We start from the raw sequence: 144,179 nt of genomic DNA, 5'->3' as shown, positions 1-144,179 counted from the left end.
GAAGGGGAGACAAGTGGAAGATGGTGGACAGGCACCATCTAGTCATATAAGATTCATAGGAAACCACCAAGCTAGCTGGAATTTCCCTTTCAAAGGTGAGAAACAAACCCTATATCTTTTGTTTGTGCACCTCAGCCATTATATCAACCTTAAACAGTTTCACAAACATTACACACCAGTGGCAAGTGATAAAACATGCTCAGTTCTTCCTCTGTTTGAAAGCCTCACTGCCCCAGTGAGTGGCACTAGTTAAAATAATAAGTAGGGAGCCAAATGATTACTGTAACAAGAAAGGACAGTGTCACAGTGGCATTGAGTGAACAGCCCATCTAGTGTAGGAATCTGAAATCATTAAAAAGTAGGTGCATGCTCAAATAATCCACTTATGAAAACTAGAAGAACAAACTTATTCCCTTTGCACTATAAGCTTCAACAGGCTTATTATGTTGGCAAATTGCCTGTTGTACCAGAATGAAGCACATCTCAAAGTGACCCTGATTTTCATGGATGCTCTTGATTTTTGCTCAAAATGTTTTGTTCAAAAGGGAAAAAAAAAACAGAAAAAAATGTTGCTCTGTCTCTCCTAAACTTGGTGACCTTCAAGAGGAATGGTGATGTGTTGCGGTCAATCAATATCAACAATCAGTATAATTGCAATTCACATGTCCCTGTTCAGTAAACATTCTAATTTATAGCACAAGTATTTAAAATGCATCCCTGACTTAGAGTCATTGACCCTGATTATTTTTGACTTTTTATTCCTGATTTTGCAGGTAAGAGGTTGGGAGCTATGCACTGCAGCAAACTGCAGTTAAATTATGACATATTGCTTTACAATGTAAACTTTAAGTTCATAGTACACTTGTTCTGCAAAACCATGATTACCTAAGCAGTGTAATAGAACTGTAGACAATTGAGAGAATCAATGTTTGACAGGGCTGGTTGAAATGTAGCAAGTTTACTTTGAATGAGTTCAGAATTGTTCCTGTTAACACAATACCTAGTTGATGATGTTGGTTCAGGAGTACAATCTGACTGGAACTTCTGGAGGATGCCTTTAATTGTGTATACAAAAGTGGGTAGAACTGATCAGTTTTCAGGTCAGGAGAGAGGCAGAGATACAGAAAGAGATGAGAGTCCCCCTGAATCACTTACACATACAATGAGCATAGTTGAAACTTTAATGCATGTGGATGGGAAAATGTTGTGTACGGATATGATGAAACAGGAATACATGAAGCCTTATTAATTATTGCATAATTCAGCCTATAATAACTACTTGTTTACAGAAGTTGAAGCAAGTGAAATAGGTTCATAGGGTCATAGGTACATACTAGGCAATCAATCTGCAGGCAATTGCAACCCTAGCAAAAAAAAAACTTATATTTAAAAGTTCACTCCAGCCTCAAGAGGGCAAAACAAGATAGACCAGGGTAAATGTAAGGTTAACTATCAAATTATGTAGGTTTACCATGAAGGTGGCAAGGGTGTTTTACATGTAGGAGAAGTTTGTTCCAGGTGTGGAAGATACTTTGGAATATGAATGTATCATACCAGCATGTTTTATATATCTTTTGATGATGGTTTAGCTCATTTAATAGGGTATTTGAGATACGATTTGTTCTGCAAGGAAATAGGAGGTCAAAGACACTTACACCTTTCATGACTTGAGAACCTGGGCACAGGATTCCAGACAGGAGTCTACAAAAGAATACAAAAATAGGAGTGCCAGATTGTCCTGGTAGTTAAGATTTTTGAGGCCACTAATCTTCTTAGCTATTAACCATAGAGGTCTCTTAAGTTGTGTGATATGTTTAGACTAATGTGCACCAAAAGGTGCATTATATTCAACAATGGGTCTGATGAGATACAAGTAAAGGGCAATTAATACTTCTTTGGATCTGGAGGAAATGACTATGGAAGTTAGATGAGTCAGAAAGAGGTTTTGGAATTACTGCGGAGACATGATGGTCAAATCATCATCAACAACAGTACCTACATCTCTTAAAATAGGGTCTAATTGGAGGGGAATATCAACTATGTGACATGTGAAAATGTTTTGCATACCAAAATCAATCTATATTACATTTTATTTGCATTCACATTGATACCATCCAGCTAATTAGTGGGAGAAGCTGAGAAATAGCATTCATCATTTAACTAGAAATATTTAGAGCCATCTTTATTTAGCTGTAGTGTTTGTTTTACTTGCTGTTCTCTGCCTGACTATTGTGGATCTCTGTCAGCATTTGATTTTTCCCACAACTCTCCCTTCTGTTGTAATGCTTTTAAACTTGGTAGATTTTGAGCTGGCCACTCAGTCCCATCTCATCAGCTCATTCTACTGAGCACTGAGAGATAAGCTGGGAAGGCCCACCTCCTTAGTCTCTTAAACTTGAATTATTTTCTATTTCCTCACTTCCCACTTACTTAAAAATTGCACTTTATACAGCTACTTTTACTGTATCTGTGCTTCATCCTACTTTATTTAACCTTTAGCTGCATGTTTTTAAAGTGTTCAGTTGTATTTTATCTGTTGTATTTATTACTGCTTGTTAGTAGCCTGATTAAATTGTAACTATTATTCTAAGCTTCTTAGTTTTGATTTAAGCACTTGGGCTTTAAACTACTTCTCTTACATAAGGAAGATTTGTGGTCTACACTCTTGTGGCAGGAGAGGTAGCTTACACCCTTCTAATTTGTGAACTGCAGATTGAAGGCTTATTGTGTCTGCTATTCTAAAAGAGTCTTAGTTCTGGCTTAAGCACTTGGATTTCAGGCCAGTTATTTTACACTAAGAAGGATTGTGGTCTACATTGTTGTAGGATGAGAGGTTAGGCTCCGCTCTTCTGAGCTGGGAATTGCTGGTGAAGGCTTATTGCGTCTCTTATTCTAAGTATTTTTGTTCTGATTTATGCACTTGGGCTCCAAACCAGTTATTTACATCAAGAAGGTTTGTGGTCTACACTCTAGTGGGAGGAGAGGGTAGCCTCCACCCTTCTGAGCTGGGAATTGCTGGTAAAAGCGTGTTGTGCTTGTTATTCTAAAAATGTTTTAGTTCTGGTTTAAGCACTTGTGCTCTAAACCAGTTATTTTGCATTATGAAGGTTTGTGGTCTACACTCTTGTGGGAGGAGAGGGTAGCCTCCTCCTTTCTGAGCTGGGAATTGCTGATGAAGGCTTATTGTGCCTGTTTTTCTAAGTGTCTTTGTTCTGGTCTGTGATCTGCACTCTTGTGGCATTACTGTCTAGACATATTTTTTTAACTACTAGAGCATTTAATTTACTCAGAGCTTAGCATTGTTCATTAAGTTGTTTGCCTTATTGACTTGTTCAATATTTAAGTTTCCCTAACTCCTCCCTAGTAGATTAGTGGCCATGGATATGCACTTCCTGACGTTCTGTGGCCAGTCTGGTTGAGATGGGTATTCTGAGGCATTGTAGCAACTGCCTCATGTACACTGACAGCCCACTTGTGCTTAATAAAACAGATAGTATGCGTGAGAGGTGTAAATACTCTTTAATGCTTGAGGCAAACTCTCTCATACAACCAAAACTAATCATATAGAGGTTATTAGTGACACTTGTACCATGCCTACTGCACAGGGTAAAAACCCTACATAGAAAATGACTTATGTTAAGGCACTTACAGGTAACCTCCCTAAAACACTAAGACCTCCTGCATAGTACAATCAAAGATAGGGTCCTGAGCCATCACTTAAACACTCCATTAAAACACCATCAACAGCTACACATGGTAACACTATATCCAATGTTACCCACATTTCCTGGCCATTGGTGATTCTATAGTGAGGCACACCAATGTCCCCTTACCAAACTGAGTAAAAGAGATAGTCACAGTTAGCTGCCTTTCCAGGCTAGGATCCATCAAGTCACACAGGTAATCAGGTCATTGAACAACAGGTACCTGTATGACTCTGTCATAGTTCATTTGGGTGTTAATAAACTGAGCTGTACCTCCCTTGATTATATGAAGCTAGACATGATCGAGCTTACTGATTATGTGTCTCAGGCAGGTATGACCCTAGCACTGAGCATTATACTACCTTCTCCAAGGATAATGCCACATTGCCAAAAGAAAATGACTGATTTTAACAACTGGCTTAGCTTCTGATGTCAATCAAGGAGGGTGCAATATTTAACAGCCTGGGATGACATGGTTGACAGACCATGCTGCTTTGCTAGGGATGGTCTGCACTTATCCCCTCTAGGCTTTTGAATAGTGGCAAAGACCTTTTCCCCCCATAGTGCCTTTTTTAGGCAATGCCAAACTGATAAACCTATCAACTTAACGGAGTCTATGAAGACATATCTGAACGTGGTACTGCTCAATGCTAGACGTTGTAACAAGAAATTCCACTCCCTACAAGCCTTCCTCTCTCTGAAGGGTGTAGACATCTGTGTAGTAAAAGAGACATGGCTTAAAGTTGCTGAGGGTACCCCAGTAATGCAAGGTTATAATGCCTTTCACACATTAGACCAGTTACTGCACAGGAGGGAACTAAAGATGGAAGACTGTCAGTCTATAATAAGACCAATCTCACATCCAAGCTAGTTAATGTGTAAGATTCATTGGAACGCATACATGTGCAACTCACTATAAACAGGATGTTGTACCATATCTTTGCAACATATAGATGCCCTTCCATGTCCCAGGAAACCCAAACTGCCTATCTCAGTGTACTAGAGTCCCTCACCATTCAACACAATATGATATTCATGGGGGATCTCAACTATGCTTCCATTGATTGAGAATCCTAAACCACTTGTAATGCACAGACCCAGTGATTCCCAAACTTTGTTCATACCAACATCCCGGAACAGTTGGTCCTTCTCCTACCATGGGTACAAACATCCTTGACATTGTACTCACAAATAAAGGGGGGGGGGGTGAATGTTCTTCAGCCAATGTAATATCTTTGTTTGTCATATATGACCATTCCTCAGCCAATGTAATATCTTTGCTCATCAGATCTGAACATAAGGCAGTATTACTTGAAATAAAAATTAAATCTGGGGATCCAGTGAAACCAAAGAACTTTAGCAACTATTCCAAGGCCAACTTCTCTCTACTAAGCAACTCCTTGACAAAATTCCAAGCACCCCCAAACCCAGTAAGCACCACAGTATACACTGAGCTATTTACAAAATCTCTGTATAGCTATATTGATAGTTGTATAGAGTGAGCTGTGCTCACTCATATTAAGAATAAGACAGACTCAAAAGACAAACCACACTAGTGGAATCACAATATCAATTGGTTATACAACAAAAGAAAAACAACATTGGCCAAAAGTAGGAGGAACAAAGCCATAAGTGCTAAAAGCCCCCTAACCAATCTAAACAGGCAGCTAAGAGGGTAATTAATAATTTAAAGGCTAAATTTGAAGAAAAAAAATGCTTCTCAGGCAAAGAACAACCGCAAAGCTTACTACAGCTATGTCCATAACCTTAGAGGAAATACAAAACAATGTGCAGCACTTATTGTAAATGGCATCACCCACACTGACCTGAAGGCCATTGCCAACCCTTTAGCTGACAGGTTCAGCTCAAATTACTCCACCCCACCGATAGTCCAAAGTAAAAAGACCACATAACATAATCTCCCCAACCGTTACTGGGCCTGCTCCATTTTTGTATATATTTCTCTGAAATGGAAGCAAATGCTGGAGGTTTATGGCTGACTAAGTTTGCAGATGATTGCAAGTAGGGGGTTATCATTGACTCCCCTGCAAACACTAGCATTCTTCAAGAAGGTGTCTGACTAACCAGCGGTGCCAAAGCCATAGACTTAAACTCAATGCTAAGAAATGTATAATTATACCCTTTGGGAAAACAACCATTCCAGCTCATTACCATGTTGATAATTCGCCCCTAAGAGTTAATCCAGTGGTTAGGGGTCTATGTACGCACATAGACAGCAGCCTTATCTTCGACCACCACTTGTCCACAGTGGTGAGGAAATCTTTTTATGTTGCACAACTTATAAGTAAGATCATGGCATCTAGGTCCAAACAGATCATTATCCCACTGTACTCAGCCCTTACCAGACCAATCATAGAGTACAGTGCTCCCTTTGTTATGTACATGACCAGGGATATGCAGCAACTAGAGCAACCTCAAAAGTTCTTTACAAAATGAATATAAGGTGTAACAAACCTGCCTCATGCAGAGTGCCTTAAAGCCCTTTCCCTTTACTCAGTGTCCGATAGATTGCTGAGGGGTGATCTATGCCTGGCTTACAAGATATCCCAAACCCCACATTTATGAATCTCATTCATATTTGTAAGTCAAAGAGTACCAGAAATACATAGTCTAGGGACCTGAATTTTGTCTGTGACTTAAACAGAACATGCTGGAGAGACAGATATGTGCCCCAGAGACTGCCCCTCTTATAGAACACGCTTCACATCCATGTGAAGCTGAGTTCATCTATCACCCAGTTTAAGCACAACTTAGACAAGTGGATGAGGGATAGCAACTTTACACTGGGCCTAGCACACATGTCCCTTATGGACAGATGCGGCTTATAAATGCCTGGCCCTCAATATCTTATTTTGGTACAGGACATTATTATTCCTTCGGGAAAACTTGGCTAGGTTAAAGTTTAGAACCCCCCCCCAGTTCATTAGGCTAGTAATAGTCTATGACTATGAATCTAAGTGAAGGATTTGGTGTAAAAAAATCAGCACAAATAATGTCACAGCATGATGGAACAATGAGGCCCCAAACTAAAGAGGAACAGGTTGAGTGAGATGTATCTGAAAACTTGCCACATGATGATGCTTTGAAACCTTCTGTAGGAAACTGGTACAAAAATTCAGTTTGAATTCCACAGTAAGGTAAGGTGCAGGAAACTGGCAACTCTGATGCAGGCGAAGTATTGGAGTGATGGGCCAATGAGTTCCCATATGAAGGGGCAATAAATGATGCAGGATGCATCTGAAGAGGATATGTTACAGGAAGATATTTTAGAACTTTCTGTAGAATGAGCATGAAAAACAGAGAGGAGTTAATGTGCTCTTAGTTTTGAAGAAAATGATCTAAGGGAAGAGCTGTTTGACTTAATAAAGATGGATAGACATATAAAGATCGATAAAGAAATAGATTACAGAATGTAAATAAGACTGAAAATGTTGGAAATCTGATAAAGCAAATGTACACAGTGAACAAGGCTGCTAACAGAAATTAATGTGATATAACAGAAGTAAATAGGTTATATTACTGTGCAACTAAATTAATAACAGATAAAGTCTTACTACAAAAATACAGAGCAATAACAGAAAGGAAGGGAAGAAACAAAATACCACCATGTAATTGTCACTTTCAGATGAATATAGAAATATACTCAGATTGATGGGGCAAAAGCAAAGCACAGTATCAAACCAAACCAGGATCTGTTATGCATTATTACAAATGATAAACCAAAGATATCAGTACAGGCAGAAAAACCTAACGATATGCAGATAAATATAAATTAAAAGTACAAAATAAACAATTCATTGATGACCCAAAACAGTTTTACAGAGAACTGGGAAGCAAACTCAAAGGAATAGAAATACCACCACAAAAGATGTAATAAGCACATTTAGGGGGTGGTGGTGCTGCGGTAGCATTGTCGGCTCACAGTAAGATGTTGTCCTGTTCGACTCTTAGCTAGACCGTCTTCTGTGTGGAGACATGCGTGAATGGGTGTACCTTCGTTGAAGGTTGTGTGTCAGGGCTGGCAACTCGGCACGTAAAAATCTACTTCGAATCATTAGCGGACTGGAGGTACAAGCAAGCAAAATCTGAGGGTAATGCTACTCAATGCTAGAAGTTTAATCCTTAAAATGCACTCACTCAAAGCACTCCTTAAAATGGAGAACATCAACATCTGTGCAGTGACAGAGACCTGGTTCAAGGCTCCAGAGAGCACCCCTGCATTAACAGGTTATAATTCATACAACACCTTTCAACCACCTAACCTGGACCGAAACATGGCAGAGGCATGTCCATATTCATTAAGGATATCCACACCTCCAGGCTAGTTGCTCAGCATAATGCATCGGAGATTATCCAAGTGCAACTAACACTGGGCAAGACTGCAATCCAAATTGTAGATTGCTACAGATCCACCACCATGCCCCTGGATTCCCACTCCTCATTTCTTGATACACTGGAAAATATTAGGGTACATCCCAACACCCTAATAATGGGTGATTTCAACTACCTCACCATTAACTGGGAAAACTACTCATGTACCAACTCTTTTGCTCAACGTTTTCTGGAATTCGTAAATTCCAATGCCTTGGATCAACTTATCCACACCCCCACCAGGGGAAGCAATATCCTAGACCTGGTCATTACCAACATGGGTGACCAGTGTTTCACACCAGAGGTCAACTCCTCGTTGGTCAGATCCGACCACAAGCTAATCACCCTAGACATCCACATCACTCCCCCAACCCCCATTAGGGAAACCACTGTAAAAAAATGTCTCCAAAGCCAACTTCATGCTTCTTAAGACAGAAGTGGCAAACTTCATGACACCCATGCAGACAGACAATAAAGGTACGACTGTTGAATCCTACACAAATGCGCTTTATATGCACTTACATGAGTGCATGGATCGTGCTATTCCTAACAGAACCAAGATGCTATCCTCCAAAAAAAGGAAGCCAATCTGGTGGTCCCCTGCCATAAACAAACTCTACAACAAAAGAAAGAAACTGTTGCAAAAAAAGAGTAAAATCCCATGATTGAAGGAACTCCCTCGTCAGCCTCAGTAAGAAGCTGAGATCCCTCATAAAATACTCCAAAGCTAGTTACGACAAGTGGAGTACCACAGGGTTCAGTTCTGGGTCATCTCCTGTTTCTTATCTACTTCTTTGAAATACAGGCTAACACAGAAGGTCTTTGGCTAACGATGTTTGCAGATGACTGCAAACTAGGAGCCATAATCGAAACTCCTAATGATGTGGACATCCTACAAAAGGGCCTCACTGAGACAGATGCCTGGTGTCAAAGCCATGGCCTCAAGCGCAATGCCAGAATGTGCACTGTCATCCCCTTTGGTAAAAACTCTGTACCCATGAATTACCACATAAGCGGTAGTCTACTTAACACCAAAAGTATGATAAGAGACCTTGGGACACAGGTGGACAGTAGTCTTTCCTTTGATAATCACATCACCACAGTAGTCAGAAAATCCTTCGACATGACACACCTCATCACAAAAGGTTTCTCATCCAGGAAAAAAGAGGTCATTGTTCCTCGATACTCGTCACTCATTAGACCCATTATAGAGTACAACGCCCTTTTTGGTAAGTACCTCACAAGACATCTACAACAACTGGAAAGGCCACAGAAATACCTCACAAAGAGGATTACCAGCCTCAAACATATGCCCTATGCAGACTGTCTCAAAAAACTCTAGCTTTACTCCATTGCATATTGCGTACTCAGAGGCGATCTCTGCCTAACATACAAAGCTATGTCAAACCCAGAGCTGTTGGACATGCTCCACTTAAAGAAATCCCAATCCCTCCGCGCTACATGCTCTAGGGACCTAAACCTTGTCACCACAATAAACAGAACATGCTGGAGGGATAGATTCCTGTCCCAGAGACTTCCCATACTCTAGAACAAACTATTTATCTATATCAAGCAAAGCTCCTCATTAGCACTCTTCAAGAAAAATCTTGATGATTGGATGGGAAATAGGAAATTCACCATGGGGATCATTTCTGTGGCTCTGCTCGACAGGGGCACAGGAAAATAATTTTCTTGGGTGGCGAAAGCCAGGGTACCTTTTTGGCTAGGCTTATATAGGCCCTAGGGCCAATAGCTTAGTACCTACCTATGAACCTATGAACAAACTATATACTAGAATTGATGCAGAAAGAGTTTATAAGTATAAGCATTTAGAAAATAGCTGAATCATGGCAATAAAACAAAAGGGTAACAAAAGAAAGTCATGTGGAATAAAAATCATTTCTTGCCAAATAAAGACAAACTAGAGAACTGTAAAAATGGGAAGAATCTAAGTGTGGTATGGACAGATTACAAAAGAAGTGTTTGATAGCATACCACATTCATGGATAAAGGAGTGCTTACAGATGTATAAGATACATCCTACAGTGATCAATTACATTACAGTGATCATGGAAGAGTAGCAAACCATTTTGTAGTTAAACCATGACAAATGGCTAATTATTATCCCAGGGATAAAAATACAAAGGTGGATAGTCTAGAGTGATTCATTGTCACCCCTGCTGTTTTGTCTTCCCCTTAACCCATTAAGCTGCTTACTTAATAGATTAGGCTATGGTTACAATTTGGGGTTCAGGCACCTAGGCAGCAAGACATTTCCCTGTGGTACATTTGACTGAGGACACATGGCTGAAGTGATAATCAGCTGCAGAGAAATATGGCTGTTTGCAAATTACCTGTGGGAAAAGAGAAGCAAATACTGCCATGCTCACAGCTTTAATAACCAAATGCATGGAGGCAGAAGAAGTAATGAGTGTTGTGCTCAGTGTACAGTACATGTTTATGTAACTACAATCTGTAGAAGTGTGCCACAACATGGAGAAAATACTGCAGGCTACTATAGTCACATTTATACTCCGGTATACATTTTAGGTAATGTTCCCTAGACACTGTAAAGGGGATATTGGTCCACACACACCGATTATAAAGGCACTGCCCATTGTGCATTGCAATTGTACTGCCACTGACATGCCCTCTGGCCAGCCTGCTGCTGATGCCTGCTATATTGCCTGCTGTCTCATGTTCCCTTGGGGACCATGCACATTGTTTTCCCCCTGTGCATTTGGTTCTTGAAGTTGTGGGCATGGCAGCACATTCTTCTCTTTTCTCACAGGGAATTTGCAAACAGCCATATTTCTCTGCAGCTGACTGTCACTTCAGCCACGTGTCACCAGTCAAATGTACCACAGGGAAATGTCTCACTGCCTAGGCGCCTGAACCCCAAGATGTGGGACTGTTTCCATTTCTTTTTTACAGAAGCTACATTTGTCTGTTTCTCCCACATGTTCAGTGCATTTTGTTACCCAACATGTACCTAGTCTACTATTCTGGGCTGCTATTATTAACCTTTCATCTTTTGGTTTACGTTCAAATCCCGATCAAAGTGAGGTTACTTCAGGAGATCTTAGAACTTTCCATAATATTTATGCCTTTTCCACCATACCTTCCTTCTCACCTGATCCTTCTCCATATATTCTTTGGTTTTGCTTTTAGCACATCTGCTATTTGGCTACTTCTGGTCTGATTTCCATTCTCATTTGACACCTATATGCTTCTGTTAAACTATATAGGGAAGTCATCATAGACTTCTTCTCCTCATGTTTTAAAACTTTCATTAAGCTTGGAACGTATGATTTTAACACATATGTATATGGTCCCATGAATGTAGATCAGATTTATACAGGTTATCAAGTTCAAGGAGCCCATACCACCTTCAGGACAAGGAATATATAATCTCGGTCTACACTGATTTGTATGTACCATTTGATAACCATGAAGCATTTTTCTTGTTCTTCTGTCCAACTGATCCAGTACTGTTTGGGGCCAGTCAGTCACCACAAAACTATAAGTAAGAACAGGAAGAGTAAATTGGTTTATAACTTGGACATTATTCCTAGATGTCCAGCATGTTTTCAACATTAGTTTTAGTCTTCTGAAATATTCCTTACTGAGTTTTATTATAATTTGGCCATGTTTTATTGCTGATCTTTCATCAATTCCCAAATATTTATATGCTCACGTTTCTTTATAGCACATTCCTGTCACAGACTGAATTTTTCTTGGTACAGCAACTTACCTCCTTTAAACATTGCTTTTGCACATTAATCAAGACCAAATTACATTTGTATATATCATCTGAGAAAGATTTAACCACTTGAAGTTGTGCTTTCAACTCATCTGATCCTTCATAGGTTCATAGATTAGTACTAGGCTAACTGCACTTGTGAGCTATTTTAAGCCTAGCCAGTTATGCCATGTGAGAATCAAACCCCGCACCTTGTATTTATAAGGTAAACACCTTAACCATTATGGCAACCTCCCATCAGTTCCTAAATATTTCTACACTTCCTCCTGCTCAAGTTCCTTTATAGCACATTCCTGTCCCAGATTGATATTTTCTTGGTTCTGCAACTTTGTGGCTTTAAAAGTTGCTTGTGTACATTTATCAAGACCAAATGACATTCCTATAGCATCTGAGAAAGTTTTAACTGCTTGAAATTGTGCTTTCAGCTCCTCATTTGATGAAGTGCACAGTTTTAAGGTATTCACAAAAAGTAGATGAAAATCTTTAAACAATGTTGTTTTCTAGGAGCCAAATTGTAGGGTTCAGGCACCTAGGCAGTGAGACATTTCCCTGTGGTGCATTTGACTGGTGACACGTGGCTGAAGTGACAGTCAGCTGCAGAGAAATATGGCTGTTTGCAAATTCCCTGTGAGAAAAGAGAAGAATGTGTTGCCATGCCCACAACTTCAAGAACCAAATGCACAGGGGGAAAACAATGTGCATCGTCCCCAAGGGAACATGAGACAGCAGGCAATATAGCAGGCATCAGCAGCAGGCTGGCCAGAGGGCATGTCAGTGGCAGTACAATTGCAATGCACAATGGGCAGTGCCTTTATATTCAGTGTGATTGGACCAATATCCCCTTTACAGTGTCTAGGGAACATTACCTAAAATGTATACCGGAGTATAAATGTGACTATAGTAGCCTGCAGTATTTTCTCCATGTTGTGGCACACTTCTACACATTGTAGTTACATAAACATGTACTGTACACTGAGCACAACACTCATTACATCTTCTGCCTCCATGCATTTGGTTATTAAAGCTGTGAGCATGGCAGTATTTGCTTCTGTTTTCCCACAGGTAATTTGCAAACAGCCATATTTCTCTGCAGCTGATTATCACTTCAGCCATGTGTCCCCAGTCAAATGTACCACAGGGAAATGTCTCACTGCCTAGGCGCCTGAACCCCCACATCTTGTTGCTGCATATGATGCACTCATGGCAGAAGGCCTGCATAACAAGACTGTTGCGTCGGGGATTGCTTAAACAGTACAATATTGAAGTAGTATGAGAAGCACTGGACCCATGAACCACAAAGTATTGTAGAGAATAGTAAAGGTTGTATCACATGGGATCACCCACTGCCAGCAGATCAAAAAATACATGTGAGAAAACCAGATATAGTAGTCCAGGGAAAAAGACAAACCTAGCATTGATCATTGAAATTGCTACACCCAGTGATGACAGTGTATTATGTGTAGACATACACAAAGTCATAAAATACAAGGATTTGCAGGCATAAGCAAGAGCAGTACGGAAGACAGATACCTAGACAGTTCCAGTAAGAGCTAAATCATGTTCAAATGGGGCCCTAGGCAGGGTAATCAATTAGGTCCCCACACGCAGCCCAAACAAAACAGTTGTACATTGACAACAGTCTTAGCATGAGCTTAGCAGCAGTAAACTCACAATTCCTTGAAAATGCACTGAAGCCTACAATTCTTTGAAAATGCACTGAAACTCAATTCCTTGAAAACGCACAAAACCATTATTTAATATTTTTACATTTTTAGATTGCTCATAGGCTTATACTTTTTTCATGCGTTTATTGTTTTTATTCAAGTTTAATATGGTATAGTTATTATTGTTCATTAAGGTTTGGTTGAATTGTACCAAGTGACAGGAAATCTTGATTGGAGGGTATTTCAAAGTTCAGATGTAAAAGATGTTTTATGTTCTGATGAAGTCAATAGCTGCTGAAAGCGATCAACATTTTATCATGCATTCAGTAATAAACGTGTATATACATTTCTCCTCAGTCATGGTTTCTTCAAAGTTTCGTTTATTTTTTCCACTCCCCAATATTTTTGTTCATTTTTAACAAATTAGACAAATAATTAATTTTTTTTCAATTTAAAAAAAAAATTGTGGCAGCTTCCTCCAGCCAGCATGCCCGTCCCAGTTAGCGAGGGCCCATACCAGCCAGCAGGCTCTAGGAGGCTGCCCACTTCCAATAGTAGTAATAACAACAGGTCCAATAAAAAAAGAATGTAAGGCAGTATTTAGATATGCTACCAATAAATGTAACTTTTTATGAATTACAGAAAGCGTCAATTCAGGGCACATAGCAGATGCTGTGAAGAGCACTTTTGGCTGAAATCAAAAGACTGAAACAATGCTAATTTCATGACCTTTAATTATACCCTAAACGTAAGAAAGGGGTTCATTCACATCAAAGCCTAAAGACTTGAAGAAAATAAAACTGAAAACCACAATACCCTTATGACATTGTTTGGTGTCAATTTCATGAATGACTCTAGAAGGGCCTTTATGTGTTAGAAGTGAACTGATCATTACTAAAGTGTCATCACAACTGTGCTTGCATCTTTGTCAATGTTTTGATTTTATTTCTTGTATTACAGTTTACAAGTACTGCTTACCTACTTTACTGCACTTGATTCAGAGGCTCATAGATAAGTTCTAGGCTAGTTGCTCTTGTGAGCCATTTTAACCTAATTCTTCTTTGCAAAGGTAAGAATCAGACCTTGCACCTTGTGTCACTGAAGTAGATACCATAATCATTATGCCAATCATGAACCCTATTTGTTTGTCTTTTACTTTATATAAAATAACATATTTGTTGTACAGACAGCATTAGACTGAGGCTAACACGAGTGTTAAAGCAGATATTACTTGTTTGTGTGTCCTTTTGTATCTGTCAAGACATTTGCACTATTTCCACAAACTAGTCCTCAGCAAATCAGCCATATGTGTGCAAACAGGACTCAGACTTTCATGTTGCAACAGGTGCAGGAGGGGATTTGGAGGATGCTGGAGAGGACACTAACTAGTTGCATACATAAGTAGCAGGCTAGCTGCAATTTCACTTTCAAATATGAGAATCAAACCCTGTACTTTGTGTCTGTGAGGTAAATACATTAACCATTACAGAAACCCAACTGTTTTATAAATTTCACACAACAGTGTTAAGGAAGAAAGTAAGCTCCATTTTTTATATGTTTGAAAAACCTCACTGCCACAGTGAGAGGCACAAGTCAGAACAGCAGTTAGAGAACCAAATGAACACTGTACTAATATTGTAACAAGAAAGAACTGTGTCTTGGTAGTAGTGAGTGGACAGCCTGTCTACTATGTAAAATAGCTTCAACAGGCTTATTTTGTTTGTCTCAGATTACACATTGTGGCATAACTCCCAAATGTCCCCGATTTTCAAAAATGCTCTTGATTTTTGCTCAAAATGTTGTTCTGTTCAAAAATAATTTTTGTACTATCCCTCCTAAAATTGTTTTTTATGCGGAATGTTCATGTGCTGCAGTCAATACGTAATGATAATCATTATAATTGCAATTCACATGTTCCTATTCTGTAAACTTTCTAATTTAAAGTACTAGTATTTAAAAAGTGTCCTTGGCTTGGAGTCATTGACCCTGACTATTTTTGGCTTTTTATCCCTGATTCTGCAGGTACAAGGCTGATAGCTATGTACTGTAGCCATGGGTGCCGGAACCATAGAGCCAGGATGAGGGGGAGCCCCCCCCCCACTTTTACGGTTGAAAAACCTGTCGGCAAAAATTAATGAAGTGGAGTTTCACACTAATGTGGATTCATGCAGGGAAGTTAAACTAGCTAAACTAGCTGTTCTTGTTCTCTTATTGCTCTGTGTTACAGGAGGTATGCCGCCTCTGTTCCATTAGTGCTGCCAGAGTCATGCTGGTAAGGAAAGTTTTGTTCTTTTATTTGCAGGAGTTATACTGCTCCCACATATGTGTGTGCATGTGTGTGTGTGTGTGTGTGTGTGTGTGTGTGTGTGTGTGTGTGTGTGTGTGTGTGTGTGTGTGTGTGTGTGTGTATCTGTGTGTAAAATGCCCCAGTTAGGTATACCTGGTGGTTAGTGTTACTCAGGCTCAAAAAAGAGCCTGAATTCTCTACCCATACCACCACTTGTGATTCAGGGAGTTGAGTTCATAGCTCTCCACTGTCCAGATTTTCACAGAATATCAGTGAGAACTGAATTCACTAAATAATGATAGCTCTTTAAGTTTCAGTCTTCCTATCTTTCAGGAAACACATGGTAACACAAAACATTTATTTTAGCAACTTTCTAAGATTATACAAGCAACATTTAAAATGTGTCCCTGGTTTTGGAACTTTGCCCCCTCCCCCCAAATACATTTTGGCTTTTTCCAGATTTCTTGTGCTGCGAAGTTAAGAGATTTAGTTGATTGTTAAGTGGATTTTACAAGGAGCTGAGAGCTTCAGGGGAAGAGATGTTTAATGCTACTTATGCTAAGCTGTTTGCACTGTTAGTAGCACAACAGGTAGTATACTTGCTTTTTATGCAGAAGGCTGTGGGTATTACTTCCACAGTATGCAGATGGATCGCTGACACTGTACTGTGTTGTACTTTAATGGGAGTGGATGCTGCAGTCCTATGAATGTCCTCCTTTGAAGGAGTTACTTAGTAACTATGAACCCGTTATCAGTTTGCCATCCATTCCCCATTGGAAAATTACTAGCTTATCATTTTTTAATGTAGTATAGGCAATTTATTCTTCAAGGGCAACAGGAACTTTATTTATATATGAAACAATGAAATATAAAGTTGTTTGCTAGCAGCAACCTCTTCATTAGTAACAGATCCCTTTACTGTGGAATTATTTAGATTACTTACTTCTGCAGCGATAGCATTGTTGCCTCACAGCAAGAGGTTCTTCCGTTCGATTCTCAGCTAGTTTGCAGGGAGTGCCTACTGTGTGGAGTCTGCATGTCCTCCCCGCGGGTCATGTGGCGTTCCAAAAGACATGCGTGAATGGGCATGCCATCGTTGAAGGTTGGGCATCAAACTGGCAACTCGGCACCGTGAAAATCTACTGCCAATCATTAGCAGACCGGAGTTCCGCTGTGGTGACCCCTAACCGGGAAAAGCTGAAAGACAACAACAAAAGCTTCTGCAGAGATTTTGTATATTTACTGATACTGGTGGATTGCAATGACAGAAGTTTCAGTGGCCTTTTATGGTTGAAATTTTCTGAAATGGGTAGTTTTGTCATTACCGGTTCATACATTTTGTTTCATTGCTCACTAGAAGACTGTTCCAAAGTATAAATTTAAAACACATTCTAACAAGTGGTGCTGTATTATACAAGGAATATAATTTAATACAATCAGGTTAATACAATCAGGAAGGTGAATCAAAGAAAGTATACATGTATGCATGCTCACAGAATACAAGAGATCAAAATAGGGGAAGAGACCATTCACCAATGGTGTCCCCCAGGGTTCGGTGCAGAGACTTTTTCTGTTTGCCATATACATCTCAAAAGTAAAAGGAAATACCAAAGGGCTTTGGCCAACTAAGGTTGAGATGACTGCAAGCTAAGAGCAGTTATTGTATCCCCAAATGACTTAACCATCATGCAGGAAGGTTTGTCCCAAACAATAACTGGTGCCAGAATCATGAATTGAAACTAAACTCCAAGAAATACATTATCGTATCCTTTGGGAAGTCACCTATTCCAGGGAACTGCCAAACTGACAATGCCCCCTGAGAACTGACCCACTTGTTTGGCATTTGGGAACATGTGTGTACAGTGACCTAACTTTTGACCAACATGTGCCCAGAGTCATAAGAAAGTCTTTCTATATTGCACAGCTTATAAACAAATTGATTGTGACTTGATCTAGAGATGTTATTGTCCCCTTTACAAAGCCCTCATTAGGTCAATCATTTTGTATAATGCCCTCTTTGGCATGTATCTGGGATACCCACAGAGATACCTTACTAAAAGGATACCAGTCGTAAACAGTAGGTCTTGCATGGACCACCTCAAAGATTTATCACTATACTCAGTATCCTACAGAGTGCTTAGAGGTGACATGTCTGGCATGCAAAGCATCCTCTGACCTAATACAGATGAACCTACTGAATATCAGCAAGTTAAATGGCATCAGAAATACTCAGTCCAGGTATCTAAAGTGAATGCTGTGAAGAGATGGATATATATCCAGAACAGACTATCCATTCAAGTAAAACAAAGCTCATCCCTGTCCATATAAGGATGGGTAATAGAAAATGTACTCCACGATTACCCCTCGTGCCACTAATGGATAGAGGCAGTTCCTAAATGCTGCATCCCTTACATGGGTCCTCTCAAATTATTTACAGTGTGATCACATTTATTCTCACTGGGGCTAATATACAACTATCAACCATGGGATAGGTAAGAACAATCAGGAAATGTTAATTCAAGCAACAAAATGGAAATAGGTTCACTTTGAGGACATTTTAAGCTTAGCCAATGTTGTGGCAGTAAATAGTTTTAAAAAATTGCCCTTTTTAGATCACTAAGTGCCCCTGTCACCCTTTGCCCCCTCCCCCAGTTTTCCACAGCTTCCTGTGCCTATGACTGTAGCAAACTGTTCTAAAATTATAAAATATGAGTTTATACTGTAAACTACATGTTTACAGGATACTTGTCCAGCAAAACCATGATTACCTAAGAAGCACAACAGAACTGTAGACAATTTTTAGAAAAAGTATTTAACAAGGCTTGTTGAAGCATAAAAAGTTTACTTTGACTGAGTTCAGACTTGTTCCCGTTATAACAATATCTAGGTAATGATGATGGTTCAAGAGTAACAATATCTAGGTAATGATGATGATGATGGTTCAGGAGTAACAATATCTAGGTAATGATGATGATGGTTCAGGAGTAACAATATCTAGGTAATGATGATGGTTCAGGAGTAACAATATCTAGGTAATGATGATGATGGTTCAGGAGTAACAATAGCTAGGTAATGATGGTTCAGGAGTAACAATATCTAGGTAATGATGATGATGGTTCAGGAGTAACAATATCTAGGTAATGATGATGATGGTTCAGGAGTAACAATAGATAAGTAATGATGGTTCAGGAGTAACAATATCTAGGTAATGATGATGATGGTTCAGGAGTAACAATAGCTAGGTAATGATGGTTCAGGAGTAACAATATCTAGGTAATGATGATGGTTCAAGAGTGCAATAGGACTGGGACTTCTGGCGGATGCCTTTAATAATGTAGTCACAAGTGGGTAGAACTGATCAGTTTTCAGGAGAGAGTCAGAGATACAGAAACAGATGACAGTCCTTCTGAATGACTTACACATAGAAACTGCACAGTTGAAACCTTAGTTCATGCTCATGGTGAAATATTGTTTACAGATATTATGACACAGTAGTAAATGAAGCCTTATTAATTATTGCATAATCCAGCATATAGTAACTACTTGTTTACAGAAATTGATGCAAGTGAGATAGGTTCATAGGGTCATAGGCACAAACTAGGAGGTTCACAGGGTCATAGGTGCATACTAGGCAATCAGATTGCAGACCATTACAACCCCAGCCAAAAAAACATATATTTAAAAGTTCATTCCAATCACAAGAGGGCAAGACATGATAGAACAGGGGAAGGTTAACTATCAAATTATCTAGTCTTACCATGGAGGTGGCAAGGCTGCTTCCCATGTATGGGGAAGTTTATGCCAGAGATGGAAGATACTTTGGAATATAAATCTATCACACTAGAATGTCTTATCTATCTTTTTATGAAGGTTTAAATAATTTAACAGGGTATTTCAGATACCATTTGTTCTGCAAAGGAATAAGAGGTCAAAGAGAGTTACACCTTTCATGACTCAAGAACCTGCACACAGGACTCCTGAGAAGAGCATATAAAAGACAGAATAAAGAGAGAGGGGTGCCAGATTGTCCTGGTAGTTAAGAATTCTGAGGCCACTAATCTTAGTTATTAACCTCAGAAGTCTCTTAAAGTTGACTGATATGTTTAGACAAATGCATACTAAAAAGTGCATTGTATTCAGTAATGAGTCTGATGAGATACAAGTAAAGGGGAATTAATACTTCTTTGGATCTACAGGAGATGACTTTGGAAGTTAGATGAGCCAAAAAGAAAGGTTTGTGAATTACTGCAGAGATATGGTGGTCAAATAACAAGAAATGATCAACAAGAGTACTTAAATCCTTACAGTAGAATCCAGTTGGAGTTTACTTTGACTGAGTTCAGACTTGTTCCCGTTATAACAATATCTAGGTAATGATGATGGTTCAAGAGTAACAATATCTAGGTAATGATGATGATGATGGTTCAGGAGTAACAATATCTAGGTAATGATGATGATGGTTCAGGAGTAACAATATCTAGGTAATTATGATGGTTCAGGAGTAACAATATCTAGGTAATGATGATGATGGTTCAGGAGTAACAATAGCTAGGTAATGATGGTTCAGGAGTAACAATATCTAGGTAATGATGATGATGGTTCAGGAGTAACAATATCTAGGTAATGATGATGATGGTTCAGGAGTAACAATAGATAAGTAATGATGGTTCAGGAGTAACAATATCTAGGTAATGATGATGATGGTTCAGGAGTAACAATAGCTAGGTAATGATGGTTCAGGAGTAACAATATCTAGGTAATGATGATGGTTCAAGAGTGCAATAGGACTGGGACTTCTGGCGGATGCCTTTAATAATGTAGTCACAAGTGGGTAGAACTGATCAGTTTTCAGGAGAGAGTCAGAGATACAGAAACAGATGACAGTCCTTCTGAATGACTTACACATAGAAACTGCACAGTTGAAACCTTAGTTCATGCTCATGGTGAAATATTGTTTACAGATATTATGACACAGTAGTAAATGAAGCCTTATTAATTATTGCATAATCCAGCATATAGTAACTACTTGTTTACAGAAATTGATGCAAGTGAGATAGGTTCATAGGGTCATAGGCACAAACTAGGAGGTTCACAGGGTCATAGGTGCATACTAGACAATCAGTCTGCAGACCATTACAACCCCAGCCAAAAAAGCATATATTTAAAAGTTCATTCCAATCACAAGAGGGCAAGACATGATAGAACAGGGGAAGGTTAACTATCAAATTATCTAGTCTTACCATGGAGGTGGCAAGGCTGCTTCCCATGTATGGGAAAGTTTATGCCAGAGATGGAAGATACTTTGGAATATAAATCTATCACACTAGAATGTCTTATCTATCTTTTTATGAAGGTTTAAATAATTTAACAGGGTATTTCAGATACCATTTGTTCTGCAAAGGAATAAGAGGTCAAAGAGAGTTACACCTTTCATGACTCAAGAACCTGCACACAGGACTCCTGAGAAGAGCATATAAAAGACAGAATAAAGAGAGAGGGGTGCCAGATTGTCCTGGTAGTTAAGAATTCTGAGGCCACTAATCTTAGTTATTAACCTCAGAAGTCTCTTAAAGTTGACTGATATGTTTAGACAAATGCATACTAAAAAGTGCATTGTATTCAGTAATGAGTCTGATGAGATACAAGTAAAGGGGAATTAATACTTCTTTGGATCTACAGGAGATGACTTTGGAAGTTAGATGAGCCAAAAAGAAAGGTTTGTGAATTACTGCAGAGATATGGTGGTCAAATAACAAGAAATGATCAACAAGAGTACTTAAATCCTTACAGTAGAATCCAATTGGAGGGGATGTCAACTATGTGAAAATGTTTTGTTTACCAAAATTAACTATATTATATTTTATTCATATTCACACTGATACCATTGTTTTGCATCAGTTGTTAACATGGTTTTTCCTATGTTGGAGCAATTGTAAATTCTGGAAAGGTCAAAAAATAACACCCAATTTACAGTTATCTACAAACTTAGATAACCACTGGTTGGGATTGTCGGCCTGAAGGTCTGAGAAATAGATGTCATATGGGAAGGGGCCCAGCACTGAACTCTGTGGTATACCACTGGCAACGTTTTTAGTTTTACTTTCAGATGTGGTACCTGAGACTCTAACCACATGGGTTCTGTCAGACAGATACTTAGCTATCCCTTGCACAGCATAAGGATTTGCAGTCAGATTTACAAATCTGTCAATAATGTCTCCATTACAATATACTCTACAATACATACAAAGGGTTAAATACCAGACGTCTTTCCTCCATAAGCAACAGGATCAAATGTTAAGAAAGATAAATGCTTCACAGGTAGGTAGAAAATACTGCTCTTTCATATTCAAAGCTAAAAAAACACTCTTTGCTAGACCCAGCACAAAATAGTTACACAGCCAAACATGAATATTTGCACGACTGACTTTTCAAAGCAGGAAAGGATATAATATGCCCCAATGTCTTTTCCATTTCTTTCTAGAAATAATAACTGCTGTTGGTACCCAAATTGAATATAGAGGATTATGAGTGGGTCACCAATTCTAACTGACTTATTACGTGTTTGAGACATGGATGCTAAGAAATTCACCTTGAGAGACATAAATCCTTATTTTGTGCCATAATGTACATTGCTAGCAATGTCAGGAAGAAAGTGTAACATCTTCCCTTCTCTTTACTCTCACCTTCCCATACTTCTGAACTGTTCACTTTTTTTTTTTTGCAGAATGTCCAGATTTTTGTCTCATATATTCGGTCTGTTCCTGATAAAACCTGTGGTTTTTGGACAAATCATGGAGGACTGAAGACACTAAATAATGACAAACATTTAGGTTTCAGAGTTTATCTCCACCAGAAAATGCAGGTGAACACACATGCTGTTATTGTGGTAACTTTTATGTTTATTACAGGATGCCAGGACACATTACCATTGGACAGAAAGCAGAACCAGTTATTTTATTGTGCAGCTATCCTTGGCTATTCAACACAGGCAAATTTTCCTGCTGAGCACTAGACTCAACATTAACAACATAAGGTTGGGTCTCATGCTACTCTGCTGCCTTAACTGTGCTGTCTTTTTCCAAATATCGGAGCATAATCAACTCCCTCCATGCACTACATAAAGGATAAAGATATTGTATCCAATCACAACTAACTTGCTATGTGTTCAAGACATCGATATCAAGAAATTCACATTAAAGTGTTGGATTCTGACGAGTTGTACATCTTTGAAAGCTAGTGTAGCTTCTTCTGCTTCATGTTATCACATAAATGTTTACAGCATATGTAGTATTAAACCTCCCAATATTTGGTCTTTTTCCTCAGCATACAAAAAACTGTCTTCCTCTCATATTATAATATTCACTTCTGTTCCTTCACTTTTCCTGCTTTCCATACTTCATCTCATCAGTTTCTTCATATTTTTCCCAGCTTTTACCACTCTCACCTTCCATTACCTGCTTTATGCATTGCCCTGCTTTCTCTTCCTACTTTTAACTGATATCCCCTTCTTTGCAAACTTTAAATATTTTTCTTTTCAATCATCTTGCAATTAATAACTTCTCCCATACTACCTGCATTTCAGCCACTCCAAACAGGATCAAAAACACCCCACCGTAACCTCCTTATTTACTTTGTATTGCTTTAGTTTTTGGACATTATTTTTTCACTGCCTTATATCCCTGCTACCTTTGAAATTTACATTCTTTCCCCTCATCTGCAGTATCATGTTCTCCCACTGACCCTTCTCTCCTACTCTTTTTGCAGTACTGTACCATCTATGTGATAGCCTCATGTGCTGGTCTCTCACTAACCTGGATACCTTTATACTCATTGCCATTCTCCATGCCTCACTCCACCTCTTCATCATTCTTTCGTATAGACACATAGCTAGATCAGTTGTAGCCTGGGTATCCCCCCCATGGAATGATGTCTCCTTAACCTGAAGTAAAGGACCAAATAAAAATTGTCCTCACCATGCTCTAACCTGTAGGAAAGCCTTTACACAAGCTCCTTGCTGTATGCTGCACTAGTCAGATTCACATCCGCAGCTGCAGTGTCAGCCGTGGCTGTTTAACTTAATAGCAGGACTGCATTCATACTAGATCAGCAATTCTTAACCATGGCTTGCACCCACAGCATCCATCCCCTACACTCCACCATAGTTAAAATCATGTTCACATACCCTATTTTCCTTTATATATCCCTTCCTTAATTTAGCAAAGTCAATCGCCTCTTTAACCTCTCCTAATTAAATTCACCCTAAGCATTTCTCTTTATCATCTCTTCACTTCCATTCTATACTTCTTCCTTTCTGTACATCTCTACTATCTTTACCACTCCTGTTTACACCTTACCTATCCACTGTACACCAACCAGCAGTCCCCTTCTCTCAGACCAAAGACCTGCTTTACTTGCTGGAAAAAAGCATATGCTGACTTCTCCTCCCCTTTTCTTGCATGTGCTCTATATATCATAGTTCATTTTCTTGCCAATCCTTATGTCTCTCGCTAAACACTTGCTGCTGTCATGACTCATTACATCCTTAATGCTAATTCCTAAGTTCAGTGACTGTGCCCTTGGTATTTAGGACCATACCCAGTGGTAACATTTTCTGACACTGACTATTCCCACAAAGGATAATGAACATGCTTCATAAAGCACTGAATGCGTCACCAGGCTGCTTTTAGTAAATCACAGAAAAGGCAGCACTTTCTTCATGTGTGCAGACTGTTATGCCATATTCCCAGCTCATACTTCCAGTCCACCTCTGCAAATAGCACCACTGTTTAGAGGCTGGTTTGAGGGCAGAAAAAAGCAACCAGATGGAAATATAACAGACTGTTTGACCTGTCTCCCTTCCTGAAATGTTATGGCTAGCTGGTTTCCATGGGTGTAGCAGAATAAAGCCCTGAACCATACCCATATGACCTAAGTTTGACCAGCAGTTTGAGTGCCTCTTACAACTGGAATGAGAGAGAAGGGGGATGATAAAGCTTATGTCTGCTCACCTTTCCTCAAAGAGAGAGTGGGATATGCATGTCTGAGCACATTCTCCATGGAAGAATCTGCCAGTGGATACAGAAAAACACATGGAAGTGTTGTTGACAATGGGACGGCGGGTTGATTACATTGCACATAGAGGTGTGAATATCAGTTGCAAGTCCATTGCATTTCATCCCCTTGGACACTACATGTATGCAATGGGTATTTGTCAGAAAAATATGTATTAATGTGTGTATGCTTAATGCTAATTAGAAACTAAATAAGTTAACACATTTTTCATTCTATTTTATATGCACTGTTTTATATACAGTTGAGTTTCATATGAGACTGAAAAGATGCTTTTTGAAACTGCAGTGTGCTTTCTGAAACTTGCAAGATGCCCTCTGACCTAGTAATTGCTAGCAGAGCAATATTCATGTTTAAGCCTTTTGAAAATGTACTTGAGAAGCAGGTGATCATCTGCTAGGTCAGGAAAAATGAATGAACAATGCTATATTCTGTAAATGTAATGATTTTAAACAATCAGCTCTGTTCGAAGTATGAGAACATGTGCAGCTGCAGAAGTTTAGAGATAACATAGACAAAGGACTGTTAGAGAAATGAACTGCAATCTATACTTGCTTTGTACTCGAATTAGCCATAGTACCTTGAATGGTAACATTGCATATATCTAACCGGTGGTAGCCAAGGCCACGTTCTTTTTCTTAGGAAGTTTCTCACAAAAATTGATGGTACCAGCAGAATATTGTAAAAACAATGATTGTGAAGTAATGATGACAAAACTTGTGATTCACTACGTCAGCTTGGTAGGCAATGTCTTATTAGAAAGTGTATAAAAATGACTGCATTTCCTGATTCTAGTTAGACAAACTCTGTATTAGCACGTTTTTTGTCTCCTTGCTGCAAGATTAAAGTGCCTTAACCTGAACCTACCGTGTTTTGATAATTTTTAAAGTATATTTTTCCTTTGACAGTTTTGGTCCTTCGAGCCGGAAAGTACTTCTCACTCTAGGCTCAGGTCAGAATTGGGCCCAGTGGCATGTACCCATATGGAGAAGTGGCCACATCGGCTCTTCTGTCTTGAAAGACCTCCGACTGAATTGTCGTTCGAAAGAGGCCAGCCACTGTTTCTGATCTGGGATTGGAGGACGAGTCAACGTTCCGGTGGATCAACTCACGGAGGGTCAGGTAAGGAGGAATTTACCTTTTTTCTTTTTTAGATCAGGGACTTATTACAGTATTGTTTTGTCAGGGAGATTTGCATGTGCAGATCAGGGACAAAAAGATTGCTGTCTTGTCATAGATCAGGGAAACAGAATAGGTAGGCAGTTATTCTAGATAAACTGCAAAAAGGTGTAAAATCGTGGTACCACGTGATAAGAAGGGTTACGTAACAATTTCTAACTTAGCTAAGGCAACATGGGAAATCAGTGCACGAAAAGTTCTGAGACCCGCCCCTAACCGAAGACGCGAAATATATGCAATTACAGCGTGCCGATAATGTTAAGTATTATACAAAATGGGTTGATAAATACAAATTTGATGATAATTTAGATAAACTTTCACTTATTAAACTTGTTAGACAACTTAAAAGAGACATGAAAGGTCAGCTGAAAAAGCAATGACAATTAGGAGTCCCTCAGGCACACAGGTGGCTTGAGGAAGCAAACCGCAGGGAACAAAAGATTAAAATTTCAAAAGCAATGTTCTTAGATAAAGAAGATAATAACTTGGTAATAGCAAGAGCCCCTCCTCCGCCCCCTCCACTTCCCTTACCAGAATATGAAGCGAGTGGACAAGCTGATCCACCTCCGCTATACCCAGCTGTTCCTGCAAAATCAAAACCGTTTGTCAGAGATCCTATCGAGACCAGGTCTCGAACACGCAACTTGAGAGAGGATATTAAATTATATGAAATAAATAAAAATTCACAAGCTATGAGTGAAGAAGAGATATGTCCACTCATAGAAGTACCAAATCCGCAGGCAGGACAGGCAGGACAGGATCCAACTTTTCTAGTATATAGACCGTGGACACCGGAAGACATCCGGAAAGCCACAAAGGGAATTCCCCATCCAAAAGTTAATTTTAGAAAATTCTTAGAAGACTTACAAGGCATGAGGTTATGTTACCATTTGAATGGAGAAGAAATAGAGAAAGTAGTTAGACAAATCGTAGGTCCAGATTGGCACATGATCAGTGGCAACTGGAATCCCCGTGACGCAGAGCTTTGACCACTCCCACATAGTAACGCAGAACTGGACAACAGAGTGAAAGGTCTGACAGACCGAATCTCTGAGAAATGGAAGCCTAGGGCTGATTGGACTTGCATTAATCAATGCATACAACAAGAAGGTGAAACTGTTGATAGATATTATGCCAGATTGTTAGAATGTTTTAATAACCATTGTGGAATGCAGGTACCTGAAAATCAACATGATTCCCCATATGAGCAACAGCTAAAGAATGCATTTTTAAAAGGCAGTATTGCACCCATTAGCAGCTTTATTACAAAGCACATGGTAGATCATTGTACAAGTAGATTACAGTCATTACTTGAATATGCAAGACATGCCGAAAGGCATTTTAATAGCAAAAAGAAAACTCAAGTATTATTGCCCACCTGATCATGAAGGGATTCACATCTAGATCAAGGGAAGTCATCGTCCCCCTGTACTCATCACTCATCAGGCCAATGATTGAGTACAATGCCCCATTCGGAATGTATCTGACACGACACCTGCACCAACTGGAAAGGCCCCAAAAGTTCCTCACCAAAAGGATAAAGGGTCTCAAAAATATGTCCTATGCTGCCCGACTGAAGGAACTTCAGCTCTACTCAGTCGCTTACCGTCTGTTCAGAGGTGACCTGTGCCTGACATACAAGGCCATGTCCAACCCAGAATTGATGAACATGCTTCACCTCAAAAATCTAGATCCCTCAGAACTACAAGGGCGGAGACTTAAACCTTGACATGGTTATTAATAGGACGTGCTGGAGGGACAGATTCATCACCCAGAGACTCCCTATGCTGTGGAACAAAATCCCGGTACATGTGAGGCAGAGCACCTCGCTAGCTTTGTTCAAGAGAAATCTTGACCAATGGATGGGAGATCGCAGATATACCCCAGGGATTATCTCAGTGTCACTGCTTGACAGAGGCACAGCAAAATAATGGGCATAGTATCCTCCAAACTAAAGGGGTGGCGAAAGCCACAAAACTCTGGCTAGGCTTATAAATGCCCTTGGGCAGATAGCCTAGTATGAACCTATGAACCTATGAACCTATAAGATGGATCAGAAGTCTTTGTAGTACAAACTGGGAAGAAGGGTAAGAAAAATTCCCAGGGAAACAAACAATCTGATAAACAATCAGAAGACTTTGAAGAAAGAAAGAAAAGGGGTGAATGTTTCAAATGCGGGAAAAAGGGACATTTAGCAAGGGATTGCAGGCAAAATAAGAAGGAAACCACAGAAGACAAGGAGGGTGAGGAATGACTATATGACAGTCAAGAATCACTGGATAGGAATAAACAAGAAAAGACAAATGCAAATGTGATAGAAAGGGTAGAGGATGTGACAGAAGAAATAGAGTATGTACATGAATTCATAGATAATGAAGAAAATTAGCATTATTGAGCTTAGAGCTCTGCTTGGCAGACACAAAACTGGAAGTTACACTTCTGGTAGAGGGGAGGGAAGTCAAATTCCTGTGTGACTCAGGGGCTTCACGGACCCTGATACATCCTTCCAAACTACCAGAAAATTCAGAATCACTGGACTACATATTAGTGAAAGCAGCTAATGGACAGCTGTATCGCGAGCCACTCTCCCACAACATAGCGATAATTGACCCAGTTTCAGGGATGACCCAGAAAAGCAAAATTGTTGTTTCTGCAAAATGCCCAGTGAATCTCTTGGGCAGAGACCTAATGCAGATATTTGGCATAGCCGTAGTTCCAACTATGCAGGGTATGGAAGCACAGCGACAAATGGATACTTTTGTAGTGCGACCAGAGGGTGAAACATTTTATTGGTACAGCCAGGACTTAGTTACGACTGGTCCAGGGGCAGTAACCAAAGAACTGATGAACGTAGCCATCAGTAAATCTCCCTCCCTTGACACCAATAAACAGCATTTGTTGCATTGCACTCTATATTACTGTAACAGACCAGGACCTGATAAAGAATATGAGCAAGAACTGTTCAGAAACCATGCTAATAGGTTAGTATTATGAAATTTGTACTGGGACACAGAAGGAAACAGTGTAGTAAGCTGTTCATTGCCCCAGGAATTCCTAGCACTTTACAAATCTAATCGATTACCACATGTAAGTTTAACTAAAGATAGAAATTTGAAGTGGGCAGACCTAGGAGAAAAAGTCACAAGGTGGGAAAAACAGACAGAGTTAGAACTCTCTGAACAAGGAGTACAAAAGCAGAAATTAAATTGGATAACACAGACACACCCAGCTGTGCACTCAGAGGCAAGTGAGAATAGCTGAGTAACACTCTTACTAGAGGAAGAGGAAAAAGCCTTACGAGACATACCAGAGACTCTCTGGTCAACAGGGAAATCAGATGTAGGACTTATTTGTACAGCAGGACCAGTTACTATCATGCCAAAATCAGCATTTAGAATTCAAAAGAGACAGTATCCCTTAAGAAAGGACGCAGAAATAGGAATCAAACCTATAATAGCAGCCTTACTTAAGGAAGGAGTCTTAATAGAATCTCCTGATTCAGCGTGTAATACACCCTTATTTCCTGTTAGGAAAGCAAACGGAGAATGGTGTATGGTCCAAGATTTACAAGCTGTAAATGACGCAGTTATACCCAGGGCACCTACGGTGCCAGATCCACACACTTTATTGAATGATTTGAAACCTCAACAAAAGAGCTGCAATGGCAGTGCAGGCTTCAGCCTCAGTAGTATTGCTCCACCCTCTCACATTGAGAGTGCCTCATGCAGTCGCGATTATTTTACTGCAAGAAAAAGTAGCATATCTCTCTCCTGCTAGACATCTTTCCTGTATGACTATACTGTTGAGCCAACCTCGTATGACAATTGAACGATGCACAACTTTGAATCCGTCAACCTTGCTCCCAACCCCTGCAGATGGCAAACCACACTGCTGCCTGCAGGAGGTTGAGCAAAAGACACTACCTAGAAAAGACCTTACAGATGTTCCCTTGGATGATGCCGAGGTGACATACTATGTGGACGGCTTGTGCAGGAGGGGTCCTACAGGACAGAATCTAGTGGGGTATGCAGTAGTTTCTGATACCGAGATTTTAGAAGCAAAATCTTTACCCCACAACTTATCTGCACAAGCAGCAGAATTGATTGCCTTGACAAGGGCATGTACCTTAGCAAAAGGTAAGAAAGTAAACATTTTTACTGACAGTCAGTATGCTTTTTCTACTGTACATGTTTTTGCGCAGCAGTGGAAAAGTAGAGGGATGATAACATCTACTGGTAAACCAATTAACCATGCGCAATTTATTTTAGATTTGTTAGACTCTATTCAGTTACCTCAGAAAGTAGCTATTTGCAAATGCGTAGCTCATACCAAGCAACAGGATAGAATTTCAAAAGGTAATGCAAGGGCTGATACAGCTGCAAAAAAGCAGCTTCAGCTTTAGAAGTTTTTCTTTTAAGTGAGGAATTACAACCATCTGAGATTTTAGACTTAGTAATGTTAAAAACAATGCAGACACTTACTACAAATGTAGAAAAACAGAAGTGGATAAAACGAGGAGCAATCCTTGAGAAGGGACTGTACATCTCCAAAGAAAACAAACCGATTTTACCATCTAACTTGTTTAGATATGCAGCTTTGTTGAGCCATGGGCAGTGCCATGTCTCAACAGGGGGGATGGTACAGTTAGTGAATTGAGTGTTTACGATGTATGGATTTACAAACTACACAAAAAAGTTTTGTGCAGCATGCCATGTTTGTAACAGGCATCATGCACAAGGGGCATTGAAACCTAAGCAAGGGAGTTTCCCTATACCACCATATCCATTCCATACTATTTGTATGGATTTTATAGAACTGAAAAAATGTGAAAATAAGAAGTACTGCTTTGTCATTATAGATATGTTCTCCAAATGGGTGGAAGCTTTTCCAACTAAAAATCCAGATGCAGCTACTGTTGCAAAAGTCCTCGTTAAAGAAATTATTCCTAGATTTGGCATACCGGAAAAGATTTATAGTGACAATGGCACACACTTTGTAAATCAAACTATACAACAACTTAGCCGTTATTTCAGGATTTCTCTGAAAAATCATTGTGCATACCACCCCCAATCTGCAGGATTAGTAGAGAGGCATAATGGGGTTTTGAAAAACAAGCTTAGAAAATTGATTAGTGAGACACAAAAGAACTGGGTGCACTGTTTACCTCTGGAACTGTTGAGCATGAGAACTGTTCCAAATGCAAGAGGGTTAACTCCTTTTGAAGTTCTGTTTGGGAGGGCATATTATACACCTCAATGGAAACCTCTCATGCCTGCAGAGTAGGAGGCTAACAGTTCACTTGCAAGGTATATGAGGCGATTTTTGAATAACAAACTTTTGCAGTTAAATTCTGTTACAGATAAAGAGCAAACAAGACCATCGGAAGCAGCAGTAGCCCCAGGCGCATAGGTCTGGGTGAAGGTGGTGAAGTGAAAAAACTGGAGTTCTCCGAAGTGGGAAGGGCCATACCAGGTACTACTGTCGACACCCACTGCAGTCAAGATCGCGGAGCGAGCGTCCTGGATTCATTTGACACACTGTAACCTGGTTAAGAACTTTGAACTGGAGAAAAACCTTGTTACTGTTGTACAACGAGAACAAAATGACCAGGTATAGAGCAAACAGAGATACAGAACAACCTCAGAAAGCTTGCATGATTATTCTGGTAGCTATACTGATAACATTGTTCTTTTTGTTGTGGCTTTTCCTTTTTCCTGCCACAAAAGTTGAACTGATTAAACGTGATGAGCCGACCATAGACTGGCACCCAAACTTTAACACTTATCAGGCAATTACACGTGTATGCTGAGACTTTTAATGTTTCGAACTGCTGGATTTGCACAGCCATACCAACAGCATACGGGGGGGTTATTAATGACTGCAGTCCCCCTAGGGGTCAATGAGACCTGGGAAAATTTGGTTTATGACACCGTAGCTATTAAAGCATATGATAAGGTAGCACTGTATTTGCCTGTGACACAAAAGGGAATTGTATGTTTTTATAAGAATGACACAGTTCAAGTGGGTTGGAGCAAGTGCAATGTGACTATACATTACAAATGTTATACCAAAGCAAACAAAATGGGTGCAGCTTGTAGTTCAAATTATGACTCATTTCTTGAGTCCATGCATAAGACGATTGAACAAGTGCAACATAATTCTGTACTTTTTAAACAACTATCTGTAATAGATAGGAAAATGTTTCATGCAGGGCAGCCATTTCGTAACAAAGTAACTACTAAGGTAGAGGATTGTTATTTTGTGTGTGGTAAGAAAGCATATAAATGGTTACCTGAGAATTGGTCCAGCAACTGTTTTTTGGGGTACCTGGTCCCGGCCATACGACACACTGCAGTTTTGCCTCAGGGAAATATTCGAAATACCCGAGATGTGGCCAAGAAAGCTGTCAGAAAGCCTGAAAATCCAGTGGAACAGATCGAGGCGGGCTGGAAAGACCATCATACTGTGGGTACCAAACTGACGCACATGGACTTGAGTGATGCTGTTATATATCGTGGGCAGACATATTACCTGCATATGGCGCAGTGAAATCGATTTGGGAGCTGAGAAAACTGTCTAAACTTCTCGAAGTAATGAGTAATGCAACTTTTTCTGCTCTTGAATTGATAACTGATGAACTGAATGCTATGAGAACTGTAGTGCTCCAGAACCGAATGGCTCTTGACTTCACCCTAGCGGCGAGAGGTGGTACGTGTGCTTTAATCAAAGAAGAGTGCTGTGTGTATATACCTGATCATCACCATGAGATAAACGACCACCTTGAGGTGATACAGCAAGTGTTGACCATGAATAAAACCAGGCCCAAACCCTCTGATGGACTTTTTCCAGAATTTGTTTGGGGGGTGGGGTTCCATCCTAATGAACATCCTGATTGCCATTTGTGTGGGATTACTCCAATTAGGAACATGTATTTGTTGTGGTATCCCCTGCATGAAAAGGTTAATCAAAGAATTTATAGATATATCAGTTTCTGAGACTTTGTATCAAAGTACTGAAATTGAAGAATTGTTAGAATGTGAAACACTTTCATAAGTTTAAACTGAATGACTTTCTTAACTGCAAATCCTGAATGGAAGAGGTTAGGAGAGGAAGCAAACTGTTTATGCTTTTGAAAATAGAATTAAAAAGCATTAACAGGGGGGAAATGTCAGAAAAATATGTATTAATGTGTGTATGCTTAATGCTAATTAGAAACTAAATAAGTTAACATGTTTTTCATTCTATTTTATATGCACTGTTTTATATACAGTTGAGTTTCATATGAGACTGAAAAGATGCTTTTTGAAACTGCAGTGTGCTCTCTGAAACTTGCAAGATGCCCTCTGACCTAGTAATTGCTAGCACAGCAATATTCATGTTTATGCCTTTTGAAAATGTACTTGAGAAGCAGGTGATCATCTGCTAGGTCAGGAAAAATGAATGAACAATGCTATATTCTGTAAATGTAATGATTTTAAACAATCAGCTCTATTCGAAGTATGAGAACATGTGCAGCTGCAGAAGTTTAGAGATAACATAGACAAAGGACTGTTAGAGAAATGAACTGCAATCTATACTTGCTTTGTGCTCGAATTAGCCATAGTACCTTGAATGGTAACATTGCATATATCTAACCGGTGGTAGCCAAGGCCACATTGTTTTTCTTAGGAAGTTTCTCACAAAAATTGATGGTACCAGCAGAATATTGTAAAAACGATGACTGTGAAGTAATGATGACAAAACTTGTGATTCACTATGTCAGCTTGATAGGCAATGTCTTATTAGAAAGTGTATAAAAATGACTGCATTTCCTGATTCTAGTTAGACAAACTCTGTATTAGCACGTTTTTGTCTCCTTGCTGCAAGATTAAAGTGCCTTAACCTGAACCTACCGTGTTTTGATAATTTTTAAAGTATATTTTTCCTTTGACAGTAATAAACCAAAACCTCTGAAAATTACCCAAGTGATATTTTTTGCTATTAGGTTCATAGGTTCATAGGTTTATACTAGGCTATCTGCCCTAAGGCATTTATAAGCCTAGCCCAAAGTTTTATGGCTTACGCCACCCCTTATATGAAAAAATACTGTACCCATTAGTTTGTTGTGCCTCTGTCCAGCAGTGACACAGAGATGATTCCCGGGGTAAACCTATGATCTCCCATCCACAGGTCAAGATTTCTCTTGAACAGAGCCAGTGAGGTGCTCTGCCTCACATGGACCAGGATTTTATTCCACAGTATAGGGAGTCTCTGAGTGGTAAATCTATCCCTCCAGCACGTCCTATTTATATCCGTGCTAAATTTTAAGTCGCTTGCTCTAGTGGTTTTGGTGGATTTGGATTTTTTGAGGTGGAGCATGTCCATTAATTCCAGGTTGGACATGGCCTTGTATGTCAGGCACATGTCACCTCTGAGCAGACGGTATGCGACTGAATAGAGCTGGAGTTTCTTCAATCTGGCAGCATATGACAGATTTTGGAGTCCCTTTATCCTTTTGGTGAGGAACTTTTGGGGTCTCTCCAATTGCTGCAGATGTCGGGTGAGATACATCCCGAATGGGGCATTGTACTCGATCATTGGTCTGATAAGTGAAGAGTACAGGGAACAATGACCTCACTAGATCTGGATGTGAATCCCTTCATGATCAGGTGGGCAATGTAGAAGGTCTTTCTAACCACTTTAGCAACGTGAGTGTCAAAAGAAAGGCCACTGTCAACCTGGGTCCCCAGGTCCCTGATAACCTCTTCTGTGCTTAGTGGATTGCCACCTATATGGTAGCTTGGGGTTACCTTGTTTTTCCCAAAGGGTATGACTATACATTTTTGGCATTTAACTTCAGGCCATGGCTCTGGCACCAGCTATCTGTTTCCGTGAGTCCCTTCTGAAGGATATCCGTGTCCGATGCACTTTCCACAATGGCGCCCAGTTTGCAGTCGTCTGCAAACTTTGTCAGCCAAAGTCCTCCCATGTTGGCCTGTACTTCTGAGAAGTAGATGCCGAACAATAGGGGGCCAAGGACCGAGCCCTGTGGGACACCACTTGTGACCGGCTTGTAGTCTGACATAGCGCCAGCAACTCTAACCCTGTAGGTTCTGTCCTTAAGCCAGTTTGCAACCCATCTTGTGACATATGGGTTTACATTTAAGCTGGTAAGTTTTTCTACAATACCCGAGTGGGGTATTGTGTCGAAAGCCTTTGCAAGGTCAAGGTAGGCTGTATGGACTGCCTTTCCCTCATCGATGGCCTTGGTGACTGTTTCGAAGAAGTTGACCAAGTTCAAAAGGCATGATCTGCCCTTGACGAAGCCAAACTGGGTCAGGTCCAATGTCTGCAAGTCCCCTATATCTTTGTTTATGAGCTCCATTATGATCCTCTCCATAGCTTTGCAGACTAGACTTGTTAAGCTTATGGGGCGTAATTACCAGGGTCCTGAGAGGCACCGCCTTTGTGGAGTGGGACCACAGTTGCCGTACGCCACTCCTTGGGCACGTATCCTGTGGTAAGGCTGAGATTAAACAGCTGCCTTATGTGTGGGTTTAATCCCTCATTTAGCTCATGTAGCACACAGCCGGGGACACCATCTGGTCCCATTGATGCTGTGTTTTTAGCTTTAGAGAGAGCAGCTTTCACCTGCGCATTTGAGATGTCTGGGAGGCTACACTGCTGGGATAGTTATCTCTCCTTTAGGGGAGAGGGGTGAAGTTTGCACTGAACCTGTCTGCCAGTATGTTGGCAATGTCTGTGGGTTCAGTGATTTTTCTATCATTTTGGACTAATTCTGAGCATATCTGGGAGTTTCCACCCAGGTTCCTAACATAGCTGAAAAAGGCCTTATGATTGTCCTTTGAATCCATGGCAATTTTTCTCTCAAAATTGGCCTTAGTCGATTTTATGAGTGCTCGTATTTTTTTACTAATAATGATCAGGAGTGACTTCCTTTTATGGATTTTGTTCTATCATGTAATAGCTTTCTCCTCTTATTGTAAAGTTTGTTAATGGCTGGGGTCCACCAGACTGGACGTTTCCCTTTGTGGAAAGAGTCTTGGTTTTATTTGGGATTGCCTGATCCATGCAGTCCTGGAGGTGTTCATAGAAGGCATTTGTAAGGGCTTCCGCAGCTTGGGTTGTGGTTTCCACTGGCTCAGGGGCCTTGAAGGATACCACACCAGTCTTGAGTAGTGTGAAGTTTGCTTTAGAGAAGTTCTTCACTGTGGTCTTTTTAGTTTGGGGTGGGCCGGGATGTGGATTTCCAGTGAGATTAGTTTATGATCAGATCTCACCAATGAGGGATATACTTCCGGTGTGGAGCATTTTGTCCCCATGTTTGTGATAATGAGATCTAGTATATTTTCTCCTCTCGTGGGAACAGTGACTAGCTGTTCCATGGCATTTGAATTTATGAACTCCAGGAACCGTTGGGCTAGAAAGTTAGGGCTTGAGTAATGTTCCCAGTCTATATTCGGGTAGTTGAAGTCACCCAATATGATGGTGTTTGGAGATATATTTATACCCTCCAGTGTCTTCAGGAAGGTTGTGTAGGGTTCCTGAGTTTGAGAGGGTGGCCTGTAGCATGCTACAATTTGTAGAGCAGTTTTGCCTATGGTTAGTTGCACCTGGATGGTTTCCGAAGCTTCGTGCATTGCCACCAACCTGGAGGTGTGGGTATCCTTTATGAATATGGATACACCCTCTCCTTTTGTGGTGTGGTCTGTGTTTTGGGTCCGGAACGCATGATATGAGGTAAAACCTAATAGTGCCGGGGTGCTCTCAGGAGCCTTGAACCAGGTTTCAGTTACAGCACAGACATTGATGCTCTCCATACTGAGAAGGGCCTCGGGTGTGTGCATTTTGAGATTTAGACTTCTGGCATTGAGCAGCATTACCCTCAGTTTCTTCCCATTTTTGTTTTCTAGGGTGGTAGGTTTAGAATTTGAGCATTGCCTAAAAAAGGCACTATGGGGGTGGCAAGAGCCTTAGCCAATATCCGGAATCCCAGGGTGACAGGTGCAAGCCGCCTATGAAGCAGCGTGGCTTGTCAAGCATGTCATCCCAGGCAGACAGACACTGGATCCCCTTTGAATGACACCAGACATTAAGCCAATTGTTAAAGCTGATCATCTTGTCTCTATATTGTGGCATCATTCTTGGTGAAGGAAGGATACTGCTCAGGGTCAGGGTCATACCTGCCTGGGCTACATAATCAGAGAGCTCCTCTATGTCTCTTTTCATGTAGTTCAGGGAGGTACGTCTCAGGTCGTTCGCACCAGCATGGACAATGACTGTGTCATATTTGTACTTGCCGTGGAGTGACCAGTGCTTGTGTTATGTGGCGGATTCTAGCTCGATAGGCAGCTTACTGTGACCCTCTCCTTGTTCAGCCTGGTGAGTGGGACGTCAGTGTGTCTGACTATGGAGTCACCTATGACAAGTATGTTTGGTGTTGTATTTGGCCTTAAGGGCTGTGACTGCTTTGCACACTGATTTTGTGGTTTATGTGTTGCTTGTGGGGTGTCTTGAGGTAACAGTTGTTTGGGTGTCTGCTTTGGAGGCCTCTGCTGTTTAGGTAAATTTTTACTCAGAGCCTCCGAGTATGTCTTTGTGTGTTTATGTGTTTGATTCAGTGGTGTGGTAGCATTATGTGAGGCTGGTTTTGTGGTGTGTGTAGTTGCCTTCTCCTCCTGTCTGGTCTTGCCAGTCCTGAGTTGAGAGAGCTCAGCCTCCAGTTTGGCTAAATAGCTGCATCTCTTGCAAGTATTTGTGTTATGTGGGAGGAGGAGAGGGTTGTCTGTGTACATGAGGCAGTTATAACATTGCCTCAAGATTCCCAGATTCACCAGCTGGACCGGAGAGGAGATTGACAACTGACCTTTGGACATGCTAGAATAATATTGTGAATTCCTTAATAATTGAAAACAAGGGCCAGTGGGGAGTGAGGGTGTAGTGCTTTTAATTTTTAATGCTGACTTATACAATTGCTTTTGTGAGCAAGTGCCAGGTAACTTGAGTGCAATGTGTTACAAGTAACTAAATGCAAAAACGACGAACAGTAACTTTCTTTCAAGTGAAACAAGGAAATAAGTACAGTAAGCAATGCAGATATCACTAGTGATCCACAGAAGCGCTGAGAAGCCGCGTATTAGGTGGAATTAGCATTCCAGGGAAATAACAAGCAAACAAACAACAAGCATATAAACAAAGCTAGATTCAGCAGGCCTGGATCTAGTCTATGCTACAGCAAACAAGGTGTACCAATTTCAGTAAGATACAGTTCAAATATTCAGGCACTATAAACCTTTAACCAGAAATTCCCAGCTCAGAAGGGCAGAGTCCAGCCTCTTCTCCCACAAGAGTGCAGACCACGAACCTTCTTAATGTAAAATAACTGGCCTGAAGCCCAAGTTCTTAAACCAGAACTAATACACTTGGACACTGGGCTCTCAATCAGCAGTTCCCAACTTAGAAGGATGAAAGCTACCTGTCCTGCCACCACAGTGCTTGCCACAAACCTTCCTAATGTAAAACAACTGGTCTGAAGCCCAAGTGCTTAATCCAAAAGACTTAGAATGATAGCTACACTTTAATCAAGTTACAACCAAGCAGTAATAAATACAATTGAATACTTTAGAGAATGTCTGGATTAGTGCTCAAGTTACACAAACAAAGCTAGATCCAGCAGGCCCGAATCCAGTCTATGCCACAGCAAACAAGGCGCACCAACTTCAATAAGAAGCAGTTCAGATATGCATGCACTATAAGCCTTTAACCAGAAATTCCCAGCTCAGAAGGGCAGAGTCCAGCCTCTCCTCCCACAAGAGTGCAGACCACGAACCCTCTTAATGTAAAATAACTGGCCTGAAAGCCCAAGTGCTTAAACCAGAATTAATACACTTTTAGAATAACAGACACTGAGCCCTCAATCAGCAGTTCCCAACCTAGAAGGATGTAAGCTACCTGTTCTGCCACAACAGTGCAGACCACAAACCCTCTCAGTGCAAAACAACTGGTCCGAAGCCCAAGTGTTTAAACCAAAAGGCTTAGAATGAGTTACACCAAGCAGTAATAAATACAACTGAGTATTTTTAAGATGATGCAAAAGTAAAATGAAGTAGGTAGAAACACAAGTACAGTAAAAGCAGATGAATTTTTTTTTTTTTTTTTTTTTTAATCTGAACAAGTGCTGAGATCAAAGAAACAGATTTGAGTGCTGAAACTAGAAAACTGGCTTGTTATAAGAAAAAAAAAACAAGCTAGAAGGCTTCCCTCAAACACAGAAGGGCTTGGGAGCTCAGAAGCCTACAAATAGTCTATACCACTTAACAGGAAAGGCGGGAAATAAGCTTTATTTTTTTTTTTGTCTGTTTCCCAGATGCTCTCTTTGTACACAGTAGGAGTGCCTCAAATCAGAGTATGATCTCACTGCACTCAGTTGATTGAGGAAATGAGATGGGTCCAGAGGCAGGCTGAGGGGCGGGCAGTTTCAAGGCCACTAAGATTAACACCAAAACAAAAACAAGGAGGGTGGGTGGGAATAACTGAAGAGCAGAGTTAAAACTGCCAGTTCAGTTAAATATTCCTTCAACGCAGTTTAAATCAAATTAAATACTGTATTTTTTTTTAAAAAGTGCAGATAAAGGTACTTAAATTCTCTTATACGTCCAGTTGAATATAACCAAGTTCTTAGCCGGCCAAAGCTGAGGTTTTTAAGCAGAAAATATTTCACACTGTACCACTTAAATAGGCAAGGACAGGAAATCAAAGAATGTGGCTACCCCCACACCTGTAATTACTAGCAAAAAACAACAGCAGAGTTAAAACTGCCAGTTCAGTTAAATATTCCTTCAACACAGTTTAAATCAAATTAAATACTGTATTTTTTAAAAAAGTGCAGATAAAGGTACTTAAATTCTCTTATACGTCCAGTTGAATATAACCAAGTTCTTAGCCGGCCAAAGCTGAGGTTTTTAAGCAGAAAATATGTCACACTGTACCACTTAAATAGGCAAGGACAGGAAATCAAAGAATGTGGCTACCCCCACACCTGTAATTACTAGCAAATAACAAACAGCAGAGTTAAAACTGCCAGTTCAGTTAAATATTCCTTCAACACAGTTTAAATCAAATTAAATACTGTATTGTCACTCACCCACTGGGTACTATGGAACAGGTTAATCAGATAACCTTATGGTCATCAGGCCACAAGTGGAAAAAAAATCAAGATTATTTTTACATTTTGGATTATTTCTGAAAATGACCCTGAGATAAAATGTCAATTTTATCATTTTCTGTTAGCAACATGCACTAATACTTCATACTGTGTCTTTATTGCCATTGATTAGGTCATACAAGCTGTGAGCTAACTTCTAATGGAGAAGTAAAAGAATTAGAAACTTAAGTTATGGATTACTTGTCAAGTGAAGGATGTGGTGTGCAAAATTCAGCACATGTAATGTCACAGCATGATGAAACAATGAGTCCCCAAACTTAGGAGAAACAGATGGAGTGAGATGCATATGAAAACTTTTACATGATGCAGCTCTGGAGCCTTCTGTAGGAATCCTGTACAAAAGTTCAGTTAAAGTTATACAGCAAGGTAAGGTAGAGGAAACAGTGGCAATTCTGACACAGGCAATGTTGTGGAGTGATGGGTCAATGACTTCCCATATGAAGGAGCAGTAGATGATTCAAGAAGCATCTGAACAGGATATGTTGCAAGAACATGTCTTGGAAATTCACGTAGAATGCCCACAAAAAATGAATAGCAAAGAATGCACTCTCAGATTAGAAGAAAATGATCTAAGAGAAGAACTGCTTAATTTAATAGGAATGGATAGACATATAAATTTCGATAAAAAAATAGATTGCAGGAAGTAAATAAGACCTAAAAATTTAAAGTCTAATAAAACAGATGAACACAGTAATCAAGACTATTAAGAGAAATTCATATGATGAAACAGAAGTAAATAGGATATATTACTGTGCAGCTTAATCATTAACAGATAAAGTCTTACCACAAAAACATACAGCAATCAGGGAAAGGAAGGGAAGAAATAAAATGCCACCATGGAAGTACTGAATAGAGATGCTCTAAAGCAATTAAGACAAGAGGTGTCACTGTTAGAAGACTATAGAAGAGGAAACAAATCAACCAAAACACTTAGAAAGACAGACTTGGTAAAAGTAAAACAGTATCAAACCAGTACAGGATCTATCATACAGTATTGCACATAATAAACTAAAGAAATCAGCACAGGCACAAAAACTTAGAAGATATGCAGATAAATATAAAGGAAAAGTATAAAATAAGCAATTCATTGATAACCCCAAAAAGCTTTTAAGAGAACTGAAAAACAAAGCAAAACATTAGAAACACCACCAAAAACTGAAGAAATAAACACATTTTGGATTGATATTTATGAAGACCCTTTAGAAACATAAAAAATGCAGAATGAATATAAAAATGAAAAGAAATACTAAGAAATTCAAATGTGAAGGATATGACATGGGATGAAGTAAAAGCCAGAGAAATTGAAAATAAATTAAAAAAGCTCCTAAATGGAAAACTCAGGGTCCAGCTGCAGTACCTAACTTCTAGTTAAAAGTATTAACATCTTTACACAAAGATTTAGCCCTGAGTAAGAATTACTTATATACACATCTGGAACAGACACCAACCTGGTTAACAACAGAAAAATGATACTCCTCCTTAAGAGTGAACCTATAAACTATCCTAAAAGCAATAGGCCAATAACGTGTCTTAAAACAATGTGCAAAGTATATACTGGAAATGATGCAGACGGAGGTTATAGTCACTTACAAAAAAATACTCAGTTGTAGCAATAGAACAAAAGGGTAACAAAAGGAAGTCAGATGGAACAAACAATAATTTGCTGCAATAGAGAATTCTAAAAAGAGGAAGAATTAAAGTATGGCATGAATAAATTACAAAAAAGCATTTGACAGCATCCCACATTTATTGATAAAAGGAGTCCATTCAGATGAATAAGAGACCTTCTGCATTGATCAGTTACATTACAGTGACCTTGAAACAGTGGCAAACCACTTGCAGTTAAGCAATGACAAAGGGAATTTTATTATCCCAGAGATAAACATGCAAAGGAGGATATTTCCGAGTGAGTCTTTGTCACTGCTGCTGTTTTGTCTTTCCATTAACCCATTAAGCTGTTAGACTACGGTTACAGTTTGGTTCCCAGAAAACGACCATGTTTAAAGACTTCTCATCTGCTTGTAGTGGATGTTTTAAAACAGTACAATTTATCAGACGTGGAGCTGAAAGCTCAGCTTCAAGTGGTTCAAACTTTCTCAGATGATATAAGAATGTCATTTGGTCTTGTTAAATGTGCACAAGCAACCTTTAATGCAGGGAATTTGCAGTGGCATGAAAATAGCAATGTGAGACAGGAGTGTGTTTTGAAGGAACCTGAGCAGGAGGGAGCATATACATATCTGGGAACTGATGAAGGATCAGCAATAAAACATGAACAAATGAGAGCAGAACTCACTAAGGAATACGTTAGAAGCCTTATACATATCTGGGAACTGATGAAGGATCAGCAATAAAACATGAACAAATGAGAGCAGAACTCACTAAGGAATACGTTAGAAGCCTTATACTTATCTGGGAACTGATGAAGGATCAGCAATAAAACATGAACAAATGAGAGCAGAACTCACTAAGGAATACGTTAGAAGCCTTATACTTATCTGGGAACTGATAAAGGATCAGCAATAAAACATGAACAAATGAGAGCAGAACTCACTAAGGAATACGTTAGAAGCCTTATACATATCTGGGAACTGATGAAGGATCAGCAATAAAACATGAACAAACGAGAGCAGAACTCACTAAGGAATACGTTAGAAGCCTTATACATATCTGGGAACTGATGAAGGATCAGCAATAAAACATGAACAAATGAGAGCAGAACTCACTAAGGAATACGTTAGTAGCCTTATATATATCTGGGAACTGATGAAGGATCAGCAATAAAACATGAACAAATGAGAGCAGAACTCACTAAGGAATACGTTAGAAGCCTTATACATATCTGGGAACTGATGAAGGATCAGCAATAAAACATAAACAAATGAGAGCAGAACTCACTAAGGAATATGTTAGAAGCCTTATACATATCTGGGAACTGATGAAGGATCAGCAATAAAACATGAACAAATGAGAGCAGAACTCACTAAGGAATATGTTAGAAGCCTTATACATATCTGGGAACTGATGAAGGATCAACAATAAAACATGAACAAATGAGAGCAGAACTCACTAAGGAATATGTTAGAAGCCTTATACATATCTGGGAACTGATGAAGGATCAGCAATAAAACATGAACAAATGAGAGTAGAACTCACTAAGGAATATGTTAGAAGCCTTTTACATATCTGGGAACTGATGAAGGATCAGCAATAAAACATGAACAAATGAGAGCAGAACTCACTAAGGAATATGTTAGAAGCCTTATACATATCTGGGAACTGATGAAGGATCAGCAATAAAACATGAACAAATGTAAGCAGAACTCAGTAAGGAATACGTTAGAAGCCTTATACATATCTGGGAACTGATGAAGGATCAGCAATAAAACATGAACAAATGAGAGTAGCACTCACTAAGGAATACGTTAGAAGCCTTTTACATATCTGGGAACTGATGAAGGATCAGCAATAAAACCTGAACAAATGAGAGCAGAACTCACTAAGGAATACGTTAGAAGCCTTATACATATATGGGAACTGATGAAGGATCAGTAATAAAACATGAACAAATGAGAGCAGAACTCACTAAGGAATACGTTAGAAGCCTTATACATATCTGGGAACTGATGAAGGATCAGCAATAAAATATGAACAAATGAGAAAAGAACTCACTAAGGAATACGTTAGAAGCCTTATACATATCTGGGAACTGATGAAGGATCAGCAATAAAACATGAACAAATGAGAGCAGAACTCACTAAGGAATACGTTAGAAGCCTTATACATATCTGGGAACTGATGAAGGATCAGCAATAAAACATAAACAAATGAGAGCAGAACTCACTAAGGAATATGTTAGAAGCCTTATACATATCTGGGAACTGATGAAGGATCAGCAATAAAACATGAACAAATGAGAGCAGAACTCACTAAGGAATACGTTAGAAGCCTTATACATATCTGGGAACTGATGAAGGATCAGCAATAAAACATGAACAAATGAGAGCAGAACTCACTAAGGAATACGTTAGAAGCCTTATACATATCTGGGAACTGATGAAGGATCAGCAATAAAACATGAACAAATGAGAGCAGAACTCACTAAGGAATACGTTAGAAGCCTTATACATATCTGGGAACTGATGAAGGATCAGCAATAAAACATGAACAAATGAGATCAGAACTCACTAAGGAATATGTTAGAAGCCTTATACATATCTTGAAACTGATGAAGGATCAGCAATAAAACATGAACAAATGTAAGCAGAACTCAGTAAGGAATACGTTAGAAGCCTTATACATATCTGGGAACTGATGAAGGATCAGCAATAAAACATGAACAAATGAGAGTAGCACTCACTAAGGAATACGTTAGAAGCCTTTTACATATCTGGGAACTGATGAAGGATCAGCAATAAAACATGAACAAATGAGAGCAGAACTCACTAAGGAATACGTTAGAAGCCTTATACATATATGGGAACTGATGAAGGATCAGCAATAAAACATGAACAAATGAGAGCAGAACTCACTAAGGAATACGTTAGAAGCCTTATACATATCTGGGAACTGATGAAGGATCAGCAATAAAATATGAACAAATGAGAAAAGAACTCACTAAGGAATACGTTAGAAGCCTTATACATATCTGGGAACTGATGAAGGATCAGCAATAAAACATAAACAAATGAGAGCAGAACTCACTAAGGAATACGTTAGAAGCCTTATACATATCTGGGAACTGATGAAGGATCAGCAATAAAACATAAACAAATGAGAGCAGAACTCACTAAGGAATATGTTAGAAGCCTTATACATATCTGGGAACTGATGAAGGATCAGCAATAAAACATGAACAAATGAGAGCAGAACTCACTAAGGAATACGTTAGAAGCCTTATACATATCTGGGAACTGATGAAGGATCAGCAATAAAACATGAACAAATGAGAGCAGAACTCACTAAGGAATACGTTAGAAGCCTTATACATATCTGGGAACTGATGAAGGATCAACAATAAAACATGAACAAATGAGAGTAGAACTCACTAAGGAATACGTTAGAAGCCTTTTACATATTTGGGAACTGATGAAGGATCAGCAATAAAACATGAACAAATGAGAGCAGAACTCACTAAGGAATAAGTTAGAAGCCTTATACATATATGGGAACTGATGAAGGATCAGCAATAAAACATGAACAAATGAGAGCAGAACTCACTAAGGAATACGTTAGAAGCCTTATACATATCTGGGAACTGATGAAGGATCAGCAATAAAACATGAATAAATGAGAGCAGAACTCACTAAGGAATACGTTAGAAGCCTAAAACTAATATTGAGAATAGCCTTGACATATAAGAATGAAATCCAAGCTATAGAACAATTTGTTCTTCCTGTTCTAACTTACACTTTTGGGGTGACTGATTGCCCCAAAAGGTATTTGTTAAATAAATTTGTTAGAGTCAGACTGTAAAAATCATTGAGTTATTCAAACACAATGTCAATTAATAACAAACAATAATGCAGGAAAGCTCAGATATCACTAATGTACATTAGGAGGCAAAAAACCATACACAAAGTTTGTATAGAATTTTGACTGCTTTATTGACCAAAACACATTGGTTATATACATTTCATTATCAGTTTTGCCCACCTTACTGGTGTGGTCAGTGACAGGGTCTTTACATCATAGTAATTCATAAAAACTGCTGAGTTCGTGTTTTTCAAAAAGTCCTTTTCCCATGAGAATGTTGCAGCCTTGCAAACAGCTGGTCAGTCACGATGACCTCCTGAGGATGTAGCCAATTCAAGGTTCTCTGATTAGTTCAAATACAATAGATGTATGTCTTCCTTAAAGTCTCCCTTTGTTTCTCTTGTCCAGCTGCACTATCAGAGATAGTGACAAGGCTACTTCCTGGTGGAGGCAGGAAAGAGGACATACATGCTGAACAGATTTATTATTTTCTAACTTTGCAAAATAATCTTTACTTGAAAGACATGAGCCAGACTGCATCTGTAAGCTGCCAAGGTCAAATTTCTGATTACACTGCAGCTTGTACTTCAAGCAATAATATGCAGGTTTATTTCTACTGTTATTCTAGTAAGACAGAATTAAATGCATTAAGTACATTTATTCCTAACTAAAGCACACATTTCTCTATATATTTGATCATACAACTTATATGTGTTTGAATGATTAAATACACATCTTCCTAAGCAGCACACATTGTAAATATATTTTTCTAGGCAGCATGTATGTAAATATATTTTCTAAGCAGCACATTGTAAATATATTTTTCTAGGCAGCATGTAGATTTTTCTAACATTCTCCCTCCTTTTAATGCATTTAATACTACTTGAAACATAAACAGTGTTAGTTCATTTCTTAGCCTTTTCCTTTCAAGGACTTTCAGCTAAGTAAGTCATTTGTTTTATATTTCAGATAGACTTTCACTCGGTATCAATAAATTCAATTCTATATCTTGGTACATAGTTTCAGTCACTGATACATCAACTAAGTCTTTAACTAATTTTTTCACACAGGGTATCCCGCAGCAGACACATGCTCCAATTATGAGCAGTACCACACAAATTGCAATCAGAATGTTCATAAGGACCGACCCCACCCCCCAAACAGATTCTGGAAAAAGTTCGTCAGTGGGTTTGGGCCTGGTTCTGCCATTGCTGACACCTGCTGTATTACCTCCAGGTGATCATTAATTTCATGCTGGTTGTCTGGTATGTACGCACAGCATTCTTCTTTGATAAGCGCGCACGTACCACCTCTCGCCGCTAGGGTGAAGTCGAGCCATTCGGTTCTGTAATACAACTGTTCTCATTGCATTCATCTCATCAGTCACAAGTTCAAGAGCGGAAAAAGTCGCATTGCTCATTACTTCGAGAAGTTTTGACAATTTTCTCAATTCCCAAATCGATTTGACTGCTCCATAGGTTGGGAATATTCCAGCCCAGGATATAACACTGTCACTCAAGTCCATATGGGTCAATTTTTCTTTGTCCTTCACAGACGAATGATCCTTCCAGCTTGCTTCAATCTTACCCACTGGATTAGTAGGTTTTCTGACTGTATTTTCAGCTCGGTGAGCTACATCTCTTACATTACGTATTTTACCCAGGGGCAATTCTGCAGTATGTCTTATGGCTGGAACCAGATAACCCAAAAAACAACTGCCGGACCAATTCTCAGGTAACCATTTATAGGCTTTTTTCCCACAAACAAAATAACAGTTTTCTACTTTTGTACTGATGCGGGTTAACCCTGAATGAAACATTTTCTTATCTATAACAGAGAATTGTCTATATATTTCAGGAGATTTTTGCACATTTCTCAATGTTGTTTTCATCAAGCTTAAATATGAATCATAATTCGTGCTGCAACTAGTACCTTGGTCTATAGGTTTTATATAACATTTGTAAGACACAGTTATGTTACAGTTACTCCAACCAACCTGGAGTGTATCATTTTTAACAAAACAAACAATTCCTTTCTGAGTAACAGGCAAGTGTAATGCCACTTTGTCTTGTGATCTCACAGTGCCTGTGTCAAATAACAGGTTTTCCCAAGTTGCATTTATTCCCAAGGGGACAGCAGACATCAAAAGTCCTCCATATGCTGTGGGTATTGCAGTACAGACCCAGCAATTTGAAACGCACATAGTCTCTACATAAACTCGTTTCATAGCCAGGTATGTGTTAAAGTTTGGGTGCCAGTCTATAGCCAGTCCTTCATCACGTTTTATTAATTTCACTTCTGTAGTTATATGCAAGAAAAACCAAATCAACAAAAAGTTACTACAAACATAGTTATTAAGTGTATGATCAGTAGGCCAGTGAACCAGTGTCTCTGGGGTTGTTTCACATTTTATTCATTCTGCCTCTGGCCATCCTGTTCCTGTGGTATGTCCAAACTGAATTTCTTAACAGGTTTACAATGGGTTAAATGAACCCAAGATGCTCTCTCAGCGATCTTCACTGCAGTGGGTGTTGCCAACAGTACCTGGTACGGACCTTCCCACCTTGGACTCGCCCAGTTCTTTCTCTTTATGATTTTCAGCCAAATCCAGGACCCCGGGTCAGCACGGCTTCTGGTTTCGTTTCTTGTTTATCTGGAAAAGAGTTCAACTGCAAAACAGTCTTATTTGCTAATAACTTTTCATATAACTAGCTAATGAGCCATCGGCCTCCAGCTCTGCAGGCATGAGGGCCTTCCATTGTGGCACACAATATGCCCTTCCAAACACTATTTCAAAGGGGTCAAGCCCTTTACATTTGGAACAGTTCTCATGCTCAGCAGTGCTAAAGGCAGACAGCAAATCCAAGTCTTTTGAGTCTCACTCATTAATTTTCTCAACTTGTTTTTCAAAATTCCATTGTACCTCTCCACCAGTCCTGCTGACTGAGGGTGATAAGCACAATGGTTTTCAAAGAAATCCCAAAAATCTCCCAAGCTGCTGTATCGTTTGGTTAACAAAATGTGTCCCATTGTCACTATAAATTCTTTCCGGTATGCCAAATCTAGGAATGATTTCTTTCACTAGGGCCTTTGCCACTGTTGCTGCATCCGGATTCCTAGTTGGAAAAGCTTCTACCCATTTTGAAAACATATCTATGATTACTAAACAGTATTTTTTCCCTTCACATTTGTTCAGTTCTATGAAATCCATACAAATAGTATGGAACGGATAGGGTGGTGTTGGAAAACTCCTCGCTTTGGTTTAAATGCTCCCTGTGCATGATGTTTGCTACAAATATGACATGTTGCACAAAATTTTTGTGTATAATTCGTAAATCCATATGTTTGGAATGTTTTGTTAACTAACTGTACCATCCCCCCTGTTGAGACATGGCTCTGCCCATGGCTCAACAAAGCTGCATATCTAAATAAATTAGATGGTAATATGGGCTTCTCCTCTTTGGAGATGTACAGTCCCTCTTTAAGGATTGCTCCTCGTTTTATCCACTTTTGCTTTTCTGCTTTTGTAGCTAATGTCTGCATTGTTTTTAACATTTCTAAATCTAGAGTCTCAGAAGGTTGTAGTTCTTCATTTAAAAGCACAGTTTCTGGGTCTGAGGCAGCTTGCTTCGCAGCTGCATCAGCCCGAGCATTCCTTTGAAATTCTGTCTTGTTGTTTTGTATGGGCTGCACATTTACAGATAGCTATTCTAGTGGGTAACTGAATAGAATCTAACAGGTTCAGAATTAATTGTGCATGATTAATCGGCTTGCCAGTAGATGTTATCATTCCCTGTTTTTCCATTGTTGTGCAAAGACATGCACTGTAGAGAAAGCATACTGACTGTCAGTATATATGTTAACACATTTGCCTTTCGCTAGAGTGCAAGCACGTGTCAAAGCTATCAATTCTGCTGCTTGAGCTGACAGGTTATGTTGCAGGGGTTGTGCTTCTATGATTTCGTCATCAGTCACTACTGCATAGCCCACTAGGTTCTTCCCTGTAGGACCTCGTCTACAGGACCCATCCACAAAAAATGTCACCTCTGCATCAGCTAAAGGTACATCAGTAAGATCTTGTCTGGGTGTGGTTATTTGTTCCATTTCCTGTAGGCAGCTGTGCGGTATGCCATCCACAGGAATTGGAAGTAACGTTGACGGATTTAATGTTGTACAACGTTCAATTGTCATATGGGGTTGACTCAATAGTATGGTCATGCAAGAAAGATGTCTGGCAGGGGATAAAAATGCTATTTTTCCTGCAGTAAAATTATCGCAACTGCATGAGGTACTCTCAACGTGAGAGGATGAAACAACACCACTGAGGCTGAAGCTTGCACTGCCATAGCTGCTGCGACTACTGCTTGTACGCAGGGTGGTAATGATCGTGCCACCGGGTCTAACTGTGATGAATAATAAGCTATGGGGCGTTGCTTGCCGCCATGTTGTTGCACCACTACTGACGTCATATATGCCCGCCTACAATCTACAGTTTGGAAAAATCTCTTATGGTAATTCGGAAGCCCTAAAACTAATGATGAAACTATCAGTTTTTTTAGTCTGCAAAAGGCTGCCTCTGCTTCCGGAGTCCAGTGTAGTGTTTCTTGTGCTGCCATTGGTGTTTTAAATATTAAATCAGCCAATGGAGCCGTTTCTAAAGCATAATTCGGTATCCAACTCGACAAAAATTAGTCGCTCCCAAGAAAGACATCATTTCCTTCTTGGTAGTTGGTCTGGGTGCTTGTAAAATAGCTGTTTTTCGTTCTTCATCTAATGTTCTGCCTTCTTTGGATATCACATATCCCAGGTATTTAACCTGTTCTTTCCAAAGTTGCAATTTATGTTTATTCACTTTATGCCCTTGCTCAGCTAAGAATTTCAGTAATGCTATTGTGTCTTCCCTACACTGTTGCTGGGTAGGAGCTGCAAGCAAGATGTCATCTACATAAAGTAGTACTTGGCTGCCCCCTGGTGGAGAAAACCCCGCCAGGTTGCTAGCCATCTCTTGTGCGAATATTGTTGGACTTTCACTATATCCCTGTGGTAGTCGGGTGTACGTATACCTTTTGCCCTGAAATGTAAATGCAAACCAATGCTGGCTGTCAGGGTGGATAGGTATTGAGAAAAATGCATTGCTAATATCTACCACGGTGAAATATTTCTGTTGCGGCTTCAAATCATTTAACAAAGTATGTGGGTCTGGCACCGTAGGTGCTCTTGGTATTACCGCATCATTTACAGCTTGTAAATCTTGTACCATCCGCCATTCCCCGTTTGCTTTTTTTACAGGAAATAGAGGAGTATTACATGGTGAATCTAAAGATTCCACCAGTATCCCTTCCTTGAGTAATGCCATTATAATAGGTTTGATTCCCTGTTCTGCATCCTTGCTCAAAGGATATTGTCTTTTCCTTGGTCTAAAGGCTGATTTTGGTGTAATAACTACTGGCCCTGCTGTACGAATAAGTCCTACATCTGATTTTCCTGTTGACCAAAGAACATTTGGTATTTTACTCAAAGCTTTTTCTTCTTCTTCTATCAAGAACGCCATTCAGCTGTCTTCACTCTGTTGTAAGTGTACAGCTGGGCGTGCTTGCGTTAACCAATTCAGTTTCTGTTTCTGTACTCCTAAGTCCGATAACTCTAAGTCAGTTAGTCTCTCCCATCCTGTCACTTTGTCACCCAAGTCTACCCACCTAACATTCTTGTTTTTGGTTAGGCTAACGTGTGGTAGTTTATTGGATTTGTACAATTCCAAAAACTCCTGAGGTAACGAACAACTCACCACACTGTTGCCCTCAGTGTCCCAGTATAGGGTCCGTAATATCAGTCTATTTGCAGGATTCCTGAACAACTTTTGTTCGTATTCTTTATCAGGTCCTGGTGTGCTACAATAATATAGGGTACAATGTAATAAATGTTGCTGGTCAGTATCGAGGGGAGGCACCTTGCTAGTGGCTACATTCATCAATTCCTCGGTCACTGCCCCTGGTCCGGTTGTAACCAGATCCTGGCTGTACCAATAATAAGCCTCCCCCTCCGACCGTACTACAAAGGTGTCAGTTTGTCTCTGTGCCTCCATACCGTTCATGGTAGGGACTACTGCTATGCCAAAAAGTTGCATAAGGTCTCTTCCTAATAGGTTCATGGGGCATTTGGCAGAAAGTACTATTTTACTTCTCTGGGTCTTGCACGAGACTGGATCAGTTATTGCTATATCATGGGAAAGTGGTTCCCTGTACAACTGTCCGTTTGCTGCTTTCACTAATATGAAATCAGGTGACTCAGAATGTTCGGTAACTTTGAAGGATGTATCAAAGTTCGTGATGCTCCTGAATCACACAAAAATTTGATTCCTTCTACCAGAAGTGTAACTTCGGTTTCGTGTCTGCTAAATAGAGCTCTAAGCTCAGTAGTGCCAGATCTAAAACTTCACTTTCCCCAACCTCTACATCCAGTTGCATGTCATCTGCTTCTTCTAAGGTATTTACATCATCCCCCTGCTCATTAGTCTCTTCTGATAACTGCTGAGCAGCATAACTGTCATATAGTCAATCCTCATCTTCCTTATCCTTTTTTCCAAGAGGTGCCTTGCTTCTGCAATCCCTTGCCAAATGTCCCTTCTTACCGCAATTGAAGCATTCACCTTTTTCTTTCTGCTCTCATAAATTTCTGAGTTTTGTCAGAGCGTTTGTTACCCTGAATATTTTGCTTGCCCCTTTTGGCTGCTTGTACTACAAAAACTTCCGCACCGTCTTCAGCTGTGAAGACCTGCGTTTTCTTTTTCTTTTTACTGTTAAAATGTTTTTCAGCATGTCTAGCATACTCTAACAAGGCTTGAAGCCTACTTGTTCGGTGATCTATCATGTGCTTCGTGATGAAGCTATTGACAGGGCAATACAACCTTTCAAAAATGCATTCTTCAATTGTTGTTCATATGAACTATCATTTTTTTGATTTTCAGGAACAGGCATGCCACTATGGTTATTAAAACATTCTAACAATCTACCATAGTATGCATCCACAGTTTCATTGTCTTGTTGTACACACTGGTTAATGCAAGTCCAGTCTGCCCTAGGTTTCCATTTTTCAGTAATGCGGTCTGTAAGACCCTTCAATCTAGTATCTAGTTCTGCGTCACTATGTAGGAGTGGCCTGTGTTGTCGCCACGGGCATTCCAGGTGCCACAAATCATGTGCCAGTCTGGACCTAAAATTTGTCTAACTACTCTTTCTACCTCTTCCCCATTTAAGTGGTAACTTAATCTCATACCCTGTAAATCCTGTAAAAATTTCTCAAAGTTAATTTTTGGATGGGGAATTCCTTCTGTAGCTTTTCGGATGTCTTCCGGTGTCCATGGTCTGTATACTAAGAGAGTTGAGGCCTGGCCCTCCTGTCCTGCCTGCGGGTTTGGTACTTCTATTAATGGACAGATTTCCTCACCCTCATCTAATAAATTCCCACTTGGTTGAACATCTACAAGTGTTTGACGTGTTCGGGATCTAGTCGATAGGTTCTCTTACAAATGGTTGTCTTAATATCCCTGTTGTCTCTGGGTAACGTGGGGGGGGGTCAGCCCGCCCTCCCGCTTCATATTCTGAGTAAGGCATCGGTGGACGTGGTAGTGGAGAGACCTAAGCTACTATTACATTATTATCCTCTTTGTCTAAAAATAATGCCTTTGCATTTTTATTTTCTGTTCCTTCGGTTCGCTTCCTCAATCCACCTATGTGCTTGAGGAACACCCAACTGTCGTTGTTTTTGCCTGACCTTCTCGTCAGATTTTAACTGTCTTAAAAGTTTTATTAATGCCATTTTATCCAATTTACCATCAAAGTCATACTTGTTAACCCATGTTGCAAAATATCTCACATTATCTGCTCTCTGTAATTGCATATATTTTGCATCTTCTGTTAGGGCGGGTCACGTGACCCTTTAGTGCACTCATTTCCCATGTCTCTGAAAGAGAAAAAAGAGAGAGAGAGAGAGAGAAAAAACAACAGAACTGTTACGTAACCCTTTCTCTTGTACCACGTGGTATCTCTATTCCCCGTATTCACAGTAGTGTCTAGAATGACTGTTTACTTTGTTTTGCTTTATTTCCTGATCTATGACTCAAGATACAATACTGACTACCTCTCTCCCTGCTATCACAAACCTTAGCAATAGCACAGTGTAACCTGGTCCCCGATCTAAAACAAAAACAAAGAGAGGAATTCTGCTTACCCGAGCCTCCTGCTTATGTTTGATAGGCTTTTTAGGACCCAGTTTTCCGCTTTCGCCACAGATCAGACAAGTGGACAGCCTCTTTGGCACGACAATTCAGTCGGAGGTCTTTCCTTCTTCTGCGCAGACTTCAATACCACCTATATATTCTGACCTGTAGCTTACCAAGGGAATTCCGGCACGATTAGGACCAAGATGTTAAATAAATTTGTTAGAGTCAGACTGTAAAAATCATTGAGTTATTCAAACACAATGTCAATTAATAACAAACAATAATGCAGGAAAGCTCAGATATCACTAATGTACATTAGGAGGCAAAAAACCATACACAAAGTTTGTATAGAATTTTGACTGCTTTATTGACCAAAACACATTGGTTATATACATTTCATTATCAGTTTTGCCCACCTTACTGGTGTGGTCAGTGACAGGGTCTTTACATCATAGTAATTCATAAAAACTGCTGAGTTCGTGTTTTTCAAAAAGTCCTTTTCCCATGAGAATGTTGCAGCCTTGCAAACAGCTGGTCAGTCACGATGACCTCCTGAGGATGTAGCCAATTCAAGGTTCTCTGATTAGTTCAAATACAATAGATGTATGTCTTCCTTAAAGTCTCCCTTTGTTTCTCTTGTCCCCAGCTGCGCACTATCAGAGATAGTGCACAAGGCTACTCTCCTGGTGGAGGCAGGAAAGAGGACATACATGCGAACAGATTTATTATTTTCTAACTTTGCAAAATAATCTTTACTTGAAAGACATGAGCCAGACTGCATCTGTAAGCTGCCAAGGTCAAATTTCTGATTACACTGCAGCTTGTACTTCAAGCAATAATATGCAGGTTTATTTCTACTGTTATTCTAGTAAGACAGAATTAAATGCATTAAGTACATTTATTCCTAACTAAAGCACACATTTCTCTATATATTTGATCATACAACTTATATGTGTTTGAATGATTAAATACACATCTTCCTAAGCAGCACACATTGTAAATATATTTTTCTAGGCAGCATGTATGTAAATATATTTTCTAAGCAGCACACATTGTAAATATATTTTTCTAGGCAGCATGTAGATTTTTCTAACAGTATTGAATCAGTTGGACATGAGAACAAGAAAAATGCTTCATGCTTATCAAACAACATATACAAATCAGTGAATATTAAGATTATATATTCCTCATTCTGAATGTGGTTTGAGCCTCCTTGTAACTGATTGCATGTATGGATTTGCATTCATGGGACTGCATACATATATGTTGACATCTTCGGTTCCAAACATAGTGAAAGTTTTAAAACAAGGGGAGAGAAAGCCTAAGATGATTTCCATGCTTAGTTTAGCAGAAGGAATATTGGTGTTAAGCAGGAATGAAAATCAAACCAGAAGCAGACAAAAATCAGACAGCAACTTAATGTGCCAATAAACAAAACAAAAAATATAAGGAGGCTCAGATGAGAAAGAAAGGAATGTGGAAAAGACATAAATATTGTGGCAAATACAGAGATCTCCTGGAGTATCCTCATGTTTATCAGGATTTGAAATGAAACAAAAGGTTAATAATGGTGGCCTAGGATAGTGGACTACATACACATTGGTTTACAAAGTTCATTGAACATGAGGGAGAAACAGACAAATGCAGAATCTGTGGAAAAGAACTTGAAACAGTCACACATGTTGTTGCTGGATGTGATACACTAATGGCAAAAGGGCTGTATACTGAAAGGCCAATAATGTGGAAGGACTGTTGCACTGGGGATTGTGCAAACATTACAATACTGAAGTAGCTGAGAAGCATTTGAAACATGAGCCACAAAGCACTATAGAGAATGATGAAGTTTGTATCACATGGGATCACCACAGTTAAAAATATAAAGAAAACCAGATATGGCAGTCCAGGAAAAAAGACAAAAGTAGCATTGATCATTGAAATTGCTGCACACAGTGATTACAGTGTCTTAGCTACAGAGCGAGACAAAGTCATAAAATACCAGGATTTGAATGTCACAACTGAGAGCAGTGTGAAAGAAGAATACCCAGACAGTTCCAACATTAGTAGGAACAACAGATCTAATGAAAAAGAATGTGCGGTTATATTTACAACTGATAAAGTAACTCTGTATGGATTACAGAAGGAGTCAAGTTGGGGCACTTTGCGGATGCTTCAAAAATCACTTTGGCTAACATCAAAGACAAAAACAATACTATTTTCATTAACTTTAATCATACCCTGACTCAGGAATGGGGTCTATTCCAATCATTGTATTAGAAACCCAAAAAGCTTAGATAACTTAAAACTGAGAACCACAATATCTTCAGGATATTGTTTGATATATGTTTCATGAAAGACTTTAGAAGAGATTTTATGCATGTCAAGTGAGCTGATCATTAATGAAGCTTCATCCCAATACTGCTTGCATCATTATGAATATTTTGATTTTATTTCCAGTATTACAGTTTACAAGTATCGATTAGCTAAGTCCACTGTACTTCATTCATAGGGTCACAGATAAGTACTTGGTTAGTTGCCCTTAAGGGTTATTTTAAGCCTAGCCAATTTCCCTTTGCAAAGGGTAGAATCCAACTTTGCACCTTGTGTCAATGACATCATTACCTTAATCATTATGCTAACTCCAACCCCATGTATTAATTAGTTTTTTATTTTATTTAAAAATGATAACTTCATTGTAGAGACAGCAGTTGGCTGAAGCTAGCAGAGAGTAATGTCACGTAGATATCCCTTGTTTGATTGTCCTTTTGCATCTTTCAGACATCTGCCTCTTCTTCAGAAACTAGTCCTCAACAGAGCACCCATGTGCGTGGAATCAGAAGTCAGACATTTATTGTGCAATGAAAGTATAGGCTCAGACCTGAGAAACGGGGGGTGGTGAAAAGGATACTAACTAGTTGCACAAGGTTCATAGGTAAGTACTAGGCTAGCTGCAATTTCCCTTTCAGTGGTGAGAATCAATTCCTGTGCCTTGTGTCTATGAGGTAAACACCTTAACCATTATACCACCCGCCAAATATTTCACAAAGTTTACACACCAGTGGTAAGTTACAAAACAAGCTCAGTTTTTCCTCGGTTTCAAAAGCCTCCCCACCCTAGTTAGCAGCACTGTTTAGAACAACAAGTAGGGAACCAGATGAACACTGCAATAACATTGTAACAAGAATGAGTCATGTTTTAGTACCAGTGAGTGGACAGTCTGTCTAGTACGTGAATCTGAAATGATCATTAAAAAAGTGGGTGCATACCCAAATAATCCACTTATGAACACCAGAAGAACAAACTTATTCTTTTTGCATTATAAACTTCAGTCAGATTATTTTGTTTGTCTCAGATCAGCTGTTGTACCACACTGTAGCAAAACTATCAAATATCCCCATTTTTTTGGATGCTCTTGATTTTTGCTCAAAATGTTCGTTCAAAAAAAAAACAATTTTCTGTGCCCATACCTTTTAACTTCTCAGTGCAAGAAATCTGGACAAAGACAGAAATAATGGGGGACAAAGGCCCAAAAATAGGGACAGATTATAAAATGAGAAAGTTGCCACAATAATAGGTTTTGCATTATTATGCATTTTCTGAAGGATTTGAAGTCTGAAACTCAAATGGCTGACATTATTTAGTATTATTTAGTGACTTCAGTCCTCAATGATTTGCTAGAAAACCAAACATTTTGTGAGGAACAGACCAGAAATACAAGGCAAAAATCTGGATATTCTGCAAAAATCTGGACAGTTGAGAGGCATGTTTGTGCCTTCTAAAATTAGTGATTTTTGTGAGGAATGGTAATGTATTGCAGTCAATAATTACTGAGAATCTTTATAATTATAATTCAAGTATTCTTATTCTGTACATTTTCTAATTTGTAGATTCAGTATTTAAAAAGTGCCACTGACTTGGAGTTATTGACCCAGATTGCTTTTTGGCTTTTTATCCCTGATTGTGGAGGGTTGGAAGCTACATACCATAACATATTGCTGTAAAATAAAATACAGGTTTATACTTTAAACTTTAGGTTCATAGTATACTTGTTCAGCCAAACCAATGATTAGCTAAGAAGTGTGGTACAATTGCAGACAACTGAGGGAAACAATATTTAACAAGGCTGGTTGGAATATAGCAAGGTTACTTTGAATGAGTTCAGACTTGTTCCGGTTCTAAGAAGACTGAGGTAATCATAATGGTTCAGGACTGAGACTTCCAGAGGATGCCTTTAATAATGTAGTCACAAGTTTGTAAAACTGATCATTTTTCAGGAGATAGACAGAGATACAGAAACAGATGACAGTCCTTCTGAATGACTTGTACATAGAAACTGCAGAGTTGAAACCTTAATGCATGTTGATGGGGAAATATTGTGTACAAATATTATGAAACAGGAGTGAATGAAGCCTTATTAATTATTGCATAATTCATCATCTAATAACTACTTGTTTAAGTTGCAGCAAGTGAAATAGGTTCATAGGGTCATAGGTACATACTAGGCAATCAGTCTGCAGACTATTACAGCCTTAGCCAAAAAAGACAGATATTTAAAAGTTCACACCAGCCTCAAGATGGCAAAGCAAGATAGAACAGCAGAATATGTGAGATTAACTATCAGAATATATAGGTTTACCATGAAGGAGGTAAGGGTGCTTCCTATGTAAGGGAAGTTTGTTCCAAAGGTGGAAGATACTTTCAAATATGAATGTATCACACTAGCATGTTTAATTTATCTTTTGATGAAGGTTTAGTTCATTTAACTGAGTATTTGAGATACCATTTGTTATGCAAAGGAATAGGAGGTCAGATACAGAATACAGAGAGAGGAGTGCTAGATTGTCCTGGTAATTAAGATTTTTGAGGCCACTAATCTTAGTTATTAACCTCAGAGGTCCCTTAAGTTGACTGATATGTTTAGACAAACACATACCAAAAAGTGCATTATATTCAACAATGGGCCTGCTGAGATATGACTAAAGAGGAATTAATACTTCTTTGGATCTATAGAAATGCCTTTAGAAGTCAGCTGAGCCAGAAAGAAAGGTTTCTAAATTACTGCAGAGTCATGATGGTTAAATGATATGGAATTATTAACAGGAGTACCTAGATCCATTATGATAGTGTCTAACTGGAAAGGTGTATCAACTTTGTGAAAATGTTTTTTCATGAAAATGAACTATATTACATTTTTGTTCACATTCACATTGAAACCATTGTCTTGCATCGATTTTTAACATATTCTGTCCTATGTCAGAGCAACTGCAAATTCATGAATGGTCAAATAATAATATCCAATTTACAGTTGTTTGCAAACTTAAATAATCACTGGTCGAGAGTGTTACCTGAAGGTCTGAGAAATAGATGCCAAATAGGAGGGGCCTATCACTGAACTCTGTGGTATACCACTAACAACGTTTTACTTTCAGACGTGGTACCTGAGACTCTAACCACATGGGTTCTGTCAGATAGCCATTTAGCTATCCACTGCACAACATAAAGATTTGCAGTCAGATTTACAAATCCCCCAACAATGCCTGCATTACAATATATGCTACAATACATGCAAAGGGTTAAATAATAGATGCCTTTCCTGCAAAAGCAACAAGATCAAAAAGTAAGAAAGATAAATGTTTCATAGGTATGTAGAAAATACTGCTCTTTCTTATTCAAAGCTAAAAAAAAATACTCTTAGCTAGCCCCAACACAAAATAGTGGCACAGATAAGAAGCATAAATATTTGCAAAATGACTGACTTTTCTGATTAAAGGATACAGTATGCCCCAAAGTATTTTCCACTCCTTTCTAGAAACTATAACTGCTACTGGTACCCATACATAATATAAAGGATAAAGATCTAGTATCCAGTCATAACCAACTTGTTATATATTGAGACATAGATATCAAGAAATTGTCATTGAAAGTGGAGCAAAGGAAAATGTAGCAAAGTGAGGTTTGAGAAATAAATCTCAACATCCACATTGAAAGCACATAATTAAGAAGTGAGGTAGGTGAGACACAATCATAATTCAGTGTAGTGCAGGGAGCTTTTTAAGACAAAGTAATAATTTATTGTGGTGTAGGGAGCTTTAGCTGCTTCATTGTACTACTAGTTCTAGAGAAAAGGGTGGAGGAGCACAAAGTATTTTACACACTTAGTGGTGCCTCACAGACAGCCATCTGTGTAGTGTATATTTCATCCTGTAAAAAGCTTTAATGCCCTTTACACTCCCACATGCAAAAATGTGTTGCAGTCTGAAGAGCTACAGAGCTTCTAAAATTGGTTTAGCTTCTCTCTCTGCTGTTCTGTGGTGACCACAGTTTGTCCTCATTGTAAGACTATGTCAAAAAGCTGCTTAAGAAAATTGTGTAAATTGTATTTTTTATGAATTCAGAGTTATGTCACAGCACTCTATTTATTTAAGTATGTATGTATGCATGTATTTTTAGAGGTCCTAGTCTCTCAAGCCTGTCTGTGTGTGCTATCAGTTGAGAACAATTGTTGAGAAGAATGGAAATGAAATTGAATTTGGGATTTTTTACTTTTTTCAGTGAGTGAGTGTGCACATGTGTGTGTGTGTGTGTGTGTGTGTGTGTGTGTGTGTGTGTGTGTGTGTGTGTGTGTGTGTGTGTGTGGAGCAGAAGACATCACTTTCTGCCAAAACATATTAGAAGCAGATGCTAGTAACTTGTGTCTAGCAAGCAGATGAAGTCAGGGTAGGTCAGATGCAGACTCATGCAGTAACACTATGAACTGTTTCTCCTTCCCACAGGAACTGCATTTTTTGCAAAACATGAAAAATCAGTCACCCACAACAACAACCAGTATTACAGTATGCACATGCACAGGCTTGTTAATAGCAACAGAATGGTTTCATGTCAGCTGTACACACACATAGACATACACCCACACAAATCAAAACATACACATGCACATACTCACATGTTATGTACATACATAGGAAGCTGGGCATGGTGCTGGTTGGGGTGCCTCACAAACATTGCTAAAAAACATAAAAAATATATCTCTCTTGCATCCTGCATCTGTTGCCTCTTTCACCCACATCACCCTTCCCATTTTCCTCTCCACTGCTCTGCTGTGTTTCCTGGAAGTCTCACATGGTCAACTAAGCCAATTTGTGGGCTATGAATTGTTTACGTTGCTGCAATTTTGTTGATGGTTTTGAAAGAGTAGTGCGTGTTTATGTTTACAATGTGACAAGGGGGGTTTCTAGGGGTTGCAGTCAGTCAACAATACAAGGCATTTAAGGGTTTCATAATTTTTATTCTTGCCAGGCAATAAAGTGTCAGAAAATGTGATGTCCTGCATGTTTTTTTCTTAGCCAGCCTTTTAGGGGCGACCCAGGAGCACTGTATGATTAATTGACTTGCTCAGTCACACAGTAGGCAAATGGAAGTAGAAGGAGTAAAATCCTGTACCCTTGACTATAAGAGAAATATTTAAAACCGTTTCCTGCTTGTCTCTGATTTTTAAGCTTGGACGTTGAGAGGGCAGAAGGGAGTTTCAATAGTTTACACTGTATGGTTCTGACTTCTGTGTGCCAGGATACATTTTTGGACCATTATTTATGAATTTTTTCATTCATTCAGTTGATCTCAAGCAAATATTTGATGTGTGCTGTCATACAGGCATTTACAATTGAGTTGTGCATCTGTGTGTGTGTGTAAATACTATGTTCCTGCATCCTAAAGAATTATGATGTAAAGGATACAAGGAAGGAATCGATTGTAGTAAACATTAGCATCTTCATATGAGCCATGTTCTTTGGGTATGATACTTGGTTTTCGTGTTTTGTTGACTGTACATTACAGTGTGTTTATTATTTGGATGTATATGAACTGGACAGCATGAACTCTGTGTGTTTAATATTAATATTTAACTATGAATACATTTTAATTTAGCTTGTTTTTTTTTTTTTTTTGCAGGTATGTCAATGTTAAATGCAATGTGTTGGGCTCGAACATTTTGTCTAGTAATTCCTGCAAATGAGTAAGGCTATGAGTTGTCAATGAGCTGCTTCCCATAGTGCAGGGTTTGATTCCTAAAGCCTTCTTTTAACTACTGTGTGACTGTGAACAAGTCTCTTCAACAGACAGTGCTCCTAGGCTACCCCTGAAAAGAGAAACTTGCTTGGAGTGGGCTGTTCCAGGATGTTAGCAAATGACTGCATTTGTCTTTTAAATTCTTGTACCTTTCATATAGCTGGTAATTAGTGTTTCACTATATTCTGTTTGACTAGGAATCCAGCATTTCTGCTGTAAGTTAATGGGTTTCTTGATGCATTTTCAATAAATGCGAGTTTCAAGGAAAGAGAAGTTTACTGCTGTTTGTTTTGTTTAGCAAATAGCTGTCAGTGCTTTTGCTGTAAAATTTGAAAAATAAGTTTTAAATTAAATCCTGATCATTGTAGAAGGAAAGAAGCAAACAGTATACACACTGACAGGCTTGAACAATGTTTTGTGGTAACTGGGGAGAGACAGCCAAATAGTGGGATATTGATATTGCTGTTGGAGGGTGCTGCTCCACTACCCTACCTAGGGCCCCATTTGACTTTGACCCAGTTCTGCACACACACACACATGCACTTCTGTATCATTACGATGCAGAAGCCAAAAAGATATTTTATTGAAGGCAAAAGCTCAAATCAAATAAACTGTGAAGCGCTTTTCGTTTGATCTATGTCAAACTTCTTCAGACAAACAGCAGCAATGATGTCATTTCCTTATATAATTTCAAATTGTCCGCTGATGAACAATCTAATGATGTCATTTCCTTTTCACATATTGGTTATCAGTAATGCGCCATCTATTGGTTGGTTACCAAAATAACTGGATGTTTTTACAAAATTCATTAAAAAGAGCACAAAAATTAATTTAACAAAATTCTACTAATAATATTCTGAAAAATGTATATAAAATATGTTAAAAATCTAATTTTTTTAGAAATTTATATAAGCATTAGTAAAAAATCTAATTACACACAACACTGTGCATCAAACATTGCAAACTTGTAAAGCATAATTCTGAATATTAATATTAATATATTAATGTATTTTTCCCCTGTGCAATGCTTTAAGTTTTAATACTGGAGTGATAGATGTTCTCTCATTGAGACCTGGCCATGTATCAGATTGTGTCAATATTTGCCATCTTAATTCTTTCAATTCTAATAAAACTGGCCAAGCAGACCTATCACTAATAGTAACATGATCTATAATGGCAAAACCGAAAGAATGAAAAGAAAATTCTTTTATATGCTTGGCTAAAGCATTATGTTTAATGCTTTTTTGATGGCATAAACATGCTCATACAACCTACAAGTAAACATCCTCTATCCATCCAGTATTAAAACTTAAAGCATTACACAGGGGAAAAATACATTAATATATTAATATTAATATTCAGAATTATGCTTTACAAGTTTGCAATGTTTGATGCACAGTGTTGTGTGTAATTAGATTTTTTACTAATGCTTATATAAAATTAAAAAAAAAAAAAAAAAAATTAGATTTTTTATATATTTTATATACATTTTTCAGAATATTATTAGTAGAATTTTGTTAAATGAATTTTTGTGCTCTTTTTAATGAATTTTGTAAAAACATCCAGTCATTTTGGTAACCAACCAGTAGATGGCGCATTACTGATAACCAATATGTGAAAAGGAAATGACATCATTAGATTGTTCATCAGCTGACAATTTGAAATTATATAAGGAAATGACATCATTGCTGCTGTTTGTCTGAAGAAGTTTGACATAGATCAAACGAAAAGCGCTTCACAGTTTATTTGATTTGAGCTTTTGTCTTCAATAAAATATCTTTTTGGCTTCTGCATTGTGGTTTGGTGGCTACTCCTGGATATTTTCTTCGGTTTGTTATCATTTGTTTTCCAACTTCTGTATCATTACCTGACTTGTGACCTCATGGGCATGCATACAGTTAAAAGAAGAAAATCAAAAGCTTAAACAATAAGTCTATACTTAATGCCTGTTTTATTTTTATGTATGTATTTATGTATTTCTTTATTCATTTATTTATTTATTTTGCAGTGTGTAAGATTGCAGATCCAAAAGACAATTTTTAACTATAACTCAGGGAGTTACCATAACAGAGAGATTATATATCAACCATATCTAATCAACTGCAGTTACGTACAGTAAAGCACATACAAACTTTGACTAGTATGAAAAATAAATCCATATACATCAAAAGAATAATTATAAAAGAGCAGCGCATTCGAGAATTTAGCTGAGATTTAATATAGCTGTGTAATACTATACAAAGGTAAATATATGAACTGTTTGGCATTAAAACTATTTACACGAATACCCAACAGAGAGCTCCATCAAAACTATACACAACCATTGATAATGAAGCACATACCTGTGCTAACTGCAGTACCCTGATAATACACTAACAGAGGTATCAACCAACGCTTCATTCACATGGCTTCAAGCAGTTAAACTCGTATACATTCCTAATATTAGAGGCTGTGGAAACAGAAAGGGATGGATGAGGCGGTTCACTGGCAACAACCAGAATGCCTTTGGCAGGAGATAATTGAGTGTCCTGACACAACCTTCATTAAAATTAACTTTTTTACATATAATTTAAACATATTGTTATCAAAACAGCTTTAATACGTTACCCATTACTGCTGGAACTGCACAAGCTCCCCAGCTAGCTTCCTTGATATTCTAAGTGTGCTCTAATTCACAAGGGAGCTAAAGATTCATGTAACACAAGTTGATGGTCATTTTAGTGTAAATAAGCAGTCTCTGCTTTGTAATGGGTCATTTTTGTCTGATCATTTCAGACTCCGTTTTTGTTTTGTTACTGCTACTTGGTAAGCCAGTGGTCACAGAATGTGGATGTCCAGTTGTGTCCCTTTTTCCATGGATGCAGTAGTACAGCAGAAAGTGACACAGACATACTGACTTTCAGACAGACAGGCAAAGAGGGAGAGAGAAAATGAGATACTAAAGGATAAGGTAACTAACAGTCGTCACTAAAAAAATGTACCTGCAGAGCTCTGCATTTAAACACAATTCTGCTGTACTCTATTGTCACTGAACTGTCTGAACATTCATGTAAGTCATGTTAAAGGTTAAAGGACTGACTTCAAGCTGATACTTCATACATAGAGGATTTGGATGGGCAATGGACTGAGCAGGTCAACAGATATGTGTACAGCTGCACAGATGGGTACTACAAGCAGACATTTGGGTAGGATGAACCTCTCGTGTAGAAAACTGGAGTATGTACCAGTATATCAAAAAGTGAATCAATATAAATAATACAGTTAAACTTCCTGTCATTTTTTAGGAGAAGGCAGTAAACAAAATAAGCGTTCTCCATTGAAGTTCAACAGTTTTCAACTTTGTTTTCTTCATTACTCTCAATCTGTATGAAGAAATCCAGTTTGCCAGTAGTTGGGCAGTGCAAGGTATTTTGTACATTTTAATCACACTTAAAATGTTTACTCAAAAAGTGTGGTAAATTGAACATGTTAACATATATACTTAATGGTCAGCACATTTAATAAGGTTATTACAGGTGAATGTATAATCACCTGTATTTAAAGAGAACAACATATGTGGGAGTTTGAAGAGACATTGACATTTTTAATGGAGAACATACCTTTTAACTCAGATTTTTAAAGAATCTCCATAGTTTTGCTCATATTTTGGTCTGTTTTTCATAAAATTGCGGTTTTCTGGCAAATCATTAAAGATTAAAGTTAGAAAATAATGACATGCTAATGCAAAACCTGATATTCTATCAACTTTCTAAGTTTGTAAAAGCAATATTTAAAAATTGTCCCAATTTTTGGGCCTTTGTCCCACTTTATTTATAGCTTTGTCCAGATTTCTCGCTCTAAGAAGTTGAGAGGTATGATGGGGAAGTCTTCTGAAGATGTGTTTTTCTTCATGTTGGTATGAGTCTTTGGGGAGGGCCATTACCCTGTTGTGATCTTTTCTGTCCTTCATGGAATTCTCTGGGCTCCCCATCCATGTGAAGCAGAGTTCCTCCCTAACCTAATTCAAGTGTAATTTGGACACTTGGATGGGGAAAAAGAAATTCATTCCTGGTTTGGCACCTATGTCTCTAAGGGACACAGGGAACCTGTAAATGGTTCAGCTCCCAAGCCCCTGCTTACACTTATCAAGGGTATCAGAAGTGGTCAGAGGTTTGGGATGCATGATTAGACCTAAAAAGGCCCTTGTGGTCATCAGCCTAGTACACACCTATGAACCTATAATAGCCCTGTTTGTTTCCCCAGAGTCCATACAATTTGAATACCACAAATGTATTCAGTTTTGCTGTTATACACTGACTGATGTAGCAAGTCACTCTTGAGAAGTAATGTACTTGCATTTTGTTTCACTTTTTATATTGCAAAATCTAAACTCTGGCTGGGTCATTTTGCAGTAGAGTCATCATAACTAGATAATATAAAAAGATTGCAGAGAATAAATGAATGTGTAAATGCACAATAAACAGCAGAACCTTTGTGGCATTCACACGTTTTCAGTAAAAACTCTATATTTTGTAGCTTGCCAAACAAGTGTCAATTGTTCATTGTGGTCACTTGCAAAGCTTGAGCTCTTGCATACTTTAAATAAGTAAACATGAAAGAAAAGTAGTATTTGTCAGTAAGTTGTTGGCTTACTGATTGATCATATCATATGCAGATGTTCTTTCTTGAGTCCATTGTGTAAGGCCACATCATTTTTTTCATACCTTCCTACAGCACACATCATGACATCACTAGGAAAACAAATGCACTAGAACATTGTAAAATAACAAATATTTCTTAAAATCAAATGTAGTGAAGGCCAAATCATTCATATAAGGACAGCAGAACCATTCTCATTCACTACCATGAGGTATTTTCCTACTTTTCAGCAGACTGCAGATCCCCCACTACCACTAATCATGGATCTACTATGTCTCCTCAACACACACACACACACACACACACACACACACACACACACACACACACACACACACACACACATACACACAAGTTCACATCTCATGTATTTATTTATTGACATTTATCAGGAAAGTTCAATTGCGTATGAGCCCATTTTCAGTGTTAACCAGGAAGAAAAGCTCCAAACTATTATAAAACATTTTAAGAACAATAATTTTATAGTCTTTAAAAATAATGCAAAAGACAACTACACTTTAAATAATTATACCTAATTAGACATAATATGAGTGCAGACAATGCCCAGCAGATTTGTTAGGTTTGTGGGCAGACAGGAGTTTTTGGTTATTAGATTGTAATGACCAACTGGGAACGTAGTTGTGTAGAACATTATTTAGTGATGGAAAAGCAGATGGATTCTGGATAATTCTACAGGTGATAAGAAGCTGTGTATATGTTAGTTGATGGGGTAGTTCTAACCAATTGTAGGCTTTTTAGTGATATACAGTGGTGGGTTCTAAATGGGGTATTTGCTGCAAATTTACCAACGTTGTTATAGCATTGTTCAAGTATTGATTTTTGTGATGCCTGAATGCTAGCAAGGATTGGAGGACCATAAAAAAGTGTGGGGAGAAGATAAGTAGTGGCAAATATAACTTTAGTTGCGTCATTGAGAAAGTTTTTAGCTCTATAAAGCATCCCTAGTTTTTGATGAGTTTTTCTTATGCAATTTTATATATGCAGGTCGAACGTAAGATTATCATCCACTATCATCCCTAATAATTTGCTATGAGAAGTGACTTCAGTGGTTGTATTATCAAGAGAGAGAGAGGGCTTTTGATTTAGTTTTTTCATAATTGGAAGGATTTGGGGGAGTAGTAGTTTGTTTTTTTAAGGGTGAGCATGAGTTGTGAGTTACAAAGCCATGTTTTAGTTGCTGATAAAGCTTCCTGATACATTTTTCAGAGGTATTCCATGTTGTCAGATATGGAAATGAGTGAGGAGTCATCTGTGTACTGTATTAAGGAGGCCTGTTGTGTGGATGGTGTTGGAAGAGGAGAGAACCAATTATAGAGCCTTGTAGTACACCAGTGGTGACTGTGAGGTATGGAGAGAGGGCAGAGTGCCATTTTACTGACTAATAACTATTGGAAAGGTAGCTTTTAGACCATAGGAGGGTGGGTTGAGACAGACCTAACAAAGACATTCAAAGTAGATGTTTGCTGTGACAAACTGTGTCGATGGCTTTAGACAAGTCTAGAAATAAGGAGGAGACTAGTTTGCCATTATCTCTAGCTTTACTGACAGTATCTATATAGGTTAGAAGTGCAGTGTTAGTATTATGGGAAGGGCAGAAGCCATGTTGTGTAGAGCATAGGAGCTCTTCCTGCAGGAGATAGTTTAGCAATTGTTTTTGAATACATTTTTCAATTATTTTGGAGAGGGGGATAAGATTGCTACAGGTCTACAGTTAGTAATGTCTGTTGAACTTCTCCTTTGTGCAGAGGGATAACGTGTTCATTTTTCCAGAGAGAGAGAATGTGAAATTCCCGGATTTACCTATTTTTAAGGATTGAGACAGGGTAGGCCATGCTATCAGCTGCTATATTAAGGTACTCACTTGGAAGGTCATCAGCTAACTTAGAGCATGGTTTGAGTTTGTTTAAGGGTAGATTTATTTAAGATGTGGGCACAGGTTTAGGTTCATAGGTTCATAGATTAGTACTAGGCTAACTGCCCTTGTGAGCCATTTTAAGCCTAGCCAATTATCCCTTGTGAGACTCAAACCCTGCACCTTGCGTTTGTAAGGCAATCACCTTAACCATTAGGCCACCCTTCCCCCTCTTTGAAGATGAGAGTGGATGTAGTGATGTGTGGCTACTTGGCAGGGTTAGCATTAGTTGTTTAAAATCCTTGGTAAGAGATGCTATAGCATCTATGAAATAAGAGTTGAATTACACTGCAGTTTTGAGTGATGAATTAATGGGAGAGGGTTTATGGTTTTATTTATAGCCAGGATGCAAGATTTCTTTAATGGTTGTCCAGAATTTTTTAGGGTTGTGTTTACTATGATTCTGAAAGTAATTATAGCATAGTTTTTCCCTTCATTAATTTGTTTTTAGTACAATTGCAAAGCATTCTGACGTTTTCAAGATATTGAGGTGTTTTATATTTTTGCCATGCTTTCCTTGCTCTTTTTCTATCCTGCTTTAGCCTTCCACTCCTTTTGGACAGCTAAACTGCATTATTTGTTTTTAGTCTCTTCCTTCTATGAGATGCATGGCTATTCAGGATATTTAGGAAAGTTGTATTGAATTCATTTACAGCATCATAGATGATTGGGTAATAATGAACATTTCTGCATTGCATATTGTTTTATAATTGTGCTTTTTTTAGTGGATGTGTGAGATGTATGGTTCTATAGACTGGGAGATGATCGTTGAGACAGTCAGACTTTGTACCACAGGTGGTGTATTTGCTAGGGTCTGACACTAGGATCCAGTTAAACAGTGAATTTGAAGTCTTACTTTAATATGTGGGGCTATTAATTACTTATTTGATGAATTAAGTAAGTTCACACTAGATGTAGGGGGAGTTAGAATTTATATCCATCCCATTCAATTTCACTTCATCTAGTATATTTCTTCTTGCATAATTGTTATGGGTATCAAATGTGGGATATCTTCCTGTATAGCAGTATTGTCACCAGGAGGGATGTAAAGAACACTAATACATATTTGTTGAAAATTATTTAATTTCAGGAAGTTAATAAGAAGCTCTTTTTACTATTGGTTTGTTGTAAGGGGAAATGCGGTAGTTGCTGGGAAATACTAAAGCAATATCACCACCTTTCCTCTTTATATGGTCATTATGGATGATATTACAGCTGAGAGGTGTAATTTTGGAGTTGTTTATGCTGAGGTTTAAGCCAAGTTTCAGTTAAAGCAAGAATATACGGCCTATGTTGGGTAGTCCAGACATGTGGTTCAGCAATTTTATTTCTTATGCTTCTAACATTTATGGCAGCAAAAGTTTGATTACTGGGGTTGGAGACTGAAGGTTGTAGGGTTAGAGTAGTGTGTGGAAGAGAATTGTCTTGATCTTCATTGTGGTAGATGGGTCCAGGATTAGGGTGAATGTCTCCTCCTAGAAGGATTTGTTTTGATTTGAGTTGAAATGGTGTTAAACAGTCTATATTTGGGGTAAAGATGAGAGGCATCATTAAATACTTTTGATGCGATATGTGGAGAGTGTAGGGAGGAAGTATGAATAGGTGACTGGGGCAGAGTGAGCGATATATTGAAAGCTATTATAGAGTCATAGTAGGATAAGAGATGGCCCAGTAGCAGAAGAACAGAGGATAAGCTGAGGAGTAGCATGATAAGAAAAGGGTTCTGTATGTTATAGTTGGCAGGTAGTGGGGAAGGAGGGATCAAGAAGGAAAATGAAGTTGCAGGGTATATAGTTCAATGTGTGTGTATGCACCTTTAAGAAGCTATGCAAGAGCTTACACAAGTGTATAAATACTAAGCACATGCAAGTCTGACTGCCACTTTGTAGTTAGCTGTTGAGATGTAAGCATGTATGTATGTAAGGTCTGTCAGCTAGTTTGTTTCTATTTTATGATGCTGCTATCCATCCTGATGTGTTTCTATGTATTAAAGCATCTAAACCAAATACCCTGCTTGCTTGTCATCTATGTTAGAGAAGGACGAGCAACATGGTGTCAAAATGGGATCCAGAATGAGGCAACCAATTAGAAATGGAGGAATATATAGCAGTGAATCATCCCTATAATGTGCATACTTCATAAAACAGGTCAAAAGCAAATTTCAGATGTTAAAACTTGCTCAGCACTATTTCTTATTTGCAAAATATGAAACAAGGCATACAGAACGTTCTAAATGATATTTGCATAAACTGATATGTACGATATTTGATAATATTTGAATGACTATGGAAAATGTTTGAAATAAAGTCTGAATTGCATAAAACGAATAAAATAAGGGGAAATGACTGCATTTTCGCAAAGTGTGTATTTTTCGTATTAAGCAGATATCTGAGTTATCAGAAGTATGTAAAGTGTTAGCATATTTGTGCAGTGTTACAGTGAAGTTATTACACAAAGTACAGCCAATACAGGGCATATTTCACAGAATACAGCCATTTTAGAGCATATTTAGCAAAGTAAAGTATTTTGAAAAGTTTAGTCTGCATTATCACAAGTTCACAGAAGAGTTTGTTCCTACATAATTACAAGGGCCATATTTTCAGTGTGTTTGTATATACTTTGCAGGCATGGCAGACAGATTTCGAAAACCCAATGCCCTTGTGTTTGACAGTAATATTGCTGAGAATTGGAGAGTGTTTGAGCAAGAGTATGACATTTTCATACAGGCTGCACTTTCTAATAAAGATGACCGTACAAAGGCATATATTCTTCTTAATTTAGCTGGGTCAGAAGCCATAGAAAGGGAATGTTCATTTATGTATGATCTTCCTATCTATACAAGAGAAGGGGAAACCATCATATTGTTGTCCCGGCAGAGTCAAGGGAGGACAGAGAGTGCATAAAACATACATTTAGAGAAATGTGTAACCCCCAGACAAATGTTACAATGGAAAGGCACTTATTTTACATAAAGGATCAAAAGCCTGGTGAAACTTTTGCAGCATATATATCAGACCTGAGAAACAAGGCTAAAAAGTGCATATTTGATGATTTAAGGGATGAGCTGATAAAGAACAGACATGTGTGTGCTATAAAAAATGATGCTTTGAGAAAGATTTTACTTCATGACTGTGATCTAACTTAGAATAAGGCCATTGAGATTTGCCAGATATACAAGCTCACAGAAAAGCACACAGATATGCTTACAAACGAGAATAGCTCTAGAAAGCACAGTGACAAAGCTGTTGATAGTATGCAGCATGAGGTTAAAAGAAACAGGCCCAAGCACATAGCAGCAACGGTAGCCCCTGCAGCACTCACTGGTAAACCACAGAACTTTCCAACAAATTCCAGAGTTTGAACAGTCTCAGTGAAGCATAAGAGTCAGTCAGCAAACTCAAAGCATGGGACCCATTCTAAGCTTCATTGCCAGCTGTTGTAATTGTGATGGAAGTCATGAATCTAAAAGGGAAAAAATGTTTAGCTTTTGGTCAGCAATGCCACAAATGCAATAAATGGAATCATTTCAAAAAGTTCTGTAAATCAAAAGGCCCACATTCCGTTATTAAAAGGGAACAGTTTAAGAAATGAGTTGACCAATTAGAAAGCTGCAATCCTACTCCTTATGTTGATGGTGTGTCAGTGGTTCATGAAACTGTCAATGCAGTGGATTTAAAGGCAAAGAATGAAGTATTTTGTACTGTTCAGATAAATGGCAAACCCACAGAGCTCAAAGCTGACACAGGTTCCAAGTGCAATGTTATGTCTGCAGAAACATTTGCTAGAGTGTGTCATGGTGAAAGGCTTGATTTGGCAAGGTGTGCGAAGCTTGTTGCTTATGAAGGTGAAGAAATTCAAACCTAAGGCTCAGTAGTGCTTTCATGTTACTCTGCTACGATTTGTTATTTTATGGGGTCATGAGGCAAGTCCAGTCATTATTAGGGCTCAGAGACAGTTTGAAAATAGGACTGCTTTCATTTAATAAGGAAGTCCACCATGTTAGCTTGAAAGGCCACTACTGTAATTTCACCCAGTACATTTTTTTCTACCTATGCTGATCGTTTTGAAGACAAGTTAGGGAAGCTTTCAGTTGTGTACTCTATGATGTTAGACCCAGAGGTCAGTCCAGTTATCAGGCCAGCACATAAAGTTCCAGTAGTCATGCAGAACAGAATCAAAGCCGAATTAGAAGAAATGGTGCAACAAGGTATGATCTGTCCAGTTGCAACTCAAACTGAATGGGTATCTTCCATAGTGGTAGATCATAAGAAAAGCTCAGATGACATCAGAATATATATTCATCCACGAGATTTGACCAAAGCACTAAAATTACCTAATCATCCAATGCTCACAGTTGAAGAAGTCGCAACCTTGATGCCAAGTGTTACTATTTTTTCTATCTTAAATGCAGAGTTCATTTTGACAAATTCAGCTTGACAAGAAATCACCAATGCTCACTACTCCATTTGGCAGGTGCAGATTTTTGAGAATGCATTTGGGATAAATTCTGCAAGTGAAGCCTTTCAGTATGCAATGCAACAATTTTTTTCTGAGTATCCTTGTGCTATTATAGTAGACGATGTACTAGTAGGAGGTCATGGTGAAGCAGAACATGACAAAAACCTCAGAAAAGTTCTAGAAAGGGCATGTCAAGTGAATCTCAAGCTCAACCCACAGAAATATAAATTCAGGCTACATGACTGGTTACATTACTGTTTAATATCTCTCTTGCAGTGTTATTAATCCTTAAGATGTATTTTTAGCAATATATTTCTTATGTAATGTACTAGTAGAAAGTGGAGCTTTTCTCCTCAGGCCTCTGCTGAAAATGGACTTGTTATCCAGCCAGACTAGCCCGGTCAACAAATGTAAAATAAAATAAGTAAATAAATAAAATAAAGGCTACAAGAAGTTACTTATGCTGGTCATTTATTTACCAGTACAGGCTTACAACCAGACCCTTCAAAGCAAACAGCCATTCTCAAGATGCCAGCTCCAGACAATGTTCAAGCCCTGCAATGTTTTCTTGGCATGGTCAACTACCTAGATAAGTTCATTCCAGACTTGAGACAACTTTCAGCACTGCTTAGAGAGCTGACATGTAAAGATGTATCCTGGTCTTGGTTAGAGCAACACCAAAGAGCATTTGATGTCCTGAAACAGAGAATTGCTAATCCACCAACTCTTAGACATTATGATGTTCACAAACCAGTTACACTTTCCTGTGATGCTTCGAAATTTGGTCTTGGTGCAGTCATTCTTCAAGAGGATCAGCCTGTTGCCTATGTGTTGAGAACTCTTATCCAAACTGAGATGCAGTATGCCCAGATTGAGAAAGAGCTTTTGGTAATTGTGTTTGCATGTTTGAAGTTCCATGATTATGTTTATGGTAGACCTTTCCAGATAGAAACAGACCACCAACCTTTAGTCACTATTATGAGAAAACTTATGCATTCAGCGCCCGACTGTAATGTATGATGCTGAGATTGCAAAATTATAATTTCAATCTTGTCTACAAGAAAGGCAAACTTCTTTATCTTGCTGATATGTTATCCAGATCATCCAGAAACACCAGAGAACAGCAAGAGAATGAGAACCTTGATTTTGAAGTCATGGAAGTGAGATGTTTTCTTCCACATGTCTTGAGCTGAGAGATCATACAGCAACAGATCCAGTTTTACAGAAGCTCAATCTCTTTATCAATCAAGGATGGCCTTCAAAGCAATCTAGTTTACCTCAAGAAGTTCAACCTTATTTTTCATACAGAGAAGAGATTTTGTCTGACAAAGATATCATTATAAAAGGTCCAAAAGTAATTATTCCAAAGTCCTTGCAACAAGAGTACATCACTATCTTGCATAGTGGTCACACAGGAACAGACTTTTCCAAAAGAAAGACGAGAGGACTAGTACTTTGGCCTTCTATGTCACAAGACATTGAGAGAGCACTTTTATCTTGTTCCATGTGTAACAGTACTAAGCCACATCAACAGAAAGAACCACTTCAGCTAAACCAGATTCCTGAAATACCTTGGTCGGCAATAGCCACCAACATCTTTGTGTGGAATGGTCAACATTATTTGGTGTTAATAGACTCTTACTCCAATTGGTTTGAAATTGACTTACTTCCTAACCTAGCATCCAGTACTGTCATTACTAAGATGAAGCATCATTTTGCAGTCCATGGTAGTCTGCACAAGGTTATCTCTGGCAATGGCACACAGTTTATAAGCCAACATTTCAAAAGATTCGCTGAAGAATGGGACTTTACTCATGTCACAAGTAGCTCTGAGTACCCAGAGTCAAATGGTTTGGCAGAATGTGCAGTTCAAAATGCAAAACATTTACTTGTGAAATCAAAATGAGATAATAGTGATGTTTTCCTGAATCTCTTGAATCTCAGAAATGCTCCTTGTAATAAACATCTTGGTTTACCAGGTCAAAGACTTCTGTCGAGACAAACCAGAACCACATTACCAATCAATAGTCAATTGTTGGTTTCATGTGTTAAGAACAACATGGCAGTGAAAGCCAGTCTATTGAAGAAGCATTTAACCCAGAGGTCCTACTATGATAAAACCAGCAAACCACTGAATCCATTACCAGAAGGAGAAGTGGTAAGGATGCAAACGTCCAAAGGTTATGATCGGATTGGTATCTTGAAGAATATTTGCCCAGAGCCAAGATCATACATTGTGAAATCAAAAGAAACTGAGTTTAGGTGGAATCTGAAGCATTTCAGACCAGTGTCTAAGCCTATATCACAGCACATAGCCTGTAAGAAAGACTCTTTATCTCAGAGTGATTTGTCCGGTGTTCCAATTAATGAAGAAGTTCCAGAGGACATTCCCATTCCTCTGACAAATCCAGAAGTTTCTGATATGAGTTGTTCACCGAAGACTGTCCCTGTTGCTAAATTTGGTCCAGATTGTTACGTTACAAGATATGGTCACATCTCTAAACCACGTAACATATACAAAACAACTTGGACATGAACATTGTGTTTTGTTTCTAATGTGTATAATAATGCATCTCTAACTCTAGTATTGTTTTTACAGAGGGCAATCTTTTTAAGAGGGAGGATGTAGATCAATGTGTGTGTATGTACCTTTAAGAAGCTATCCAAGGGCTTGCACAAGTGTATAAATACTGAGCATGTGCAAGTCTGACTGCCATTTTGTAGTTACCCGTTGAGATGTAAGCATGTATGTATGTAAGGTCTGTCTGGTAGCCAGTTCATTTGTATTTTATGATGCTGCTATCCATCCTGATGTGTTTCTATGTATTAAAGCATCTAAACAAAACATCTCACCTGCTTGACATCTGTGTTAGATAAGGATACAAAGATATTTAGAGGTGGTTGAAAGGGAAATTCACAGATCTTTATCTCAGACAATGAAACCATCAGGCAAAAGAGCATCAGTCTTCTGAGAATTCACTCTTATGGACCGCAACTATAGATAGATAGATAGGTAGATAGATTATATAGATAAAACTAGATTAATGTATGTCAGTAAATCAAAAATTTAAAAAACTAAAAAGCAACTGATTGACAACACTTTGATGAACAGAGGCATATAAAAAAGTTGTTTTTGCAGGGGGCAAGCCCATCCTACACTCCTCACACCTCCTGTTAATTATAAATAATAACTCCAAGATCACACTGCAATAAGGAAAGGGCAAAATACCTGCTCCCCACTGTACCATGACGTCAAACAGAAAAAAGCTAAGAATTTTGATCAGTTGATTTTCAATCAGCTGTACCATTTTTTTTTCCTACTCGATAAGCTGGCTTTCAACAACTAGAATGGAACCTATATATATATATATATATATATATATATATATATATATATATATATATATATATATGTACACACACACACACACACACACACACACACATATAGATATATAGATAAATGCTCCCCAGGATTTACTAATCTTCCGTGTAAGACTAGATTAGTCTTACACGGAAGCGCCAGTCTAAGAGTAAGACGGCAGTGCGCCATGCATATTAATGAGGGCGCGCTGCCTCAACTCTAAAGCTTACATGGAGCATGGACGAGTGTAGGGGGCATGTCGTACTGCCAAGCAGTCCAAAAATCCACGCCCCTGCAATGACGAAACTCAAGAAATGTCGAGTTACATGAGCGAGTCTGCTCACATGTGTACATTGTAACATTACACTCCTCAATATGTTAAACCTCGTACAAATTTAAAAATTAAAAGAAATTTTTTTTTGTTTGTTTTATTTCCAATATAGCTGCCCGTATTTGCGCGTGTTTGCGCGAGTTTTCCCATTACTTAGCTACAGTTAGCAGCTTAGACACCGAAGGGGATAATAAGAAAAATATATGCAAATTAAGCAAAATCGCAATAGCGTAGTGGTTAGAGCCTTCACACAAAGAGGAGGCATTCCCGGTTCGAGTCCTACTACTGCATGTTCCATTTTCTGTTGGAAATCTGTATACAAAAATATTTCCTGACATTTATCATGTATAAGTTTTGTAAAAAGCATTCAAGTGTTATATGTAGTAGTGAACAAATTATATATATATATATATATATATATATATATATATATATATATATATATATATGAAGGTGAAATGGTTATGCATTCTGAGGCATGAGTTACTTATTTTAAGCAATATAAAGCACTGCTAAGCACATTTTACCAGTACTGAGCAAAGTTAAATCCAATTGTTTGTAGCTGAGCACCGTGTTAACAAGCGCAATGCCTTTGTACAAAGCTGCGCACAGCGCCAACCAGCGCAAGTACAACGTATTTTCGCATAGCTGCGCACCGCACTAACCAGCGCAATGTCGGTCACCATCGAGCAACATCGAGCAAAGTCGGCTAATCACAGCCACACCTCCTTTAGTGTACCTTAACCATTCAGGTCTGACAAGTAGAAAAATAAAAAGCAGTGACAAGGCTCAAACTCAGGATACTGTGCACTATAGTCACAGTACATAACCACTAAGCCATGACAGTATTTCATAACCATGCACTTTCAACAGACACATATCTATCAAAGGAATTTTAAGTATTGCCAACATCAGCTAAGCAGGTGTGCCTACAGCTGAGTTTTTCAAAACTGGCCAGTCACAAATAAGTGCGGGAAATGAGGCATATTTAAGCTCCACAGGCAGGAATACTTGCCATAACTGGTTGTAGCTCCCTTCTGCAGTCAGCATGGCTGGTGTTGGAGAAGGCACTCGATTTTGAGCACAACGCTGGGGCATTGAGGAGTCCAAAGTAATGGTTTGGCTCCTTGTCCACAATCGTGAGGAAAGACACCTGTGAGGCCAGTACCAGGGCACCCAATATAAAATGGAGGCCTGGAATAGTCTTGCTCATGATCTCACCAGTGCCACTGGCGTTCCTCGGACTGGTGAGCAGGTCAGGCACCATTATTCTGACCTGAAGCAATGTAAGGAGGATCAACTGGACCAGTTGATCCAGGAATCCCGTGCAATGCCTAATACCCCAGTACTAAGTAAGTAGCCATTGTGTTACGTAGTTAAGAATTGCTATGCTTGTCTATACTATGGATAGGTATGCCTCAATATCACTGCATTTACTTCACAGCTGCAGGTGTCCGGGCTATGAATCAGCAAGCCCATGAAGATAGGTTGCAAAGGCTGCGTCATCAGGCAGGTTAGTAATTATTCTGCATGTACTGTTATATAAAATAAACGAGAGAGCCTTCAAAAAGTGTTTTATCCCAATAAATAAAGGTGTAATAATCCTTTAATAAATGTATAATTCCTGGAGTGCATCTGTGTCATTTTCTTTGATATGTTGTTGTACTGTTGCATTTTACAAATAGTACTATTGTATTAAGCAGTGTTAACCCACACTTGGGTAGGTCCATATAACATGGATGAAGGGAGTGCCAGTAGCTTTTATGCATATTTACAGTCCTCAACTGTTGGTTCATGCCCAGCATGTACAGGTTAATCTGGCACATGAGTAGCTTGGTATTGTGTTCCCCAGAAATGTCAGTGTGCTGCCAGAAATGTAGGGAGCTGTTAACATATAACTGATACTTTCACCTGAACATATCTAGATAATTATATGAAATTAGAGCTGTCAGTGTACCATGTTAGCAGTAGTTTGTGTGAGCAACTCTCAAAATACGTAGCAGTAACATCTGCATCTTGGACAGTTTGAATGTAAGATACAGCTCATGTATATAATGATCTAGCAAAATCCAATTTCGCAATATAAGGACATTGGGTAGTATAATAATGCATGTAAGGGACATATAACTGCAGTTAATATGAATGTAGTGAAAATTAGAAGGATATATAAGTTGTTAATTGAACTATCTTTTTCCACCCTACTATACGTGCATAAAAAATGCAATTCCACACCTCAATCGGTATGTGTAATCTCAAAACATTTGTTGGGACATATGTCCTATTGGTTTATAAATATTTGCGTTTATTTCTATGCATGTTCCCTGTTAAAATACCACAATATTGGTGGCCTGTTGCCATCAATTCAACCTGCATGCTGTTGTAATGTCCACTATTGTTCTATATATGCATGTGCTATGCTTGCTTTTCAGCTGTTGAAAATCTGGTATGTTGGGTTAATGGGAATACTTCTGCATGCTGTTATAACTAATTGGGAATGTTGTTGACTGTTACTAACCCATATCTTTATTAAACTCTCCAAAACATAGTTCGTATGGGAAGGCCTGTCCCAGCGGACCCACCTGTCCCACCTCAGCTGGCCATGGCACATGGCACCAGCAGGTCCGGTGCCCAGCCTGGGACCTCCTCCTCCATTGGCCCTGTGCCACCTTTGGGTGGAAGCTTTGTATGGGGATGGGGCTCGGCCCCCCCATGCAAGCATGGGTGGAAGAGGGCCACCTATCACCCTTCGAACGGTCCGGGCTGTTGTGCGTAGAGAGATTGAACGTTCTTTTGCAGAACCTCTATGCCAGCTTGAGGCATGAGTGCCACAACTCCCGGGTCAGCATGCCCCTCCTACACAGCCCCCAGCACAGCCACCCTCTGGGCTGTGAAGGTGTAGTGGTGATTGCCCATGAGTGGGGACCTCAGTCCCACTGTTTCCATCTGTGGGCTCATGGGCTTGCAATTTCCAAACATCCCTCCCCGTCAAAGGTGTTCACCCACCACATGTGTCATATACCACCCCTGTATGCATCTTGTTTGTCTTGTCTGTTTAACTCCCCAACCTACCTCCCCAAATATACCTACTTCCCCTACCCCACATTCCACTCTCACCTGAAAAAAAAAGGGCAATCTGCTCCCAAAAAAAAAATTACGCCCCATACATAGCTGCCCATTTTGCACACATGTCCACTGGACACATAAAATGTAATTTAATTGGCATTACAACATACTTTGTTGTCCTAGCCTCTCTCTCGGGGGTTGAAGGCTTCATATCTACCTCCAAATTTATTCCATATGCAAAGCTGTTGCTGTTAAAGAAATGGGCAGCTATGGACCTTTCCTACACCCATCTTGCACATCCCGAGCTATTTTCCATACTATCTTTCCCTCTTTGTGCCCCTTTTTCACCACTTTCCTATCTCCCAATTTTTCTTTTCTTTCAAAGAAATGAGCGCGAGGGTTAGTGGGAGTAAGCACTATTAAGCAGTATTAGCAGGTTTGCGCAAGTGTGTGCTTGTTTGCGCATAGCTAAGCATTGCTAAGCATCACGCAAACTCATGCAAACCCGCTTACAACTGCTTAAAAGTGCCTTAGTCACTATGTATGAGGGCCCTTGTTCTGCTCAGGAGCAAAATAAAACACCTCTGTCAGTCTCGAACCCCAGACCTTGTACACACTACACAACATGAAGTACCACTAAGCCATGGTAGATATACAACAAGGTGGTGCTGAAATAAATATATCATGCATCAGAATGAGTGAATGTAAAGGAAAAATAGGAATGCCATACCACGCAGCTTGTTCTTTGGATCTTTACAAACAGTTGTTGTGGGATTACATTACATGACTGTGATAAGAGAAGCAGCCATTCTAGCAGGAAATAATGTTACACCATCACTTTACAACCCCACACAGTATCACAGCAGGACAAACACTGGCATATCTGTTTAAGGCAGAGGCCGTACCTCCCAACTGTCCCTAATTTTCAGGGATGTCCCTGATTTTGACACAAATTTTAGCTCTGTCCCTCTGAATCCCTCCTAAAACTACTGACTTTGGGCAGAAAGGTGGTGAATTACACTTAATGAATAATGACAATAATTAAGAGTTAGGCACTTCTTTTACTTCAGAAAAGGTGTATTAATTCATATTCTCTGATTCTCTCAATGTTTCAACTTAATGGCATTAATATTTTAAAGGTGTCCCTGACTTTTTCTTTACTTTTCCCTGAGTGTATTCAAATATGTACCTGAGTGTTTGAAAGGTCTGGCAGAGGCAGAAACACAGAGGCATATCAGCCTTTCTTCTGTTACACACTGTGCAAATAGCTTTGGAAGGAGTTTTGGAAGCATACCCTTATGTAGGAATACAACACTGAAATACAAATGAATGTAGCCATGTACTGGTAGCAACCAACTGTAACAATGCCATTGCTCTATTGCTGAAAAGACCTGTGTGGTGCACAGACAAAAAATAACAGGCTATTCTCTGGCTACCATGTGGGTAGGTCCACAGTTGGGAGTTACACAGACAGACTACTTGCCTTGATAACTTGATAAACTAACATGTACACAGCAACCCTGTAAGTCCAGCAAGATAAAATCCACACAATAATACTTACGCTCTCTGTACTTCTGCACCCCTACCCAAATGTAGAATATATCTGTGTCTGCAGGGTCTACCAAGGATGTAGGTAAGCATACTCACAGTACTGAAATGTGTCCAGTTTTTGCTCAGCAGCCTGTGCTAATGTCAACACTAAAAAAGCACAAACTGTTTAGAACTGAGTAAATGAATATTCACAGTATAGCAGCTCACAAACAATTTTTGTGCCAAAGGAATAAATCTCAATAACTAGCATTGTATGGCAGTTCATTGTAAAAGTTGAAAAGAAAGTACATCTTTCCATGTATCTTGGGGTAGCATTTTGAGGGGTGAGTACATTTCTACACTGACAAGTGGGTACTGGAAGCAGCAACATTAGGACTGAGTACAAAATTTAAATCTCTGGCTACACCCCTGGCTTCTGTTATAAAAACTATACCAACCTTCTGTCTTAAACAATGATGTCCATAGCAAACAAGGATGATCTCCATCTTGGAAAGCTGAAAGGGCCATGCCTACCTGAATTAGCAATTTATAGTACTGGGTTGCTATGACAGTGATTACTGCAATTACTACACAGCAGGCTGCATGCAATTAGCAAATGGTGGCCACTAATTGGTGCAGAGGCCATTACATGCTCATGTGCAAATACCTACAAAAGCAGGCTGCAATCTCTGCCAACAAACTCAATCACTCTATTACAGAGACTGACAGAGAGAGAAAGACAGAGAGACAGAGAGAGAGAGAGACAGAGAAAAGGAAAAAGAAAAAGAAATATTACCAAATCATACAAAGGAAAGGTATGTGACACATATGTATTTACTGGCATGAAGTAGATGTTATTGAAGAATAGTCTACATAATGTGAACCATTTATATGTGGCAGCAGTACTTATTTATGCATAGATGTTCTGCTTAACTACTGCTATGGACAATACAGTGTGTACCTGTGGGCAGTGGGACATACCTGTGAAATGTGTAGCTCAGCATTAAATGTCAAAGATCTGATCCATGTTATCTGTGTTCTGTACAGTAGTGTGGCCAATGGCTGTTGGGGGAATTAGCGCTGACATTATATAACCATGGGTGTGACAGAACAACACATGCGTGGTAGTCATATTAAAGTGTAGCTTAGCATTGGCAACTGCTGTAGCGGTCTAGTATGCTTATCTAGCATTTGTAGCCATATATACCCCCCCTAAGTTTAGTGTGTGTTCATATGTGACACCTATTTGTGTTGCAGCAAGGCCCAACAGTTCAGCTGTGAGGTCCAGGGACTTACAACAGTGTGGACCTTGTGTGTGTATGCCACACACATACAGAGAAATATATATATGTGTCATATATATTCACATCTGTATATGTGCATAGAGCAGGGGACATATTGCAACTGTTTGTGAAGGGTGGAGATATATATGTTGGTGAAGGTTAGTATGTGCATATTTGTATGTAGGTTTTAGTGTGTGACAAACAAGACAGCATACAGTGCTGGTATATGACATGTGGTGGTTACACACTGTGGGTGGTTTGTTCAGTTTGCAATGTTGAAGCCAGTGAGGCCTGCTAAATCTACCTGGGCTGTGAACACCTTCAATGCATTTATCCCAAGACTGTGTGATTTTATTACATTACTGTACACCTCACATCCTTTGTATAATTGATATTCTCACTATGAAAGGTGAAATGTATATGTGCCTACATATATATGTATATGTACACCAATGGATGTGTATATGTATATATACATATATATATATATATATATATATATATATATATATATATATATATATATATATTATATATACTCATACACACCTACATCTACTTGTTGCAAATGATTCTCTGTACTGTTGACTGACTGTGATGGTCAACGTGTTTGTGAATATGTCAAAGATATGTATCTGTGGGATAGCTTAGTGGGAACCTGTTTATGTCATGGTATTATGGGTCCTTGCTTTGATCCTAGCAAAATCTGTATATTCTGTTGCTAGGCAGAAAAAGTGCTATTGTATACAGTGTGATTAAGTCCCTTGGTTTTAACTAGGGTGTGTCATTGGAGGCTAAAGCACTACATCTATGATTATTGATTGGTACTGATGTTGAATCTAAATCCTGTGTGTACTGTAGTACTACTTGAAGCTCTGGGCATGTACAGCAAAGTATGGTGTATGTCCACATTGCTTGCATCCACTGTTTTGTGTGGTCCCTGTATTCATCACAGATTATATTTCTCAAGATTAAGGTTGTGTAAGCACTGACACACAGTATTGTATAGTACACACTGAAAGCTTATCTGGGTTGTCATACCTTTGTGTCCTGTAATTATTTCTGATGTGTGTGTGGGTATGTCTGTAACATGTCCTTTAACATATGTGTGGTAAAACATATAACTACGTATCTAGCAACATTCATAGTGTACTACAGCAGTATGTGACCTATATTCCCAATTGTGCACATATTTTGGCCACGGGTTTGCCATTAACAAGTATTGTGGTATAATAGTAATACATTTACTGGACCTTACACTCATTGTGATGGATGATATATTTCTTTACACATCAGCTTGATGTATATCTGCTGTGGCTAGGTGGTGCATCGTGTTGCATACAGTGTGCCAGGTACTCTTGTATAGTCTTATATAGTGATTTTATTTTGTTGCTGTGCAGAACATGGTTCATTAGATAGAGAGTGAGCCAGGCACTTTCAAGCAGTTGTGGGGTGAGCAGTGATAACTGGCAGTTAAAGTGTTCCACTCTCGGTTAGCTAATAGGTTGCTATATATGGCAGTTCAGTGATATCTGTAGTGTATAATGTTAAATGTGCCATATGACTTGCTCAGACATATTTTCATATTTATGTCTTCCAGGGATCATGGCGCATCGCAGGAACCCCAGTTACAGTAGTGCTGAAGATGATATAATTACTAGCAGTATGATTCAGCACTACAGTCTCATGTTCTCACGAACCAGCCAGGACCAGCAGGAGCATACTACAATGTGGAAAGATGTTGTCTGCAGGGTAAATGAGGTAGGCCTGCATAACCGGACATATGAGCAGGTACGCCACCACTGCAGTGATCTTCTCAGACACGTCCGTCAGCGTGCTGCTGATGTGTGGAGACAACAGCTTGCAACAGGAAGTGGTGTTAATATCCATCACCCCCCTCACCAGAGTGGAGGAGCTGCTCCTGAGCCTGGTGGCACCTAACCAACAACAGCAGCAGCAGACATACACCATGATGGATGTTGGAGCCACCCAGCAAGCACACATGGAGCATGTAGGTAACATGGCATATCTGTAGACTACTGTTATCTGTATTGGTAGATCATGCATATGTGAGATGTGGAGTGTGTCGTTAAAAGATGTGGAGCCTGTTGTTGTGCAATACTGATAATTTGGAACATAATTTGTAGCCCTGTGAATGTAAACTGTTGTTGTACTATAAGATTGCAAACACACAGTAGCAATGCCACAGTTGTGGCCACTGACAAACTGTCTCATCTCTATGTAGGTCCCTCTGGGGTGACATCAAGGCAGCGGACAGATGTTGGTGAGTGTGTTCTACATTTATTATTGTAAATAAAAAGTGCATGTCATAGTTAAGGTGTAGGCCATGTACACATGTAACACACCTACCCATAATGCATGCTGTGCATGTTTGGTGTAAGACCACGCACATCTCACTAATGTGATTAGCTGCCTCAAACACATGCAATACCCAGACCATCTCAAACAAATGTGGCTAGACTGTAGTGACCATTGGATAGGCACAGTTGATACTCAACATGCACATAACATACACATCTATGTCATACACAGAGCATTTTAACATGCTACACATAAAGGATTCCCAAACCCTCTGTAAGACACACTCCAGTATCCAAAATCTCATCCACACATTACACATAATATACCTGAGGGGTAGAGGCCTATCATGGGGCATTTAAACACTCTGCAACACACTACGCATTCATGTTAGGGAATGCTCCTTATTGGCCTCCTTACAAACTCATGTAACAACTGGTTGTGAAATGGTGAATGTAGCCAAGGTAGTACAGTTCAAGTACAGCATGATTAGTGCTGGTTTGGGAAACATTTGTAGCCTTGAGTGACCACATGATGCTTCATGATGATGGCCTATGGTACTATACCCCATCCAGTTATTGTAACCACGGTACTACACATAGCTTTCATTGCTATACACCTTACTGTTGCGTGTGTGCACACATATGCACCTCTAAACAATATGCATACCGATCACCATTTGCACAACTGACACATATATGTCTTGTGATGTTATTGAGTGGCTAGGTCATATGACACACATTGGGTATGTGTAGTGTTTAAATATGCAGTTGTGTTTTAGCATGCCATGCCATGTCATGGATGACACTGACATGTCCACAATATGATCTACACTCACCATAAGTACCGTACATTGGGTATGTGGCCGAATGGTGTTCCATCAATTATCCATGCAAAACTGTTGATGTTGTGTGAATACTCATCATGCATGTGCTAAAAATGTGTCCACAATTATTTGCTAAAGACACAGAGGCTGTAATAAGCATTGGATACCTATCTGACACACAGATACACATCCAGCCATGATATGTACACCTGTGAGTTATGGTGCACAGTACATTACAGAGTTTTGAATACCTGCACAGCAATGTTGTGTCCATGCATGCATTGTGTTCCAGGGGGAGGCCCATCACCTAATAACAAAACACATGCATCAAAGCCATGTATACTGGTAGTAACAAGGACTGTCTACACTTGCACTGCATGCTGTTGAGCAACACATGTCCTGCATGCTGACATGTGTGATATGACTGTTTTGCTTGTGATACTGTACCCCACCATCACCTGCTATTGTGTATGTTCTGAGATTGCTGGTGTTGTGTGTGTCTGCTTTAGGGAGGAGTGTATTTTTGTGTGTGTGCATGTGTGCATGCGTGCATGTGTGCATGTGCGCATGTGTGCATGTGTGCGCATGTGTGCATGTGGCCTGACATCATGTTCAGGTCTTAAAGTGTGTTTCCTGTTTTCCTCTCACAGGTGCCGAGGTGGGGCTGGTTCAGTACAGCAGGGAACCTGATGTCACTGAGACAGACAGTGATCATGAGGCTAGGTGTGTTGAGGCACAGGCAGGTTTGTCAGGGTCTGTTGTTGGGCCACCAATTAACAGTACACAAGTCTCCACCCCATCCATGCACACAGTCATACTGCCTATACATCCATCATCACCATTGCCCTTAGCTGAGGGACAGTGTACAGGTGGCACTGGCCAGGACAGTGTGGTATCTATGGCACATGTATCAGGACACAGCAGCCATAGCCAGATGTCTGGAATGGTACCACATAGGCAGATGCCCAGGGGTTCTCGTCAGAGCACTGCTGGTCATCATGCCCCTGGCAGATGTGCCACACCTCTTTCTACCACACGCATGTTCCAGGCTGTCATGGAGGCACAGACATGAATGGGGCGGTACACTAGACAGGGAGTAAGGGCACAGAGGGCTCATAACACCTCTGTAAATGACAGTATCCATGACCTAGCAGGTGCCATACGTAATTACACTGAGGTCATTGATAGACATTGGGGTGAGACATTTGATGTTCTCCACAATGTCATGTCCATGTGTCAGGACAGTGCGGGACGGCTGAGACGTCGACGTGGACATATGCCAACAACATCAGCAGCTGGAGGTCACCGTGGATGTCCAGCAAGTCACAGCCACTCCCGTAGTGCCAGTACCAGCCCCAGCAATGTTGGGAGGGCTGTCCATAGACAGTCTTAGAAGACCACATAAACCTGGCTCTGGCCAGTCCCAGCAGGGACCTGGATCCAGTGGACATATGTCAACCTTTTCGGATAGTACCCAGTCTGGATTAGTACCTGATACTGTCTGTAGCACCCCTGCCAGGCACAAGTTCCATATCCATGGCCAGAGATGGTGATCTGTAAAGCCTGCCAGGTACAGTCTGTAGCTGTCTCACAAATCCCCATATATGGCAGCCACATAGTGGAACTGTGTGCATGCAGACACACACACATAAACCAGAAACCTAGGGCAAACACAAACCCGCACACATTACATCAACATTGGCCCATAACAGTACTCATGGCCCTCACACACACACTCACACACACACATGTCAATTGTATGGCTCAGTGTAGGCCTCTGGCAAACCAACAACACACCCTGTGCATATGATGAAACCTGTGCCACCTCCTGTCATCTGTAACATTGATGCAGGAACAGGCTAACATGGTGCTGATGCACAGAGTGACTTTAATAAAGTATAGCAATGGTTGAATGTGTAGCATGTTGTTAGCAGTAAAGTGTAATGATATCCTTGAAGGTGTAGCTGAGCAGGCATGATTCATTAAAGCTGTAAGTAGCAATGTTGTATTGTTTCTGCCAGTGTTTATTCCAATTGTGTTTTGTTTGCCCATGTGCCACTTGGCTGATGTGTGCAGTTGTGTCAGCATGTGTTATACAGTGGACAATAAGTGTGGGGTGTGGGCAGCACAGGTTTGCAGGTGTACATTTGTGAACATGGTGGAGGTGCACTGTCTGCATGTACGTGCATATTGGATGCATGGGCAGGGTGACATGCCCTGTATTGGCCAGTGTTAACACTCCATAGTTTATATTGGTGGCCAGTATGCATTGTACTACACACATTTTGGAACTTGAGTATGCATGTGTGTGTATGACACGGGTTGACACTGTGCTGTGGGTGATGCTGTTGTTGCTATCTATCATTGGTTTGCATTACTAAGGTTAAAACTGTCCCAGCTGCATAATCCTTTATTAATGCACACTGTTCACCTACAGGGTTGCATGGACCGTGCTATCACAAACACAAGAAATTCTCACTTATACAGTAAAAGTGCATTAGTCTCATGGACCCCTGCCATAAACTAAATATATAATAGAAGGTGTGAAGTTGAACCAAAAAAGAGTTACATACCAAGAAGGGATAACCTCTCTGGTCAGTATCATTGGGAAAATACAATCCCTCAATAACCATACAAGGCAGGCTTCAAAATACAAAATGGCAAGGATTCCAAAGACAACACTAAAGCTTTCTTTAGTGTTGTTCATAATCTACAGGGGAAATCTCAGATCAGGTCACAGTTAATGTAAATGGTCACAAAGTACACTTATCTGACTGACATTACCAATTCCTTGTCAGACAGTTTGAATGCGGATTTCAGCACCTTGTCATTACACAAGGGCCACATTTCCAGACCTGAAGAATGTAAAACCTGATGATTCACAGACACTCTAGTTAAAACATCTCTTTAACAAAGTACACACCACAGTGGCAATGGTACTGGACAGTGTCCCTGGCTGTGTCATACACAAGCTGACATATGAAGTCACCACTCACCTAAACGTTCTCTCCAGATGCAGCCTCTATACAGGTTACATACTTGTGGAATGACACACAGTAATGGTGTTCACAGTCCACAAGGGTTGAGCTACAACGTCTTCTTCTTCTTCTCCTTTTGGATGCTCCCATTAGGGGTTGCCACACTATATCATCTGTTTCCATTTCTTCCTGCCCTCTGCATCTTGCGCTGTCACACCATCCACCTGCATGTCCTCTCTCACCTCAGCCATAAACCTCATCTTAGGCATTCCTCTTTTCCTGTTACCAGGCAGCTTCATCCTTAGCATCTATTTCACAATATACTCTGCATCCCTCCTCAGCACATGTACAAACCAACTTAATCCTGCCTATCTGGCTTGGTCTACTAACCTTCAAACCTGGCTTGACCCTCTAATATACTTATTCTTAAACCAGTCCACCCTCGTCACACCCAGTGCAAGTGTTAACATAAATTGCTTAAGGGTAGAACTACAACAGGTCCTGGAAACTCTCACCCTATAAGCCAGACAAATGTTATCTGGAAGGCTATGGAGCACAGCATTATGGAACTCATTAACAGAGACATTATGAACCTGCAAACACTGCACCATACCCACTTAGGTTCTCTAAAGGCCAGATCATGGCTCCTACACCTAGGAGACTTCAAGCCAGTCAACAAGGCTATAGGTGAGGGAGGGGAGGTCAACACAGCCAAGCTATAACTCACCAGCAATTCATACCCATCCCACATACTGGTATTATACATAACCTCAACAGACTGACCATAAACGATTGCTAGATGATGGCTTGACAACTGACGCACAGATGTAGGACACACAGTAACATTTGCAGCCTCCATGTACTATTCTATGCCAGTAACAAGTGGCATTCACCTGCACTCAGTCCTGGGACCACTCCTGTTTGGCATATAGCTTTCTTAGGTACAAGCAAACACAGTAGGGATATGTCTGCCCATGTTTGATGACAATGCATACTGTGGGCTATACTTTATTCTCCAGATGACACACACATCCTCCAAAAGGGTATCATACAGACAGATACCTGGTGTCAACTCATTATGTAAAGCTATAAGCCAAAGAAAACATACTTATCCACTTTTAGAAAACAAAGTAACCCCAGAGTACCACATAGGTAGTAGCCCCCAAAATGTGGAACAGGTACCAATGTATACATAGAGCCATGTGTTAAGTCATCTCTCCTTTGATAATCACATTACCAAAGGGTTTTGGAAATCCCTCTGTGGAGCACATAAGCAATAAAGGGTTTGCATGCAGATCCACAGAGGTTGTTGCACACCTATAATGAACAGTCATCTTTGCCAGACTTTGCTTGCTTTGGAACAGGTTTCAAATATACCTCAAGCATAAACCCTCACTCACACTCTTCAATAGAAACCGTGATGAGTGGAAGTGAAACGGAAGACATAGCCCAGGGATCACTGTAGCGGCTAAGCTTGTCACAAGCATACAGAAGTGACCTAAGGTCTGGAAAGTGCCAGCACGCTCTGGCAAAGATAACAGATGCATTCATGGAGAAAGCAGAGTACCCACCTATGAAATAATTGAGGTCACATGTATGTATATGGATTTGCCCCACAGCTACCTTACATGTGTAATGCACATGCAGCTGTCATTGTGATATGTCATACACTTGAAAAATCAAAACCCACTCCACATTGGCCAACAGTGTTACACACCTGGAACACACACACAGTCAGCAAGTGCGAGATTCAAACTCCTTCCTAACTACATTATGATACCGCAGCAGTATGCATTTACACAATGCACTATACACATTACTGGGATTTCATTTTTCCACAGGTATATTTGTAGGATGGTGACATCATCAGATTTGTCAAAGATGAGTATACCACTTTTAAGGTGTGTGAGTAGTCTCCAAAAAAGCCACTCTTCCCCAGGGAGAGCCACACACAGTTGGCAACTGCAGGATTCAAACCCCTACCTAATTAAATTATGATACTACAGCAGTATGCATTTACACAACATGCTAGACACATTACTGGAATTTCATTTTTCCACAGTATATTTGTAGGATGGTGACATCATGAGATTTGTCAAAGATGAGTATACCACTTTTAAGGGGTGTGAGTAGTCTCCAAAAATGTTGCTCCCTCTCAGGGAGACACACACACACACAGTTGACAAATGCAAGATTCAAACTCCTACTGATACTACAGCAGTGCACATTTACACAACGCGCTATATACATTACTGGGGTCTCTGCTTTCCACAGGTATATTTGTAGGATGGTGACATCATGAGACTTGACAAAGATGAGTATACCACTTTTAAGGGGTGTGAGTAGTCTCCAAAAAGGTTGCTCCTCCCAAGGGAGACACACACACTTTTACCCACACACAGTTGGCAAGTGCAGGATTCAAACCCCTACCTAACTACATTATGAAACTACTGCAGTATGTAATTCCATGACACACTATATACATTACTGGAATTTCTTCTTTCCACAGGTATATTTGTAGAATGGTGACATCATGAGACTTGACAAAGATGAGTATACCACTTTTAAGGGGTGTGAGTAGTCTCCAAAAAGGTTGCTCTTTCCCAGGGAGACACACATACACAGTTGGCAAGTGTAGGATTCAAACCCCTATCTAACTACATTACGATACTACAGTAATACGCATTTACATGACACACTACACACATTACAGGGATTTCATGGTGACATCATGAGACTTGACAAAGATGAGTATAAAGGGGTGTGAGTAGTCTCCAAAAAGGTTGCTCTCTCCCCAGGGAAAGACAGAGACACACACACACACACACACACACACACACACACACACACACACACACACACACACACAGAGTTGGCAAGTGCGGTGTTCTTAATCCAAACTAAGTACGTCTTTACACTTCAACAAGCAATATGGAGTTACAGAGTGCAATACAGACATTACTTGCTGACAGTTTGCCCAAAGGTTTTTTTCACATTTGCTAACCTCAGCAGGCTTATCATACTAGGTGTATTGTGAGTGTATTGTATGCATAGGCCATGACCATATCATATATGGGTTGATGCACCACATGCTGGCACACACAGGGTCAAACCGGTGGCTAAGCTCTGTCATCCCAATACTGGACAATACAGTCAGGAGGAGTAGGGTCATACGACCATAACACCAACTGTCTCCCATAGACCTACAATATAAGCACCAGCAAAACACTCACATAAATACACAATACCATACTCAGAGAATACAAATATTAATTTGAAAAAGAGAGAGTGTCCTCCTAAGCAGACAAGCAGGCAACATGCACCTCCAAGCACACACCAGAAAACACATAATACACCAAAGAAGTGTGCCTCACAACAGGCCCTAAGTCAAAACAACATACCCAACACACTAGTAATAGGTGACTTCATAGTCAGGCACACAGATGTTCCACTCACTCAGCTGGACAAAGGGAAGGTTACTGTCAATTGTCTGTCAGGTGCTATGATCTGCCACATAACACAAGCACTTACATCACTCCAGAACAGGTAAATAAATGACGTGTTCTTTGTACATGTCAGTGTGAATGATCTGAGACATACCTCCTAGGACAACATGACAAGAGATATATATTAGCTCTATGATCATGTAGCCCAGGCGGGTATGACCCTGACCTTGAGTAGCATCTTACCTTCACCTGCATGATACTACAATATAACAGAAAGACGATAAACTTCAACAATTGGCTGAGCTTCTGGTGTCATTCAAAGGGGATCCAGTCTCTGTCTGCCTGTGATGACATGATAGACAAGCCTTGTTGCTTTGCTACTGATGGTTTGCACTTGTTGCCCCTATGCTTCTGAATACTGGCCAAGGCTCTTGCTGTCCCCATATTACCTTTTTTAGGCAAGGCTCAAAAGTTCATAGGTTCATAGGTAGGTACTATGCTATCTGCCCAAGGGCATTTATAAGCCTAGCCATAATGTGTTAGCTTTTGCCTCCCTTTTAAATTAGTTTCCTGGGCCTCTGTCTAGCAGGGCCACTGAAGTGATCCCAGAGGTAAATTTACAATTTCCCATCCACTCGTCAAGATTCCTCTTGAAGAGAGTCAGCGAGGGGCTCTGCCTAACATCAACTAGGATTCTATTCCAGAGCGAGGGAAGTCTCTGGGACAGGAATCTATCCCTCCAGTACGTCCTGTTTATTGCTGTGCTGTGGTTTAATTCACTGGAGCATGTGGCTCTAAGAGATTTGGTTTTCTTGAGGTGGAGCATGTACATTAATTCCAGGTTGGACATGGCCTTATACGTCAGGCAGAGATCACCTCTGAGCAGGCAGTAAGCAACCAAGTAGAGCTGGAGTTTCTTTAGTCAAGCTGCATAGGGCATCTCTTTGAGGCCCATGATCCTCTTGGTGAGGTACCTCTGTGGTCTTACCAGTTGTTGCATGTGCCGATTAAGGTACATACCAAATGGGGCATTGTACTCTATTATGGGCCTAATGAGTGATGAGTAGAGGGGCACAATGACCTCTCTTGATCTAGAGGTGAACCCTTTCATGATTAGGTGGGCTACATAGAAGGAATTTCTAAACACTTTGGCAATGCGCTTATCAAAGGAGAGTCTACTGTCCACCTGTGTCCCAAAGTCTCTTATCACACTTTCAGTGTTAAGTATACTACCGCCTATGTTGTAGTTCATGGGTACAGAGTTTTTACAAAAGGGGATGACAATGCACTTTTTGGCATTGAGCTTGAGGCCATGACTTTGGCGCCATGCATCTGTCTCAGTGAGGCCCTTTTGTAGGATGTCCACATCGTTAGTAGTTTTGATTATGGCTCCTAGCTTGCAGTCATCTGGGAACTTCATTAGTCAAAGACCTTCTGTGTTAGCCTGTACTTCAGGGAAGTAGATACCAAACAGGACAGGACACAGGACTGAACCCTGTGGTACTCCACTTGTCACTGGTCTGAAGTCGGACTTGGAGTCTGCTACTTTCATAGTGTGGGTTCTGTCAGTGAGCCAGTTGGCAACCCATCTTGTGACATAGGGATTTATACCTAGTTTAGTGAGTTTATCTATAATTCCAGAGTGGGGGATGGTGTTGAAAGCCTTGGCAAGATCTAGATAGGCTGTGTGAACCACTTTACCCTTGTCTACGGCTTTGGTGACTGCTTCAAAGAAGTCTATCAGGTTTAGGAGACATGATCTGCCTCTTACAAACCCAAAATGGTTATGGTCCAGAGTTTGGAGATTACTAATGTCTTTTTGTTTATAAGTTCCATGATGATACATTCCATGGCCTTGCAGACCAGACTCATCAGGCTAATGGGGTGCTAGTTCTCGGGGTCCGTGGTGGCTCCCCCCTTGTGTTGTGGGATAACTGTGGCTGTGCACCATTCAGCAGGCACAAAGCCTGAGGTGAGGCTATGATTGAACATGATACGTAGGTGTGGTGCCAGGTCATTCTGTAGTTCATGTAGAACGCAGCCTGGGATGTTATCTGGTCCCATGGTTGCTGTGTTCCTGGCTTTGGAGAGTGGTTTTTACCTGTGCAGCCCTGATGACAGCAACTTTGCATTCTTCTGGTATAGAGAAGGGCTCATTCATGGGTGAGAGGGGGGTAAAGTTAGCACTGATCCTATCTGCCAGGATGTTGGCAATATCAGTTGGGTCTGTATATTTAGTGCCATTGTGCTGCAACTCAGAGCAGATCTGAGTGTTGCTATTGAGATTCTTGACATAGCTATAGAATGCTTTATGGTTGTCTTTAGAATCAGTGGCAATTTTGTTTTCATAACAAGCTTTGGAGGATTTTATCAGGTATCACAGCTTCTTACTGAGGCTGACCAGGGAGCTCCTCCACTCATGGGATTTTACCCTCTTTTGCAACAGTTTCTTCCTTCTGTTGTGCAGTTTGTTTATGGCAGGAGACCACCAGATTGGCTTCCTTTTCTTGGAGGATAGTGTATTGGTTCTGTTTGCGATAGCACAATGCATGCACTCACGTAAGTGCTTATAAAGTGCAATTGTGAAGGATTCAGTAGTTGTAACTGTATTGTCCGTCTGCATGGGTGTCCTGAAGTTCACCACTTCTGTCTTAAGAAACATGAAGTTGGCTTTGGAGAAATATTTTAACATGGTTTCCTTAATGGGTTGTATGGCCAGAATGTGAATATGTAGGGTAATTAGCTTATGGTCAGATGGGACCAATGAGGCGTTGACTTCAGGTGTGGAACACCGGTCACTCAGGACAAACCAAACCTCATAACCAACACAAATAACCACAAAGTGAGCTAAATGCTACTCATTGCCAGAAGTCTCAGCCTCCAGATGCACACACTCGAGGCACTTCTCAGTATGGAGAATGTTGATATCTGTACAGTAAAAGAAACCTAGTTCATGGCTCCAGAGAGCACACCAGCACTACCAGGATACTACTCATTCCATACCTTCTAGCATCAGAACCTGGATCATAGCACATAGGGTGGGGATGTATCCATATTCATCAAGGATACCTACACCTCTCTCTACATCCTCTCTACAGAATATGTACCCATAGAATGTTGCACAGCAACATTCTTCCCACTCCACAGAGGTGGGGCCACAAAAGACCCTTGGCATTCACGCTCTATGAGCCTGACGAGTCTGATCTGCAAGGCAATGGAGCCAATCATAATGGAAGTCAACAATAAAGACATTGGGAACCTTCACACAGTTGAGCACACCCAGTTTGGCTTTGTCAAATGCAGATCACGCCTTCTGATCTAGGTGGATTTCTTTGAGACAGTTACCCAGGCTACAGATGATTGAAATGAGCTCCACACAGCCTACCTATACCTCACTAAGGCCTTTAACACCATTCCCCAGTCAGGTATCATAGATGAACTCACCAACCTGGGCATGAATCCATACATCACAAGATGGATTGCAAACTGGCTCACAGATAGATCCCACAAATTAAGAGTTGCTGGCTACATGTCAGACTCTACACCGGTAACAACTGGTGTCCCTCAGGGTTCAGTCCTGGGGTTCCTCCTGTCTGGTATAGACTTCTCAAAAGTACATGCCAACACAGGAGGGTTCTAGTTGACTAAGTTTGCTGGGAACTGTAAAGTGTTTGCCATAATAGATTCCCTGGATGACACAAATATTCTCCAGAAGGGACTCTATGAGACAGATGTGTTGTGTCAGAATCATGGCCTCAAGCTCAATGTGAAAGAATGCATAGTAATCCCCTTTGGTGAAAACAAAGTACCCACAAACTACCACATAGGTGTTACCCCCTAAAAACTGACAAGGTAATAAGGGATCTGGGGACACAAGTAGAAAGTCACCTTTCCTTTGACAACCATGTTGCCAAAGTGATTAGGAAATCCTATGTGGCCCATCTACTCAACAAAGGGTTTGCATCAGGATCAAAAGAGGTAGTGGTGGCCCTCTACTCTTAAGTCGTCAGACCCATCATTGAGTGCAATGCACCATTTTGGATGTATTCCACTAAGCATATCCAGCAGCTGTAGAGACCACAGAGGTACCTCACCAAGAGGATTACTGGCCTCAAACAGTTGTGTTATGCAACACAACTGGTAAAACTAAATTTGTTCTCCGTTGCGTACCGACTACTCAGAGGCACACTCTGCCTAACATACAAAGCCATGTCCAACACATAACTGTTGAACATGCTCCATCTACGTTTAACAAAACTGAGTCGCACTACACACTCCAGGGATACAAACCTCATCACAACAATGAATACAACATGCTAGTGGGATAGAGTACCATCCCGGACACTTGCCTTACTGTGGAACAGAGTCCCAATGTACATCAGACAGAGCCCCTCACTGACACTCTTCAATTGGAACCTTGATGAGTGGATGGGAAACAGACAATTCACACCAGGCATCACATCAGCAGCCCCACTAGAAAGAGGCTTAGGGTACTAACTATTAGAACTAGGGCTTAGGAAACTATCCAATGGGGTGGTGAAAGCTGCACAACTTGCCTAGGCTAATATATGCCTTTATGAAGATAGTCTACTACATACCTATGAAACTATGTGACAGGTACATGTCTACAGATAGTAGATGTGTACTTCATTGTACAGTCATGTTGTACAGTATGCATATGGACCGCATACACTGTAATGCTTACAAATACTGATGGCTGTTATGTACAGTGGGTGAGATGTGCACCTCATGTCTTTTGTGCCATTGGGATGTGTGCTTGGTGGGACAGTCCTGGATGGCTCCCTGTCATGGGCACCCTCTTACACACATCTCTGCCCATCCATCTTTTGCTTATTATACAGTGTTCCCCCTACATATATATAGGTACATAGGTGGGTAATAGGCTATCTGCCTGAAGGCATCTATTAGTATGGCCAGAGTGTGCAGCTATCACCACACATGGGGTTAGTTCCCTAGGCCTCTGTGTAGTAGAACTGATGAAGTGATCCATGGTGTGACAGTTCAGTTTCACATACACTCATCAAGGCTCATCTGGAAGAGTGTCAGTGAGGGACTCAGCTTGATGTAGGTTGGGAGCCTGTTCCAAAGCAAGGGAAGTCTGTGAGTTAGTAATTTATCCCTCCAACATGTTATATTTATTGTTGTGATGATGATATCCCTTGAGCATGTGGCACAGTGAGCTTGGGTTTACTTCAGATAGAGCATGTCCATCAGGTCTGCATTTGACATGGACCTGTCTGTTGGGCAGAGATTGCCTGAGTAGACAGTATGCAACAGAGTACAGATTGAGTTAACTTCAGTCTTGTTGCATGAGGCAACTGTTTGAGGCCAGTAATCCTGTTGTTGAGGTACTTCAGTGGTCTTTCCAGCTACTGAAGGTGCCTAGTCAGATTCATCGCAAGTGTGCTGTAATACTCTTTGATGGGTCTGATGACTGATGAGTAGAGGGAACCTTCTTTGACCTACATGCAAAGACCTTGGCAATTTGTGGGAACACATAGCATGATTTTCTAACCACTTTGTGAATGTGTTTCTGGAGGTAGAGATGACTATCCACATGTTTCCATAGATCTGTTGTTATTACCTCCATATTTAGGGTGTTAGCACCTATGTGGTATTTGTATGGCTGTAGCTCGAGGCCATAATTTTGACACCACATCTGTCTGACTGAGACCCTTCTTAAGGATGACTCTGTTGTCCCAAACATTGATTATGACAACCTTTTTGCAGTCATCCACAAACTTTGCTAACCATAGCCCTTATGTGTTTGACTGTATTTCTGAAATGTATACACCAGACAGGAGGGGTCCCAGTACTGAGCCATGGGGGACAGCAGTTGTTACCAGCTTACAGTCCAACAGGGAGACCACAATTCGTACCTTGTGGGATCTATCTGTGCCCCAGTTGGCAATCCATCAGATGACATATGTGTTTATGCACAGGTTGTTGATTTTGTGGATACGACATGTGTGTGGGATGTTGGAAAAGGGCTTTTCAAGGTCTATGTAGGCCGTGTGTAGCTCATTTCATTGATGTATGTCCTGGGTGACTGCCTTGAAAACTGTCTAGCAGGTTTAGGAACCATGATCTGCCCCTAAACAAACCAAAATGGGTAGGGTTGGGTGTTTGTAGGCTCCCAATAGCTCTGTTTATAAGTTTCATAATGATGGACTCCATGGCCTTGCAGATCAGGCTTATTAGGCTTATAAGACAATAGTTCCCATGGTCTGTTGTGCACCAACACTTGTGGAGTGTGCCAAATGTTGCTGTAACCCATTCAACATTTTCATATCCTGTACAGAGGGTGAGTCTCAACAGACTGTTCAGGTGCAGGGTCTGTTTGTTTTGGAGCTCACATATGACACAGCCAGGGAAACCATGTCATCCCATAGACGCCGTGTTTTAAGGTTTGGATAGAGCTGTTTAACCATTGTATATGTGATTTCTGGATTTTCACAATCTCCAGGTATGGTAATGGGCCCTTTTGTCAGTGAGAGGGGGGTAAATATGTATGAATCTGTCTGACAAGATGTTGGCAATGTCAGTCATGTACATGTATTCATTTACACTTTGCACTGACTCAGAACATATATGAGTTTACATTGATATTTATGACATAGCGAAAGAAAGCTTCATGGTTCTCTATGGACTCTTTGGCAATATTTTTGCCAGAACATGGCTTGGATAATGTTAGGAGTGCTCATTGTTTCTTGATGATACTGATCGAAGATTTATTGATCTTCTTTGGATTTTCACTTTCTTTGAACAACTTAAGTACTTGTAGTACATAGTTTGATTATGACAGGGGTCCAATATATTATATGGGTCTGTTTTCATATCACTGTGTGTGCAAGGCAGGATTGGTGAATAGTGACAATTGTCTGGAGTAAGAACTGCAGCTGCCAGATATGTGTGGCCCACTGCTGTACTCAGACATGACCTAAGTGTGTGAGCATGCCCAGTATGAACTTTCAGTATGTTGTTGACTGACATTTGCTTTGTTTGTTTAAGTGTGTGAGCATGCCCACTATGGGCAGATATACTATATGTGTGTGAACAATCAAGTTGGTTTTTACTTCAGGGCTCACCTTTGTGTTGTACATCGACAGGAAGCATGCTGTGCCTGCAGGGCTTCCATGAGTCAATTTGCATAGACTTATCAACATTTCTACATACAGGGGGGACAGCTATTATTTGTACATTTCTACCTGAGGGGCACACTTGATTGTTACTGTGGGTGTACATAGAATGAGGGGTACACCTCACACTTATACACATTTGCTAGGCCTGCACTGCTATGTCAGGTACTCCATTTCAGTCTGTACTGTTGCCTATCGTACTGGCTCGAGGCATACCACTGTACTACAGACCTTAGCTTCCAATTACATGCATATTATTTTGTGACTTCGTAGCCTACCCAACCCACATCACACTGCCTGGCCTGCTGTTATCTGTCTGCATTGGCCTGGGGTGAGGTTACTCATATGCCTCTTCAGAGGGCATGACACAGCATTTGTTTGTGTTTGCGTTTATCTACAATTGTCCTGCTGGCTGTGACTGTTAGGTATGTGACCCCCCCCCCCAACTGGTATGTGTGAGTGACTTAAGTTGTGTCTGTGCCAGTGAAACGCTGTCATGGCTTAGTGGTTCACTGCTGTGACTATAGTGCACAGTATCCTGAGTTCAAGCCCTGTCACTGCTTTTTATTTTCCTGCTGGGCAGACCTGACTGGTTAAGGAACAGTAAAGCAGGTGTGAGCGTGTTTACCCAACTTTGCTCGACTTTGCCCAACATTGCCCAACGTTGGCCGACGTTGCACTGGTTAGTGTGGTGCGCAGCTACACGCAATTGTATTTAAATATGCTCAATACTGTAAAATTTGCTTAGCAGTGCTTTATATTGCTTAAAATAGGGACTCATGTCTCAGGTGGTGCTGCAGGGCTGCCTATGTCGGATGCACATATTACACTCCCTATACATGTTTGAAAACAGGTAGTGTCAAGTTAGGCATCCCTTTTACTGTATGTGCGAGTCAGAGAGAGGTGTCATTTCCAGGGTACCTACTGAGTCAGTGTATGTGCTATGCGTTGCCTCTTTGCCAAGGCCAGGGCATACTGGGCACGCCTCCTTCTGCCTACTGGGGCAGGCTCAGATTGTTCCGCCTCCGAGTCACACTGTACCTGTGCAGGCCTTGGCAATGGTGGGGGGCTGTTTGACCCTGCCCCATGTTGTTCCTGCTGCAGCTGTTTCCACAGGATCATATTGTGTAGCATGGCACATACCATGACAATTTGGGTACATGTAGTTGGTGAGTACTGCAAGGCTCCACCAGATGTGACCATGGCAACGGAACCGTGACTTGAGCATCCTAAACACACACTCAGTTATGTTTCTTGTTTGTGCGTGTGCCTCATTATGGAGTTCTTGCTCAGGTGTGTGTGCATTTCTGATGGGTGTCATCAGCCACGGCTCCAGTACATATCTAGCATTCCCCACTAGGTGACCATCAGGGATGTCCCCATTGGCAAATCTCTGGTACAGCTGTGTCAGATGCCAGATGTGGAAATCGTGATAGCTTCCAGGTCAGCCAGCACACACATTCATTATTATACCCTGGGCATCGCACATGACCTGGCAGCTGATGGAGGGGAAGCCCTTGTGGTTGATGTAGACCCTACCCTGCTCACCAGGTGGTGCTTTGTTATGTATGTGCGTGCAGTCCATTGCACCCACTACCTCAGGGTATTCTGCTATTTGGTGGAAAAGATGCATATTGCTGGCCATTGCCTCACGGGAATTGGGGAAATATACGTGCTCACCGACATGTGCTGACATGGCATCCAGGAAAGGGTACAGTACCCTGGATGCTGATGCCTGTGAAATCCCCATCATATCACCAGTTGGTCTCTGGAAGGTACATGTAGCTAGTATTCTTAGGCCAACACATACCTTGGTATCCACTGGGATGGGTTCCCCTCTGTTGGTTCTGTGCATGAGGCGTGGCTGGCACAGCTCAACAATTTGCTGCAGGACGTCTCTGTCCACCCTATAGCGCTCCACTATCTCCAGCTCATGTAGCCCCTGGTGGGTTACCCCAGGTCTGTACATTCTTCTCCATCTCCTCACTGTGGGTTGCTCAGCAGCATTCACAACATCACCACCCTTAGCTCCTTGCACATGTTGGTTTATGATAGCAAGAGCAGCCCCTAACATTTTGTCTGACTTTAAAGTTTTTAAGCTTCCCCTCTTTGTATACTGCAGTGTTGCAGATTTCTTGGGAAAAAAACAGGGAAGAATGCTGTTTGCAGAGTTTAACGTGCTGGGCTGGGCTGGGCTAGTCTGCTGCCTGTGTAATTGACTGATTCTGATATATTTCACCTGGCAGCTCTACTAGTTCTCCTTGGTTAACTTCCTACTACTTCTTTTCCTTCCTTTTCCCTTTCTGTTCCCGCCCGCGGCAGTGCTGCGCAAACACGCGAGAAATTTCAGATATTTTCACAGTGTGCACCTTTGGTTTCTGGTTTTCAAAAAGGACAACTGTAGACACTCCTCTTGCAATCCTGAGCAACTCAGGGCAAACACAAGACACTGTGCTCCAATTAGCTTACAGCCTTTCTGACACACCCCTCTCATGATGTTACCTATATTCTACTCTACTACTCACCTACTCCTACAATTGCACTCTTGGGACATGGCTCACATGCTGGGGAAAATTGAGATTCACTATCCTTATCCTCATTTACATCGGATTGCCTACTAATGCATGGTTACATCTCTCACACTGAGCTTCCCCCCCTTAGCAACCAGTACTCAGTGGCCATGTTGTCTTCAGCCTGCCATTCACCTCCATGGCAGGATAAGCTTTTTAGTGAAAATGGCTATTTTTCGCTATTTTCAAATTATTTTCTTGTTTTTAAAGCACTGCACATTTGCGCGGTGCTGCGCTACACTTAAACATCGGAGATCGGGGAAAAAAAAGTTAGATTTTAATCATTTTAAACATTTATAAATGCCAATGGCCTTATATTTGGCCATTGGCATGCTTCTTCAACTGTATGCATCCTTTATTTGGAGCTGTCATAGCTCCATTTAGCTATTTGCAGAACAGTACTCCATTACCAATGGAGTACATTTCTGCAGATAACACTAATCTTCCACGGACAGGTTAGTGTTTCCTGGATTGCAAATTTACCTCATTTGCATAGCTTTCAGCAGCAAATGAGGTAATTTGCATACCATGACGCTGTTCGTGCAAGAGTAGCTTTAGCAGCTCTCGTGCATGCCCCTGCTGGCTATTCCTGGATCGCACGTCAGACATATTGCCTGTTTGACATCTTACTCTACTCTACAACTCCGTGCAAGCTTTCATAAATCCGGCCCATAGATACAGACATATAGATAGATGTGTGTGTGTGTGTGTGTGTGTGTGTGTGTGTGTGTGTGTGTGTGTGTGTGTGTGTGTGTGTGTGTGTGTGTTTACAAATCAATTCCATTCAACTAAAATTATATTAAACATAAAAAGAGAATCATGTCAAGTTTTCAAGTTATAAACTCTTTCAATCCTCCCCTCTTTCTGCCATAACCCCATTCTGAGCTACATTATTATATCTACCATTATACATTTTTATTAAATAAAGTTTCTTCAGTACTTGCTCTCCTTATTTTCCACATAATAACAAACTTAGTTCAGATCTTTTCATTTCCTTACCTGCATAACATGACCATTTACTTACTGCTTTATATACCATCTGTCCTTTCACAAGTAATTTATTCAATAATAATCAGCAAACAATTGTGACATATTTCTGAACTCTTAAACCTTTTTCTTGTATAGTTATAGCTCATCTGTGTCTTCACTTAAATTCCTCATTGGCTCTGTATAATAATATTATATTATTCCTCATTGTCTCTATATAATAATATAAGTCCATTATACTTTCATACCATGCTTTTTTACTTTTTTCTATCGTCTCTATTTTCACCTTGCACAACACAAGTTTGTTTCAATACCCTTTCAACTCTGCTTTGCAAGCATTCTTTATTCTTTTCAGTCATCTCATCTTTTCCAAGAATTCCATATAACTGTAACATAGAACTTGTGTTACAGAGCTAGAACATTTATATTTCATATTTTTCAATATTCAGTACAAATATGAATATACTATATGTACTCTGTAACTAAGAAAACAGGCAGTTTTTTTCTCATCTGTGACATGCACTATATCTCTACAGCAGGTTCCAACTTGATCTCCAGCCAACTCTAAATCCTAACTGCAATACCTCTTTTTCTTCCTTATCTCAAAACATGCAAAAATTCCCTGGGTAACCTAGTTTGCCCCAATTAACTGCATTTATTTAATAAACTTTCAGTTTAAAAGACATTTTAAAAGTCATTTATAAAATCTTTAAAATCGTTAATTTCTCCCATAATTTTGTCTTATTGACTTTTCCTTTACCAAATCTCTTCCTTAATACGATTAATTCTGTAATGAAAAAATAAATCCATTGTCATAACTATATACCCCACCTTTATTTTTTCTTTGTTCGAATAATATCCTAATATATCCCAGATTTTCAAATGCTTGCACGGAGTGCAAGATCAGTGCAGGAGCACAAGCAGGCAATATGTCTGCCGTGCAATCCAGGAACAGCCTACAGGGGTGTGCACAAGCGCTCCTGCACTACTCCTGCACGAACTAAGCTCTGGTATGGAAATCACCCTATCTGCAAGGGAAATCTATGCAAATGAGGTGATTTTGCAATCCAGGAAGATTGCAACAGTCCATGCAAGACTAGTGCTAACTACAGAAATGTACTCGGTTAGTAACCGAGTACATTTCTGCAAAATCCAAAACAGAGCTACAACAGCTCCAAATAAAGGCTGCATATCATGTAGTAAGCATGCCAATGGCCAAGTATAAGCCCACTGGCATTGCCAACATAAAAATAAATACAAAAATCAACTTTTAATATTTTGTAGCCGAACTCAGCTGTTTAAGCATAGGGTAGCTGCGCCAAACGGGATCAGGGGGAAAATAACAAAATGAACCTAAATTAAGCATTCTCACTAAAATCAGTATTCCGCCATGCAAGTCAATGGCAGGCAGAAGACAACATGGCCAGTGAGTAGTGGTTGCTAAGGAGGGAGGCTCAGTGTGAGACATGTAGCTATGCATTAGCAGGCAATCCTATGCAAATGAGGGGAATGATAGTGAATCCCAGTTTACCCCAGCATGTGAGGCAGGTCCCAACCATGTAAGGGTAGGAATAGATAGGTACAAGCCTAGGATTTAGGTGACATCATGGGTGTGTGTGTCAGGCATACTGTAAGTGGAGTGGAGCCCTGTCGCCCAGGTCTGCTCCTAGCTTAGCAGAGTTTAGCTAGGTGGTGTGTCTAAACCTGCTTAGCACTCTTTACAAAGCCTAAGTGGGTGTGCGTGCCATGGACCGGGATTTACAGGAAGAAAAAGAGGTGAAACCTGGAAATAGCAGCAGTGTGCATATTTGAGCACTCTGTGCAGTGTGCACACAGGCTTAAACAGGAAGGCAATGGGAAGGGAAAACAGCAGTAGGAAGGGAATCAAGGAGAACTAGCTTAACTGGCAGGTCAAATGCATCATAATCAGCCAATTACAAAGGCAGCAGACCAGCCCAGCCCAGAACACAACTATAAACTAAGAAAAACACCTTTCCCTCTGGTTTTCCCACAACCTACACCACCGGTGTAAACAAGCGGGGAACTTTTAATATTCACAACAGCAAAATGATAGGGGCTGCAATAGCTATCATACAACAACTTGTGGAAGAGGCTGAGGGTGGTGAGGATGTGAATACTGCCAACCAACCCACAGTGAGGAGACAGAGAAGAGTGTACAGACCCAGGGTAACCTACCAGGGGCTACATGAGCTGGAGATAGTGGAGCACTATAGGGTGGACAGGGACCTCCTACAGCAAATTGTTGAGCTGTGCCGGCCACACCTAACACACAGAACTAACAGAGGGGAACCCATCCCAGTGGATACCAGGGTATGTGTAGGCCTAAGAATACTAGCTACAGGTACCTTCCAAAGGCCAACTGGGGATATGATGGGGATTTCACAGGCATCAGCATCCAGGGTACTCCACCAGTTCCTGGATGCCATGTCAGCACATGTTGGTGAGCACGTATATTTCCTCAACACCCGTGAGGCGTTGGCCAGCAATATGTGTCTCTTTTACCAAATAGCGGATTACCCTGAGGTAGTGGGTGCAATAGACTGCACGCACATATGCATCACAATACCACTCAGTGAGCGAGGTAGGGTCTACGTCAACCGCAAGGGCTTCCCCTCCATCAACTGCCAGGTCGTGTGTGATGTCCAGGGCATAATAATGAATGTGTGTGCTGGCTGCCCTGGAAGCTATTATGATTCCCACATCTGGCATCTGATGCAGCTGTACCAGAGATTTGCCAATGGGGATATCCCACATGGTTACCTAGTGGGGGATGCTGGATACGCACTGGAGCCGTGGCTGATGACACCCATCAGAAATGTACACACACCCGAACAAGAACTCCATAATGAGGCACATGCACAAACAAGAATCATAATAGAGCATGTGTTTGTGATGCTCAAGTCACAGTTCTGGTGCCTGGACACATTCGGTGGAGCCTTGCAGTACTCACCAGCTACATGTACCCAAATTGTCCTTGTATGTGCCATGCTACACAATATGATCCTGCGAAAACAGCTGCAGTAGGAACAGCATGGGGCAGGGCCACACAGCCCTCTACCACTGCCAAGGCCTGCACAGGCACAGAGTGACTCAGAGGAGGAGCAACCTGAGCCTGTACCGGTAGGTAGAAGGAGGCATGCCCAGTATACCCTGGCCTTGGCAAAGAGGCAACACATAGCACATACACTGACATGGGAGAGACCCAGGGAATAACACCTCTCTCCGACTCTCACATAGAGTAAAAGGGATGACAAACATTACACTACCTGTGCCAAACCATGTGCAGGGAGTGTACTATATGCATTTGACATAGGCAGCCCTGCAGCACCACCATCAATACTGGGACACCCACAAGGTAAGTGACACACACATGCCAGTCAGGGGTGTCACATACCCAACAACAGTCACAGCCAGCAGGACAGGTGTATTCAAACACAAACAAAGACTGTGCTAAGGCCTCAGAATGAGGCCTATGGGTGACCTTCCCCCCCAGGCCTACACAGACAGACTACGGCAAGTCAGGCAGTGGGATGTCAGTTCTGAAGGCTAGGACATCAGTAACTAATATGTAGTTAAGTAAAAGCTAAGATCTGTAGTACACTGGTATGCCTCTAGCCAGCATGATAGGGAAGACTACAGACTGAAATAGAGTACCTGACATACCAGTACAGTCCTAGCAAATGTGTATAAGTGTCAGGTGTGCCCGCCCATCCTACATAGAAATATAGTAAAAGTCAGGTGTGCCCCCCCCAATCCTGTGTAGAAATGTAGAAATAGTCAGGTGTGCCCCCCCATCCTACGTAGAAATATAGCAACAGTCAGGTGTGCCCCCCCCAATCCTGTGTAGAAATGTAGAAATACTCAGGTGTGCACCCCCATCCGACGTTGAAATATAGTAACAGCCAGGTGTGCCCCCCATCCTGTGTAGAAATGTAGAAATAATCAGGTGCCCCCCCATCCTAGATAGAAATGTAGTAACAGCCAGGTGTGCCCCCCCAATTCTGTGTAGAAATGTAGAAATAGTCAGGTGTGCCCCCCCATCCTATGCAGAAATGTAGTAACAGTCCATGCCAAATGATCGACGGATACCCTGCAGAGACAACATGCTACCTGTAGGTGTACAACACAATTGCCAGCACTTCAGTACAAACGACCTGGACCTGATCCACACATGCAATACAGACAGCCATACTGTGCATGCCCACACACTTAGAGTAATGAAGACAATGTCAGTCAACAACATACTGAAAGGTCATACTGGGTATGCTCACACACTTAAACACATGAAGGCCATGTCTGCAAACACCAGTGGACCAGACATATCTGGCAGCCGCAGATGTTAGTGCAGACACTCCTCCATATGTACCACACATGCTTTGCACACACAGTGGATAGGAATTCAGGCATATATGTAAGGACAACACACTATAAAAAGCCAAAGGTAGACATACATAGATGTGTGGAAGAGGGTGACTGTGACAAGGAGCCATCCAGGGCTCTCCCACCCAGAACACAGCCAAAGCGCCACAACCACACGAGGGTCTGATGTCACACACTGCAGATACTAGCCACTGGTATCTATCAGCATTACAGAGTATGTGGTGCATGTGCCAGCTCTGCAACATGACTGTTCCAGGAAGTAGTCATCTAGCAGCTGTTTACACGTACCTGTGGAATATGACCAGGGTTGTGCCCGCATGTGGCGTGTCAACCCCTAGATGAATGGGTTATGGCCCATGCACACACATTGCCCTCCCCAGAGCCCCAGTATGACAAGCCTGCTGAGGTCATCTACTGTGAAATACACCTTTGGGAGAGTTGCACACCAGTAATCTCTGTGGCATGTCCCATTACCATGCACTGCTGTAGTGTGAGAAACTAGTTAGGTAGGAGTTCTAACCTCAGCCTTGTCAACTGTGTTTGTGCATCTCTCTGAGTAGAAAGCAATGCTTTTTAGGGTTGTCACACTCCCTACAATTGCAATGCTTTACTTTGGTAAGGCTGCTGATGTCATCCACCTAGAAATACATCCCTGGAAAAGCTGTATCTCAGTAATCTCCATGGAGTGTCCCATAACTGTGTACTGCTGTAGTGTCATAAAATAGGTAGGTACGAGTTCAATTCCCCAGACATGGCAACTGTGTGTGTCTGTCTGTGTAGAGAGAGATGCTTTTTAGGGTAGTCACACCCCCTACAATTTAAATTCACTACTTTGGTAAAGCTACTGATGTCATCCACCTAGACATACACCTCTCGGAAAAATGTAGCCTAGTGATCTCTGTAGCACATCCTGTAACTGCGTACCGCTGTAATGTGATAAATTAGGTAGGTAGCTGTTCTACTCCCAGACATGATAAGTGTGTGTGTGTATGTCTGACCCTATCTGTTGAGAGAGCAATGCTTTTTAGGATAGTCACACTCCATACAATTGCAATGATCTACTTTGGCAAAGCTGCTGATGTCATCCACTTAGACATACACCTCTGGGAAGGATGTAGTCCAGTAATCTCTGTAGTACGTCCTATAACTGCGTACTGTTGTAGTGTGATAAATTAGGTAAGTAGCTGTTCAGCTCCCAGACATAGCAAGTATGTGTTGGTCTGACCCTGTTTGTGTAGAGAGCAATGCTTTTTAGCGTAGTTACGCTCCATACAATTGCAATGCTCTACTTTGGCAAAGCTGCTGATGTCATCAACCTAGAAATACACCTCTGGGAAGGCTGCAGCCCACTAATCTCCGTGACACATCTCATAACTGCATTCTGCTGTAGTGTGATATAATAGGTAGGAGTTTAATTCCCAGACATGGTAATGGTGTGTGTCGGTCTGTCTGTGTAGGGAGCAATACTTTTTAGGGTAGTCACACTGCCTACAATTCAAATGCTCATCATTGGCAAGGCTGCTGATGTCATCCACCTAGAAATACACCTCTGGGAAACTGTAGCCCAGTAATCTCCGTAGCACTTCCTGTAAGTGCGTATTACTGCTGTAGTGTGATATAGACCTCTGTTAGGGATTCTGTACCCACGCATGTCAGTTGTGGATGTTTTTTGTGTGTTCCACTGTCTGTGTTGGGAGCAATGCATTTTTGGCTAGTCACACTCAGTACATGTCCAATGGCCTACTTAGGCAGTCCTGCTGATGTCATCCAATGTGAAATACACCTTTGGAAAGGGGTACTCCAGTAATCTCTGTGGCACGTACTATAACTGTGTAGTGCTGTAGTGTACTAAACTAGCTAGGTAGGGGTTTAACTCCCAGACATGACAGGTGTGTGTGTGTGTGTGTGTGTGTGTGTGTGTGTGTGTGTGTGTGTGTGTGTGTGTGTGTGTGTGTGTGTATTTGTATCCTCTATGGAAGTGGGTGTGAGTGTGTGACACCTGGGCACATTGTGGGGCGGGTTTTGCAAATGTCTTTTATGGTGGAACTGTTAGAAAAATATGTATTTGAATATATGTGAAATGCTAGTTTAAAAACAAAGTAGTATGTAATGCATTTTATTCTATTAATCATATAACAGAAAGGATAAATTCTTGTGTAAATGCAAGTAGTTTTGAAACTGCAGTGTGGCTTGCAGCAAATTGACCTCTGACCCTGGCAGTTGCTAGCTTAGCAAGTTTTAATGTTTATGCTTTTCACAAGTGATTATCTGCTGGGTCAGGAAATTAAATATGTGAAATAATGAAATCTTCTGCTCTTTTCTGCTGGGATGATTTGGCCTTGTATATGTGTTACTAAGATAGCATGCAGCTGGTGGGAAAGTGTTACAGTGAACAAAGAAGTGTATTAGAAGATTGAATCTGCTATTGTATTCGAACTGATGTGAAACCTTGAAGAAATAACTTTACAGAAAGACATTATGTCTGACCAGGTGGTAAGAAAGGCCGTATTGTTACCAGAGGAAAACTTTTTTTTAAATATACAGCATCAGCAGTTTTTATGAATAGAGGACTGTAAGCTAAAGTGATGTAGATGCCCTGTGACATACCACGTCAGTAAGGTGGGCACAACTTGGATGTAAAGACTATAAAATCTGTACACTTCCTGTTTCATGTCAGACAAAATTCTGTACTTGTACGTTTTTTGCCTCCTGGTGTACACTAGTAAACTTTTGAACCTGAACCTCCTGTGTATTGAATTCTTGATTTTATTTAACAGTTTGGTCCTTCTTAGCCAGAAATCCCTCGGACAGCTGCAGATCAGAGTCTACTGGTGGTCGAATACTGTGCAGGAGAAGTTACCGAAACGGTTCTTCTTGGGTGAAAAGACCTCCGACTGAATTGTCATTTAAAGAGGCTGGCCACTTTCTGATCTGTGGCCGAAGACCGGATCCTGGACAACTCAATACCGGAGGCTCAGGTAGGAAGATTTTGCCTTTTTTCTGTTTTAGATCAGGGACTAGGTTGCAGTAAATATTGTTGTCAAGATGTGTTATGCAAATCAGGGACAAAAGGAAGTGCTGTATATTTGGTCATAGATCAGGGTAACAGAATAAGGTAGGCAGTTATTCTAGATAAACTGTGAAAAGGAACTGAACTTTTGATATCACGTGATAAGAAGGGTTACGTAACATTTTTTCTTTTACCATGGGAAATCAGTGCACTAAAACATCGTGAGATTCGCCCCTAACCGAAGACGCAAAATACATGCAATCACAACGTTCTGATAACGTTAGGTATTATACGAAATGGGTTAACAAATATGAATTTGATGGTAAATTAGATAAAACTTCACTGGTTAAACTCCTTAAGCAACTTAAATCCGATGCGGGAGGTCAGGCAAAAAAGCAACGTCAATTAGGCATTCCTCAGGCACACAGGTGGATTGAGGAAGCAAATCGTAGAGAACAGAAGATTAAAAATTCAAAAACTTTATTTTTAGACAAAGAGGATAATAACTTAGTAATAGCAACAGCTCCTCCTCCTCCCTTGCCCCTTCTTTACCCATTTCAGGATATGAAGCGAGTGGACAGGCTGGTCCGCCTCCGCGTTATCCTGAAGTCTCAGCGAGACCACAACAGTTTGTTAGAGATCCCATTGAAACTAGGTCCCGGACACGTAAAATACATAGGGATGCAGAATCATATCAAATAGAAAGAAACCTACAGGATGAGAGTGAGGAAGAAATATACCCACTTATAGAGGTTCCAAATCTTCAGGCAGGACAGGCTGGGCAGGACTCAACACTCTTGGTAGACCATGGACACCGGAGGATATCCGGAAAGCTACTGAGGGAATCCCCCAACCGAAAGTTAATTTTACGAAATTTTTAGAAGATTTGCAAGGTATGAGGTTGAGTTACCACCTGAATGGGGAAGAAGTAGAAAAAGTAATAAGACAAATTATAGGTCCAGATTGGCACATGATTTGTGGCACCTGGAATCCTCGTAATGCAGAGCTCAAACCACTCCCACATAGTGACGCAGAATTAGACAACAGAGTGAAAGGTCTTACAGACCGAATCGCTGAGAAATGGAAACCTAGAGCAGACTGGACTTGCATTAATCAATGCATACAGCAGGAAAATGAGACAATAGATGGATACTATGCTAGATTATTGGAGTGTTTTAATAATCATAGCGGTATGACGGTTCCTAAAAACCAAATGAATGATTCCCCGTATGAACAACAATTAAAAAATGCATTTTTGAAAGGTTGCATTGCACCTATCAGCAGCTTCATTACGAAGCACATGATAGATCATTGAAAAGGTAGGCTACAAGCCTTACTTGAATATGCTAGACATGCTGAAAGACATTTTAATAGCAAAAAGAAAAAGAAGGTGCAAGTCTTCACTGCTGAAGACGGAGCTGAAGTATTTGTGTTACAGTCAGGTAAAAAGGGAAAGAAAAATGCCCAGGGAAATAAACAATCTGACAAACGATCAGAAGATTTTGAAGAGAGGAAAAAGAGAGGTGAATGCTTTAAGTGTGGGAAGAAGGGTCATCTAGCAAGGGATTGTAAACAGAACAAACAGGTAATTACAGAAGACAAGGGAGATGAGGACTGATTATATGATAGTGAAGACACATCATGTAGAAATCAGAAATCATTAGGAGAAGTTAATAAACAGAAAACAAATGTAAACGTGATAAAAGGAATAGAGGAAGTGCAAGTAGATATGGAGGATGAAGAAAGTGAAATTTTGGATTTAGCATTATTGAGCCTAGAGCTCTACTTAGCAGATACGAAACCAGAAGTTACACTTCTGGTGGAGGGAAGGGAAGTCAAATTCCTATGTGACTCAGGAGCATCACGGACCCTGATACACCCCTCCAAGTTACCAGAACATTCTGAATCACCTGATTTTATACTAGTGAAAGCTGCAAATGGACAGCTATACAGGGAACCACTTTCCCATGATATAGCAATAACTGACCCTGTTTCAGGTATGACCCAAAGAAGTAAAATTGTTGTTTCTGCAAAGTGTCCAGTGAACCTATTGGGCAGGGACCTTATGCAGATATTTGGCATAGCAGTAGTTCCAACTGTGCAGGGTATGGAGGTGCAGAGACAAATGGATACTTTTGTGGTGCGATCGGAGGGTGAAAATTTTTACTGGTACAGCCAGGACCTAGTTACGACTGGTCCAGGGGTGGTAACCGAGGAACTGATGCACGTAGCCATCAGTAAAGCCCCCTCCCTTGACACTGATTGACAGCATTTGTTGCACTGTACTCTATACTACTGTACTATGCCAGGACCTGATAAAGAGTATGAGCAAGAATTGTTCAGAAATCGTGCAACTAGATTGGTTTTACGTACTTTGTATTGGGATACTGAGGGGAACAGTGTAGTCAGCTGTTCATTACCTCAAGAATTCCTTGCATTATATAGATCAAATCGATTACCACATGTCAGCTTGACAAAGAATAAAAGCGTAAAATGGGCAGACTTAGGAGAAAAGGTAACAAGATGGGAAAAACAGACTGACTTAGAATTGTCAGAACAAGGGATACAGAAACGAAAGTTGAATTGGTTGACACAGACACATCCGGCTGTACACTTGCAATCTAGCGAGGACAGCTGATTAGCATTTTTATTAGAAGAAGAAGAGAAAGCTTTATGCGAAATTTCAATGACTCTTTGGTCAACAGGCAAGTCAGATGTAGGACTTATTCGAACAGCAGGGCCAGTAGTAATTACACTAAAATCAGCATTTAGACCGCAGAAAAGACAATACCCTTTGAGAAAAGATGCAGAAATAGGAATCAAGCCTATAATAGCAGCATTACTCAAAGAAGGAGTACTGGTAGAATCTCCTGATTCACCATGTAACATGCCCCTATTTCCTGTTAAAAAAGCAAACGGGGAATGGCGGATGGTTCAAGATTTACAAGCTGTGAATAATGCAGTGATACCCAGAGCACCCACGGTGCCAGACCCACATACTTTGTTAAACGATTTAAAACCACAACAAAAATATTTCTCTGTGGTAGATATCAGTAATGCTTTCTTTTCAATACCTATACATCCTGATAGTCAATATTGGTTTGCATTTACATTTCAGGGTAAAAGATATACCTATACTCGACTACCACAGGGATATTGTGAGAGCCCAACAATATTTGCACAAGAAATGGCTAGCAACCTGGCAGGGTTTACCCCACCGGGAGGTAGTCAAATTCTACTTTACGTAGATGACATCTTGCTAGCAGCCCCCACCCAGCAGCAATGCAGGGAGGATACTGTAGCGCTACTGAAATTTTTAGCAGCACAAGGACACAAAGTAAACAAAAATAAGTTACAACTTTGGAAAAAGCAAGTTAGATACCTAGGATATGTGATATCCAATGAAGGTAGAATATTAGACGAAGAAAGAAAAACAGCAATTTTGCAAGCACCCAAACCAGCAACCAAGAAGGAAATGATGTCCTTCTTGGGGACAACTAATTTTTGTCGGAATTGGATACCAAATTATGCTTTGGAATCTGCTCCACTGACTGACTTGATATATAAGACACCAATGGCAGCACAAGATATTTTACAATGGACACCCGAAGCAGAAACGTCTTTCTGCAGGTTGAAGCAGTTGATAGCTTCTTCATTATAGGTTCATAGGTTCATAGGTTCATAGGTTTATACTAGGCTATCTGCCCTAAGGCATTTATAAGCCTAGCCCAAATTTTTGTGGCTTACGCCACCCCTTATATGAAAAAATACTGTGCCCATTAGTTTGTTGTGCCTCTGTCCAGCAGTGACACAGATATGATTCCCGGGGTAAACCTACGATCTCCCATCCACAGGTCTAGATTTCTCTTGAACAGAGTCAGCGAGGTGCTCTGCCTCACATGGACCGGGATTTTATTCCACAGCATAGGGAGTCTCTGAGTGATAAATCTATCCCTCCAGCACGTCCTATTTATAGCCGTGCTAAGGTTTAAGTCACTTGCTCTAGTGGTTTTGGTGGATTTGGATTTTTTGAGGTGGAGCATGTCCATTAATTCTGGTTGGACATGGCCTTGTATGTCAGGCACATGTCACCTCTGAGCAGACGGTATGCGACTGAATAGAGCTGGAGTTTCTTCAATCTGGCAGCATATGACAGATTTTGGAGTCCCTTTATCCTTTTGGTGAGGAACTTTTGGGGTCTCTCCAATTGCTGCAGATGTCGGGTGAGATACATCCCGAATGGGGCATTGTACTCTATCATTGGTCTGATAAGTGAAGAGTACAGGGGAACAATGACCTCACTAGATCTGGATGTGAATCCCTTCATGATCAGGTGGGCAATGTAGAAGGTCTTTCTAACCACTTTAGCAATGTGAGTGTCAAAGAAAGGCCACTGTCAACCTGGGTCCCCAGGTCCCTCATAACCTCTTCTGTGCTTAGTGGATTGCCACCTATATGGTAGCTTGGGGTTACCTTGTTTTTCCCGAAGGGTATGACTATACATTTTTGGTGTTTAACTTCAGGCCATGGCTCTGGCACCAGCTATCTGTTTCCGTGAGTCCCTTCTGAAGGATATCCGTGTCCGATGCACTTTCCACTATGGCCCAGTTTGCAGTCGTCTGCAAACTTTGTCAGCCAAAGTCCTCCCATGTTGGCCTGTACTTCTGAGAAGTAGATGCCAAACAATAGGGGCCAAGGACCGAGCCCTGTGGGACACCACTTGTGACCGGCTTGGAGTCTGACACAGCGCCAGCAACTCTAACCCTGTGGGTTCTGTCCTTAAGCCAGTTTGCAACCCATCTTGTGACATATGGGTTTACATTTAAGCTGGTAAGTTTTTCTACAATACCCGAGTGGGGTATTGTGTCGAAAGCCTTTGCAAGGTCAAGGTAAGCTGTATGGACTGCCTTTCCCTCATCAATGGCCTTGGTGACTGTTTCGAAGAAGTTGACCAAGTTCAAAAGGCATGATCTTCCCTTGACAAAGCCAAACTGGGTCGGGTCCAATGTCTGCAAGTCCCCTATATCTTTGTTTATGAGCTCCATTATGATCCTCTCCATAGCTTTGCAGACTAGACTTGTTAAGCTTATGGGGCGGTAATTACCAGGGTCCGTAGAGGTGCTGCCTTTGTGGAGTGGGACCACAGTTGCCATACGCCACTCCTTGGGCACGTATCCTGTGGTAAGGCTGAGATTAAACAGCTGCCTTATGTGCAGGTTTAATTCCTCATTTAGCTCATGTAGCACACAGCCGGGGACACCATCCGGTCCCATTGATGCTGTGTTTTTAGCTTTAGAGAGAGCAGCTTTCACCTGCGCATTTGAGATGTCCGGGAGGCTACACTCGGCTGGGATAGTTATCTCTCCTTTAGGGGAGGGGGGTGAAGTTTGCACTGAACCTGTCTGCCAGTATGTTGGCAATGTCTGTGGGTTCAGTGATTTTTGTATCATTTTGGACTAATTCTGAGCATATCTGGGAGTTTCCACCCAGGTTCCTAACATAGCTGAAAAAGGCCTTATGATTGTCCTTTGAATCCATGGCAATTTTTCTCTCAAAATTGGCCTTAGTTGATTTTATGAGTGCTCGTATTTTTTACTAATAATGATCAGGTGTGACTTCCTTTATGGATTTTGTTCTATCATGTAATAGCTTTCTCCTCTTATTGTAAAGTTTGTTAATGGCTGGGGTCCACCAGACTGGACGTTTGCCCTTTGTGGAAAGAGTCTTGGTTTTATTTGGGATTGCCTGATCCATGCAGTCCTGGAGGTGTTCATAGAAGGCATTTGTAAGGGCTTCCGCAGCTTGGGTTGTGGTTTCCTCTGGCTCAGGGGCCTTGAAGGATACCACACCAGTCTTGAGTAGTGTGAAGTTTGCTTTAGAGAAGTTCTTCACTATGGTCTTTTTGTTTGGGGTGGGGGATGTGGATTTCCAGTGAGATTAGTTTATGATCAGATCTCACCAATGAGGGATATACTTCGTGTGGAGCATTTTGTCCCCATGTTTGTGACAATGAGATCTAGTATATTTTCTCCTCTCGTGGGAACAGTGACTAGCTGTTCCATGGCATTTGAATTTATGAACTCCAGGAACCGTTGGGCTAGAAAGTTAGGGCTTGAGTAATGTTCCCAGTCTATATTCGGGTAGCTGAAGTCACCCAATATGATGGTGTTTGGAGATACATTTATACCCTCCAGTGTCTTCAGGAAGGCTGTGTGGGGTTCCTGAGTTTGAGAGGGTGGCCTGTAGCATGCTACAATTTGTAGAGCAGTTTTGCCTATGGTTAGTTGCACCTGGATGGTTTCCGAGTCTTCGTGCGTTGCCACCAACCTGGAGGTGTGGGTATCCTTTATGAATATGGATACACCCTCCTTTTGTGTTGTGGTCCGGGTTTTGGGGCCGGAACGCATGATATGAGGTAAAACCTAATAGTGCCGGGGTGCTCTCAGGAGCCTTGAACCAGGTTTCAGTTACAGCACAGACATCGATGTTCTCCATACTGAGAAGGGCCTCGAGTGCGTGCATTTTGAGATTTAGACTTCTGGCATTGAGCAGCATTACCCTCAGTTTCTTCCCATTTTTGTTTTCTAGGGTGGTAAGTTTAGAATTTGAGCCTTGCCTAAAAAAGGCACTATGGGGGTGGCAAGAGCCTTAGCCAATATCCGGAATCCCAGGGGTGACAGGTGCAAGCAGTCCCTTGTGAAGCAGCGTGGCTTGTCAAGCATGTCATCCCAGGCAGACAGACACTGGATCCCCTTTGAATGACACCAGACATTAAGCCAATTGTTAAAGTTGATCATCTTGTCTCTATATTGTGGCATCATTCTTGGTGAAGGAAGGATACTGCTCAGGGTTAGGGTCATACCTGCCTGGGCTACATAATCAGAGAGCTCCTCTATGTCTCTTTTCATATAGTCCAGGAGGTGCGTCTCAGGTCGTTCACACCAGCATGGACAATGACTGTGTCATATTTGTACTTGCTGTGGAGTGACCCGAGTGCTTGTGTTATGTGGCGGATTCTAGCCCGATAGGCAGCTTACTGTGACCCTCTCCTTGTTCAGCCTGGTGAGTGGGACGTCAGTGTGTCTGATTATGGAGTCACCTATGACAAGTATGTTTGGTGTTGTATTTGGCCTTAAGGGCTGTGACTGCTTTGCACACTGCTTTTGTGGTTTTATGTGTTGCTTGTGGGGTGTCATGAGGTAGCAGTTGTTTGGGTGTCTGCTTTGGAGGCCTCTGCTGTTTAGGTAAATTTTTACTCAGAGCCTCCGAGTATGTCTTTGTGTGTTTATGTGTTTGATTCAGTGGAGTGGTAGCATTATGTGAGGCTGGTTTTGTGGTGTGTGTAGTTGCCTTCTCCTCCTGTCTGGTCTTGCCAGTCCTGAGTTGAGAGAGCTCAGCCTCCAGTTTGGCTAAATAGCTGCATCTCTCGCAAGTATTTATGTTATGTGGGAGGAGGAGAGGGTTGTCTGTGTACATGAGGCAGTTATAACATTGCCTCAAGATTCCCAGATTCACCAGCTGGACCGGAGAGGAGATTGACAACTGACCTTTGGACATGCTAGAATAATATTGGGAAATCCTTAATTGAAAACAAGGGCCAGTGGGGAGTGAGGGTGTAGTGCTTTTAATTTTAGTGCTGACTTATATAATTGCTTTAGTGAGCAAGTGCCAGGTAACTTGAGTGCAATGTGTTACAAGTAACTAAATGCAAAACGACAAACAGTAACTTTCTTTCAAGTGAAACAAGGAAATAAGTACAGTAAGCAATGCAGATATCACTAGTGATCCACAGAAGCTGAGAAGTTGCGTATTAGGTGGAATTAGCTTCCAGGGAAATAACAAGCAAACAAACAACAAGCATATAAACAAAGCTAGATTCAGCAGGCCTGGATCTAGTCTATGCTAGAGCAAACAAGGTGAACCAATTTCAGTAAGATACAGTTCAAATATTCAGGCACTATAAACCTTTAACCAGAAATTCCCAGCTCAGAAGGGCAGAGTCCAGCCTCTTCTCCCACAAGAGTGCAGACCACGAACCTTCTTAATGTAAAATAACTGGCCTGAAGCCCAAGTGCCTAAACCAGAACTAATACACTTGGACACTGGGCTCTCAATCAGCAGTTCCCAACTTAGAAGGATGAAAGCTACCTGTCCTGCCACCACAGTGCTTGCCACAAACCTTCCTAATGTAAAACAACTGGTCTGAAGCCCAAGTGCTTAATCCAAAAGACTTGAATGATAGCTACACTTTAATCAAGTTACAACCAAGCAGTAATAAATACCATTGAATACTTTAGAGAATGTCTGGATTAGTGCTCAAGTTACACAAACAAAGCTAGATCCAGCAGGCCCGAATCCAGTCTATGCCACAGCAAACAAGGCGCACCAACTTCAGTAAGAAACAGTTCAGATATGCATTAGTTTTAGGACTCCCAAATTATCACAAACGGTTCTTTCAGACCGTAGATTGCAAGCAAGGATATATGACGTCAGTGCTGATGCAACAACATGGGGATAAGCAACGCCCCATAGCCTATTATTCATCGCAGTTAGACCCAGTGGCGCAATCTTTGCCTCACTGTGTACAAGCAGTAGTTGCAGCTGCAATGGCAGTACAGGCCTCGGCCTCAGTGGTATTGTTCCACCCTCTCACATTGAGAGTGCCTCATGCAGTCGCAATAATTTTACTGCAAGAAAAAGTAGCATATCTCTCTCCTGCTAGACATCTTTCATGTATGACTATACTGCTGAGCCAACCTCATATGACAATTGAACGATGTACAACATTAAATCCATCAACATTACTCCCAACTCCTGCGGATGGCACACCGCACAGCTGCCTGCAGGAAATCGAACAGTTGGCCTTGCCTAGACAAGATCTTACAGATATGCCCTTGGATGATGCCGAGGTGACATATTACATGGACGGTTCATGCAGAAGGGGCCCTACAGGAAAGAATCTAGTGGGGTATGCAGTAGTTACAGACACTGAGATTTTAGAAGCCCAGTCCTTTGGAATTCCCTGCATGAAGAGATTAATCAAAGATTTTATTGATGTATCTGTTACTGAAACTTTGTTCCAAGTTATTGAGATTGAGAAGCTGATCTCAGACGAAACTTTTTCTGAAGTATAGATCAAATGACTCACCTAGCTGAAAATCCTTAGTGGAAGAGGTTAGGAGATGAAATGACATTATGCATACTTCAAAAATAGAATAAAAAGTATTAATAGGAGGGAAAATGTTAGAAAAATATGTATTTGAATATATGTGAAATGCTAGTTTAAAAACAAAGTAGTATGTAATGCATTTTATTCTATTAATCATATAACAGAAAGGATAAATTCATGTGTAAATGCAAGTAGTTTTGAAACTGCAGTGTGGCTTGCAGCAAATTGACCTCCGACCCTGGCAGTTGCTAGCTTAGCAAGTTTTAATGTTTATGCTTTTCACAAGTGATTATCTGCTGGGTCAGGAAATTAAATATGTGAAATAATGAAATCTTCTGCTCTTTCCTGCTGGGATGATTTGGCCTTGTATATGTGTTACTAAGATAACATGCAGCTGGTGGGAAAGTTTTACAGTGAACAAAGAAATGTATTAGAAGATTGAATCTGCTATTGTATTCGAACTGATGTGAATCCTTGAAGAAATAACTTTACAGAAAGACATTATGTCTGACCAGGTGGTAAGTAAGGCTGTATTGTTACCAGAGGAAAACTTTTTTTAAATATACAGCATCAGCAGTTTTTATGAATAGAGGACTGTAAGCTAAAGTGATGTAGATGCCCTGTGACATACCATGTCAGTAAGGTGGGCACAACTTGAATGTAAAGACTATAAAATCTGTACACTTCCTGTTTCATGTCTATTCTGTACTTATACGTTTTTTGCCTCCTGGTGTACACTAGTAAACCTTTGAACCTGAACCTCCTGTGTATTGAATTCTTGATTTTATTTAACAGGAACTATCACACAATGCCCACTGTACAGGGATAACAGATGTGAAATAGTCAAGAGGCTGGGGTACATGTGACATCACAGCCAGGCAATCATAGTTAGCAATCCCAGTATTACCCAGAGCACACTCTCAACCCATGTCACATACACACACACACACACACACACACACACACACACACACACACACACACACACACACACACACACACACACACACACACACAGACATGACGAGGCAACAGCCAATATGTGTGTGTAGTCAACTGCATATTGGTGACTGACAGTAACTATGGAGTGGTTGCAGTGGCCTACAGAAGGCATGGCACCCTGTCCATCTGTCCAATAGGCACATACATGCAGACAGTGCACCTTCCTCATGTTCCCCACTGGACACCTGCAACACCTGTGGCTGGCACATCTGATGATAATCTGTGCACACAACATAGGCCCGACACCCCAGGTACAGTTCCACATGTCATGTCACTGTACATGCATGTGGGAGGTGTGCACATCCCAGACACCATCCATGTCATGGACTAGAGAACACACACATGGCAAGTGAAGCACAGCATTGGCCACACTCAATAGCTACCCAAGTGACTGGATGGTGGATACAATACCCACCTGTGTGGGCAAATGCGGAAACCACAGGCCTGAGCCACAATGCAGACCATTGTCATGTGGCCTGATGCCAAGGTATACCCATCACCTAGCCTTGTATAGCCATCTGGCACAGTTGACCACCACATATCCATGCATAAATGCACCCATGCATGTCAGTAGTGGCACCCTGTGTGTTTGTGTGTTGCATGATGCGTATGATCACATGAACACCCACTACAACCCCCAGTGGCATACTGAAGTATGCTGTCTGATGTCAGACACCTCCCCATACCCTTTGCCCATATAATCTCCGTACGACCCATGTGGTGTATGTGATACCTGCACAGTACTGTGTTGTGGCAATCTCACTGGTGATGAGCTGTATCCCTGGCCCTGCCAAGTGTGTCAATCTGGGTGCATCCCTCTGAGAGTGTGGCTCTGTTGACACTGGCACCTGTTCATGTGGTCCGGCACGTGTACAACACCTACTGTATAGCTACCATATCCCTGTTGCAGATGTCACTCACCATCACATATATTTTCTGCGAACTCCGTAACAGGTAACCTATGTGGCTCATCCAACAACTGCATAGGACTGTGATAGCACTACATAGTCATTAGGGGGTTGATACCCTGTGCTGGTAGGTGTGTGACATAAACATGCTTAGTTCTTACTCTCCCACCCCTTGCTGGTGCCTTTGTCTGCCTCCCTCACTGGTGGCTGTGGAGACCTATACCTGCTTTTATTAGGCGGCAGCATGTGTATTTTAAGTAATGCTCATGATCAGCTGATAGCCTCTGCATGAATTGCAGCCCTCTCCAGCTGATTACATGTGGAACAACTGTGATAACATTCACATATCCAATTGCATGGAAACACACTTCAATATCTAGCAACAACATGTTTGTGTTGGTCCTTTTCATTCACTGCGAGCAAGAACTCATTCTGTTGTTTGGCAAACATCATCTCAGATGGGGTTAGGGCTTTACCTCTGACAACATCCACTGTGGAAACAGGCCAACACACAGGAGGGGGATGTGCCTGACCTGACTACAGACTGTAAGTGCTGCTATACTGCATTTGGAGTTATGCTGGTTTAACAGTGTGTGTGTGGATATGGCTGTCCTACATGTTTTAATACCTGCCATGTCAGTTCTATGTTTATGAGGAATCCCCATCTGCAGGGTCACCTGCAGACTGGGCAGTGTGTTGTGCCTTTGGTGTCATGTGCTACCCATGGAGCATCTATCTGTGGACTGCAGAAAGTACTGTGAGGATTTCAGTCTGTAGATGGTGAAAGCCGTGACAGTTACAGACTTCATATCCCTCATATGACATATGTTGCAACAAACCCTGTTACAACAGTAAATGTATGAGGTTATCACAGCATCATGTCAATATTGGCCCTGTGTATGTGCTTCCAGCCACAACTCTGTCAACCTCTGCACATATGTTGTGCATATAGAGGTGCATATGTGCTGTACACCATAAGTAGTGTCATCATATCTGATAACAAGTTAGTGAGATATCAGACTGCTACACATGTAATGTACAGTGGAGGTTATAATTGATGACATAACCTGGACATACTTTGGCTGTATGTACAGTACTGAGGTCTGTGTACATATGGTGAATGTCGATAATGTGTGTATTGTTAATACGTACCTTGGCCTGTATACAGACTGTGGTAGTTGTCATCGTCCTAGGTCCTGTCTTATCTGATGTTACATGCTGCTCCACTGTATGTTACCATACTGGCTTACATGTTTGTAGGGTCACACACACACATGTCCCATACCACAGTCAGCCATCACACCACACTGTGTAGCGGCTCAGTATATGTAGGGATAGTCTGTGAGTGGCACATATGAGGCTGGTGTTGAACATAGTCCATATACTGTAATGTTATGCTAGCTTACCATATGTGGCTGTGGCTCTGTTCTCATTGGTTGTGGTTATGCACTTTCACACTGGTCTACCTTACCCTGTGCTGTGACATGCCTGTATAGCCTGCTATATATGCCGGTACATGTGCATACCCCCATAGGAGATGTAGGCCAGTGTTGAGCCAGTCTGCCTGTAGCCTGCACAGTGCATTGTTACACGTCTAGCAGCATAGTGTACTTACCCAGTGAGATGTCATGTGCATATACTTGCCAGATGTACTGCTGCTGGGCCTCACTTGACAGTCATGTATGTCAGATAGAGCAGTGGGATGCTGTACAGATGTATGTCAATATCTAGTGGGTAGTATGTGGCCATGGCACCCCTGTACCAGCGGGTATTACGTGTCAGGCCAGACAGGAGTGTGTGAATGCAGAACCTATGGTGGCATATGTGTACCGGTTGTTATGTGTTATACCCATCTACATGGCTGTTAACATCCATGTTTTCAGGCATGGTACGCATGTTTTGCACTAAGGGGTTCTGTGTATACCTCTGGACTGTACAGAGTGCATCAGAATGTCCACACATATTGGCCAATATCTCTGCTGCAGTCAACAGGGGCTGTACATGCAAGCAGCGGTACTTAACTATGTTGTCCTTAGGATGTCTGTCTGTAGCCAATGGCACACATGTGGAAAGCAGATGTGCCCCCCCCCACACACACACACACCATGTCTGTGAGGACAATCCCAAGTACAGTAGCAATAGTATATAGAACTGTAATAGTACACAAATAAAGGTCTTCCACTCCTGCAAACCTATATGTGGTGTCTTTCCCTATGACCTCTCTGTGGGTATATGTTGCAGGCAATGATTGACATTTGTATGGGTGGCCCATACAGTGTCCAGTTGTTCAGGTGTGAACTGTAGGCATAGTGGCTATTCTGTATTTTGTGCACCTCCTACATATGTATCTGACTGTACATATCTCTGCGTGTGAATGTGTAGTCACATGTACATCTATATATATATGTAAATATAAATATATGTATGTATATCTGTATCTGCATATATGTGCCTGTGTATATGTATCCTGGGAATGTTGATAGGCTCCACATTGTAAATCTCCCATGGGAGCCAGACTGTACTGCATGATATGTTACCATTACCAGCCTGACATCATACAGCTGGGATTTAGTACTGTTAACATCTTGTGCCCATGTAATGTCAGATCCTGGTTATGGGATCTGCAACACTTGGTAGTGTATTGCAGGACTGACATGTTTTGCTTGGGGGGGAGTTGCCAATTACTACAATACGTATATTGTTTGGGGCCTCCCAACCCCATTGATGGTGCATGTGGACATATATGTTTCTGTTAATCTACCATTGCTATCTACAGATGTCTGGCCATATATATACCTATATGGGTATATATATTTGCTTACATATTTATAAATATGTCCGTCTATACCTACGGAGATATATCTCTGCTTACATATATGTAACTTGCTGTGTATATGTGGACATATAGGTGTTGACATATATATGAGTAGATGGCATTTGCATGTAGATATGTTCATATATTCGTATATATATATATATATATATATATATATATATATATATATATATATATATATATATTACTACATATGTAGATAAGTTGTATCTGTTTAGCTATTAATATATTTACACACACACATACATCTAGATGTAGGTATACATTCTCTATACTGTTGCATGACTGGGCTGGATGTTATGTTTCTGACAACATCAGATTTTTGTGTATCTGGCATGGCTTAATAGTACATTACTTTGTGTATGATGTGCATGGTCCTGGGTTTGAGCTTTGCAGAGGCTCTTTATGCTGTGGCTGGGCAGAACATGGGCTGTTGGATATAGAGTGATTAAGGCACTTTAAAGCAGTTGTATGTGGGTATGCACAGAGCTCAGAATTGCTAACTTCCGATTACAGTTTCTTATACTTCGTTAGCTTCCACATTGCTTAATCTGTGTAGGCAGTGATTACCCCTGCATAAATATGCTTACTACTGCTTAGTTGTGCTTACACCTGGTTACTAGTGCCTTATTCATTATGATACTGCTACATCACATGTGCATTTCCTGCAGTACTCTAGTTCATACATATGTGTTATTTAGTGGGTTTTGCAACAAAACTATTGGTTATAACGTGCTTTGCCATGTAAAATAGACTGTGCTGCAGTGGGACTCAAACCAGGAATGCCTGCTCGTTAGGCGAATGCTCTGCCCAATACACACTATTGCTTACATCCATGAGGCGGTCTGATTAGAACCACTCCATCCAACACCGGCACGTCTCGACCCATAATTTTATACCCATTGTTTTCCCACCCCCTGCTCCTCCTCTGCAGAAATCATCCTTTCTCTGGGTGCACACTACTACACACTGCCCACTCTCCACTTCTCGGACCCATCATGTACGTTGTCTCGACCCATGGATCATGAGGCTTTCCCAGCCTTGTAGTCCGAGAACATACGTGCCCTGCCATTGCACATCTGTGTAATGGAAGAAACCTAAATACCCATCAATTTTTAGATTGTCCTGCAAGGGACGTTCCTGTCTTTGTTTCTAGATTAGACTTAGCAGGTCGACAATGTTTCTCCAACTGGTAGAAAACTGCCTGTAGTTTGGGAAGCAGTGGTTTGTTTACTTTTTTTGTGTGTTTGTTTATATGTTTCATCTGTTTGGCTGGGGGGGTTATATCGGTACGTGTAATACATATGTTGATTGAGCCCCTTCACCCCCACTGGCGATGCCTGTGGTCATATATGTCATTCATATGTGCTGTATCATATCTATAGATATATATCTATGTATTTACACACACACACACACACACACACACACACACACACACACACACACACACACACACACACACACACACACACACACACACACACACACACATATATATATATATATATATATATATATATATATATATATATATATATTGCTGTATAGATATCTAACGACATATAGATGTATGGATGTCTGCATATGTATATATCTATATGTGGATATTTATATATATGTATATATCTATATATCTCTCTCTCTCTATATATATATATATATATCTCTCTACATATATATATATATATATATATATATATATATATATATATATATATATGTAAATACAGAGAGGGAGAGGTATATACCTATTTAGTTATAGATATATACACACATGCATACATCTACATGTATAGCTACATGTCCTGTAATGTTGGATGGTATTGCTGGATGCTATGTTTGTGGAAACATCAAGGCTCTGTATATCTGTGGTGGCTTAGTGGTAAATCACATTGACTATGGTGTGCAGGCTCCTGGGTTCAATCTTTGCAGCGGCTGTTTAGTTTGTTGTTGGCCAGAACTAGGCCCATTGGGTACAGTGTGATTGAAGCACTTTTACGCAGTTGTCAGCGGGTTTGTAAGCACTGCTAACTTCCAGTGACATCTGCTTACACATGGGTAGCCTCACTATTGCTTACTCTGTGTAAGCACTGCTTACCGTCATGCAAACAGACTTGCACCTGCTTTGTAGTGCTTATTCATCCTTACTACTGCTATATTTTAGACAGTAATAGTCTACTGGTTCTTGGGGAGGTGGTGAATTTGGTAAGTGTATGGGGTTATCATTCATTACACAGCTTACTACTCCAGTTCACAAATATATGTTATTTATTAGGTTATACAACTAAACATATTGAGCATAACAGTGATTTGACATGGAAATGGAATGTATCATAGTGGGGCTCAAACTGGGATTGACTTCTCGTGAGGCAAACGCTCTGCCCACAACAGTATTGCTGTACTGCTTCATTTGCACATATCTTGCTTTTTATCCTCCTTTTGCTATTTAAGCTTCCTTAACCATAGCTAAGCGATGGGGAAACCCTCACACCTATGGTTAAACCTCATCCATTTAATTAACAATACATATCTTTTTTATTTTTTTATTCACTATTGCTCTTATACATGTGGGGGATGCTGCTGGAGGTATGCGTACATCTATGGGCAGTCTCGCTCATTGTTTACTACCTTTCTGCAGTCCTTCATTGCAGGGCATGTATATTCCAGGATCTCTGCTCTCAGACACGCCCCCTGCACTCGTACACGCTCCATGTAAGCCTAGGAGCTCGGCCAGCGTGCCTTCATTATTATGCATGGCACGCTGCTGTCCTGCTCCTAAATGGGCGCTTCTGTGCAGGACTAAGCTAGTCCTGCATGGAAGGTTAGTAAATCCGGGGGATAATGATTCTATATTTTCCTTAATCATTTATCATAGTATCATTAGTATCATTGTAGAATACCCAAGGGGACTTTTTAAGCCTAGCCTCACTTACCAATAAAATTTGATAGGTATTAGTTCCCAAGGGTTTTGTGGGGGTATACACACACACGCACACACATATATAGTAATGAGTTGCTAAGCATTTACAAACCTCCTCTCTCTGTTATAGAGGGTAGCCATATGAAATGTAGGGGCCCACCCAAAACTTAAATACTGAATGGCTGAAAAGAAAATGGACTTACACATACCAAGTCTGAGACTGCCATTTACCAGAATATTTCCTTGTTGCAAAGGTATAGTGAACTATATGTATAAGTCTGAGGGTGCAGGGAGCCCCCCCCCCCCACAAAAAAGAAGTTTAAACGAGAAGGGTGATGTTTGAGATTTGCTCTTCTTCTGAATTTTCATTCTTTTTCTTTCCTTGAAGTTGGTGACACTCATCTTTTCAAGTGCTGACATTTCAATTAGGGAGCCCTAATGAAAACATTATTGCAAGACCAGGGTATATTTATGATTCCCCATCCACTGATCCAAGTTTCTCTTGAATAAGTGCAGGGGTGAACTCTACTTCACATGGATTGGTTGCTTCTGATGCAATTTGTTTTACAGATGTACAACAGGTCCATTAGGGCTGGATCAGAGGATGCTTTGTATGCCAGGCATAGGTTGCCTCTCATCAGCCTGAAAGAGACTGTTTTGTGGTTGTCTTCACAGAATTTGTTTTCCACGCCATGTATTCCCTCTGTGAGGATTCTCTCAGAATGCTGTAGTTGTTGCATATGTCTGACCAGGTAAATACTGAAGGGGCATTACAGTCAATAGTTGTCCTTATGAGAGCAGATTATAACAAAACAAATAAATGTTTGGATCTGCATGCCATACTCCTGTTTACAAGTTGTGCAGCATGAAATGATTTCCTCACAAGAAGAGACACACGTTGGTCAAACACCAAATCTCTGTCTACATGTGTTTCCAAATCCCAAACTACAGGGTCTGGTCTTAGGAGTTGTATTGCCAACATAGCAGTTTGCTTGGCTGGTGTTTCTTACAGAAAGATACTATGATGCACTTTTTGGCTTTGAGTTTTCGACCATGACTCTGGCACCAGTTATTAGTCTGTGTCAGGCCTTCTTGGAGGATATTTGTGTCTTGGAAGGATTCAGTGACTGCATCCAATTTGCAATCATCTGCAAACATGGTCAGCCAGAGGCCCCTGATGTTAGCCTTGACTTCAGAAAAGTAGATGCCAAATAGTAGGGGGCCCAGCACTGAGCCCTGAGGCACCCATTTGTAACCAGCCTTTTTGTGGAGGTAGACCCCTTATTCTAACTTCTTGGGTCCTGTCTGTAAACCAGCTAGTTATCTAGTGGGTAATGTAGCATTTTATATCTAGTTTATTGAGCTTTTCTGCAATGCCCAAGTGGGTATTGTTTCAAATACCTTGGCCATGTTGAGGTAAGCAGTATGCACCATTTTGCCCTTGTCCATTGCATTGGTGACCTTCTTGAAGAAGTCCACAAGGGTGAGTAATGCAGACCTGCCCTTGGAAAACCCAAACTGATTTGATACAATGTTTTTAGGTTATTTATGTTGCCATTTTTGAATAGCTGTGATTATTCTCTTATTAGCTTTGCATATTAGGCTAGTGAGACTTATGGGTTGTTCACACCCAGGTGCATGGATATCCCATCTTTGTGCAGCAGGATAACAATTTCTGTTCTCCATTCATTTGGCACGAAGCCTGTTTAGAGGCCATGGGTAAATGCTGATTCTAACTGGCCTGATAATTCATGTTTCATGTTATTACGCAGGCATCGTGGGACATCATAAAGACCCATCAATCTTGTTCTTGCCTTGGATAGTGCCTTGAGTACCTGCTCTCTTGTGACAGCTGTGGGCTTATTGATGTGAATATTTCCTGAGGGGCATCTGCTGGGGAGAATGGAGTAAAACTGGAGCTAAGTTTGTCAGCTAGGAGGTTTGATATATGTTCTGGCTCAATATAGATGACACCATTTACAATGAATTTGGTACAGTGCTTCGTATTGCCTTTGGGGTTACAGACATAGCTGAAGAATGCTTTGTGATTTTACCTCAGATTTGGCTTTAGTAGACTTGATTAGCCCTCCTGAGGTGCTTGTTTAAGTTGATGATGGATTTTTTTTACCTTGCTGGGCATTACACCTCCTAATTTTTGCCATGAATTTTTTCCTTTTGTTATACAACCTATTGATGCTGGGATTTCACCGGGGTAGATTGTTTTGAGATTTGATCCTGTGCTTATTTGGGTAGGTACAACTGTCTCTATGTAGTTGTTAATTTGATTATACATGGCTTCTGTGAACAATTCTATACAGACAGCAGTGTTCTCAGGTTTGAGAGGCCATGACATTTTTGCCAGGGTAATAGTGTACAGTTTGTTCTACATAAATTCCTAAAACTTCCAAGGTTAGCCACTGTCCTTGTTTATACATTTACTTCAAAGGAGACAGCTTCGACCTGGCAAGTGAGGACTTTACACTAGGGAGGGTGCAATGTTCTGACATGTTTGTGAAGACCAGGTCAAGGATGTTTATGCTCCTAATGAGCATACAGACTAACTGGTCCAAAGTGTTTACATTTCAGGCATTATTCAGTTTATTCAAACAAGTGTCAGTCTATGAGGAAGAAGAAAAAGAACTTTAATCATAGCTCAAAACCCACTAACCAGCCCTTATATTTTATGATTAGCTCTATATCATCTGCATAAGACAGCACTGAAGGCGTTTCAACTTTTCTCTTAAAACAGTCCCAAAGACTTAGAAACAACATTAAAAGTTGTGGTAAATAAGGCTCTGTTTCTGCAAATTGTTATTAGCTTATTCAGAGACACATTATCCTCAATGAGGAAAGACCTCATTATCAGCTAATTTGCATGTCTCTGAATTGGCCTTAACTACCATAAGTGCAGATCTAAGCATTTTCTTGTAGTAGTTAACAGTGGAGTCCACATCATGCTAGCACTGACATCCTCACCCGTGTCACTTTCCCCCACACAAATACACAGTAAAGCCCTCACACACACCACATACCCCATATCTGTTCTTGTGATGGCAAAAGGCATGCTGTGTCTCATTTTTCCCTGCCCACTAACTTAAAGATGATTACAGTCAGTCATTAAGCTGAACATTACAGTTTCATACTTCATATCCTTCAGTAAATGCATGGTGGTACAACAGCTATTATGCTAGTGAGTTTCAAAGTTTCTAGAGGAAATACTTAAAATCCATCAATGAATGTGTCCCACCATTACTTTTGGCTTTGTCTTGATGTCTTGTACTAGTAGGTCGAGACTATGGTTAAAGTTCCCTTTCCTATCCCTCATGGGTCATGACCTGTTTGCAGGCACTGAACAATACCAAGATCCAAATTATATGTTAAAAAAAGTGCTGGCAAGAGTGTAGGATTCAAAGTATTTTTTTTTCCTTTAGTAGTTTTCCTATACTTTATTGTTTAAAGTGTATTTCTTTTAATCAACTCCTTGGTGTCTGGTGGTGGTGCACAAAATTAATAAGCTTTGTTGGAAGTAGGGGATACAGGGTTAGAATTCCTTTTAGTGCATTTAAGCTGAACTACATATAGCATCCCTATTTTTTAGTATTAAAGTATCCCTGGTGTCTAGAATTATTCCCATCTCCATTATTTTAAGTGCTGGTAAGGTACCAAATGTAAGTGACCTCCCTGGTGGCTAGGGTTTTCCCCTCCCTATCCCTATTATATGTGACTATCCTTAGGACTACCTCATTAGCACCTAGCATGGCCACAGAAAAAGGCTACCACAGTGTTGCATATCGTCATCCAAAAGCACTGCAATAGGGCATCCTCTGAAGTTGAAAAGGTTACTGCAAGGGGTACACCATGTCTATGCCTCACAGTACATTTTTGAAATTTGGCCCAGTATTTTGCCTCCTTGAATTTTATTTATATTTCTAATGATATAGCATTGTTTACTAAAGCAAAAAGCACACCACTCGTGGGACATTTCTGCTAACAGCTTCCCTTACATGTTCTTTATAATTGCTTATGTCCGACATTATCAAATGCTTTTGTAACATCACTTACTACAGTTCGGACTTGTTTAGTACCATTTATAACTTTTCCTATCTTTTTATTTAGTACCAGCATGGCATGCCTCCTTCTAACCCTATCAACTCTTTCTCTGAATACTTTGCCCTGTAGCTTTGTCAAATCTCTTCTGAGCTACTTCCATTAATAATTTATAATCTCTATTGTTTAGTATAATAGGTCTCCCTTTTTATGCCTTATCCCTCTTCTTGCAAATAAATCCAAATGACTCTTCACACATATCCCCCGCATTCTCTATACGTTGCACAGCATGCAAGATCGGTGCAGGAGCTCTAGCAGGCAATATGTCTGCCGTGCGATCCAGGAACAGCCTGCAGGGGTGTGCATGTGCGCTCCTGCACTAATCCTGCATGGACTAAGCCCCTGTATGCAAATCACGCCATTTTCAGGAGAAATCTATGCAAATGAGGTGATTTTGCAATCCAGGAAGCTTGCAACCGGCCGTGCAGGACTGGTGCAATCTGCATTAATGTATTCAGTTAGTAACTGAGTGCATTTCTGCAAAATCCAAAACGGAGCTGTGACAGCTCCAAATAAAGGCTGCATATCATGCAGTAAGCATGCCAATGGCCAAGTATAAGGCCACTGGCATTGCAAACAGTGAAAAAAATACAAAAATCAACTTTTATTTTTTTTAGCCGATCTCGGCTGTTTTAAGAGTAGGGCACGCAAACGGGATTGGGGGAGAAAATAACAAAATAAACCTAAATTAAGCATTCTAACTAAAATCAGTATTCTGCCATACAAGTCAATGGCAGGCAGAAGACAACATGGCCAGTTGAGTAGTGGTTGCTAAGGGGGGAGGCTCAGTGTGAGACATGTAACTATGCATTAGCAAGCAATCCTATGCAAATGAGGGGAATGATAGTGAATCCCAGTTTTCCCCAGCATATGAATCAGGTCCCAACAGTGTAAGAGTAGGAATAGCTTGGTGCAAGCCTAGGAGTTAGGTGACATCATGGGGGGTTGTCAGGCATACTGTAAGCGGCTTGGAGCCCTGTGGCTCAGGTTTGCTTCTAGCTTAGCACAGCTAAGCTAGGGGGGGAGTCTAAATCTGCCTAGCACACTTTACATTGCCTAAGCGGGTGTGCGCACCGAGCACTGGGTTTAAAGGAAGAAAAAGAAAGTTAAACCAGGAAATAGCAGCACTGTGCACATTTGAGCACTCTGTTTGTGCAGTGCGCCCCTGGGCTTAAACAGAAAGGCAATGGGAATGGAAAACAGCAGTAGGAAGGTAATCAAGGATAACTAGCATAGCTAGCAGGTGAAATGTATCAGAATCAGCCAATTACACAGGCAGCAGACCAGCCCAGCCCAGAACACTACTATAAACTATGCAAACACCTTCCCCTTGGATTTTTCCCACACTCTACACTACCGGTGTATACAAGTGGGGAACTTTTAACAAACAAACCTACAAAATAAGAAGGGCTGCAGCAGGCAACATAGAACAACATGTGCAAGAGGCTGAGGTTGGTGAGGATGTGAATGCTGCTGATCAATCCACAGTGAGGAGATGGAGAAGAGTGCACAGACCTAGGGTAACCTACCAGGGCCTACATGATCTGGAGATAGTGGAGCTCTATAGGGTGGACAGAGACCTCCTACAGCAAATTTTTGAGATGTGCCAGCCATACCTGACACACCAAACTGACCGAGGGGAACCCATCTCAGTGGATATCAAGGTATGTGTAGGCCTACGAATACTAGCCACAGATACCTACCAAAGCTCAACTGGGATCTGACAGGCATCAGTATCCAGAGTATTCCACCAGTTCCTGGATGCCATGTCAGCACATGCCAGTGAGCATGTATATTTCCCCAACACCCGTGAGGTGTTGGCCAGCAATATGCATCTCTTCCACCAAATAGCAGAATACCCTGAGGTAGTGGGTGCTATAGACTGTACGCACATATGCATCAAAGCACCACCCGGTGAACAGGTTAGAGCCTACATCAACCAAATGGGCATCCCCTCCATCAACTGCCAAGTTGTCTGTGATGCCCAGGGCATTATAATGAATGTGTGTGCTGGCTGACCTGGAAGTTATCACAATTCCTACATATGGCATCTGATACAGCTGTACCAGAGATTTGCCAATGGGGACATCCCCTATGGTCACCTAGTGGGGGATGCTGGTTACACACTGGAGCAGTGGCTGATGACACCCATCAGAAATGCACACACACCTGAACAAGAATGCCATAATGAGGCACCCGCACAGACCAAATTTATAATAGAGCATGTGCTTGGGATGCTCAGGTCACGGTTCCGGTGTCTGGGTACATCGGGTGGAGCCTTGCAGTACTCCCCAGCTACATTTACCCAAATTGTTATGGTATGTGCCATGCTACGCAATATGATCCTGCGGAAACAGCTGCAGCAGGAACAGCATGGGGCAGGGCCGCACAGCCACCCACCAATGCCAAGGCCTGCACAGGCACAGAGTGACTCAGAGGAGGAACAACCTGAGCCTGCCCCAGTAGGCAGATGGAGGAGTGCCTGTATGCTGAGGCTGCAGCAAAGAGACATCGCATAGCACATACACTGACACAGTAGGGACCCAGGGAATGACACCTCTCTCTGACTCACACATACAGTAAAAGGGATGCCAAACATGACACTACCTCTGCTCAACCATGTATAGGGAGTGTACTATGTGCATCCAACACAGGCAGCCCTGCAGCACACCCTCAAGGTAAATCAATCAACCTACTAATTGCCAAATGGAGTAGAATGTGTCATTACCTGTATCTATGCTATGGATGTAAGCAAGCAAGCGAATTGGGTTACTGAATGTTATGGCAGCAGAAAGTAGACACCCATAGTGGCACCATGACATCTGTAACACATACTGGAGTCACCATAGTAGCCAGTACTACACAGGGTGACAAAACCCACTGCTGGGCTACATGTATGTCCATATGACTCACACATGCCAGTCAGGGCGGTTCACATACCCAACAACAGTCTCAGCCAGCAGGACAGGTGTAGACAAACTCAAATAGAGTCTGTGCTATGGCCTCTGAATGATGGCTATGGTTAACCCTCCCCTCCAGGCCTACACAGACAGACTACAGCAGGTCAGGCAGTGGGATGTTAGTTCTGAAGGGTAGGAAGTCAGACACTAATATGTAGGGCAACCGAAGTTACGATCTGTAGTACACTGTTGTGCCTCTTGTCAGCATGATAGGTAAGAATACAGAATGAAACGGAGTACCTGACATACCAGTACAGTCATAGCAAATGTGTACAAGTGTCAGGTGTACCCCCCATCCTACGTACTAATGTAATAATAGTCAGGTGTGTCCCCCCAATCCTGTGTAGAACTGTAGAAATAGACAGGTGTGTCCCCCCATCCTACGTAGTAATGTAATAACAATCAGGTGTGCCCCCCCATCCTCTGAACTATAGAAATAGACAGGTGTGCCCCCCATCCTACATAGTAATGTAATAACAGTCAGGTGTGCTCCCCAATCCTGTGTAGAAATATAGAAACAGTGTGCCCTCCTCTACATAGTAATGTAATAACAGTCAGGTGTGCCCCCCCCAATCCTGTGTAGAAATGTAGAAATAGACAGGTGCCCCCCCATCCTATGTAGTACTGTAATAACAGTCAGGTGTGCCCCCTGCCCAATCCTGTGTATAAATGTAGAAATAGTCCCCCCATCCTATGTAGAAATATAGAAATAGTCAGGTGAGCCCCCCATCCTATGCAGACATGTAGTAACAGGCAATGCCAAATGCTCGATGGATACCCTGTAGAAACAGCATGCTACCTGTCAGTGTACAACACAAAGGGCAACACTGCAGTACAAACTACCTGGACTCGATCCACACATTAAATACAGATGGGTATACTGGGCATGCTCACACACAGAGAAATGAAGGCAAAGTCGTAAACAACATACTGAAAGGTCCTACTGGGCATGCTCACCAAACACATGAAGGCCATGTCTGCAAACACCAGTGGATCAGACATATCTGGCACTCTCAGTCTTTAGTGCAGACACTCGTCAGTATGCACCACTCATGCACTGCACACACTGTGGATAGGAATACAGACATATATGTAAGGACAACACACTATAATAAGGTAGATGTGCATAGATGTGTGGAAAAGGGTGACTATGACAAACAGCCATCCAGGCCTGTCCCACCCAGCACACAGCCAAAGGGCCCCAACTACATGAGGTTCAGATGTCACTCACTGCAAATACTAGCCACCAGTATTTGTCAGCATTACAGACTATGTGGTGCATGTGCTAGCTGTGCAACATGACTGTACAAGGAAGTAGTCATCTAACAGCTGTATACACGTACCTGTGAAATATGACCCTGTGCCCTCATGTGGCGTGTCAACCTCTAGATGAATGGGTTATGGGCCATGCACACATACTGCCCTCTCCATAGCCCTACTATGACAAGCCTGTTGAGGTAATCCACTGTGAAATACACCTTTGGGAGAATGGTAGCCCAGTAATCTCTGTGACACATCCCATAACTCCATACTACTGTAGTGTGATAAACTGGTTAGGTAGGAGTTCAAAACCCAGACAAGACAAGTGTGTGTGTGTGTGTGTGTGTGTGTGTGTGTGTGTGTGTGTGTGTGTGTGTGTGTGTGTGTGTGTGTGTGTGTGTGTGAGTGTGTGTCTGTCTGTCTGTGTAGAAAGCAATGTGTTTTAGGGTAGTCACACTCCCTACAATTGAAATGCTCTACTTTGGTAAGGCTGCTGATGTCATGCACCTAGAAATACATCTCTGGGAAGTTTGCATCCCAATAATCTCCGTAGTGTGTGCAATAAGTGCGTACTGCTGTAGTTTGATAAAATAGTTAGGTAGGAGTTCTAATCCCAGCCTTGGCAGCTGTGTGTGTCTGTGTAGAGAACAATGTTTTTTTTAGGGTAGTCACACTGCCTACAATTGAAATTCTCTACTTTGGTAAGGCTGTTGATGTCATCTATCTAGAAATACATCTCTGGGAAGGCTGTAGCCCAGTAATCTCCATAGCGTGTGCTGTGACTGTGTACTGCTGTAGTGTAATACATTAGCTAAGTAGGACTTCTAATCCCACACTTGGCAAGTCTGAATAGAGAGCATTGATTGTTAGGGTAGTCACACTCCATACAATTTGTATGCTCTACTTTGGCAAGGCTGCTGATGTCATCCACCTAGAAATACACCTCTGGGAAGGTTGCAGTCCAGTAATTTCTGTAGTGCATCCTATAACTGTGTACTGCTGTAGTATGATAAATTAGTTAGGTAGAAGTTCTAATCCCAGACATGGCAAGTGTTTGTGTGTGTGCGTGTTTGTCTGTGTAGAGAGCAATGCTTTTTAGGGTAGTCACACTACATGCAATTCAAATGCTATACTTTGGTAAGGCTGCTGATGTCATCCACCTAGAAATACATCTCTGGGAAGAATGTAGCCCAGTAATCTCCATAGCATGTGCCATAACTGCGTACTGCTGTAGTGTAATATAGAACACTGGTAGGGTTCTATTCCCACCCATGGCAGTTTTAGATGTCATGTGTGTGTTTCAATGTCTTTGTGGGGAGCAATGTATTTTTGGCTAGTCACACTCAGTACATTTCAAATACCCTTCTTTGGCAATCCTGCTGATGTCATTCACTGTGAAATACACCTTTGGGGAAGGAGCTCTCTACCAATAATCCCCATGGTGCATCCTATAACAATGTCATCTGTTGTTTGATATGGACCTCTGTTAGGGGTTCTATCCCCACACATGTCGGTTGTGGATGTTTTGTGTGTGTTTCAATGTCTGTGTAGGGAACAGTGCATTTTAGCCTAGCCACACTCACTACAATTTGAATGCCCTACTTTGGCAATCCTGCTGATGTCATCCAATGTGAAATACACCTTTGGGGAAAGAGTATGCCAGTAATCTCTGTGGTGCGTACTATAACTGCTTACTGCTATAGTGTAGTAAAATAGTTAGGTAGGAGTTCTAATCCCAAACATAATGTGTGTGTGTCGGTGTTTGTAACTCATATCCTGTGTGGAGGTGGTTGCAAGTGTGTAACAACTGGCTCCAATGTGGAGTGGGTTTTGCAAATGTTTTCTATAGTGGCCCTAGTATATATCACAATGTCCACCATACAGGGCTAACAAATGTGAAATAGCTGGGAGGCTGGAGTGCAGATCCATACCCATACATGTGACATCAAGGCCAGACAAATAAAGTTAGCAACCCTAGTATTAGCCAGAGAACACTCTCAACCCATGCCTCATACACACACACACACACTTGACTAGGCAACAGCCGTTATGTGGGTAGTACACTGCATATTGCCCACTGATAGTAACTATGGAGTGATTGCAGTGGCCTACAGAGGGCATGGCACCCTGTCCATCTGTCCAATAGACAGGTATATGCAGACAGTGCACCTTCTCCATGTTCCCCACTGGATACCTGCAACACCTGTGGTGCCATCAAATGTGACCCACAAAGGACATCCCTTGCCTGAAAACATGCCCTGTATGGACAGATGCCACTGACATCAGGGAATGTCATTAGCATGCTATCAATGTAGGTGCAGGGTAAACCTGCTGTCCATTACCGGATCCCACCACATGAGGCCAGGACTGGCACATCTGATGATAATCGTTGTACACAACAAGGGCCAGACACCCCAGCTGCAGTTCTACATGTCACTGTATATGCATGTGGGAGGTGTGCACATCACAGACACCGTCCATGTCATGGACTAAGGATCACATACATGGCAAGCAATGCACAACATTGTCCACATGCAATAGTCACCCAGGTGACTGGATAGCAAATGCAATACCCACCTGTGTGGGCAAATCCAGAATCTACACCCCTGAGCCACAATGCAGACCATTGTCATGTGGTCTGATGCCAAGGTGTACCCATCACTTAGCCTTGTATAGTCATCTGGCACAGTTGACCACTACACACCCATGAATCAATGCACCCATGCATGTCAGTACTGGCACCCTGCGTGTGTGTGTTTTATGATGCGTATGTTCACATTCACACTCACTACAACCCCCAGTTGCATACTGAAGCATGCTGTCTGATGTCAGTCACCTCCCCATACCCTTTCCCATATAACCTCTGTATGACCCCTGTGGTGCATGTGATACCTGCACAGTAATGTGTTGTGGCAATCTCACTAGTGATGGGTTGTATTCCTGGCCCTGCCAAGTGAGTCAATGTGTGTGCATCCCTGTGAGAATGTGGCTGTGTTGACGCTGGCACCTGTTCATGCAGAGAGGCACGTGTACTGCACATACAGTATAGCTACCATATCCCTATTGCAGATGTCACTCACCATCATATATACATTCTGAGGGCTCCACAACATGTAACCTATGTGGTGCATTCAATAACTGCATAGAAATGTGATAGCACTACATACTCGGCAGGGGTTTGATACCCTGTGCTGGTAGGTGTGTGACGCAAACATGCTTAAGTTTTACTCTCCCACCCCTCCCCGACTTGTCTTTGCCTCTGTCTGCCTCTCTCATGCCTTCTCTGGTTAATGTGGAGACCTACACCTGCTTTGCTTAGGCAGCAGCATGTGCATTTTAAGTGATGCTCATGATCAGCTGATGGTCTCTGTACAAATTGCAACCCTCCCCTAGCTGATTGCATGTGGAACAGCTGTGGTAACATTCCCATAGCTAATTTCATGGAAAAACACTCCAATATCTAGGGACAATATGTTGGTGTTGGGCCTTTTCATTCTCTGTGAGCAAGAACTAGATCTGTTGTTTGGCAAACAGCATCTCAGATGGATTGGGGAGTTACCTCTAACAGCATACAGTGTGGAAACAGAGCAACACACAGGAGGGGGATGTGCCTGACCTGATTACAGACTGTAAGTGCTGCTATACTGCATTTGGAGTAATGTTGGTTTAACAGTGTGTGTGTGGATATGGCTGTCCTACATTTTTAATATCTGCCATGTCAGTTCTATGTTTATGAGGAATCCCCATCTGTAGGGTCATCTGCAGACTGGGCAGTATGTGGTTTCTTTGGTTTCATGTGTTACCCACAGAGCATCTATCTGTGAACTGCAGAAGGTAGTGTGAGGATTGCAGTCTGTAGATGGTGAAAGCCGTGACAGTTACTGACTTCATATCCCTCATAGGACATATGCTGTAACAAACCCTGTTACAACAGTAGATGTATGAGGTTATCACAGCAACATGTTAATATTGGCCCTGTGTATGTGTTTCCAGCCACAACTCCGTCAACCTTTGTACATATGTCATGCATTGAGGGGCATATGTGCTGTACACCATAATTAGTGTCATCATATCTGATAACAAGCCAGTGAGACATCAGACTGCTACCATGTTATGTACAGCAGGGGTTATATTTGATGACATAACCTGGACATTCTGTGGTTGTTTGTACAGTACTGAGGTCTGTGTACTTATGGTGAATGTTGACAGTGTATGTATTGTTAATATGTACTTTGGCCTGTGTACAGACTGTGGTAGATGTCATTGTTCTAGGTCCCATCCTATCTGATGTTACATGCTGCTCCACTGTATGTTACCATATTGGCTTACATGTTCTTAGGGCCATACACACATGTCCCATACTACAGGCAGGCATCAGACCACACTGTGTAGCAGCCCAGTATATGTGGGGTTAGTCTCTGAGTGGCACATATGAGGATGGTGTTGAACAGATAATCCATATATTGTAATATTATGCTAGCTTACCATATGTGGCTGTGTTCACATTGGTTGTGGTTATGCACTTTCACACAGGTGTATCTTACCCTGAGCTGTGACATGTCTGTAGAGCCTGCTATATATGCAGGTACATGTGCATTCCCCATAGGAGATGTAGGCCAGTGTTGAGACAGTCTGCCTGTAGCCTGCACAGGGCATTGTTACATGCCTAGCATCTTAGTGTACTTACCCAGTGAGATGTCATGTCCAGATACTTTCCAGATGTACTGCTGCTGGGCCTCCCTTAACAGTCATGTATGTCAGACAGAGCAGTGGGATGCTATACAAATGTATGTCAATATCTAGCGTGTAGTATGTGGCCATGGCCCCCTGTAACAGTGGTTATTATGTGTCAGGGCAGACAGGGGTGAGTGAATGCATAACCTATGGGGGCAAATGTATACCAGTCGTTATGTGTTATACCCATCTACATGGCTGTTAACATCCATATTGTCAGGCTTGGTCCACATGTTTTGCACTAAGGGGTTCTGTGTATACCTCTGGACTGTACAGAGTGTGTCAGAATGTCCACATATATTGCCCAATATCTCTGCTGCAGTCCATAGGGGCATTACATGCTAGCAGCAGTACTGTACTATGATGTCCTTAGGATGTCTGTCAGTAGCCAATGGCACACATGTGAAAAGCAGATGTGACGTCCCACACACACCATGTCTGTGAAGACGATCCCTATTACAGTAGCAATAGTCTACTAATATACTTGCTATACATACCTGACATCCCCTTGCACTATGAAGTTGGGACTACAGGGTCTGAGGGAGGGCTACACTCCATGTTCAGGACATATGGTAGAAATATATGCACATATAATTATCCAGATATCTATATATATAATTACACATATACATATCAACATATATAGATGGGTATGTATATGCACATAAATATACATACACACCCAGATATATACATATACAGAGCAATATGTCTACACATATACAGATAGTGATACATATGCACATATACATATGAATATCTACAGATATATAGATAGTAGTAGGTATATCAGAATAGATATGTATGCACATATAGTTATAGATATCTACATACATACCAACATAACTAAGCATATCTGTACACATGGGATGTGCAAACATATATAGCTATATACACATATATCTATATATATGTATACATATATATATATATATATATATATATATATATATATACATACACACATATGTATATATACTGGTCTATATTATATATTTGAAGTTTCAAAACTTCGAATCCCATATGTTTGATAACATATGATCGAAGTTTGAAACTTCGAATATATAATAAAACATAAAAAAAAAAAATAAAACTTACCTTAACACTTTGAGCAGGGGGGCAAGCTCCCCTGCACCCCCACACCCCTCTACTTAAATATACCAACTCTGAGATTGCACTTCAGTGCAGAAAAGGGAAATTCTCCCATTCTGCACCGTACGGCACCATTACATTTAACCTTTGGACTTTTCAAAGTTCGATCATATGGTGTCGACCATATGACATTCGAACTTTGAAAAGTTCTTTCATGTAATAGTAACCCATATATACATATATGTATATATATATATATATATATATATATATATATATATATGTACATACAAAGAGATGTACAGATGGCCATATATATGTAGCACTATACAGATGTGCATACAGTCATATGTATGAGTATACATGGATATATACATGTAGACATATCTAGACCTATGATATGTATACAGCCATATTCCTGTCATGAGTAAATGTCATGGTTGTGTATATCCTCCCACATGTATCTCACTGTATGTATCTGCTATCTGCACATTATGATAAAACAACATATGTGATGCAACAGTCATATTAATAACAAGGACTACACAAGTTAGGAACTACAGGTAAATGTTCAATACTACTCAATATGTGTATTGACAGCTATATTGGTAAAACAACAGCAGTCTTCACAGTGCTCATGGTGTAGTGGTTAAGTGTTGTGACTTCAGTGTACAGGGTTCTGGGATCAACGGCTGTTCATTTTGTTGCTGAGCAGGGCAAGGGTTGTCAGATACAGAGTGATTAAGGCAATTTTAAGCAGCTTTAAGTGGGTTTCCGCAGGTTTGCTCGAAGGTAAGCAGTGCTAAGCTATGGGTAAATGTACAAGCACTTACACAGTATAGGCAGCACTTACCAGTGTGCAAATCAGCTTAGCTGTTATATTGCAGCAGTGTTGATACTTGCTAACCATAGCTTAGCCCTGGTAACCAGGACACACAACCCAGTCTGATAACCTGTAATAAGTGTATGTAATGCCATGTACAATACATGCACCTATGTGCTGTCATTACAGTAGCAAGGAGTGTGAGTGTCATGTGTGGTACACAGACATATATGAGGCCAGTACAGTGCTGTTATCTGTGAGAATATGTTACATACAGGTGTAGTAGCCCAGGGTATGTGCTGTCACACTGGCATGTAGTGTAGCATAGCAGTACTACTGCTGACAGTGCTAACCCAGGCAAGAGCAGCATGCTTAATGTAGTACTGACAACAGGCACACCTGCAAGCATGGCTGGACACCGAGGCCTCTCTGTTGTATCACTGGTGTGTGAGCTGTGTCACAATATATACCCCTTACTGGTCTGTCAACACCTTCATGCTACTGCATAGCTTCCTGCCAAGCTGATGACTGTCATTTCCTGTACAGATGTGCAGATGGCAGGTATCCAGCTGGGATATGTACAGGCAACCTATGTTTGATTGATGCCCTACTACATATCCCTGTAGCACCAATGTTGGGGTATACTATGGGTTGTATTGCAGTTGTGGCCAATGTGTGATGGTGGGTATGGCAGAGTGTCATCATGGGTTTCAGGGAGTACAATATCCAGTGGGGGATGCGGGTGCTGTGTACACTGTTTTTACACCAAGGTACACCAGGAATATATCCCATGTACCACGTTATGGTTACCACTGTCACCATCAATCATACAGGTAACTGATACCACAATTCAAGCCAGTTATGCATGTGATGTGTGCAGCCTACCTGTAACACATTGCAGACATGGTCAAGTTAGTTAACAGTGATAGGCCCTGGTGTCTCAGATGTGTGTCTGGCTGTTACATGTCTGTAAATGTGTATATGACAGTATGTCGCACTATGTATCATCCAAATACACCCAATACATCCCCCATTAGCATACTGTGCATGTCAGGGTATGTTCTGCATGTACTATGTAACCTGGGACACACCTCATCCTAAACTCTGAACAGTGTGTGAAATGTAAGCCACACACATCAGAATCACGACATAGCTAGGTAGGAGTCTAGTCCCAGTTTTGGCAAGTAACAGTGTGCGTGTATGTGGATGGGTCTACATCAGGTCACAGGGTATACACGCCTCAGCGGGCCACCTGTCCATGTGGCACAGGCAATAACCGGTTTAGTAACCTGTGAAATGTGTTCAGCTGTACCCCAGATATGTCACAGCCATGGTGTCAGCACAGTGACATACCTCATTGTGCAATATGACTACAGATCATTATTGTGCTGGCACATGTACACCTACAACACACATGGATAACATTATAGGGACTGCAGTCAACCAGTGTTACTAACAGCTATGATGCATCATTGCTGGATGGCTACACTACCTGCCAAATATGCCTAACACTGTACTCCCTACAACATGTTACACTGCAGTACTGTGGTACACTGCTGTACGGTCATCATGTGCATCAGAACCATATCAGCCTGTCCCTGCATCGATGGTATGGAAGACAGGGATGGGGCACAGGTATCATCATATGCACAGGGCATCCTAGTGCTAACACATGTACACCTACAACACAATTGGATAATATGATAGAGGCCACAACCAACCAGTGTTACTAACAGCTATAATGCATCATTGCTGGACAGCTACACTACCTGTCAAATATGCCTCACACTCTACTCCCTACAACATGTTACACTGCAGTACTGTGGTACACTGTTGTACAGTCACCGTGTGCATCAGAACCATATCAGCCCGTCCCTGCATCGATGGTATGGATGACAGGGATGGGGCATAACTATCATCATATGCACAGGACATCCCAGTGCTGACACATGTACACCTACAACACAATTGCATAACATTAGAGAGACCACAACCAACCAGTGTTACTAACAACTATAAGGCATCATTGCTG

The sequence above is a fragment of the Protopterus annectens genome, chromosome 3.part0, assembly GCF_019279795.1.
Source record: "Protopterus annectens isolate FY-2018-M chromosome 3.part0, PAN1.0, whole genome shotgun sequence".
NCBI classification, from domain to species: Eukaryota; Metazoa; Chordata; order Ceratodontiformes; family Protopteridae; genus Protopterus; species Protopterus annectens.
This window is presented reverse-complemented; position numbering follows the sequence as displayed.